This window comes from Podarcis filfolensis (assembly GCF_964270895.1).
Source record: "Podarcis filfolensis genome assembly, chromosome: 1".
NCBI lineage: Eukaryota > Metazoa > Chordata > Lepidosauria > Squamata > Lacertidae > Podarcis > Podarcis filfolensis.
The window spans coordinates 92,550,295-92,693,850 of NC_139604.1; the positions used below are offsets into that span (position 1 = coordinate 92,550,295).

Genomic DNA, 143,556 nt, shown 5'->3' on the forward strand with positions numbered 1-143,556 from the left:
GTTTTGTTTTTATTATGTAGTTTGTGATTTTATGTTGTAACCACCCTGAGACCTGTGGGTATATGGTGGAATAAAATTTAATTAACAACAACAACCAGACTTCGGGGGCCCTTAGCATGGTGCCACCAATGAATGCTGTTCTTAGAATACTTATTCATCATCAAAATCCAGTGACCTTCAGTTGTGGAATCTATGGAACATGGGTTTCCCTTGTTCTAGGTCTGCTAACACCACACACACCCCTTTCTTGCAACAGACTTGTGCACGGTGCAAGCTAAGTGGGTGGGGATTCTTTCTGCTTCTGAAATCCCAAAAGAGGTGGGGCTCTGACTCAGTGTTTATAGCACCTGCCGTACAGCTTTTACCCATTCTGAGGTCTGTAAATATCTTTCAGGAGACACTGCTACATACCAGAAGTACTCTTAATAGCATGTGGCAGGAATCCAGTGGTTTCTACAATGGGATCGCCTGCTGTTTTCCCTCAGGTAGGCATAATAAATCCAAGTGGCTGCTATAGGGGCTCTGAATGTGCTGCACTTACATGTATGCATGCTATTTCCTTTTTTTCTTATCTGGATTGTTGATACAAAGCCGGTGCTTCTTCCATATCACACGAGCCTTTGCAAGGGGGCAGCCTTTCATTAATAGACTGGCTATTTCCACATTATTAGTAACTGTGGCCTGAGAGGTACAAAAAGGGCAGAGTGTAAAGGAGAGCTTTTGCAAATGCAAAACTCAAATGTAATACTGTGCTCCTTATACAGCGAGGTGAAACGAGTAAAACAAGCAGGGCACATATCTTCAGGGTCACCCTCTCAGAATGCCACCAGCATCTGAAATTAAGCAGGAGACAACAAGGTAGGGCTTTTTCATTACTAGTGTTTTGATTATTCAGTTTCCATCCCTTAGGAAGTTGATCTGGCACCTAACTCGTTGGCTTTTAAGGGACAGGTTAAGATTTTTTTGTTGTCTTATGCATGTTAAGTGAAATTATTGTTTTCAGATCTGATGGGGAAAGAAGCCACATTTTAAACATTGTAATATAGAATGCAATCCTCATTGGGTTCAGTGATACTTAACATCCAGATTAGTGAATATACAACTGACGCCTAACTGCAGAATTATTATTACTGTATTTTTTCTGTGTATAAGACTAGGTTTTCCCCCTTAAAAATAATGTCAAAAATTAGGGGGCGACTTATGCATGGATACATCTCCCAACCCCATTTTCTTAAATCTGAGTCCTCAAAAATAGGGGGCGTCTTATAGATGGAAAAATACAGTATTTTATTTCTTTGCCTCTGAAGAATCTTATAATGGCAGTTGGCTGAACCTTCCTTGTCGATAGGGTTCTTTAGGCATATGTCTGACTGCTTGTTTTCTAATGGGGTCAAATGTTTTTCATGAGTCAACTGATGTGATCTTGGGAGAAGCAGTCACTTGTACTCTCCACCACAGACACGTCTGTGATTCAGTAAACACAGGGTGGCAATTTGTCCCATTTTGCAGAGGACAGTCCTCTGTTTGAAGGGTGGCTCAGTCCAAGTCCATTTTAAAGATAAATAACCCTGAGAAGGTAGAACAGGGGAGCTAAAGTTGCTCACTAACCATTAGCACATAGACAGCAAACTGAGCAGGCGCATGGGTCACATATGGCAAGATGTGTTGTATTTCTATTTAAATTATAGTCACAATTTCTAAAATTGCATCAATATGTCTACATTTTATGCAACTCTGTGTCCTTTTTTCTTATCTATTTAGTGATGAATATGTAGCCACGCTAAGTATTTTTTTTTAAAAAAAAGGAAATGTAACAAAGAAAGAGAGAAGAATGGGAAGGGGGGAATCCATCAGCTCACCCTAAAAATACAATGACCGCCAATACATTCACCTTAATTTAAACATATGAATTGATATAAGTCCTCCAAATGCCAGATAGGTATTCACACAAAGCTGACTTTTATAAGGAAGGTGTTCAAATGTAGCAGGCACAGCGGGACCCTCACACCGTTGCATAATAGATGGGTATTTGCAGTGCCTTTTTCCCTAAAAAAAAAGTTTCGGGGTGTTCTCCTTTTCCTACTCATATTGAAATACTGCCCCTCAATGATGCCAAACTTGGATTCACAAAATGTTTAGGCGTATGCGTAACCCCTCCCCCCCCCGAAAAAAGCACTGGGTATTTGTAATAAACACCCTTCAAGAATGGGGATTATGAGAAATGGAGCAAAACTTTATCACCCCTCCCATCCAACATTGTACTTTCTCTTCTTTTTGGACAGATTCTAAATAGCAAAACAAAAACCTCGGGAACTGTAGCTGTTCAGTGGATGCACCAGAATACTGTCCAACAGGATGCTGAATGCAAGGTACTGTTGCATGGAGAAGAACACAAAAGAGTGTGACTTAATTGAGGGTTTGTTTTTATTTTGAGGTATTTGAGCACACTACTTGCAAGGCCTCTGCAGCTGGAAGTGTGGAGCAATTTTATTGGCCAAATTCCCTGAGCATTCACACCTTCATTATTTTCTTTTCTTTTTAAATGGTTTCATAATGCATCTGTTTGGAAACAGGTTTCATTTGCTTCCTGGAGTTTCTGGCTGCTTAAGATCGCAGCCTATACATCTTTCGTTGGAAATCAGTCCGGCTTATTTCCACAAATTAGTGATGTCAGCAATGTTTGTAATTCCTTGACTTGGAATATGAAGCTCAGTTACAAAATATCCACCTTCAATACTAGGATGCACATTACAGGAGAAGAAGTCTCCTGACCCTTACACCTCCTTTACCTGGTGACATCTGCTTTGGTGGCAGCAGAAGAGAGGGGGGAGGTTTCTTCCTTTTCCTCCTCTGTTCCATCTCTGTCCCCATGGTGCTTGGAGTGCTGCAACTGTACTGGGTGTGTGTGACAATTCTGACCAAATATTGAACACTTAGGCAGAAAAACAACAAACCATCTCCAAATGTTTTTCTCCACATTCTTCATTTTTGCTATCTATCGAGTCCAAGACATTTTGGCACCTGAGGCGAATCACAAAATGGTTCTTCCCCCTTGCCAGGGGAGAAAGGGGTGAGAGAGGATTTATATCAGGAACAAGGAGGGAATAACAATCTACATCAGGAACAAGGAACAATGAATTTTTTTTCAGTTCATATAGCAATTTTAAGGTGACAATTGGCAGTTGGTCACAACAATCCATGACTGGGCCTTCTTGGTTGTGGCACTACCAATTTTGGAATGCTCTTCCTAGGGAAAGTCACTGAGTCTGATATCCTTTTGGCACCAAGTTAAGAATTTGTTTTTATTTTCCCAGACCTTTTAGTGTCTTTCATTTTATCTGGCATTTAGATTTTCTACTGCTCTGTTATACAGTATGTTTATTCAATTATTCTTGTTTAGGAGCTATAGGAGGATTTGGGCCTGGAAAGTGGTACACATAGAATACTTACACAAATACTCATAAATTACAAATTGAACCTGCGGTTGTTGATTTTCAGCACATGCACTCTGTGATCCATTTGGAAATAGTTTTAAAAGGCTCTTAAGGTCTACTCAGTGTACTATTTCGATGTGGTGACCAGAGTTGGGAGGGAGACCTTGCTTCTTCCCCTCTCTCCACAGACATTGTTGCCACTGCTGTTGATACCACTGTGAATAAGTATGGTTTAAACGGGAAAAGGAAGGGCAATGTGTGTATGTCTGTTGGGAGCATGGATAGAAGGGTAAACTAGGAATTCTTCTCTAGTGTGGATTTTAATCTGAAATGGAGAGAAATTTGGAACCTCATAACGTTCACTTTCTTTTAGATGGCCGTTGTATGCCCAGAAAGCTTATGAATCACAAGAAGTACACTCAACACTTGAAAGGTTCATTTGTATATTTTGTCTTGTTCTGCAGAGTACAGAATCACCATGCTATCTGCTCACAGTAAGAATCATACGGATGTGGAATGTCCGCCGAGAAGATTATTGTAAGTATTTTCATTCTTTTACTATGGCTCCTTGTTATTCCAAAAATATTGAGCATGCTTGAGCAATAATGTTAACCAAAGTTTTACATAACTTTGCTAGTGCCATTTTATTGGTGAAATTTGTATTTCTGAACTTTTATGTGGTTTTCTCAAAAAATAATCTATACAGTGGTACCTCCAGTTATGAATTTAATTCATCCCGGAGGTCTGTTCTCAAACGAAAACCGCTCGTAACATGAGTCCCGCTTTCTCTAATGGCACCTCCCGCTGCTGGCACGCTGCTGGCACGCTGCTGGCATGCGACTTCCGCTCATATCCTGGGGCAAAGGTTGCAACCAGGAGCATCTACTTCCAGATTAGTGGAGCTCGTAACCCGCAGCGTTCACAAGGGGGATGGTATGTAACACAAGGTTGCACTGTATAGGCACTGGTGGAGGAAGAGGAGTGCGGGGGGAGTGCCCCGCCCCTGGCAACGCAATCTCAGCAGGGTGCCATCATGGCTGCCCCCCACCCCCAGGATGTGCGCCAGCCCCAGCCCCGCCTGCTCTCCGCCCTCCGGTGCCGGAGCATGAAGCTCTGCCACTGTGTATAGGTGATATTTTTTAGGAAATGAATCATTATTACTGATAGTGGATAACAAAATATTGTTCAAATATCTTCTAGACTGCTAATACCAGATTTTATGAAGCCAACTCAGCAATAAATATAGAGCAAGGGGGGGAGCATAAATTTAAAGGGTCCTTGTTTCCAATCTCACCCATCCTATGCTGGATATAGGCACATCATGTTGAAAAACTAGCCCCCTCGGGAGAGGCTGGCCCCTCTCCCAGGCTCCAGGGGCTTGTTTGCCGGTGATCTATCCTGGCTGGCATCCCGGCAGTCCAGGAAGATCTTGATAGGCGACACCTCCCTGCGTGAAAGGTGCACACCCCCTTTGCTCTTGCATACCAGCAGGAGAAAGAAGATAGTCAGAAAGTCTATTACATCTCTAGTTTATTTCTGACTGTACAACTGTACAAAAACATGTCTGCTCGCTCAGTCTTCTCCGAGCAACTCACTGAGACTTCCTTCACACAAGCAACAGGAAGGTCTCATGTTACACAAAGAACAAATGCCTGAGAAATCCCTGGAACTTTCTGTCCCACGGTCAGGGCCATCATGTGATGTAAACATCGAACTGCTTGTTCTCAGCTGCGTAGTACTCATATCCCAACACATCAAAGAAGCATTTCACTTAAACGTGTTGTAAACTCATGCAGGGAAATTTGGTTGGGAAAGTTGGGACTCCATGGCACCATCTGGTATCACAGTGTTATATTGCATATACAACACATATAAAACACTTTTTCTTTACCAATCTAGCCGAGTCGTAGGTGGCCTTACAAGCCACTATCTCTCAACCTCAGTTTCCGATCTATATTATGGGGACAATAATGCCAGCTGAAACACAGGGTTGACTTCTTCGTTTGAGTAATATGTGGGAAATACTTTGATCATACTAAAGCACTATATTAATTCTAAGAATTGTTGTGGCAAAAGTTAACTCTGGAATAATAGGTTCTTCAACTGACATTAACCTCATTGTTGTACACATGAAAAGGGAAAAGTGGATATATAACTTCAGGGAAACTTTTTATGAACCAGGGGTAAAAATGATTTTGTTTTTCTACTTAGAAGTGCATATGGGATGTGCTTACATACTATGTGGGAAGTAATTATGGTAAACTTCGACATGTGAACATAGCCTTTGAAAAACTACAAAGTAAGCTGTAGCTATCAGATGTAGCTATTAATTCAGTTTTCACCTGTGGGAGTATTATTGCATCTGATCTTCCCAACAATCGAGACAAAGAATGTTTCTCATCCACGTTAATTACATCTCTAATAAAGGACAACATAGGGACATAGCTAGAAAAGTGTCCCTAACTAAAGCTTTAGAAAGGCATTTATAATTCACGTGTGGTGGATGTACCCAACATAAATACTACTGTTTAGCATCTATTTTATCAATAGCCTAAAGTTCTATCTTAACTAGTCAAGTAAGAACATCAAATTGTGGTTTGAGCTTCCTTAGACAGTCATGGCTTAAAACTGCTTGTCTGCTTTCATATTCTAAGTGCTCGTTGAGGCAGTGTATTCTGTCTTGATATCTGTGAAGGAACATAGGAAATTGTCCTTTACCGAGTCAATTGGTTCATCTAGCTGGCAGCTGGCTGAATAGCTGTGCCAAGTTATAGACAGGGGCCTTTCTAGCCCTACCTGAAAGTGTCAGGGATTGATTCTAGGAACTTTTGCATGCAACAGAGATGTTTACCACTGAGCTATAGCCCCTTCTCTAGGGGGCAGAGCAATGGCTGTCAGTTCACTTGTCATCCTGACAAACTATGATTGTCTCAAATGATAGTTTGCAAAACCCTTTCAGACTTCAAACCCCCTCAGTTTCTAATTCTGATTTCGTGGACAATTTGCTAATTCAGACATCATACTGAGCTATTGTAAACTTCACTGGCATGATGTCTGAACTGAGCCAACATTGTGGTTGCTGCTGAATTGGTCTCCCTTCTGAAAGGTACCAACTTAGAGATTTTTTTTTAAATACAAGAACATAATAAAATACAATTTTTACAAATTTATACCCCATCCATCTGGCTGGGTTTCCCCAGCCACTCTGGGAAGAAGAAGAGGAGTTTGGATTTGATATCCCACTTCATCACTACCCTAAGGAGTCTCAAAGCAGCTAACAATCTCCTTTCCCTTCTTCCCCCACAACAAACACTCTGTGAGGTGAGTGGGGCTGAGAGACTTCAGAGAAGTGTGACTAGCCCAAGGTCACCCAGTAGATGCATGTGGAGGAGCAGGGACGCAAACCCGATTCACCAGATTACGAGACTACCACTCTTAACATATATAAAAACACAACAAAACAACAAACATTAAAAAATTAAATATATAAAAGCAACAAACAAACCAATAAATCAATACAGTCGTCCCTTGGTTCTTGAATGGCTTAGTTGCCAAACAAATCAGCTCCTGAATGCCGCAAACCCAGAAGTAAATGTTTCGGTTTATGAATGTTTTTCGGAAGCCGAACGTATGACACAGCTTCCACTTGAGTGATGGAGGCTCTTGCAGCGAATCGGAAGCTGCACCTTGGTTTTCGAATGGTTTCAGGAGTCGAATGACTCCCAGAATGGATTAAGTTCAAGAACCAAGGTACCACTGTAGAAACCAATAATAACCAACAATAACAATAATAACAATAATAAACAGTATACTCAAATTAAAATAATGGACAACCCCAACTAAGAATTTAACCAACACCAACCTGACAAAAACAAACCAGAGGAAACAAAATTAGAACCATTTAAGACATTTTAAAACATTTTTGCCAGTTGCTCCAACCCAAGAGTTGTTCCAGCAATGTCCCAGCAGCCTCCCGTGAGCCTCTTTTAGCTGTTTAAGATGAGTCTGGGCTCCGCCTCCTAGGCCAGGTGGAAATGGGCCTTATAGCAGGGAGCAGGTCTTCCTCACAGCACTCACAGCAGCAGAATTGTGACAACAGTGCATAATTTCAATCTCCTCATAGAAGCAGTGATGGCTTGTTTGTTTGTTTGTTTGTTTGTTTGTTTGTTTGTTTGTTTGTTTGATTGATTTGTTTGTCACCCTTCATCAGAAGATCACAGGGTGGCTCACAACATGAGAATACAAAATGAGATTACAGAATACAAAACGAAAACAAACCAATGACTCCATTCCCACAAACACATTTAAAAGGCCATGGAATGCTAACCAACCAAACGCCTGGCTGAAGAGAAACATTTTCGCCTGGCACCTAGAGATATGTAATGAAGGCCTCCCTGGGAAGAGCATTCCAGAAATGGGGAGCCACCACAGAAAAGGCCCTTCTCGTGTTGCCATCCTCTGGACCTTTCACGCAGGAGGCACACAAATAAAGGTGCTCAGGTGGTGATTGAAAGGTTTGGGTTGGTTCAGATGGAAAGAGGCAATCCTTCAGCAGTTAAGGTACTATCTTGTAGTTCATTTGGAACAGTTTCTTTTCGATTGAGTATCTGGGTTCAACCTCGCCGAGACCTCTGACCTGAGATCTCCTCAGTGGAGGAGCAGGAGGAAGACTCCCTGCTAAACAGAACTCCTGCACTTTAGTGATCCCTGCCACAGGACTGGAAGTTCCTATATGAGCTGCTAAGATTCCTGGCTGTTTCTCATGCCCTCCTTTATCCACCCCAGGGCCACAGGAGCAAGACAGTGAGCCAGGCAGAAGTTTCAGAGCCACTGCGAAAGTGCAAGGCTAGCTGCATGTGAGGAGGGGAAAGTGCACAGAAACACCTGCCTGGATCAGGGCCTGACTGAGAACTGGGGAGGGATGGAGTCTACGGCTCCTATATAAACTCCCAGTCTGAGCTACTTCATTGTGCAATAGTCCCAGCCTGGGTGAATAGATGTTGAGCCAAGTCAGATTAGGCTTTCTGAAACAATATGTAAATCGAAGCCCAGCCATCCTTCAGCATTTTCACTTTTCCAAATTCTGCACTGCAGTTTGCAAGCCAATTAATGTGTTAAAAAATGCTTACTGTGTGGCAAGGTATGCATAAAAATGTATAACAGTGAAAGTAACATGCAGTAATATGTAAATTAGCAGGCAAATTTGCATTGCCCAAATATTGGGAGACATTTTTGCAAAAATGCTGATGAATTGTCATGAAAGAAAGAAAGAAAGAAAGAAAGAAAGAAAGAAAGAAAGAACAACCCAGAAACTGATGTGAAGTGTGGAGAATTGAACTTAAGAATGGAAAAAATGAGAGAATGAGAAAACCCCAAAATGACAGATTCACCCTAGTACAGCTATCTGACAATATAAAGGGAGCAGTGCTTCTCTTATGACTAGATCAGCTGGATGCTATCAACTAGGGTAAAGAATTCTTGGTAGTTCAACCATTTAAGGCAAGACAAAATCTCTATAAAAGCGCCACTGCATTTACAGAGTATATTCTTGTGGTTTCATGGTTCTTTCCAGCTGGGTGAGGCAGCAAGTATTGCAAAATGTGCCCTCTTACTTAAAACTGTATGGGTTTTCAGATGCTTTAGATATTCCCATCTTGCACAACTGGATTTCCATATATGCAGGTAATAAAAACAACTGCCACCAAGCACATTTCTGCATCTCACATCTTCATCTAAATCAGGACAAGGCTACTAGTTTAAGAGTGCAATCCTATGCATGTCACCTCAGAAGTGAGCCCCATTGAGTTAAATGGGACAGGATAGGATTGAAAAGTCTCAACAGTTCAAGTTATGTTGTAGAGCTTTGAAGCAAGACTACTCCAAGGTAAGTCCTGTTAAGTTCTGTGTGGCTTAATCTCAGGTAAACGGATATATGATACCAGGCTGCAATCAGTATATCCACTTACCTGAGAATAAGGTCCACTTAATTCAATGGGATTTATCTTTAGTAGACATGTATAGATGCACTGCTCTTCTTTTTAGCATTAGATAATAAACACAAGCTCACTGCTGGCTAGTAAGGTTGTTACTGCATGCAGTGAGCCACCAAAACTGTAGTAATTTCAGTGGTCCTTTAGAAATGGCAGTGAAGAGATGATCTCTGGTTAGCAAGGACAACTTCAGTAGTGCGCAGAGGGTAAACCAAATTGGAGTGGGTTCAAGACTGATTGGAAGAGAGAAAATCAAGACAGCAGGAGTGAATTAAGATGCAATGGGAAAGAAGCTCAGCTGGCAGTGAGATGATGAGGATGGGTAAGGCTTTTGGGAAAAGGGGTGTTGAAGAAACAGTGACAAAGATGAACAAGGTAGGGAAAGAGTCAGAGAAGAGAAACAGTTGGGTGATGTGGGTGGGTGATACTCTGGAAGAGACAGCAGATAATAGGATAAAGATCGGGTGGCAGTTCAGGTGAGGACAGCAGAGTGAGTCTCTCATCATGAGATACTGGGGTAAAAGGGGACGTGGGTGGCGCTATGGTCTAAACAACTGAGCCTCTTGGGCTTGCCGATCAGAAGGTTGGCGGTTCGAATCCGTGTGATGCACACCAGCGCAAGTAGATAAATAGGTACCACTAAGGCAGGAAGGTAAACGGCATTTCCATGCACTCTGGCACTTGTCACAGTGTTCCGTTGCACCAGAAGTGGTGTAGTCATGCTGGCCACATGACCCGGAAAGCTGTCTGGGGCCAATGCCAGCTCCCTTGGCCTGAAAAGCAAGATGAGTGATGCAACCCTATAGTCACCTTTGACTTCCAGGGTCATTTACCTTTACCTTTTTTACTGGGGGGATAGCAAAGAAGTTAGGGAGATGGAGGAGGGTCATTGAATAGAGGGGTAGAAATATTGTGGAAGATGGTATCAGTTTTATAAGTGAAGGTGATGAGTTCCTGGCACAGGAGAGGCAGGTGTTACTGGAGCAGCAAAGATAAGGAAGAGGCTCCAGAGGATTGTTAGCAGGGGTGTGGATCAGGGTGGTGTAATGTTGTTTGGCCACATAAATAACAGAGGAGAAGGAAGGACAGCATGAATGTAAAGTGAGCCTTTTGGTTTCCTTCATCCTCATTTAGCAGCCTGAGAGAATGAGTAGAAATTACAAAAGAAAGCAGCAAGCCAAAGTTAGACGCCAAGGGCACAAATTTATCATGCCTACAGATGCAAAGAGGTTGGGGGTTGGAAAATGTATTATTAAACACATCTGCATCCCTGAAGATGCTTTTTTGAAACAGGTTGGGCTCAGCAACATTATTTCAGTGCACCCAGAATCTTATCTCTCTCTCTGTTTCTCTCTCCCACCTGAGGTCAACAAGTTAGAAAGAAAGAAGGCAAGCTGAGGTTTATAAGATACATAAGAAGGTGGAATGGAGGAATGGGGAACAACATCCCACAGCAACAGAGAGTAGAGGCCTAAATAATGGCTTTTGAAAGCTTCTGAAGCAATAACAGGGAACACGTTCTCTCCCAACTGCCTGCCCTTATTGAAATATGGCCGCCCCTCCTTTGCTGCCCTGTCATTTGGAGGCCTCTCTTCATCCCACACACCCTACTCCAGAGTGCCAGAAACGCAGACCTCTTGCCTAATCCCTGTTATTGCTTCAGAACTTCCAGAGGGATAGCCATGTTATTCTGTTGCAGCATAAAGAATATAGATTCTTTATGCCTCTTAAATGCAAATTTATTAGGACACAATCCAGCTTTCGTCAACCTGGTAACCTCCAGATGTTTTTGGACTACATTTCCCATCAGCTCCAGGCTATGCTGGTGGGGCTGATGGGAGTTGTGGTCCAAAAATCTGGAGGGACCCAGAACTAGAGCCCACTTTTATCAGATGCATGGAGTGTTATGCTAAATTGGGAGGTATGTTTGTGTGTGTATGCGATATATGTTCTTTTGTGTGTGGATGTGCATGCATGCAAATACAAAATGTCTGCAAACTTATTATATTATATATATATATCTCAGGTTTTTTCTCTCCAAGGAACTCAAGGTGTTTTTCACACTTCTCCCCCTGTCCATTGAGCCTCACAACACAAAAGGTTAGGCTGAGATGCAGTGATTGACCCAATTTCAGCCTGTGGCCTTCATGGCTGAGTGGGGAATTTGACCCTTGGTCTCTCACCAAACCATACACTTCATTCATCTGATGAAGTAGACCATAGTCCACAAAAACCTATGCCATAATAAATGTGTTAGTCTTTAAGGTGCCACAAGACTCTTCTTTGTTACACATCAGAGTATAACTTTGTTAAACTCTAAACTGATTCTGATTTTCACCTAATAATGTGCTGGAAAGGAGCCAATCTGTGTGTTTAGTGCACAAACATAGAAAGAGGGAAGCCTCCCTAAACCCAGGGATGAAACTAGGCTTTATTTCACCTGGGTCAAAGACCCAATTTGGCAATCCCTCTCTACACACATTTGCATACACACACAGGCTGAGAGCCTCAATGGTGCCCCTCTAGCGGCTTCCCCTGGGGCAAAATTCCTGGCTAGACCCACCCTACATAGCTATGGCTCTGCATGGTCCCCAGCTTCTTTTCACAAAGGTCATAAATGGGCACCAAATAGGTCATTCATTCAGAAGCTTATTTGGCCAGGAAGGCACTAAGGAGGTCAAAAGAGTGACCACAGCAAAGTTGCAGCTGGATCTTGATAAGATGCAGGTGAGGCACAAAACAGAGCACATTTCCTGGTTGGCAATGTCTGACAATGCCAAATGTGCAACCACAATCCTTTGTTCAAAGGAGGAGAGAATCCTCAGTAGGATGGATGCAAATAGGCAGGGAAAGCGCCTAATTGAACCTGCTGCTTCTTAACCCACACAGGAATTTAGAAAGAGCAACAGCTGTTTCTTTAGTTAGCCAAGAGATAATCTCATCTCCTATATTTCCAGTGGGGTAACTGTGTTTGTCTCTTGTGGCAAAAATAGGACAATCCAAGAGTATTGTGGTACCTTAAAAACATGAAAACATACTATGGCGTAAGTTTTTGGGGGCTCGCTTAATCAGAAGCATATAAATAGAGCAAATTAAAATTGAAAGCAAGTAAACACAGACAGTGTTGGGCTACAGCACATTTGAATGACTTAGGTTGTAAACCTAGAACAAGGTGGTCCAAGTCTTCATACCAAGTGGGCCGCAAGTATACTTTGACATGCTTTTTAACATCTGTATGAAGCCGCTGGGAGAGATCATCAGGGGGTTTGGACTGGGTGTCCATCAATATGCAGATGATACCCAGCTCTACCTCTCTTTCAAATCAGAACCAGTGAAGGCGGTGAAGGTCCTGTGTGAGTGTCTGGAGGCGGTTGGAGGATGGATGGCGTCTAATGGATTGAGGTTGAATCCTGACAAGACAGAAGTACTGTTTTGGGGGGAGAGGGGGCGGGCTGGTGTGGAGGACTCCCTGGTCCTGAATGGGGTAACTGTGCCCCTGAAGGACCAGATGCGCAGCCTGGGAGTCATTTTGGACTCACAGCTGTCCATGGAGGTGCAGGTCAATTCTGTATCCAGGGCAGCTGTCTACCAACTCCACCTGGTACGCAGGCTGAGACCCTACCTGCCCGCGGACTGTCTCGCCAGAGTGGTGCATGCTCTGGTTATCTCCCGCTTGGACTACTGCAATGCACTCTACGTGGGGCTACCTTTGAAGGTGACTCGGAAACTACAACTAATCCAGAATGCGGCAGCTAGACTGGTGACTGGGGGCGGCCGCCGAGACCACATAACACCGGTCTTGAAAAACCTACACTGGCTCCCGGTACGTTTCCGAGCACAATTCAAAGTGATGGTGTTGACTTTAAAGCCCTAAACGGCCTCGGCCCAGTATACCTGAAGGAGCGTCTCCACCCCCATCGTTCTACCTGGACACTGAGGTCCAGCACCGAGGGCCTTCTGGCGGTTCCCTCATTGCGAGAAGCAAAGCTACAGGGAACCAGGCAGAGGGCCTTCTCGGTAGTGGCGCCTGCCCTGTGGAACGCCCTCCCATCAGATGTCAAAGCGATAAACAACTACCTGACATTCAGAAGACATCTTAAGGCAGCCCTCTTCAGGGAAGTTTTTAATGTGTGATTTTACTGTATTTTTTGTTTCTGTGGAAGCCGCCCAGAGTGGCTGGGGAAACCCAGCCAGATGGGCGGGGTACAAATAAATTATTATTATTATTATTATTATTATTATTATTATTATTATTATTTGACACGGAACCTGTGGGCCACACGCTGCCTTGTTGCGCATGTGGGGGGAAAGAGAGGCCAAAATTTGATGCCCACCCCCCTCAGTCCTTGCACTGCCTTCCCAAAGCTGGCTAAGCAAGGCACTGAGGTTTGGGAAGGAGCCAGGAGGCTCTGGCCAAAGTTGGGAAAGCACTCACTAGGCTTTGGGAGGGAGCAGGGAGGACTCTAGGACCTTGTCAGAGCCCTCCTGCCTCTTTACCAAAGCCCAGCGCCTGGCTTACTCAGCTTTGGGAAGGCAGTGTGAGGGCAGAGGATAGTGTCAAATCTTGCCAAAGGCTGCAGGACTTGTGAGAGAATTATAGCAATGAGGAAAAATGAATACATTTTTTCAAAGCAGGATCTCCAATAGATGTGTCTCCGGCTTTCTTCCTCTCCTCTTCTTAATTTGTCCACATTGCCTTTCATCATGGCTGTCCCTCAATACAGAACCGCTGAGATGGGAATTTGAGGACTGGCACTTTGAGTATGGCTCTTGTCTATACATTTAAAAATGCAGCTGAAGAAATTAGGTTCTTAATTTTGGATCCAAAGCCTTGTTTCCAAATTTTACACCATTGGGATAGACAGACTGACCCCACTATTAACATGGAAGAAAGTCTATCTCCTTCTTTTTGTGCATATATTTGTGGAGTGGGAGAGGATTTTGAGTGGAAATAAAACCGAAGTTCATGTTTAATTAGATGGGAACATGCAGTGGAATGTTGCTCTAAGGATATTACAGTATTTGTTCTGTTTGATTTTATACTTGACGTGAGAGGGTAAGTTGTTCACTTGCCTTTTATGTAAGTATAGAATGAGAGTTTGTCTGTCTCCTGCTGGACAAAATAGAAATGACTTATTTAATGAGATTTGTAGAAGTAAACATTGCTCCCCACCCAGCCTTTCTCTCTTTTAATTTGCCATACATTTTCAAGAATTTAAATGTGTCTGCATCATTTTCAGAGCTTGCTTCTCATGCTCATGACTGGGAAACAGCAAAGCAAGAGCAACTAGGCATTGTAAGCAAGAGCAACTAGAGTCAGTCCTGGATTTACAGAAGCCATCCCAGTTTCTGTTTTGGTCCCGGAATGTCCCGCTTTTCCTTAGGACAGCCCTATTTTCATCAGAGATATGTTGAAGGGTATGGAGTTATGCAATCCCTGAGCCAAGGAGATAAGTAACTATACAACCTTTAGAAGACATCTAAAGGCAGCCCTGTACAGGGAAGTTTTGAAATGTTTGATGTTTTATTATGTTTTTATATAGGTGGCTGGGACAACCCAGTCAGATGGGCGGGGTATAAACAGTAAAATGATGATGATGATGATGATGATGATGATGATGATGATGATGGAATAGGAGATCCCTATTTTCATTGCAGAAATGTTTGAGGCTATGTTGTAAGTCGTTAACCATGATTTACAAACTGGGACACTGCTCCCAAAGATCAAGCTCTCCTCTTGCAATAGTTAAGAGACACGTGGTACACCTTGAAAACATTGAATCTGCTACCCCCACAAGATTGAACTAAATCTTCAGTCTAATCCAGTATGCTAATCTCATTTTGGCCATAATTAAAACTATGAATTACTCCATATTCTCCCCTACAGTAAGTGAAACAGATTGTTATGTGACCTTGTGGCTGCCTACGGCTTCATGTGAGAAAGTTCGGACCAAAACAGTGGCAAATTGCAAAGATCCAATATGGAATGAAACATTCTACTTCAGGATCCAGAGCCAAGTTAAGGTAGGATAAAAGATGGTATATGCATAGGTTCCTCTAGGAGAATCATCTCCATGTTGCCCTAGTTATTGATCTTCTGTATCTGTGACCACTTCTTTGTTTCACTGACTTTAAACTATGTTCTAAAGAGTCCCTTCTAAATAAACCCAGGCTAGGATCTTGGCTTCTCCTTTATCGCAGCTTCCTTTCTTTTGCTGCCACCATTTTGAAAAGTATCTGCTATTCAGATACACATACTGTACGGTCATTATATGATGCAATGCAATACAGATCTCCACATTATTAGTTGTTCTACACAGGAGTCAGACCAGTGGCCTATCTAACACAATATCACCTACAGTGTCCGGCAGCAAGTAACTCTCTAGGGGTCTTTTCAGTTTTACTACCTGAGATTTTTATTATTATTATTATTTTAACTAGAGGTGCCCTATGATTCAATTTGGGGCCCTTTCTCATGTAAGCGAGTACTCCTGTTTGATAGAGCCTTCCCACAGGTATACGTAGCACACTTCTGTTTCTCCTTTGTAGCCCACGGTTGGACTAAAATAGCCTTCTCTCTCTCTCTCTCTCTCTCTCTCTCTCTCTCTCTCTCTCCCTCCCTCCCTCCCTCCCTCTCCCTCTCTCTCTCCCTCTCCCTCTCCCTCTCCCTCTCTCCCTCCCTCCCTCCCTCTCAGCTTTGTGTTTCCATTATTCATTCATAATACTTTTTAATTTCTGATTCCAGAATGTTTTAGAATTGACCGTATGGGATGAAGATGTTATTCGAGATGATGACTACCGTGTCATTTTATTTGACATAGCTAAAGTCCCCTTTGGAGAATCAGTTTTTATGAAATTTGAATTGAATCCCCAGGTGAGCATGCATAGAGATCAATCCTTAACTGAGCTTTCTTTGCATTTCTCGCATATTGTCCTGCCAGGTACAGGTAGGTTTAGAACACTACAACACACACGTAACTGGCTGTAAAGTAACATAACATTATATGTAATAAAACTGTAATTTAATCGTCATATCAAAAAATTGCAAAGCACAGTTCCTGATGGCAATAACATATCATATTACTATTAACCTTCTATATGTATTATTGTCGTAAAGTCCAAAGATTGTCAAGTCCAACAATTACAACATACAGTTCCTGTTGGCAATGCCATTTCATACTGATATCTTCCTTCTGCATCATCCTATGTCTTAAAAGTGTAACAAACAAAACTTCCTTCTGCATTGTCCTATGTCTTGAGAGTGTAACAAATGGAACTACTTAGTGACAACAAGGCAGCTGATGATAGACCAATTCTTAGGATACACCCTTGTTTTGCCCATCGGGCTTCTTCAGTGACAAGGTTTCCGGGAAATTTTTCATTAGGTTTTTTCAGCCGAAAGTAGTCCACAGGAACGCAGAAGTTGCTAGTCAGAGACGCTCTGGTACCTCAGGCTACAGATGCTCCAGGTTACAGACACTTCAGGTTACAGACTCCGCTAACCCAGAAATAGTACCTCGGGTTAAGAACTTTGCTTCAGGATGAGAATAGAAATCGTGTGGTGGTGGTGGGGCGGTGGGAGGCCCCATTAGCTAAAGTGGTAACTCAGGTTAAGAACAGTTTCAGGTTAAGAACGGACCTCCAGAACGAATTAAGTTCTTAACCCGAGGTACCACTGTACAGGTGGTAGCCGTGTTGGTCTGGCATAGTCGAAATTTAAAAATTGTCCAGTAGCATCTTAGAGACCAACTAAGTTTGTTCTGGGTATAAGCTTTCGTGTGCATTCATATTTCTTCCGATACTTCTAGACCAAGGATGAGGAACCTATATTCCCAGAACTGCTCTCTTCTCCAAACCATCTTTGCCATGCAACCTAACACCCTCATATGTGATTAGCTTCCCTCGTGAAATTGGCACCCTCTAACAATTAGAGCTTCCTACTCATTAGATACAAAACCCAACAAGAGATACCAAGGTATCGCAATATGTGGGACATGTCAGCTCAATGGCCATTCAGCCTACTAAGTCTGCTGATAGGGCTGAAGAGGGTCAGTGGCAGAGGAAGGGGGTGCAGTAGGTGCGGGCCACCACGGATGTCACCACTGAGGGGGGTGACAAAATGCCGGGCGGCACTCACCGCAAGGCTGCAGAGATGCAGTGGCTTGGGCGTGTGCAGGCTCCACGATACCCAAACGGTCCGCCCGCTGCCTCCACCCCAGCTGTAGGGCAGCTGAGTGGGAGGAGGCAGGCAGACTTCGGAGGCTCCATGGTGCGCCCTGCCCCTATGGGTGGCTCACCCCGCCCCTGGGCACGCCGCCCCAGGTGCCTGAGCAGCTTCCTTTGCTGCTGAGAGTGGTAGTACATATCAAGGTGAGATTACCACATGGACTTAATTCACATCAGGAGACCCTGTTGTTCTCATCATCCGCAATTTAGTTCTATGTAGCTATATACAGTCCCATGCTGAGAAGATGTATAGTGACATATGCTTCCTTTTCTAACCTTTATCATATACTTAGCCTTGCAGCTTTGACAAAGAAATCCATCTGAATCCTTAAATCCAAACACTTTATTTGGAAATTCCATCTTTTAAAAAAAGAAAATGTGCACACTATGAAAAAAAATTGCATAAACCAGAGGTGAGTTACCTGTGGACCACCAGATACTGCTGAACTACAACTCCCATCATCCCTTGCCTGCACGGTCAATGGCCAGGGGTGATGGGAGTTGTAGTTCAGCAACATATGGAGGACCACAGGTTAGCTGCTCTGAGTGTGAAGAATTTGGGATATTCACTGTTGCTGATGACCTAGACAGCAAACAATTATGAAAAGAGGAATCCGTAAAGCTAATATATAGGACTCATAGTTTAACAGCAGCAACAAACCTGACCTTATTGTGCACATCTGAACATACAAACATGGGATTTTAAAGTTCTGTATTTAAACAAACATGGGATTGTTAAGCCTTGCAAATTGGGGTTGGGCATCATAGACAAAAAGGTGAAAACAGACCTGAAAGCAGCAGTTCTGCATGTTTTTTCAACTGCCCTATGGTGTGGCGCAATGGGTTAGTGCATCCAGCTATTAACCAGAAGGTTGGTGGTTTGAGCCCACCCAGGGAGGCTGGGGGCAGGATTCCTGAACTGCAAGGGCATGGACTAGATGACCCTTGGGTGCCTTCCAATTCTACAGTTCTATGATTCTATGAAAGAAAAAAGGGTGTGTGAGAGAAGAGTGCTTTTCACCAAGTTCTTTTTCTTTCTCAAGTTCAATTTTCAATATTCAGTTTTAATTTCTGCAATAAGATTGGGGGGGATTGATCTCTGATACGTCCCATTCCATGCCAGGAAAGGCAAATTCTTAAAGGAATTACAAACTCAATGTCTATGGAACAATTATTTGCAAAATTTGTGCGATTTATGCTGCATTCTAATTTTCAGACGCATGAACAATTGGAGGTTGAATTTGCACTGGAGAATATGTAAGTAACCCAAGTACTGTAGAAACCAATTACAGTGGTGCCTCGCAAGACGAAATTAATTCATTCCGCGAATTTTTTCGTCTAGCGAATTTTTTGTCTTGCAAAGCACGAAATCCCATAGGAATGCATTGAAAATCAATTAATGCGTTCCTATGGTCAAAAAAAGTCCAAACAAAGCCAAATTTGGTACAACAAGAGTTTATTAAGTGCTCTTTAAAGTCACACATACTGTAAAGAGCATTTCAAAATTCAAACCCAGAATTTTTTTAAAAAAACAGCAGAGTGGCCCAATGGTCACAGAAAATCATAAAAATGCAGGGGGAAAAAACACATGCTTCCAGATTCTTGCAAACCCCTCCCCAACTGTTCCCCCAGCCACCCAGCACACAGAAATTCAAATCCATATTTTTTAAAAAAAAAACAGCAGAGTGCCCCAATGGTCACAAAAAATCAGAAAAATGCAGAAAAAAAACACACAAGCTTCCAGATTCTGGCAAACCCCTCCCCAACACCAAGTCCTTGAATTCCAAACACCCCAACCCAAAATCCAAAACCCCTCCAAAAAGTTTTAAAAGCTTAACTTACCAAATGGCTGCAAAAGAAGTTTTGGAAAAGCTTCAAAAATCACCAAAGTCTTTGAAAACCTCAGAAAAGGCTACTATGTACACTGCGTTCTATGAGTTGCTCCTCGAAGTCAAGTCACAACTGTATTAACGGTGTTAAGAAAAAGGAAACAAACTTGCAAGACGTTTTCGTCTTGCGAAGCAAGCCCATAGGGAAATTTGTCTTGCGAAGCAGCTCAAAAAACGGAAAACCCTTTCGTCTAGCGAGTTTTCCGTCTTGCGAGGCATTCGTCTTGTGGGGCACCACTGTACTATAGAAGCCTGTCTGCTGTAATGAATTGTATTCTCTTGTTTTTATTTTATTTTATTAAGAATAAGGTCTCTTGTGTTACTTGGTGTTTGAATGTTCGCTGGGTATTTCATCGGCAATCATTTGTAGCCCAGCGTCTGATCATCTTGTATGTTGGAGAGTGGGACAGAAATGTTTTAAATCTAAAAGTTACCATCAGCAGCTAATGGCCATAGAATGAGCCCAATTGTATAAACTTGCTATTTATAAAAATTCAAGGCGATGCAATTCAAATTAGCTATCCATCTCCCTTCCTTGGTATAAGTGAGGAACTTGTTAATGGGGAGAGGTTTTCCTTTCTTTCAACACATGCGCCTACGTAGCAAATAAAACACACCTTAGCGTGCCTTCAGATGTCAACTTTGCCTGTGATGATTTCCATAAACTGGGGAGCAAAAGACAACTTCCTCATAAGAACTCTGATTAACATAATGCTTCCTCTTCTCCTTGCACTAATCCTTCCTGTGCATCTGGAGTAGCAGAGGCCAGAATTTCTTCCATCAGGACTGATTCCCTCAGATGTCTAGTTTGCAGGTGCCTGGCATACAAATACAATAATGTATTGCTTTAGCTCAAAAGCACTATGATTGCTGGATAAAAATGACATCAGGGATTTGTACCATTTCATCAGACTCTTCCCCTTGGGTTACTATTGGGTTACTACTAAGAAGAGTATTCAAGCTGCCATACTCAACCTAACAGTAAGTCTCATTGAACTCAGTGGTGATTACATCTGAGTAGGCATGCATAGGATTGTACTGGAAACAATTAAAAAAATATAGAGCAGTATTATTTTGAAATAATTGCCTGTTGTCTCCTACAAGAACTAAGCTGTCGATGCAAGACAAATGTTAGGGATGGGTCATATTGCTACAAGGTTCTGAATTTCCTTGTCCTGGGAATTTTGCAAGAATAAGTAGTGTGTCACGCTAGAGTCACAGGCAAAGAAACGTGGTGATGACAAAACGGACTAGATTGTGGTGATGTGGCAGTAAGATGATCTGAAGGATCTATGAATTAGAACACTGACCTGATTAACCCGGTCACTTGGCTTTTGTATTTTGAAATCCTCATCAGTAGAGCATGCTTAAAATCTGCTTAATATGATGATTGCCATCGTTGCTGCACAGCCTTGCCCTCTGGCTGAAACCAAACCTTTCCTGCTAAGCAGTCAGAATTTAGGAACTCGTTTCTTGGAGTGACCAGGGACTCAGCTATACAGCTGCAAATGAAACATTTTAAGTGTGTTGTAAAGTGCATTATACAAATGTGACACTAGATGGCAATGGCGAGCTATGGCAAATTCAATTTATTTTTCAAAACGTTTTTTTAAAAAGCATTATCACAACAATATTTTTTTTTATGTGTGTGTAGATTCCACCTAGGAGTAATGCCATGCCACCAGACTCCTGATAGTGTTGTTGATGCTACTTAACAAAACTAGGGGGGGAGCAGGGCAGTGGAGGGGGTCAGAACTGGAAGAGCCAATCCCATCTGCACTCACATGCATCTTGACCTCACTGCTCTCCCACCTCCATACCATTCTGGTGAGCAAAAGCAATGTCTCTGTTGGGAAAGCAGTAGGGCTGGCTAGTCCTGGGGCTGGTAAACAGCAAAAGGAAAAGGGCAAAGTTAAATTCTAAGACATAAGTTGACTGTTCAGTTCTAAGTTATGTTGAACAATTGTGCCTTAAATCATTCAAGTTGTAACATCATGTATATATATGAATATTTATTTCCTAGATGTGGTCCAGCTGAAACCATCATTACAAATGGAACAATAGTGGTAATTTCCATTTCTTCATGTATTTACTGTGCAATATCTCTGGGTTGCAGGAACTCTGTAAGCTACCTCTACTTAATATTAACTGAACAAGATCCTGAGTGAAAGTGTGAAAGAGAACTCTTAGATATGGGTATGGTGGAATATTGAATACTGAAATGCAAGCATCACACAGTGTATGGGAGAAACTGCAGCTTTCTCTCCCCCCCCCCCTTTTTTTTTCATTCCCACTCTTATGATATGCATACCATGGGGGCCAAATCAGATGTTACCAAATCAGAAAAATAAATTTTGGGTGGTCAGAACTCAACTTGGCTACAGTAATATTTGAATTGGCTTCCCATGTGAGTTGACTCAATCATGTGATAAGTGCTCACATCAGGTTATATACCAGAAATGGAATGTATGCTTTGGCCCATACAGATAAATGCACAAACTGTGTCAAAAGAACCTTGATGTATGGAATAGTGAAATGAATGAATCTCAGTATTAGGACACCATGAGACAGCAAAGCCAAGTAGCTGCAATGGACTAAAATCTTCATGACATGAAATATGATGAACAAGTCATTGCAAATGTCGCCCATAATCTTTTCCTTTCAATGCCATCACTAGGTTTCAAAGAAGTAGACACACACACACACACACACACACAGGGGTTTTTTAGAGCTACTTTTAAAAAGTGTCATTTCTAAATGCCAGAAGTACTCTTTCAGATCTCACTTTGAAAAGCAGTCAGTGACTAGGCACAAGAACTCTGGGATCCGTCTGTGTACATTTGTTAACTTTTCTTTATATAGTAAGTTATGGAGAGGTAATTAACATGGGACCCTCTAGGTGTTGTTAGACAACGATTCCCATCATATGTCTGAAAATTAGCCATGCTAGCTGGACCTGATGAGAGCTGAGTTCAATAACATCTGGACGGTATCACATTATACTATCTAGCAATAAAATTGCCTTCAGGTTTTGGGCAATATTCATAGTGGCTGCATCCCAAAAAAGCCCACTTATAATTAGGTAATTGTGAAAGTGGGCCTTCACACATCTGAGAATTTAGTTTAGGAAAAAGCCATGTCTTTCTCCTCACAAAGCAGGCCCTGCATCATGCAACTACTGCTGTCAAGTAATATCTGCTTGGGGGTGGGGCGTGGTTCACATTTTCTAGAACAGTTGCTAAGTCATTTATTAACTTGATGAATCTCCAGAGCTCATAAGTTTAATTCAATCAATTAAAAGCATCATGTGAGAACATGAATATATAGTGCTTTCTTTCTGGGGGGACGCAGGGGTACACATACCCCTAAACATTTTGTGAATCTTTGTACTTTTGTCCATTTACTGTATTTATTTTCCCTGATTTAAACTAAAAAATGGTGATTTTCTTGAGTCAAAATGAGAGTACCCCTAATCATTTTTTTCATTTTGTTAAGAAAAAAAGCACTGAATATATGGCATTTGGCCACATAAATTAAGTCTGTGGTTGCATAACATTCATGGCGCAAACTCTGAGATGAAAAATGTTATTCACTACTTTGTGGGTTGCTTCTGTTGCAGTGTCGTGAACTTTGCTGTTTAGAGGTTCAGGCGGATCGAAGGAAACGGAAGAAAAAAAAGAATACGTATTTTAAACGTGAGGGTTATTCCTTCATTAAATGCTTTCCCACACTACCACCCATTAGACCGGATGATAGAGGCCTCAGGTTTGGAGTTCAGGTGCTAGGTCCAGTCTGGAATGGGTAAAATTGCTAGCAAACACACTCAGGCATTTTGCTGACGTGGCTTCCACCTTAGATGGTACTATAGTATACTCTGAAATGTCAACAGCCCAGACTGAAAGAGTCAAGTTTAATGTCTTCAACCTCTGTCCTGGTGAGCACACCACATTACACCATGGTGTAAAACAAACTATGGTTTAATGTGAGGAAGCAGCTTCCATGGCACACCTATGAAACAAATCTGAGCCTGAGCCTGTGGTGTGTTTCTCTCTCAAAAACCATTAAGTGGCAACCAAGGTTTGTTCTTGACTTGCCACCAGAGGGTTGTATGGGGAAAGCGGTTGAGGTGGCAGGGCAGGTGGGGAGCCCATGGCGGTGGTGCCTCAGGAACTTCTGCCGCCTGAGGCAGCAGCCTCACCCTCCTTAATGGCTGAGCCAGCTCTGGTACCATTTCTCTATAAAATCACTGTTGTCTCTCCTTCCTGTTAAGGCTTTAACTTCCTGGATCAATTTTTCTGAAAGTGCTATAGTCCGAACTTTTTGGACTATAGCAGCATTCGTAAGAGTTTGTCACATTTATTAAACCCCAGAGTGCCACCTGTTCTTGAAATGCCCATTTCCCCAGATTGGGACAAGGCAGATTTTGATGTAGAGATGAACTGTTAGGCTCCATGAAATGGTTTTTAAGGTTATGTTTCTAAGCATACTTACAGTGCGATCTCATGTGTCTTCTCAAAAGTAATCCCCATTGAGTTAAATGGACCTTACCCATAGGCAAGTGTGCATAAGATTAAAGTCTTAGCTGTAGATACATCCAGGATGTAGAACAAAATGCTAAACAGAGTTAATTGGAGCTAAGACCCACTGAACACAGTGCAGCTTACTTCTAAGTAAATGTGTATAGGCTTGCACTATCATTTATTCATAAACCTCTGCAACATTTTTCACGATAATGAGCAAAACAGCATAAAAAACTTTCATGAAATGCATGTCTCAATCTGCATGAAGAGATCTCAGTGGCATGGAGATTGATATTATTTCTGATAGGGATGCAAGTGGCGCTGTGGTCTAAACCACTGAGCCTCTTGGGCTTGCTGACTGGAAGGTCAGCGGTTCAAATACCTGCGATGGAGTGAGCTCCCATTGTTCTGTCCCAGCTCCTGCCAACCTAGCAGTTTGAAAGCACACCAAATGGCATTTCTGTGCGCTCTGGCTTCTGTCACTGTGTCCCATTGCACCAGCAGTGGTTTAGTCCTGCTGGCCACATGACCCGGAAAGCTGTCTGTGGACAAACGCCGGCTCCCTTGGCCTGAAAGCCAGATGAGCGCCGCAAGCCCATAGTTGCCTTTGATTGGACTTAACCATCCAGGGGTCCTTTACCTTACCTTTTATTATTTCTGATGTTTGGGTTTTTTGTTTGCTTTTTTAAACTGCTCTGCTTTCTTTTTTCAACATTGTCCTCTTTTTCTTTTCTTTTTTTAGAACAAGATGTCAGATGTACATTGAAAGGATCCTTTGAAGGAACTCAAAACATTTCATTAGGCTGTGTCTCCAACTTGCATTTCACTGATCCTTCCCTTTTCCACTATGCCAGGTTTAAGCAAGCAGAACTGGATGTTCTACTCCCAAAGAAGAGGTCACTTCCCACCTTTGTATGTCATAGCTGAGCATGGTAGTAACCTGGATAATTTTAGTTAGTCGCGCCTTTTATTGGGAGAGGTGTTTTTAAAAACCAATTCTGTTTTTAAAGAGGCAATCTCTTTATTTTCAGTGTTGTTGTTGCAACTCATGTGGAGCTAACGCTTACAAAAACCTGACTCTGCCTCTGAATGCACTTCCCACTGATCAAGATATAATCAAAGAAGTAAGTACTCCTTCTCAGCCCCTCTGTACTTACGCTGCAGTATTCAACGGGGTTCTATTCTTTCTCCCATGCTTTTGGACATCTATAGGAAGCCGCTGAGAGCCATCATCCAATTATTTGAAGTCAGGTGTTCATCAGTGTGTGAATGGCACCCAGCTCTGTCTCCATTCCATCTGAGTAACCAAACAAACCCCTGTGTTGCAAAGAGAACGTCAGCAATGTCTAGGCAACACGATGACACGTGTACATACGCAATAGGCAATCTTTATTCCTTCAAACCATAACAAGTACAAAATGAAATCTTTAGTCTCAAAGTCTCAGAAAATCTTTAAATGAAGCGAGGTACCAGACTTTGTATGATGAAAGACAAGCTGTGAAGCTTTGCGTATTCAGCAAATATGATGTCCAGCACTGAACAGTGATTCCGGATATTGACTACTGTTTTGTAGAATTCTTCATCAGCGTGGTGGGCGGATATAGAATTGCTTCATAAACCCATCTTATTTCGAATGAATGTATGTAAATGAAAGTATCAAATGCTGAGGAACAGTGCTCATGTAATAATGTAGTCACTGGGTTTATGAAGCAATTCTATATCCTCCCACCATGCTGAAGAAGAATTCTACAAAACAGTATATTGACGATAGTCAATATCCAGAATCACTGTTCAGTGTTGGACATCATATTTGCTGAATACACAAAGCTTCACAGCTTGTCTTTCATCTTACAAAGTCTTGTACCTCGCTTCATTTAAAGATTTTCAGAGACTTTGAGACTAAAGATTTCATTTTGTACTTGTTATGGTTTGAAGGAATTCTATAAAGATTGTCTATTGCGTATGTCCATTCCATCCCATCCATCTGAAGCAGGAGCGTCTGTGCAGATGCTGGACTGTGTCTAGAGGTAGTAGCTGGCTGGATGAGGACCAGTAAACTGAGACTGAAACCTGATAAGATGGGGGGTTTTCCTGGATCCAGGAGCTGTGCAGAGGGCCTGTTCCAGATGGAATTGCATTCCTCCTGATAGAACAGGTGCATAGCTTGAAGGTGCACCTTTAGCCATCATTGTCGCTGGAGACCCAACTGGCCTCAGTGGCTATGAGAGGCTATTCCTAGTCCAGCTATGGCCCTTCTTGGTCCACCATAGCCTGACTATAGAAGTACATGCTCAAATAGCATTACATTTAGACTACGAATGGGAAACCTTTCCCTTCTGAACATCTTTTTGAGAGCCACATGCCAGTGGTGAGTAGGAGGGACCAGAGGCAAAGACTGACAGATCAGTGAATATAAGCTTAACCTTTGTGCAGCAGGCACACTCACACACACACACCACACCTCTGTCCTCCATCTAAGCAAAACATACCAAAGAACTGAAGCAACCACAGACAGCTTAAACAACATGTTATAAAATACACAGTTACATGTAAAAATACTGCATTAATACGAAGTTACTAATATCTGCAAATCAATATCCATTCATTTTCCTTCTGTCACACCCTCCCTCTCCTCACCCAAGGTCCAAACAAACTCTCAGAATACCAGATGGGCTGGTGGAGTGTGTGGTCTGGGAAGATGGGGTGTGGTTGAGGAGGTGTAGCCTTGGGAGATCTGACCTCTGGGCCTGAGGTTCCCACCCCCATTTTAAACTATTGCAGTGTGCTCTGTGCTGGTACAGAATGTGACTACCATGTTATTAGCTAGCAGTGCTAAATGTTCATGGATCCTCAAGGAGTTACATGGGCTGCCTATTCACTCCTAGTCCCAGTTTGTATTCCAGAGTTAACACTTAAATGTTTTATATACCCTGGGATACAAATATTTGAAGGAATGCCTTTCACACTACCTGCTGATCCATTCCTTAAGATTATTTAGGGAGGCACTGCCTGTTGTTCCCTCAGTGGGTACAGTTTGTTGTATGACAGCACAGAACAGGGCCTTCTCTCTTGTGGCAACCCACATTTAGAACTTGCTTCTGTTAGAGATCTGGTTGTCCCTCACTTTCATCGCTTCTAGGCATCAACTTAAGGTGTAGCTTTTTATTCAGGCCAACAGAAATAGCTGATTTAAGGATTGCTTCCTTTGCTATAGCATTACCACTTTGCTGTGTTTATTGTTTTAAGATGCTGATGTTATTTACTGGCTTTATGATTAATTGCTATATTGTATTTGAATGAATTGCTATATATCAAGCTGGCTAAATATTATTTCAAATACTTGGGTCCCAGGCCAGTGTTGTGATGTCATCACATTACGTTTCCCCCAAGTGAAGCAAGCATTGAAAAGTACCATAAGGGTACTATAATGGGTGGAATCCAATACAGTCGTACCTTGGTTTTCGAACAGCTTAGTTCTCGAAAGTTTTGTCTCCTGAACTCCGCAAACCCATAAGTGACAGTTCCGATCTCCTGCAGCCAGTCAGAAACCGCACCTTGGTTTTTGAACGTTTTCGGAAGTCGAACAGACTTCCAGAATGGATTCCGTTCGAGAACCAAGGTATGACTGTTTAGCTTTTTTTTTCCCCTGTCAGAGCAAGGATTTATTATTGCACCACAGAATTTTCTCCTTCTCTTTTCCCCCACAACCTATGTGCCCCATAAATCTGTTCTAGGGGTTCCCCCAAACCTCTGGAGCAGATTTGGGGAGAAGCATGGTGCATGCAGGAGGAAAAGTGTTGCACAAACAGTTGGGTTGCACAAACGTTGGATTGATGGGGTGCAGTAGTTGAATACTGCCCAATGGGAACAGGAGGAAAGCTTGACATGGGGCTGCTGTCTTCATTGGCTGCATGAAACAAAACCACTATAGTGTGTGGGACTAGTTAGAGAAATGGATGGTCCTGTGGAATAACTGCAACCTGAAATACATGGGAGATGCCCTGCCCACATCCTTCCTAAATATTATCACAATATATAAACTGCAGTCGCATTTTCCAGAATATGTTGAGGTCACTTTATAAGTCAGTAAAGGTACTAGAATCACCGACTGCAGAATGAAACCAAAATTATGTACGTGATGTTGTGAATTCCAAATTTTAGAGATTGTCAACAATCATTAGAAAGAGTATAAAAACAACACACAGAAACCATCTCCGATTTTTGACGTTCACAACAGCGTATGCAAACCTGGCACAGAACAGGAAATATATTTTGACTATTTTTGGAAGTTGGGAAGGCTTTTATGATGTGACATAATTGATTGTATTTAAATTCTTAACTTTTAGGACAAAGAAGTTAATTTACACTTCAAAGCAAAGACCTGGTAAGATTCAGTCAAAATAAAATAATGTGGTTTTTGGCTCTTCCACTTTATCCATTTTTAAAAGATGTGACCAATTCCCCCCCCCCCGCATATTTACTTCACAGAACAACTTAGCTTTGTGAAGCTTAGATTCAAGGAACCAAATTTTGGGCCTTCCATTTCAAGCTGAGAGATCTCCTCTCAAATATTTGTATATAGTTTTGACTTGAAAACTGGAAAATCTTAACATATGCCAAAAGTAAATTTAGGATCATAATGAATATGTTTATCACTAACACTATGACTTTGAAATTCTACTTCTCAAACCCCTTTACTACTGTTTGAGAGCCCTCTTCCAATAAAGCGTGTCCTCCCTAAAAGACCTGGAGACTGACCTCCTGGTTGTGGGTGGATATATTGGATAGCCACAACACCCAATTGGTAGGTCCCTTGTTGCTGGACTTAATCTGGCCAATGGGGTGCAGTCTAAACAGATCAAGGGACCTATATATACCTAGGCACGTGACCCAGAGCTTCCTCTTTCGGCTTGTGCATCGGAACACCCGCCCACCTCTCCCTACTTTTAGGGCATTTTTGCAATTGGCCTTCCTATGCTGTCGTGTGCTGTCTGTCATTAGGACAGGGGCACAGCAGGAATTTTCCCCACTTGGCTGATTGGCTGTTGCCATTTGGGTTTCGCCTGCCACGTAGCAAATCGTCACAACTTGTAAGGTTACAGATAGGCTCTGGTTCATGTGATAGGGATGGGAGAATGGTCTTGCCATCCCTATGTGAAGGGTATTCCATTAAAGGAATCCAGGGACTCAACTTGGTTTGGTCAACCCCTGAGAGAGGGTTGTGCCCATGCCTGAGTCCAGGGGAGCATCTGGGGAGTGAACATAGTCTGTTCCTGAGCTTTTCACCTACCTCAGGTGTTCACCCTTGGCTGACCTATTCTGGTGCCCTGCGTCAGCGCTGCCTGCAAGGGTGCAGGGAGCTAGTCGAACCAGAGCCTATGCAACCACTCTTCTGTAATCAATAAAGTTGTGGCCTAAATTCTGCCAAAAACCAAAACAAAAATTTGAGTCAAATGTGTGTTTATTTAGGGGGGAGGTCTCTGGGTCTGAACACACAATGTGCTCTGCTCACCATTATAGAAGTGGAGGAAGAGTTTTTTGCAACTAAAAAATGTACTTAGAAATTTCTGCACAGTCGTGAATTGGATTTGAGGTTTTCTGGTTGGAGTTAAATTAACATAGCATCATCTATCAGTTTGGCCACAGCCCAGTATCACACATTATGCAAAGTGGTTTACATTTTTGCGGATCAATGCACTGGATGCAGACCTGCCCATTTTCAATACTGCTTCGCACAAGTATCTGGTTGGCCACTGAGAGAGCAAAATGCCCTGGACCAGTTGGACCTTTGGTCTGATCTATCAGGGCTCTTCTTGTGTATTCTGAAAGTTCTGTTGTATGATACATTTTCACCTGTGTTACAGCACATCGGGCTTAGATGTTCGCTTGGGGTTTGATCTCTGTCCAGAGGAACTGGAATTCCTGCAGAAAAGGAAAAAGGTTGCTGCTGATGCCTTTAAAAGGGCACTACAGCTTGAGGAAGATCTGTGTGAAGATGAGGTAAGGGGGGTGCACATTTTACATATGATTTGATCTACTTCTGCAAGCAGATTAGCTGGCAAACAAACAGGTGTAGCAGTTTTGCACACACATACCTACCTGTGTGCTCTAAAAATCTGGACTCATCCCATGAACTACTTTGGTTCTTTGGAGGAAAAAAAGTCATCAATCTTTTTCTAACAAAGTTTACAATTTATGCCAGCAGTGAATATTACCTCAATGTGTACTCTCATATCCCATCTTTCCCCTGAGGTCACTGCTGGGCAAATAAGCTGGGCTAGTACTGCTTCCCCAAGTCAGCTAAATTCCTTGTGACCTGGATTCCAGGAACAAGACCTGGAAGGCTTTTACGTTTGGATTCCTTTCTGCTGCTCCCATTGACACGCTGTTTGAAGCTCCACAAATCTATTCTATACCTGCCCTACTGGCTTCCCTGCATGTAAGGGCTCTGCCAAGAACCTGGGAATGGCTCCAGGGAGCAGTGACTTGCACAGAGTTCTTTTTGAAATGTTATGGCTGTAGCTCTCCAGATATTGAAGTACCAGCTGCATCTATATTTTGTAGCAGCTTCTATCCTTGATATAATTATAAGACCCCTTCCCTTTATAAACCATCCTAATGAATGTTCTGCTTTTTTCTATATCAAAACAGGTGCCAGTGGTGGCAATTATGACGACAGGAGGTGGGATGAGAGCACTTACAGCATTATATTCCCACCTGTTGACTCTTCAAAAGTACGATCTTTTGGACTGTGTTTCATATTTTACTGGCTTATCTGGCACAACATGGTAAGGAAATGTGAGCAAAAGAGTTAAGTAACCCATATTTATGTCCACGATGCAATGAAATGAATTAATATAACAAGATGTTCCTTATGCTGCAGCGAGACTCCTTACGGGGTCCTCGCTGCGAGATCACATCCACCCGGTGCTATACCAGCTGCACTGGCTCCTGGTGGAGTACAGGATCAGGTTTAAGGTGCTGGTTTTAACCTTTAAAGCCCTATACGGCCTAGGACCCTCATACCTACGGGACCGCCTCTCCTGGTATGTCCCACAGAGAAACTTACGGTCTTCAAATAAAAACATCCTGAAGGTCCCAGGCCACAGAGAGGTTAGGCTGGCCTCAACTAGAGCCAGGGCTTTTTCTGCTGTGGCTCCGATCTGGTGGAACACTCTGTCACAAGAGACTAGGGCCCTGCGGGACTTGACATCCTTCCGCAGGGCCTGCAAGACAGAGCTGTTCCACCAGGCTTTTGGTCAGGGCGCAGCCTGACTCCCTCCCTCGGCAATCTTCGCGGAGCTCTGGCCCAATGGTTGCCAGTGGCTTGATTTGAATTATTTTTATAATGAATGATTTTAGACTGTTGTGTTGTGTTGTACTGTTGTACTGTTTAATTGTTGTTAGCCGCCCTGAGCCCGGCTTCGGCCGGGGAGGGCGGGATACAAATAAAATTTATTATTATTATTATTATTATTATTATTATTATTATTATTATTATTTATTATTATTATTATTATTATTATTATTATTATTATTATTAACCTTCGCATGATGGGGAAGTGGTAGCTACAGTCAACTTTCAGTAAATATTGGTTCCTTTGGAGAAACTTGTTTGTTTTTGAAACTAATACCCTGTCTTTCCGTAGTATAATCAAGTCTAGAGAAATAAAACACAGTATTAAAAACAATAACAATTTAAACCCATTCAATACAATGGATTAAAAGCAGTTTGAAAGACAGTGGCAACATAAAAAAAAATTGAGAGCAAATTCTGCAAAATCTCACTGATTTGTTTTTTTTTAAAAAAAAAACACACGTTATTGCTGCTCATTTAATAGAATGCCAGAATGGGATTAAGTGGATGCTTCTAAGGAGGGTTTTTCCAAATCTTGGTCACAACTGAAAAAAGTACTTGTGAGTATCCACTGGCATAGCTCTGAAGGCAGGAGGAAAAAGCAGGTGCCAATGCTTATGATATTCTGGTTACAAACAATTTTAGGGCAGAGATGGAGAACCAGAGGCCCTCTAGATGTTGAAGGACTGTAATTTCCACCATCCCCATCCATTTGCTAAGCTAGCTGGTGCTGGTGGAAAGGGCTCCAATAATATCTGGAAGGCCACAGGTTTCCCACACCATATGTAGGCTTTTAAAGGTCAAAACTAGCAGCTGGAATTGAGCTTTTGAACAAATTGGCAATCAGTATACATGGTACAAGATAGCTGTAATGTTATCTAATTAATTTGGTTCTAGCCAAAACCAGCTGGAACATCTGGGCTATCTTCAAGCGCAGCTCCAGGTAGAGTGAATTACTGCAGTCTAGGTGGATGGATTTTGATTCTTTTTCAAATCTGACTGATCACCAAGTTTGGGATCAGAAATCCACTTCCTTCCTTCCTACTGTAGAATGGTCAATGTTGCTTGAATCATCTCATGCTATTAATTCTGTAGCTTTTTTGATGTAGTTTTGGTTATCCATCCCACTTTTTAAAATGGAAGTGCTGGGCTTTTAACAACTGCATAAGAAGCAGAAATCATTAGGTAAAGCTTTGTCTATTATTCCATATCCAAATCTTGATTGTGGTCATTAGTGAAGAAGAGTTTGGATTTGATATCCCGCTTTATCACTACCCGAAGGAGTCTCAAAGCGGCTAACATTCTCCTTTCCCTTCCTCCCCCACAACAAACACTCTGTGAGGTGAGTGGGACTGAGAGACTTCAGAGAAGCGTGACTAGCCCAAGGTCACCCAGCAGCTGCATGTGGAGGAGAAGGGAATCGAACCCAGTTCACCAGATTACGAGTCCACCATTCTTAACCACTACACCACACTGGCTCTCAAAGTAGTGAAAGCTGAGTTATCATCTTTGGCTAGCACAAATGGCCAATCTTTTACTGGGAATGCTCCAATAATTGCTGCTCTCAATACAGTTCACATGGATCCCCCAAACCTAGAACTCAAGTAAAGACATGGCCACAAAGTGTCAAACACCTACATTTCATGTTTTTCCTCTTCTGAACCCAAATCTGTATTTACTGTGTTTCTTTCCAGGACAATGGCAAATTTGTATGATGATCCTAATTGGTCACATAAAAATTTAGAAGAGCCACTCGTTGAAGTCCAAAAACAACTGAAAAAAAACAAGTTCCTTGCCAGTTTTTCCCCAGAACGTCTAGCATACTATTCAAAGGAGCTGTGGCAGCGTCATCAAGAAGGGCATCATATCTCTTTTACAGATCTTTGGGGACTTATCATTGAAGCCATGCTACACGATACGGTATTATATACTTTACTCTAAAAACACCAGCTAATGCCTAGTTTTGATCAGCATTTCAAGTTCCATCATACTCAGAGTAGACCCACTGAAATCAATAAACTTAAATTAGTTGTGACAAGCTTAATAGTTTCAACAGCTTTACTCTGATTAAGTCAAATACATCCCAACAGTGTTCAAAATTCTCATTGTTCTAGGCACATTTTGTGACAGGCAATTTCATTAGCATGAGCAATTTCTGAGCTCTGGGCTCAGTACTGCGCCTAAGATTTCAGATTAAAAGATTTGCAGAGTGGAAGGAAAAGAGGACCCTTTTCTGCCTTCCCACTTCCAGCTACTGCCTGAAGACTGGAGAAGAGACCCTCTTAAGAATATTAGTGAGGGGTGGGGGGTGAGCAGGGGAAGGACTAGACCATGTGAAAAATGAACATAATATTTTAGCTGTAGTTCATTCGTTTTCAGCTTTGTAATCTTGTTATAAAAAAGCATGCGTAGACATTCTGTTGTTGTGCCCACAACCAAGGTTTAAGGTGCCATTTAGCTGCTAGCTTTCATATCTCAGTTTCTAACACTGCATCCCAGTAAGATGAAGTGAGGCATCTGGGCAGGATAATTTTTTTTAGTTACAAAATAGTAGCGCATATCACAGAAGTGCTTGATTCCATAAGAATAACCCAAAGACAGCAATCTTAAATTACTAGTAAAATCCATTTTGTTTTTTCTCCACACAGAAAAGTGCTAGGTAATGGATGGTATTCAATTAAATAATCGCAGAAGTGCAAGAATTACTGGTAGTGGAATAGGACTTCCCTCCATCCCCTAATCTGTTCCAGAGATTGTGGGAACACACACACACTAGAACAGATTTAGGGAGTGGGCAGACAGAGGAGAGGAGGGAACATTACATTTTGCAAGGATTGTGATGATCATTGTGCTGATGGAATGAGCTGCTTAGTGCTTCATTGAACACAATCCCAACCATGCTTCTTAACATACCAAAATATAATGTCAGATAGGAGTGTCAGCTTGGCCCTGGGGCTGTGGGTGCCATCCAGCATGCATGGCCCTGGCACCAAAATTTGTGGGTGCCCATCTCCTTCATGGGGAATTTTGTGGGTGCTTGGGCCCCCAGGGCCCCAGGGAGTTGGCACCTACCGGTAGGTGCTGAGGTGGGAGCACTGTAAATTCTGCCTGAGCGCCATATTGTGGAGGTGTTGATGGAACATCTATAACAATCCTCATTGTACACTGTGATGTTTGGTGTCTGAAGTCAGAAAAGGATACACGTGCACTGCAAATAGTTGGGTGTTTATCATACATTCGATGCATATAGGAATCCCTCAGCTTTCACGTGTTATCCCACACGAAGAAACTCCATATGGTGCAAGCGTCATGGTGCCACACTGCTCCCAATCACAAGTCTAGCCAGTTCACACTTTAAATGTACAGAGGCCAAGGATGGAACTGGACCAGGCACAACTTCAGGAATAAGGATTGTGGGACAGCCATGCTACCCTTTAATTATGTGGAGCCCCTTTACATGGAATGAAGTGTGAACGGGGGCTTATGAGCCTCTTCTAATCACTCCCATCAAATGATATTGGCGGAAGGGATATAGCTCAGTGGTAACAGCATCTCCGGGGGGGGGGGGCGAATTCCTGGCATCTCCAGGTAGAAAACCCTGCCTGAAACCCTGGACAGTCACTGCCACTCAATGTAATCAGTACTGAGCTAAATGGACCAGTTGTCTGGCTCATTATAAGGTAGGGTGGCCATATTGCAAGAAGTAAAAAGCACACAAACACACACTTCCTGGTTCTGTTCTGGCAAAAACCCTGACATTTTGTCAATTTTTTGAAATTCCCGTTTGGATCCCGAACGTATGGCAACCCTGTTATAAGGCAGCTTCCTAGGGAGGCTTCTCAAAGAAACATTTGTTTGTACAGAAAATTTTAGCAATATGCTCTTCACAACTGTGTCCATTGTTTGAGTATCTGTACCTTTCATTAAGAAAGGAGTTTTCAATGCAGGAAGCCTCAAGCTCTTTCAAAAACCTTTCATTAATGTTCATTTTGAATGGGGTTGGGCAGAATTTAATTGCACGTATCCCTTTTTGTTTAGAAAGAACAACTGAATCAAAGTAGGCTAACACACTAACTTAGCACCATAGTTTGGGCTTCGGTTTAGAGTAAGATGCCATCACTAGAGTATAAATTCTAGAACAGCCTCTTACACCCTTTTCAGCTACATTAACTGCTTCTTTCTGCCTTTCACAAACAGGTAGATCAGAATAAACTCACAGATCAGCAGCGGGCGTTGACTAATGGCCAGAACCCTCTGCCTGTGTATCTTTGTCTCAATGTAAAGGAAAAACTAAGTAATCGGGGATTTAGAGGTAATTGCAAATATTTTATAAATATATGCTTGCATTTAATTTTCAAACAGTAGAACTGAGGACTAGAAAGGCTGATTCATGTAATTTAGGAATACTAAAAGATACTTTTCTGTGGCTTCCTTTTTAGAATGGTTGGAGTTCACCCCATATGAAGTGGGATTTCAAAAATATGGAGCCTACATTCGTGCTGAACATTTTGGCAGTGAATTCTTTATGGGTCATTTGATGAAGAAAATCCCAGAATCACGGATCTGCTTCTTGGAAGGTAATTAATAGGGCAGTCCTATAGACACCTATTCAGCAGTAAGTCCCATTGAGTTAAGAACATAAGAAGATCTGGCTGAATCAGACCAATGGCCCATCTAGTTCAGATTAATTGGCACAGGATTGTAGCCAATAATAGTAAAATACTTTTATTTTTAGGAGTATTTGAGTCTTTAGCACAGAGCTCTAGCAGATTATAAATAGTTCTGTGTACAGTAAGGTTCTTTTGATAAACAATCTATTTGCCACTGCTATGAGCACATAAAACCTACTCTATTTAGAATTTTCCTATGTTGGCATAAAACACTGAAAGACTAAACATATTTGGGACATATCTATCTTATTATACAGCACATTTAAAGTAAGTGTATGCTTAATTATCATCTACTGTGACCAATATGTATTAGAAGAGCATGCACAAAACATTTCCTATACCTTGTTGCTGGCAAATAGGCACTTCCACATCCTATATGCAATTAGCAAGAGGGTGGAAATGCATTTGATGCTTGCACCAAAGACGCAAAATAAATTATGATAGTTCCATAAAATTGCAGCGTTTGGAGTGTTGCTACTAATGAGCTACTTACTTAGATGTTCTTGATAACCAATAATTTCAAATCCCATCATGTGCTCTGTTCTAATTTACCAGTAGGTGGCTCTGTGTGCTTATACTAAGAAACTATAAATTATAATGACGTAGCAATCTTAAAACATTTTATGTGTTCATAACTAGAACAGAGCAAAAACAACTTCCTGGATTTTTTCACCCTATTCATAGGCAGCAAAAATGGTACCATTTTGTCAATTATTCTCTGGAGGGATAAGAAATTATCCAGTTTCTAGGAAGTGTGCCTCATCATTAGGTGCGGCATCAACATTGCTTCTTCTCTCTCTCTCCCCTTCCAGCATTTATATCCTTTTTTTTTTTCTTATGGTGGCAACTGTGTTGGCAGCCTGGCCAATGTCCCCAGCCTAGCTTTGTTCCTTAGCAGTCTTGGGTGATCTTCTGAGAAGTTTTGGCTCAATTCTTGTTCAAAGTCTCTTATATACATTATCTCAGTATACCCTATCAGTCTTGTAATGTATACCAGTATTAATATATTAGCATAAACAGAAGGCTGAGTAGAGGCTCTTCCTAAAGGTTCCTGACTGAGGTGAGATTTGAACCAAGAAATAGATTCACAGCTCACCCACTTTTAGGCACTATGTAACATGGGCATCTCAAACATGAAAACTACACAAATTATTCCCAATTTCTTCCCTATAACAGGAATCTGGAGTAGTGTATTTTCTATAAATATAATGGATGTCTGGTTTATGAGTGTTAGTACGGAAGATTTTTGGCAGATGTGGACACGAAATAGAATAACTGAGCTTGGTAAGTTACTGTTCCATTTTGTTTCTGCTCTGTTTATTTATGGGGACAGAACATTTATGTACTTTTCTTCTGTAGTCCTATTTATGTGCTATTTGTGTGTATGTTATAGCTGTGCTTACTTGGGAGTAGTGCTTTTAGCCTTGCCTCTCTCTTTTCAGTAGCCATCACAGTTGCCCATAAACACACAGGCTTAACACACAGGCTTCTGCCTGTACAGGTGTTCAGATCATGCACACAAGCAGGAGCTTGCTTTTTGGGGTGACTTCATGGACAACTGTAGGCAACCTGTGGTTATCAGAAGAGAGAAACCTGATGTCAGGACAGGGCAAAAAGTACGAACATGACTATGCCCTACATGTGCACAACACATCAGTGGGCCTTTTGTATTTCAGTGATGTATTTTACAATTCTTTAAGACAATGCTACAAAACACACCAATAATTATTAGTGCCATATACAAAATAATCACAAGCTTACTTTGGCCTGGTTTTGGCCCTGAGACTGACTTTGTTGCCCTGCTAGGTGACCTTTACCGGAAAAGAAACAGGATGGTGTGTGCCTGTTTGTTCTGCTGTCCTTCTGGGAATTTTCCAGTATCATTGACCACAGGATCTCTCTGGATTGGCTAGCTAGGCTGGGGCTGAGATGGCACTGTATTGTGATGATTCCAGCCCTATCCGGAGCCTGATTCCAGAAAGTGCCTCTGAGGGACTCCATCTTGTCATGGGTCCATCTTGTTATCCTTGTGCTGTTCATCACCTACATTAACCCAATGGGAGCAGCCATCCAGAGTTTTGGAGTACTTACTGTCCCCCATAACTCCATCTCTTTGTTCTAGCAGATTCCAGAGAAGTAATAGGGGTTCTAAACCAGTGTTTGGGATCTGTTCTGGACTGGATTTGGACAAAGAAACTGAGGCTTAATCCAGATAAAATGGAGATACAAATGGCCACAAGAGAGCTAGCCTGGGATTGGTAATACACAAAGTTTCTGATGGGATAGCACTGTGTCTGAACAATCAGGTGCATTGCATGGAGATGCTACTGGACCACCCATGCTCTTAGAGGAGCAATGGATGTCTGTGGCCAGGAACTTCAGTGCATAGCTTCAGCTGGAGTGCTACTTACACATTTTCTAGAAAAGACAGATCTGGCCAGTTTCACTTCCCTGGGCACATTTTGGTTATCAACTACTGTAATGCAAAGCTCTCTACAGTAGGTTGCTTTTGAAAACTAAGGAAATGGAAGCTGGTGCAGAATGCTGCTGCCAGAGTCTTGCTATTCAAAGCATATAACCATTGCTATTTGATCTGCAGTGGCTCCTGGTGTGTTTCCGGACCACTGGTTCAGACCACCTTTAAAAGTTCAAGTGCTTCAGGTCCGGAATCCCAGAATTCTGCTTTTGATTTAAGATCTGTTGTGAAACGTTTGTTCTGTGTGCCACCAGCATCTGAGATATGCAGGCCATGGGCTTCCTCAAAAGGCTCATCTGGCTCCCTCCTTTTTAGCTTTTTGTATGCATTCTGCTTATGATTCAGTTTGATTTAGATTAATGCTCTGTTCCCTGGGATCACAGCTTTTTGTTGCATCTTGTATCGCTGCTGCTTGTTGTTATGATAGCATTTTAAATATTTTAGTGGTGTTATTCTGTTTTTATTGCGGTGGCTCCAAAACACAAGTTTGCAACAAAGTGTAAACCCTGTATGGTGCCTGTGTTAGCAAAGACATGTTTTTTTAACACTTTAAACAAAATAGTTTTTCTTTTTTAAAATAAAGTATGACAGTGGTAACAGGGGCATATTGGTAAAGTATGACTTTGATTTTCTAAGTAAAAGGACCTAAGGACTCAAAACCTCATTTAAAAAACAGTTTACCCTATTGGTACCCAACACTGGCAATTAGCACAAGGGTGGGGGCACAAGTGAGTATTATACTGACTGGATGAGCTTAGAGTGGAATACTACCAACAAAGGTGTTTCCCAATGTTTGCTTCCTGCAGCAGTGATAACACTTTTGAGCTTAACTCCTGCAAATCAGATAGGGTTTGGGCTGGATCTCATGGCTATTGCTGCTAGTCCAAATGGCTAGTAAATGCTGGCCCTACACAGCAGTGCAGGTTATATCAACAATAGATGACACCTATGACATATGTTGGTGCAGAACAGAGCTGGTGTAACGGCTATCTACCTACATGATGCAGGCAGATGAAATGTTGCACATAATCACATTAAGAAACCATATATGAAGCAGACCATATATAAGCAGACCAGCTTTGGAACTGTAATTTGGAGTTTTAGGTAGATTTGATACAAAAACAAACTTGTAGAAAGCCAAGATGGTATGGGGAAATGAAGCACTGTAAATTTCAAGCATCTCATAGCATGGTTACTATTTTCTAACATAGAAAAAAAAATGCATTTCATATGTTGTTCCTTCTACAGAGGAGTGTCCTTGGTATCCGTCAACAGATAAGCTCCCTACCCGTATGCAGTATCCTCCGGACAGCCTTGCCAATGCTTTTCAAAATGTCATTATGTGGCGACCAGCAGTTTCGGTGGTCCCTAATTTTCTGAGAGGCTGCCCGATGCACAACGAATACCTAGAGAGCGAATTTTCAAAGTGGAAAGGTATAGCAAGAACTCTTTTTTAAATGAAAGTTCCCTTGGGTTAGCTTGCTTGGCCAATACCTAAAGCCTTCATATGGCAATCAGGGAGTCTTTAAGGACTGACCATTTCCTCTTCTTCCAGAGGGGAAGGACTTCCTGGGTAGGCAACAGAAACTGTGTGCTCTACCCAGTTACTGAAAGACAGAAGTTCAGAGACTGGAAATGGACCGTCTCTTGAAATGTCATGAGTGGGGAGAACTATATTTTGAGTGCATTTTCTGTTTCTTTATGTTCCCCGTAGGAGCAGCACTGCCCGTTTCTGACCACAAATTCATTTCTTTCAGACTGTGATCTTGATACCTTTCCGAACCAGCTGACAGGAGCTGAAGATTACCTGTATCTGGTAGATAATGCATTTGCCTTTGAAAGCAGCTACCCGCCACTCATGAGGCAGGGAAGAAATGTGGATCTCATAATACACTTAAATTACAGCGCAGGATCACAAATAATGGTAAGTAATCTTGAGCACAGCTTTCCCCCCCCCCCAACACAAATAATGGGAGTGTGCATAACTTATTTGCTTTTGACAGTCGGTTACTCATTTCTGTCCCTATCATACAAAGAGGAAGTTGATGGTCTGTACCCTGGGCCTTCTCTTCTGTTGAAATCATCTTCTTGCAGCTGTTTCCTCCTCTGCCATCAGCAATACCAGGGCTGTGAGAAGGGGAAACTGACAAATGCTGTCTTTCACACGTCTTCCCTGTCAGATGGAAGAGAGATAAGATAAATATTCTGCTAGCTTTATTCACATTGCACCATGGCTTCTGTGAAAGCAGTTAGGTGCACCAAATCAGTTTTTTCTCTTCTAGACAAGTTCTGCTGCTTTTTGTTTGCATGTACACAAGACATATATTTGGAGGTCAGTTCTGAATACACAAATAAGGAGGTGACTTTTGTGTGAGAGCTGTTAAAAGCCTATGCACAGGATGTATGTTCTCAGTCCTGTTTGCAAGAACAGTACCAGCCAAGTTTCCAGACCACACTGAGAAAAACTTCTTTCCCATTCTTTCTTTCTTTCAGTTGCAAAGAAAAGGCCTTTTGCTTTGATACTGCTGCTACCACTGGGACAACTGTGGATTGATTTATTTTATGAGATTTTTATAGCACTTTTTACCAAATGAAAGGTCCCAAAGCAATTAATCCCCTTGAAGACTTACTTTCTCAAGGGCTGGGGGGGGCGTTTCTTCTCTTGCCCTCAGCACTCCTTTCTCCAACTCTTCCTCTTATTTACTCAGAACAGAGATGGAAGTTCTGGGAGTTGAGCAAGGTTGAACAAAATTGATATTAATGGGTGGGGTTCTTTAAGGTTTCCAATCACCCTACAAGCTGTTCACATAGTTAAGTTTGGGCAACGAAGGGCACCCTTCTCCCCAAAAAGAGATGGTTAACAATATAATTAGTTCGTTCTGCAGCATAATTTGCCTTCCACACAGCTGAGATAGAATCTCAAAGCCCTTTAATGGAGAATTTAAGATGACCTTCTGGTCACAGGTGAAGTGCAAACTCTGCAGTGTTCCATGTTGCTGGGATTGGGGAAACCAGAGATTTTTTTAAAAAAAAGTCTACAAATTAGGCGTGTGCGAATGCACTTCCAGTCTATCAAGTAATGGCTCCACTATTAAAATCATGCTTGGATTTTATCCCCCTTACATAGCCTCTGGAAAAAGCCGCAGAGTATTTCTCAGAACAAGGAGTCCCATTCCCTCAAATTATACCAAAGGAAGATGGTGATCTGAAGGAATGCTACTTGGTGGGAGATCAAGAGGGCCCTGAAATTCCAATAGTGCTTCTTTTCCCCTTAGTGTGTGACACATTCAAAGAGTATAAAGCACCTGGTAAGTCTGTACAAGTCTGATAATTTTTGCTTTTCATTACATTATGATCAATTCTGTTCTTTGACTAAGTTGGAAATCTAAGAGAGTTGTTTCAAAAGGAAAGTGAAGAAGCAGGGGTAAGACATGCTTACTACTAAACAGAAGCAGTACACAATTCAGGATACCCCCCCATTTCCCTACCAGTCATATTCTTTGCAACGTCGGAGGTGACACTGGGCTGTGCATGTCCCAGATTACATGTGGCTTCATGTGCTCTTCTAAAAATACTGCCACCCCAAAAAGCTATCAAGTTTTTTTTTTCTGCAGTTGTACTTGGGAGATGGGAGATGTCATAGGTCTTCTATGCCAGCATTTGGACCAAAGCATTGATTTTTGAGATAGCGCAGTCAGCTGGATGAAGTATTGCACTCAGACCTAAAGACCCAATTTTAATTGAGTCCGGTCTCAGCCACACATTCCGAAAGAAGATTCGGGCACACTGCTTCTGTACTGAGGAGAAACTGAAATAAAGGGAAGAATAATTACACTCCAACAGAATGATTTTCCAAAAGAGACGCTTTAAAGTCTGTAATGCATTTTGCTGTACAAATTATTGAAGACAATAATAAGCCTTCCCTATTTTCCTCACCAAGATGATATCTTTATTTCTTTCTGGGTTATTTCCCATGTACATATACCTCATGCATGAGAATTAACAATTTATATATCTGAAGAAGTGGACTCCTGCCCACAAAAGTTTATGCTGAATTAAATCTGTTAGTCTTTACGATACAAGACTCTCTGTGGTGTTTGCTGCAACAAAAACCAGGCTTTCCCTCTGAAATAAAACTACCTACTTATATATTGTTTTTAAATCTTAGGTGTGAAACGAAGCCCTAAGGAGATGGAAGATGGTGAAATTGGTGATCTTACCAGTTCCTTTGGCCCATATAATGTATATTCTTTGCGGTATTCAGAAAAGGACTTCCAAAAGCTAGTCAAACTTTGTGACTACAACATCCAAAATAACATAGATTTGATTTTCAAAACTTTGCGTATAGCTGTGGAACGGAAGAAGCAGCAGAAGAAGAGTTAACAATTTCAAAATCCATGGCAAGCCTTTTAGCGGAAAGAGAGCCTCAAACCTCTGACATTGTTCAGTACTAGGGAGTAATCGGCATTTCATTCCAGAAGGAAAAACAAAGAACTCAATCAAACAAATATTAAAGTCGCTGTTCAACCCCTTCAGGAGGAAATACTGGATATTAGAAATTATTAATGAATACCGTAAGTCATTCTACTTTTGTTCTTCATAGACAGTTCTGTGGCCGTACATTACATTATCATCTTGGAAGCTACTTTTAAGTGCTCTGAACAAATTATTGTAGAAATACACTGTAAAACTTATTTCTTACAGTGCTATTTATGCTCTACATATCACTCCCTTTCCCAATGCATTTGAGGTGTTTTATGTATTGTTTCATGGTTTCTGTACAAATTATGTAAGAACAAGTGTTTTGCATAAAATTGTTTTGCTGAAATATGAGTAGTGCTAAATGATTTTTATTAAAACAAATAAAACCAGTTTCTGGTACCTATGCAACAGTATCACTCTGGAAAAGTCTCCATGTGCAGGAACAGGCAGTACTCATACTGTTCTATGTAAGAATCTTCATTGGATGAATCTGATTGGTCCTATGATTTGATAGGGAAGGAGGGAAAGCTGTTCAAAACTGTCGAAGAGCATGGTGCTGATCATGTTTTGATGCTGGGGTGGTGGTGGTGAATCCTTACACATCAGTGTTTACACAACAGGATGATGGGGCAAAGATTCCTGGCTACTGGAATAAGGGTGATTTTTTCATATAAAGGTAAAGGTAAAGGACCCCTGGATGGTTAAGTCCAGTCAAAGGAGATTATGGGGTTACAGCGCTCATCTGGCTTTCAGGCCGAGGGAGCCAGCGTTTGTCAGCAGACAGCTTTCCAGGTCATGTGGCCAGCATGACTAAACCACTTCTGGTGCAACAGGACACCATGATGGAAACCAGAGCACATGGAAACACCATTTACCTTCCCGCCACAGCGATACCTATTTATCTACTTGCACTGGTGTGCTTTTGAACTGCTAGCTTGGCAGGTACTGGGACAGAGCAACTGGAGCTCACTCCATCACAGGAATTTGAACTGCCAACCTTCTGATCAGCAAGCCCAAGAGTCTCAGTGGTTTAGACCACAGTGCCACCTGCATCCCTATCCCATCCTCATTCTTTATATAGCACCCAGCACAACAGACAACCCCCACAAAAAAGTCTGTATCTACACACAGAGACAGAGAAAAAAGAAAGATGAATGATTTTTATTTAAGAGAACTAGTCCCGGGTTTAATGCAGAGATTGCATGGCTAAAATTTATAACATAAAGGGTTTCGTTTTGCGCCTTCAGGAAATCATTTTCTACATGTACAAAAGCTGCAAGCACATTCCATTAACTGAAGATCTTACCAGCTGGTGCACTAGTAGTTTTCAGAATGCACAAGATTTCAAATAAAAGAAAAGTAGATTTAATTCTACATGGGATGCCTTGTGCCCATCTTCAGAAACAGACTGAATCACTATTCAGAGAGCCAGTGTGGTGTAGTGGTTAAGAGCGGTAGTCTCGTAATCTGGGGAACCGGGTTCGCGTCTCCGCTCCTCCACATGCAGCTGCTGGACGACCTTGGGCTAGTCACACTTCTTTGAAGTCTCTCAGCCCCACTCACCTCACAGAGTGTTTGTTGTGGGGGAGGAAGGGAAAGGAGAATGTTAGCCGCTTTGAGACTCCTTAAAGGGAGTGAAAGGCGGGATATCAAATCCAAACTCTTCTTCTTCTACTACTATTATTCAGCAATCATATTGCCAGTCCATACTGGATAGGGATGGGAATTGTACTGTACCAACAACAAACTTTTATGGTTTTTGTTGCAGGAAGATACATCAGCTCTTCCATTGTGGGAAGATGTCTGGGTTCTCGCAAGTAAAAGATCTAAGATAGGATGGCAGGGCATAAAAATCTTAGGTAACAAGGATCTCTTTTACACTATCAAATTATTAAGCATTAATATGAACATTTTTAGATTCAGTACCAGAGCAAGATGCCTAACATTTCACCTGCCAAATCAATAATTTTGGGGATATGCTGCAGTGTTACATTTATGAGATGTAAGGAACTGGTATTCAAAATGAATACAGATTCTGAGATGCCACCATAATTGCAAGCTGTTGTGGGAAACTTTCATATTCAGTGCTAATGCATCTAGCTACAAGCCTTGCAAGAACCCTACAATGCAGGGAAGGGGAACTTAGTGGCCTTCCAGCTGTTATTGGACTACAACAGCCAGCCAGCATAATCAATGGTCAGGGATAATGGAAATTACAGTCCAGCATCTCAATAACTACAGTTGCCCCTGCTGTAAGGTCAATTATTATTGTTATCCCACATTGAAGGTGTGTAGCTTGGGTACTTCATTAGAGACCCATGCTCTCTGAGGCTAGGAGTGCCTTTTACCAGCTTTGTCTGGTTTACCAGCTACAGATGTTCTTTTCCAGTGTAGTCCATGCACTGGAAACCTTGAGGCTGGATTACTGCAAGGTGCTCAGTGTGGGGCTGCAGAAGGCACCTGACACGTGACACCATTATTAAAAGTTCCTTTAGCACCATCAGCTGTGTCTTGTGGAACCCTTTGCCAACAGGGATTCAGCAGGGACCCTCTATTTCAACTTTGCTGAAAACTTTTCTATTCTGTCAGGCTTACGCAGGCAATTAACAACACATCTTTCCATAATAATCAGATCTGATTTTAAATTTTTCATATGGTTTTCTTTATAACTGTTTTAAATCACCCTGATGGGGTTATTTTATGAATAGTGGTATATAAAAATATTTTAATAACATGAATAAATAAGGGGGAAGGTTTGAGATTGAGATTGACTTGAAAAGGCCACCTAGTTAATTCAGGGTAGAGGGAAGATTTAAACTAGGAACATCCTTGTGTGTAGCTCAGTCTCCAATTCCTATCACTGAATGGTTGCAGTTGGTGAATGTACTATGACAAGCTGAGAACTTAACAGGAATTGCAGGGAAGGGCATGATTTAAGTTGCCCATTGTGCAATAGTATGAGATTCTGCTAAGTTCTAGGGTCTAGATAGGACCCAACACCAAACCTGAGAATCTCAGCATTGCAATCCAATTACTGTAAAGCACTGACTGCAGAGATTTGGGGTAAACTGAGCAGGAAGCTTTGGTGTGCATCCCCAAACTTACCGTAAGTTCACCAAGCCTTCCAGGATAATTCAAGAAGCTACTAGGGTCTTTGGAACCCTTGGAGGAGTTATTAATTAAGCAACTAGGAATTGCTTTTCTTCCAATGCCAATTAATTTCTCTCACCCAGAATTCTCTTTTACTTCAATGTGGCCAATGCCTATTTTGAACTAAGAGAAGGGGTGAAAGCCTTATGGTATACATTTGCTAATCTAATACCCTTTTCCAGGGCACGATAAATGGTCACTCACTTGATCAGGCTGATTATGTTCCAGCCCATGCTGTTTTTCCCTCTCCCTCCACTCCCCATCTCCCTGAACCCTCAACACTCCAGAAAACTCAGTCCTCAGGAGGTTGTTTTGTTTTAAATTAAAAACAAATATTTTTCTGGATACCTGGGGCATCTCCAGACTGGTGGGGTTCCCCCGCCCAGGTGTATTCTGCAACATGTTACTGATGCAATAATAAGCCATTAGCAGATTTATAGTTGACCATCCACACATCATTCTGCTTTGTGATGCTTCCCAAATGACGACACACTATTGCTACCCAGAAGGTCACTCTTGCTCTATGGCGCAACCAAGTCTGGGAATACAAAACCAGCAGCATTTGTGGTATGAAAAGTTACAGGACTTCAGCAGAAAGCTGTGGTGCATGCTCCAGAATGAAGCAGTAGGTCTGCACCAAAATCTTTGCAGGTGCAAACAGTACTGAGAGTGGGATCAAGGATAACCACTGTGTTTTACCATCTTGGTTGGTGACAGATGGAGAAATAATGAATGCACAAGAAAAAGGAGCACAAGAAAAAGGCTTCTGGATTGAGACTAGTAAACCTGTCCAAAAAAACGGGCAAAAACAGAGGAGGCAGCAATGGCTCCTTATCGAAAGTAGCCCTCTGTGTTTACTTTTCTCTCTTGGTAGCTCAGTCGAGATAATTATTTATTGTTCATTCCTGTATTCCTCTCTTCCCTCCACAGGGCCCCAGGATGGCTAACCACTGTAAAATACAAACACAATAAAAACAATAGCTACGCTATCAGTAAAATATATTATGAATAATTAAAACGTAACACAATGAAAAATCAAACTCCTAGGCTCCTGTCCAATTTGTCCTATCCTGGTAAAACAAATTACATTTTTAATTACGTCCATCTGGGAGAACCACCAATTTCGACCACAGAGTATGTTCCACAGATGTAGCCACGAACAAGGCCCTGCTCCTTAATGGGACTGTAAACAGACTTCTCCCCACCCCCTGATTTTCATGGCCTAGAGGGAGCACACAGGCAGGGCCGGATTTAAGTTTGATGAGGCCCTTTATATGTCCAGCTGTCCTTTGTCAACAACAAATTGTCACTTTTTTTGTGTGTGTGTGTTGAATATATGCTATATAGTAATTTATGGACCTAATAGGTATCTAAAGACATGCAACCAGTCCATGCAGAATGTAAGCACCCTATATATAGAAATGAGCAAACCAGTGATATTTTAGGGAGCAGGCTAGCAGGCAGGGCCCATTACTTACATCACAGGAGCCTACACAAAATACACCGTTGCTGTATGTAGCTTTTGTTTTATTTGTTTTTTATCTTATATTTTGGAAATGTACATCTTTTTTCCCTTTAATTTTTTTGGGGGGGCCCAAGAGAGTGGTCCGTATAGTAAAAGCTATGGTTTTCCCAGTAGTGATGTATGGAAGTGAAAGCTGGACCATAAAGAAGGCTGATCACTGAAGAATTGATGCTTTTGAATTATGGTGCTGGAGGAGACTCTTGGGAGTCCCAGGGACTGCAAGAAGATCAAACCTATCCATTCTGAAGGAAATCAGCCCTGAGTGCTCACTGGAAGGACGGATTGTGAAGCTGAGGCTCCAATACTTTGGACACCTCATGAGAAGAGAAGACTCCCTGGAAAGGTCCCTGATGTTGGGAAAGATGGAGGGCACAAGGAGAAGGGGACGACAGAGGACGAGATGGTTGGATAGTGTTCTCGAGGCTACCAGCATGAGTTTGACTAAACTTCGGGAGGCAGTGGAAGACAGGAGTGCCTGGCGTGCTCTGGTCCATGGGGTCACGAAAAGTCGGACACGACTAAACGACTAGACAACAACAAGAGAGTGGGGCCCTAAGCTATAGCTTGTTTAGCTTATACGTAAATCCGGCACTGCACACAGGCATCCAGGTGGGCAAAGACAGCTGCTCATGCAAACTGCAGCTGCTGCCACCTGTCACTCACCTGTGCACTTCCCCTTTGGGTGGCATAATGGTGGGAGCTGAGCATAGGGAGCCCAATTGTCCCCTCCACCTTGAGAAGCAGACAGCGAGGAAGTAAAGCCTTCCAGCGCAGGAAAGTACTGTATGGAGAAGACAGGCAAGCAGTAGTAGTTGCCCCTTGTCACCATCACTGAGAATTGCCAGAGACCAAGGTTCAAATCCCTAGTCAATCATGAAGCTCACTGGTTGACCTTGGGGGCCAGTCACTGCCTCTCAGCTTAACCTACCTCACAGGGTTGTTGTGGAGATTAAATACGGAGGGGGGAGAGCCATGTACGGCACTTTGATCCCCTCCCTGATTGCCACGCCATCCAGAGAGCGAGCGCCAGAGGAGCCTGCTCCCTGTAGCAGCAACAACAATTATTATTATTAATTATTTATACCCTGCCTATCTGGCTGGGTTTCCCCAGCCACTCTGGGCGGCTTCCAACAGAATATTAAAATGCAACAATCTATTAAAGCTTCCCTAAAGAGGGCTGCCTTCAGATGTCTTCTAAAAGTCTGGTAGTTGTTTATCTCTTTGAAATCTGATGGGAGGGCGTTCCACAGGGTGGGTGCCACCACCGAGAAGGCCCTCTGCCTGGTTCCCTGTGACTTGGCTTCTCGCAGCGAGGGAACTGCCAGAAGGCCCTCGGTGCTGGACCTCAGTGTCCAGGCTGAACAACGGGGGTGGAGACGCTCCTTCAGATATACTGGACCGAGGCCATTTAGGACTTTAAAGGTCAGCACCAACACTATGAATTGTGCTCGGAAACGTACTGGAAGCCCATTGGCTTGCTCGCCTCTCCTTTCCAGTCAGCACCAGGGGGAACTGGGCTCATGGAGAAGAGCAAGATCCCTATAGTAACCGCACCATAACGTGGAGCCAAGCCCCGCCCCTCGAAAGCAGCTCTGTTGGGTGACCGAGAGAAAACTGAGTCTGAGGTGCTTCCAGCCTCCGCCCCGCCGCCCGAGAGAGGCCGGCGCAGAGCGAGGGCGGAAGGCACGGAAGCGGGGAGGAAGGGCGGGGCTCGCCGTCTGCCGGCTCGGCCTTCCAGTGCGGGCAGCGGCGAGGCGAGCGAGGTGGGTGGACGGCGGCTGCGTCCTATTACTATTATTACTACTGCTGCTGCGAGAGGCGGTCGAGATGTTCAGCTGGCTGAAGCAAGGCGGGCGCCACCGGCCCGGGGAAGGCGAGGACGTGGTGGAGACGGTGACGGGCGGCCTGAAGGAGCTTTACGCGAAGAAGCTGCTGCCGCTGGAGGAGCACTACCACTTCCACGAGTTCCACTCGCCCGCGCTGGAGCCCGCCGACTTCGAGAACAAGCCCATGGTGCTCCTCGTGGGCCAGTACAGCACCGGCAAGACCACTTTCATCCGGTAGGTCCGGCGCGCGCGCTCGCCGCCTGGGGGAAACGCCTCCCGGCCTCGCCAGGCGGCCAAGGGCGCGTCAACTCAGGCGCGCACGTCTCCCTTCTGGCCCAAACTGGCCCATCTCTCCCTCTGTGAAGCCCCAGGCGCCTCCTGCTTCTCCTCCTCCTCCTCCTTGTTATTAGTCTAAAGGTGATATATATATATATATATATATATATATATATATATATATGTACATGGAGGTCTTCTTATAAGGTCCGCCACATGCCTTGGCTGGGCTCCTGTGCCTGCAACCGCAAGGGGGAAATCTTTCAGCTGCTCCGTGTCTCCTTGACCTGCCTTTGGAAGTGCAGGAGGGGTGAGGCAACCCTCTTGTCATTTCTGAGCAAGTAACTCAAATATGACTAACTTCCAGGAAATGGCCCCACAGTCGTTTGAAAAAGTGACACCTGACAAAGTTTATTATATTGTCCTTTATATTTATAGCCTCTCTTCCCTCCAATGAGCTAAAGGTGGCCTTCACCATCTGTCCTCACAACAACCCTGTAAAGTAGGTTATGGCGAAAGGAGGTGACTCACCCAAGGAAACTCGAGAGGATTTCGTGGTCAAGTGGGAATTTAAACCTGGGCCTAGTTGAACCATTGCACCTTGCCTATTAGTTCCAAAAATGATTAGCAAGTTTGGGTTGTAGGGGTATTTTGTTTGTTCCTTTGCTGTGGGGTCCACTTGATTATTGTTATCCACCGCTGTCATAAAAGTGGGGAGAAAAAAAGTAAGCACCCTGTGAATGGTGCTTGTATGTATATTGCCACATTTTGGAAATGTTTAGATACGTTTTTGTTTTATAGCGGTAGTTTTAATCTCTTCAGTGGTTGCTGAGCCCCTTTGGAAGGAAGGGCAGGATGAAAATTCAGTAAACATTGATAACATCCTTGGATCCGTCATGATTTGGAAGGCATGGGGTTATAAACCCCAATGTATGTATGCTGTTGAGGGACGCGGGTGGCGCTGTGGGTTAAACCACAGAGCCTAGGACTTGCCGATCAGAAGGTTGGCGGTTCGAATCCCCGCAACGGGGTGAGCTCCCGTTGCTCGGTCCCTGCTCCTGCCAACCTAGCAGTTTGAAAGCACGTCAAAGTGCAAGTAGATAAATAGGTACCGCTCCGGCAGGAAGGTAAATGGCGTTTCCATGCGCTGCTCTGGTTTGCCAGAAGCGGCTTAGTCATGCTGGCCACATGACCCGGAAGCTGTACGCCGGCTCCCTCGGCCAGTAAAGCGAGATGAGCGCCACAACCCCAGAGTCGGTCATGACTGGACCTAATGGTCAGGGGTCCCTTTACCTTTACCTTTTATGTATGCTGTTAACTATGATAGCAAATACTTGAACTGGCCATAAGATGTGGAGGTTTGGTGAATTTCAAAAGAAGGGTCTGTAGCAGCGAATGGTGATGGGTTCTCTTGTTTGTCCCAGCCAGCCTAACTGGGCACATAGGTGAACTTGAGAGGCATTCCGCTGCCTTGTTGTGAATGTGTTGACGATTGTATCTGTGTGGATATGCCTCCCTTTTGGGGCAGTGTGTTGAACTAGGATAAGCTTCAGTGTTCTGTCTGTTCTATTGTTAGGGTCTTGCTGGGTAACTACCATATTCTATCTGTCTGAGTGAACAGCACAGGCCAGCCCACTAATATTTTTAATGCTTGGTAATCCAAGTATAATTCATCTTTCCAAATAACCTGTAAGATAATGTTCCCATTCTGCAGACTAAGAGTTCAGGTTGAGAGTATATGGGCTGTACTAGCTCTTATTGCTAAACAGTGGCAGTACTTAATCCAGTCTGTGCCTCCTCACAAATTGGGCATCTTCCCTTGCCATCTATTATGTATTGTGGTGTTTTTTTTCAGTAGTACACTGAACTGGATCTCTACTTTGATTCAGTTTGCATAGCAGAGCTGTACCTTTCTTTTTGTCATGACATGTAGGGATTCTGGAACCAAACTAGTCCCGCTTCACAGATACTTGCATACCAAATATTCCATAACAGCTGATGCTGTGTAATCTCTAATTTTCCTAGATATTAATCCTGTTAGTGCTCTCCCTTGCTGTAGTGAATATTCACTGCACACATTCCCTCTTCTTTAGTCCCACATAGCTCATTGGGCTCTTTTTTGGTGCATGTGCATGGAAACTAGTCTACTGCACAAAAGTAGAATTCAGATACATTTTCTCTTCCAGCTTTGCTTCTGGCCCTGCCCATCAACAGTTTACAAGCTCTGGAAGGTTGCACAGAAGGGATTGTTTCACATTGGCTGAAAAAGAGCCCCAGTGTGTGTAATAACCAATGCAAGATACATTGTCATAGTTCAAGGACATATTCTAGCCAGGTAAATCCACTCAAGAAGGGTGTGAAATAGGGTCAGTGAGGGAGAATCTCAGAGGCTAGAGAAAGAGACCTGGAAGATCACATTTGGTTCCCATGCTTGAGGCTTCTCATCCCTTGGTTGGTACGTCAGAGTGTAGCCCTTTCAGCATTTTACCTTTCTGACATCTCATTGTCCAGTTATCCTGAGCTTTAATATTTACCTTCACAAAGTCAGTGCTACACCCCATAGGTAAATATCCCAGGAAGTTTTTCTTAATAGGCCTTAACTTGCAAAAAAAAAATTCCACTTGCAAATGTCATCTAGAGGAGAAGATGTGTTAGTATTTTGTCTTGTGACAATAGCACATGCATTACTAACAAATGATGTGGACTTTAGTCATGCCATTATAAATTAGTTAGGCTTTAAGGTACCACAAAACTTTCCAATTTTGCTTTCAACACCTAAGGGCAATTAGATGTAAAGATGTTGAAGGAAAGGGAGGTGGTTAAGGAAAATAGTGACCTTGAGGTTGTAGGTGCTGTTGTGATGGATACAATAAGGAATGCCTACTGCTGTGCAGAAGAGTGTACAATATTGATGACTGAAATTATGTAACACAGGATTTTTTTAAAGTGTCCTTTAAACCACATCTTTGAATTTCTTTACATTCCAAAGCTGTACTGTACACTTGCAGTAACAGCTTTCCTGACTTCAGACCACAGATGATTCTGCCATTGTGTTTTTCTACTATAGCTGTGTTTTCTTCCTTAGTGTTTGCCTAGACAGCTTCGAAACAAATATCAAATTTTAATTCAAAACCCTAATAACTAGGTTATTTTACAGACGGAACTTAAAATTCATGTAGAACAAATAATTTTATTTCTGGGAAATTCCCTTCCTTCCTTTTTACTTTTCCTTGTACAGGAAAAACACAACTGAACAATTTGTATATGTTACACATTACATTGTATATGCATTATACTATACATTACTTAGTTGCATTCTTCTTTCATTTATCAACACACTGCTCAGACTTGTAACTTGTCTGAAATGTTCACTTTAAATTATTGCAAAGGTAACTGTAGGCATTAATGGAATAAGATTTTGACCAATTACTTTTATTAACAATTTGCTTGTAAGACATTTTTGAATTATATAGAATGCCAATTTTCCTTACTAGGTTGCAAACAAGTAGACATTTCTTTCATAACGTGTTTTCTTTTTAACAGATATTCACACCAAACAAAAGTGCAATGTAATTTGTCTTTATTGTAAAGCTATGCAAGTGCCACAGGATATATGTGAATATCTGGAAAATCTAGACACTCCACTCTATTCTCTTCTAAAACTGCTTTTTGGGAATTTTGACCATTCTTATTTGTTCACTCTTTCATGGTCAGCTCAGGGGAATGATACACATCTGTTGTTTCTGAAGATGACTTAGATGATTTGTATGTAGGTGGGGCATTGAACAACCAGTCAGCCTTCAAAACAAAAACAAAAAAAGCATTGTTCAGAAGCAGCAAACTATTTAATGGCCAATTAGAAGCCTGGAGAAACAAAATTGTTCTAACCTGGCACCTGAAGGTCGTTGGGTTATGCGCCAGGTAACTGAGATTAAGAATCTGATATGCCACCACCAGAAATACCATATCCCTTGTAGTTGCTCACCTCTTCTCTCCTCACTCCCTGATTGTACAGAGAAAGGTTAGTTTGTGAACCAGACAGTACATGTGTGGGTTGATTGTGGCTATGCTTCTACCAGAAGGCATAATCACATAAATATTTTCTGGTTTGTTGCATGCACTTTCCATTTTATGGTATTTCTCCTCCGTGATTTCATGTACATAAAATGTGGAGAAATGAGTATGAAACAGTTTTCTCTCTTTGACCTTTTTAGTCTGATTGTGAGGCAGAACAGAGAGTGCCCACATTTCGCTGTACTGCTGAGATATCATGCGCTCCTTAACCTCCTCACTTTCTATTCCTCCTTACTGGTTTCAAATGCCATGTGTTTTATTTCAAACAGGATTTCTACTCTTCAGCAAATCTAGTACCACAGAACTGGCCTTTTCTTTTCTTTTTTTTCTTTTTTGCTTGTAAGTAAAAAATTGTTTTTAGCCTGGTAATTCAGGGTGGAGTGCTCATAACAGAGGAAAGAGATCAGCCCTGATGCTCTGCACTGCCCATCAGAACAATTTATGGATTCAACTCACCTCATCCTAGAAGCCCAGCAGTGCAAGTGAAGCATTTCCATATTGCTGAAGCAAGTATGCTTCAGACTGGTTGTTTTCAAATATTTCCCTTCAGGATAAACTTTCCATAGTGGGCTGCAGAACCTCTGCCTGCCTGTCTGTGATGGAACCTCTGTGTATTAGAAATCATAGAATCATAGAATCATAGAGTTGGAAGAGACCACAAGGGCCGTCGAGTCCAACCCCCTGCCAAGCAGGAAACACCATCAGAGCACTCCTGACATATGGTTGTCAAGCCTCTGCTTAAAGACCTCCAAAGAAGGAGACTCCACCACACTCCTTGGCAGCAAATTCCACTGTCGAACAGCTCTTACTGTCAGGAAGTTCTTCCTAATGTTTAGGTGGAATCTTCTTTCTTGTAGTTTGGATCCATTGCTCCGTGTCCGCTTCTCTGGAGCAGCAGAAAACAACCTTTCTCCCTCCTCTATGTGACATCCTTTTATATATTTGAACATGGCTATCATATCACCCCTTAACCTCCTCTTCTCCAGGCTAAACATGCCCAGCTCCCTTAGCCGTTCCTCATAAGGCATCGTTTCCAGGCCTTTGACCATTTTGGTTGCCCTCCTCTGGACACGTTCCAGTTTGTCAGTGTCCTTCTTGAACTGTGGTGCCCAGAACTGGACACAGTACTCCAGGTGAGGTCTGACCAGAGCAGAATACAGTGGCACTATTACTTCCCTTGATCTAGATGCTATACGTTTTCATTGTGCAGCTTTTAATTATGAATAGGAAGATGACTGGTTAGCAACCTCTCTAGAGTGTAATGGATATGAGCAATATTTCTTATAGCTTAAAAGAGTTAGCACAAACAATAATTTAACAATTAGAATAAACCAAAGTACAAATGAAGTTAGCCTCAAGCCCTTTTGTTACATTAAGTTGTTTGTAACTAGCCATAAGAAGTTCATTTCGGTCTATTGGCTCTCTTGCCCATGTTGACCACATTCAAACAAGCTTATGACACAAAATATGATAGCTTGAATCAGCTCTTCCTCTGCTTCCTGGTGTCTTTTCAGCTGTCTTTCTTTTTTATTCCTAAGGTTCTGTCTTCAGTTTCTCCTTCCCCTCCTAATTGTCACCAAGTTACCCCCATCCCCCCATCTTTCCCCCACCCCCTTCCCTCCCTTCCTCTTTTACAGCAGTCTATGTGCTTCCTTTCACTTGCCCTTTTATGACTTCCTAGGAGTAGGCATTCCATGATTGACTTATGTGGAGCACTGGTTGGGCTTAACTGGGCCTCTTCATTTTCCTGTGTGAACTAACATTCCACCTGGGACACACCATACCCTCTTCTGCGACTGAGCAAGTGCAGGAAGGCTTGTCTGGCATTACAGATTCTTCCCACTGTGGATTCCCCAACATTCCCCGGAGTGGAGTTTGAAAAGGACTTCTGCAATTACCACAGCAAGGACTCAAGGATAACTCTTAGCACTGCTCTAGTTTGAAGCTCAAATTGAACTGGGCTTCAGGAAAAATTGACTCCATTGAGCTGAAAGAGGGTGGGGGTGAGAATGAAATGTGAGCAGAAGACAAAGAATCAATCTTCAGATATCCTCAGGATGTCTGTTGTGTGAACTACTCTACATTTTGCAGACTATCTTAAAATAGCCTTCCTGTATATCACTCTATGCCTTTGAACTTTTGCTCCCCTGATACCTACTGGCCACATAAATCCTTGCTTTTCCTGTGTTAATAATATAACAGAGTGGAGTGGGGAAAATTCACTTTTGTCCACTTTTATTGTACTCTGCCTCTATTTTTTATGAGCAATTTGCAAGTTGAGAAGGAAGATGGTAATGTGTGTGTGTGTGTGTGTGTCTACTTCTTAAGGCACTAGGTTCACAAACCTCTGACATGGAGCAATTTAGTTCAAGTTAGTAACAGTGCAGTCCTGTGCATATTTACTTGGAAGTAAGTCCTCCTGAGTTAAATGCTATTAAATGTGTTTAGGATTGCAGCCTGAAATGCTGTATCAGAGCACAGGTCTATATTGTCTAGCATTCTCTCCCCAACATTGGTTAGCCATATACCTTGGGAAGTACACAGGTAGCAGAACTGTTCACACATTAGAAGTGAGAGATCAGCTGTTTCAAGTCCATGATGTTTTTGTTCGGTATCCCTTGGTTTATCCTAAAACTTTTAATTAAAAAAAATGGGGGACGGGACGACTAATGTTTATCATGCCATATGGTGGTTAATTAATCCCATAAAGTACTTACATGATGTGTAATGAAGGAACTGCTTCATATTCTGTATCCATTCCAAATATATCATTCCTAACCATGTACATATTTATCTATATTTTATCTATGTTTATATATTTTTCTAAATGAAAAAAGACCTTTCTTGCTCGGTCTTCTTCCACAGGGAAGATTATTTATTTATTTATTTTTTATTATTATGTGTTTATTATATCCCACCTTTCTTCCAAGGACCTCAAAATGGCATAAATAGTTCTCCCTCCCACCCCATATTATTCTCACAGCAAACCTGTGAAGTAGGCTAAGAGACAGTGACTGACCCAAGGTCACCCAGTGGCGTTCATGGCTGAATGAGGATTTGAACCCTGGTCTCCCAGGCCCTACCTAGCCTGACATATTGTAGAATAGAACACTGAGCACTACACAACACAGGCTCCAACCCCTAAATCGTTTTAGTTGCCTTTTTCTGTACCATGTCTCTTAGAAATTTGTCGACCAGAACTCTTCACAGTGTTTTAAATATGGCTGCACTACGATGCGCCATGATGCATGAAATTAAATATTCATTCCCTTTCCCAATATTTGGCTTGTTGCTATAGCACCCAGAGCTGACGTCTTAGTGAATTGCCTATTAGCACAGATAGCATGTGAAACTGGTTGCAGTATGGTTGCCTAAATGTAGCAGGGAGGGTGGGCTGCTTTTTAAAAACAAGAACAAAGTTAATAGAGCACAATTACAAGGAGCTGAAGCTTTTCTTTTATTGGCAGTGTGCATCAGAAATACAGAATTTCTGTCCTGCAACAATAAAGAATTCCTCGTATCTTCTATCCTGCCTTTATTTCCCCCCTGTGTAAAGCAGGAAATGGATAGCCCAATAAAATGTTGCTAGGTAATTGTTTATGGATGTGGGTAGTGGAAAAATAATTGTCACATGGTTTATTTGAGAGCAGATTGCAAATAATGCTACTTGGCATGCCAGCTATAATTGAATTCGTCTAGCTGTCAAAGTCTGTTAATTTTTCATTTGTGTTACTAAAATCAGTGAATTATATCATTCAGGGAAACATAGTGATTTTTACATGTTTTCTCTTTAGGACTGGCAACCTAGGCAACTGACTAGTCCAATACAGTGGTACCTCAGGTTACATACGCTTCAGGTTACATACGCTTCAGGTTACAGACTCCGCTAACCCAGAAATAGTGCTTCAGGTTAAGTACTTTGCTTCAGGATGAGAACAGAAATCATGCTCCGGCGGCAGTAGGAGGCCCCATTAGCCAAAGTGGTGCTTCAGGTTAAGAACAGTTTTAGGTTAAGAATGGACCTCCGGAACGAATTAAGTACTTAACCCGAGGTACCACTGTATTGCTATTTGTCTGCCTATTAGTTGGCCATGATCAAATGCTCCATAAGGCAAAAATGTTGCTATGGGGGTGACAGCCGAACTTTAAACATTTCACTATACAGTAGTGTCACTTCTTAGCAAAGGCAGGAGAAAGAGTGGTTTGTCCCCTAACTGTGCAGCACTCAAGAGCAAACATAGCTGAATAGAAAATAAATATCTCCACTTCTTTAAAAAAAAGTTTGTTATTACATATTGTGCAATTTGAGATTAGAAAAGACCATAGGAGATTAAGACTTGGTCTGGTAATCAGGTGATCAGGAAGAAGGGTATATTGATTGACTTGCATGGAGGTTAAAAATCAGTTTAATCTGCTGGTGTTTGAAGATTTGATCTGCAACCTGGTTGGATACAATTGCCTGATTCTGCTGTTTCAGGATAAAATCCAAGAGAAGAACTTGCTCAGTGAATTGCTTACATTTACAGAAATATTGCATAGCATTTATATGAGATAGAAGGATATCATTGAGTTGAATCCAATTTAATTATTGTGCGGGTGGAACAACTTTGGGATAAAAGGAAAAACAAACTTTATTTGAGCAAAGGAACTCCCCCCCTCCAAATGTCACTCCAAATCTTCTCCAGAGGGTTGTGGGTGTCCCCAGAACAGATGGCGTGTGTGCATGGCATGTGAGGGTAGGAAAGGAAGTTCTATTGCATGATTGTAAGTTTCATTCACACAATAAATGAATAGTGCATAATAGTAATAGTTAATTAACTTGTTTCTGTAATCAGCCTAACTTTCAAACCTGATTGATTAAAGGGTTGTTGGCTCTTTTGTTCTTATACATAACAATTCTTTTACAAAAATCTGATCATCCAGCTAACTAACCAAATCTCTTTCATCTAGCCATAGGGCCCAACCTTTTTTTTTCTTCTGTACACTTCCTTAGATTTTATTTGCAGATAATGGTGAACTTACAAGCTTGCAGCAGACAGAAATGGAAATATAGTGGGTGACTCAGTGATGGTGACAGTTGTAGAAATCCCCATTCAGGGAGAGTTGGCTACTGATCTCCCTACTTACTGTTAGAAGGGTTGCCCTTCATGTTTTGTGTCTCAGTTTGTTGATTGTTTCAATTTTGGTATTCTTATTTCCCATCCCACAGGTATCTGTTGGAGCAGGATTTTCCAGGAATGAGGATTGGTCCAGAACCAACTACAGATTCATTCATTGCTGTCATGTATGGAGACACTGAAGGGAGTGTTCCAGGGAATGCTCTTGTAGTAGACCCTAAAAAGCCGTTTCGCAAACTCAGCCGTTTCGGAAATGCATTCTTGAATAGGTAAGGAATGGTGGGTGGGAGAACAATTCTTGATGCTGTGTGCAGACTTGTTTTGTTTTTGGGGTTGAATCGTACTCAATGAATACTCCCAAGATGAATGCTTACGTTACTCCAGCACTCCATTGTATGAGTTGCATGTTGGCTGCAGCTATGAAGCTTTCTCCTCCCTCAGAGTATTGAATTCAATGTTTTTAAAAACAAGAAAATCCAGAAATTACAAATTATTGGGCATGATCTTAAATATGTGCCCAGCCCTCTTCCATTGATCAGATTGTCCCTGCTGTTTGCTATCTTGGGAGTAGAATATGTCTACATTCCTTAGGTAAAGGTAAAGGTACCCCTGCCCGTACGGGCCAGTCTTGACAGACTCTAGGGTTGTGCGCTCATCTCACTCTAGAGGCCGGGAGCCAGCGCTGTCTGCAGACACTTCCGGGTCACGTGGCCAGCGTGACGAAGCTGCTCTGGCGAACCGGCACCAGAGCAGCACACGGAAACGCCGTTTACCTTCCCGCTATAAAGCGGTACCTATTTATCTACTTGCACTTAGGGGTGCTTTCGAACTGCTAGGTGGGCTTAGTTTTGATTAAAATAATGGCTGGTGTGTGTCAATGGTGGACAGATGGCTGCATATTGTATATTTATTTATTTATTTATTCCTTCACCATTTTTCTTTTCATTTGTCTCCTACCCCCATGGGAAATGTAGAAAATTAAGTGATCAAAATAGTTGTGTGTTTTTTAACAAGAAAACTTCTTTCTGTGAGACTAAATTACATTATTAGAATTGCTATGATGCACATCTAATATTAATGCTTTTAAAGCAAAAGCTCACAAAATGAATGTCCTTGTAGAGCAGGGGTGGAGAATTGGATCCATATGACAGCCTGAATCCCTAATGCCTTCCTGCCCACCTATGGGCCAGCTTTCGACAGGTGGGTGGGACCAGCATATGATGTCAGGGGTGGGGCAGGCAGACATAGCTGTGGCAAAAGGCTTCACAAGGCCAGATTGGGACCCATCTCAGACCTGATTAGGCCTGCTGGTTGGAGGTTCTCCAGCACTGCCTTAGAGCCCTGAGTAAAGACCAACACAAAGTTTGGGTGCATGCTGAAATTAATGTGTGGGTTTTTCAGAAAACAATGAGACTTCTAAGTGTAAATAAGAATTGCAGTTTTATCTAGCCCCGTGTAGTACTTTCAAGTACAATATTTAAGGGGGACCAAATGCAAACTATATTAGTGCTTAGGTTTCTTTAATGGGCACTCCTCGGATGTAACTGGGGCAAGCCTGCTCCACATTATATCTGTACCGTATTAGTAGTTGTCATTCTGTTGTTACTCTGCTGTATTCGCAGTACCCCTTGTAAGTTCTGAATGCACCCATTTAAGTGGTTGAAACAGCTTCTGAGTAGTGATTTCTGGAAGAGTTTGGAAAACCTTCAAGGATGATGACTCAAAACTTTCCAAATAGTAAATGAAAACCTTTGAAAAATGAATAAATGAGCCAAGAAGAATATTATTTGGGGGTGGGAGCCATAAACTACTTCTCTCTTGGCTGTGGATGAGCCTCACACTATGGAAAGGGCCGTGAAAATATTAGACCAACTCCCATAGCAATGACTCAGGCTTCGCATAGTTTGTAGGTATTTGCTTTCTAGCCTGCCAAATTCCTGAGCTGCTCCAGATAAGACACCCTGGAAGTTTGAATGTCTAAATATGTAAATTTAAGCTCTGTATCTCACTTTACCACCATTAATCTGCTAAACGTTGGCTGCTCTCCGCAGGCATTGGTGTTTTGACTGATAAGCTACATTTTTAGTACCATGTTACTCTGTTTTGCCTGTAGTCATCAGCAGGTACAGCATGACAATGAGTTCATAATGTTCTTCAGGTTTCCACCACCACCCATTGATCAAGGAGAGCCCTAAAGGGGTTCATTGGTCTCCATTGTGTGTGTTTGTTTCTGGCAGCATAAGTAAGAGACTGAGAGAGCTTTATGATGAAGCATTACTGTGAGGCAGATGTTTTCCATACCTCTCTCACTCTTGACATGGAAACAGAGTTAGAGCTACAAGCTCCAATTCTGCTACCCTGGCAGGAGCAAAGCAACGCTGCTAAGTTTTGTTAGCTTTGCTTCACCCCCTCCCCAGGCCCACGCCATTGCACCCCCACCCCCAATATGTGGAACCAGTTTCTAAACTCTGGTTCTGCTTTTGTGGCATGAGCAATGGGAAAGGGAAGACAAGGGTGGGGTACATCCTGTTCTCCAAGTGTACTCACACCCCTCTTCGGCTTTGGTTGTTTTCAGTCATTCTCTGTGGGGTTTCTTCCTCTCTCCCAATGCACATAGAAACAAACATGCCTAGCTCTTTCTAATCAGATAGATGCTGTTACACATATTGTCACACAGGGTTGCTTCTCACTTGCAAAAGGTTTGTAGAATGCTAATTTTAATAAGTCTATATCAAAACTTCAGACACCTTGCACTTATCCTGCTGTATGATGTCTTTCCCACTTTTTACTTTTTTGCTGCCCTTACCCCCTTTCCTATAAATAGCTTAGCTGTATTGCACAGTGCTGTCTCCTTATATCACTGCAGTTCTTGTTTTTCTTGTAAAACTTGCTCCTACTTCTTCATTGCTTGGCTTCCGGAAAATTTTAAACATTGTGTCATTGTTTAGCTGGAATAAAAGAGCTCAGTCTTCTCCTAATACTGGCTTCTTTAGCTTCTAGTAATACTCAGCTGAAGTCAAAAGGATTTTGCAGAAAATATGATAGCGCAGGAGGAAAATCACATTCTCTAGAATACATTGTAAAACATTTTTTTTCCCAGTTCAATCTTAAATCTGGTTTTAAAGCTCTTTTTTATACAATCTGATTTTTTATACAATCTGATTTTTTTATACAATCTGATTTTTTTATACAATCTGCAGCCCACACCATACAAAACATCAGTGATTGCATCCAACTTTAGATGCAGTGAGAGGTGCATGCTAACAGGAGGTTGAGAGATTTTTGCCATGTCTTTCTCCTCCTGCGGCCTGGAGCATGCTGCAAAATCTGTTCTTAAGGGTCAGCCAATCCCCCAGAACAGATTTGTGGGGTGAGTATCATTGAGAGCTGCAAGGAGGAGAAGGATTTGCAAAAACTGCCACCTCTTCTTTTCTCTTCTCTTCTCTTCTCTTCTGCTAGCAAATATCTCTGTTTGAGCAACAGCACAAGGACAACCAATAGGATTGCACCCTAGGAATTATTTTTTTAAATGGGGAAAGCAGTATTAAAAGTGGATGAAACTAAACAGCATACGTTACTCCACCTGGTATGTTTTGCTTGCTGTGTTTTCTTAACTTGTACACCAGTGTGAAAAGACTCTCTTAACTAGGATATGGGTTAGAATTTGTCAATAGCCATGTGTGTTTTATAGTTTTTGGTCACTTTTCTCCCTTTCAAGAATGAGGAAGAAATCTTACTCTTGCTTCTCCTTCACTACTTGCTGTGGTTGGTATGTAAGAAATTGGGGTCCAGATACCCACTCCATCATGAAACGATCTGTTATTTCCCCCCCCCCTTTCCCTTAGCCCATCCCATATTTATTGTAACATTAATTCAACCAATTAATGTTGGTTGTAACATTAATTGGTTGAATTAACTGTAACCAATGATTATTCTCTATGTGGCATGGCTCTTCCTAAAACTACATAAGTTTTGTTTTTGTACAAGGATGCTTTGATAGGAAATCCTGTATGTATTGAGATAATGTTCTCAGGAAAGAACCAAGTCCGTCTTGACAACTGATCATTTGTACTGACATTACTTGATCACAGAGAAGACAATGTCTATAATACAGCAAGGCTTTTCTTCTTTTTGTATATTAGGAAGGTAGTTTAGAATAACACCCCTCACATATTGCAAGGTAGTGGGATGGTAAGAAGGGTTACACCCAGCCATGCAATCAATGAACATGAGAAGTGCCCCCTGCATTCCCCAATGTTGACATTGTAGAGTATTTCCATGTGAGGGGGGGGATCTCAGGATATTCACTCTTGGAATTTTACTTTTAGAAATATGGCAACCCTACATGAAAGAGCCCTTTCTCACATGTATGGCTGAAGGGGAGGTGCTAGTCCACATGACTCCACAACCCCCTCTTGCATTCCTTTCAGAGTGGTTTCTTTCTCTGCATATATCCATAAACGTATATAACTTCTTGTTGTTGTTTAGTCGTCTCCAACTCTTCGTGACCCCATGGACCAGAGCACGCCAAGCACTCCTGTCTTCTACTGCCTCCCGCAGTTTGGTCAAACTCATGCTGGTAGCTTCAAGAACACTGTCCAACCATCTCATCCTCTGTCATCCGCTTCTCCTTGTGCCTTCTATCTTTCCCAACATCAGGGTCTTTTCCAGGGAGTCTTTTCTTCCCATGAGGTGGCCAAAATATTGGAGCCTCAGCTTCAGGATCTGTGCTTCCAGTGAGCACTCAGGGCTGATTTCCTTAAGAATGGATAGGTTTGATCTTCTTGCAGTCCATGGGACTCTCAAGAGTCTCCTCCAGCACCATAATTCAAAAGCATCAATTCTTCGGCGCTCAATCTTCTTTATGGTCCAGCTCTCACTTCCCTACATCACTACTGGGAAAACCATAGCTTTAACTATATGGACCTTTGTCTCTGCTTTTTAAGATGCTGTCTAGGTTTGTCATTGCTTTTCTCCCAAGAAGCAGGCATATATATATATATATATATATATATATGTATGTATGTATATAACTTAATCTAACAGAAATGTTATCTGATATACTTAGGGGGTCCCTCATTTGTTGTTCAGATACAGAAAAGGATTTTCTTGCTTTTCCTAGAGGTCTGAAAACTAATATTAAAATAACTGGGCCCTTTTGTTTTTCTCTGTAGGTTCATGTGTGCTCAGTTGCCCAATCAGGTTCTGAAGAGCATTAGCATCATAGACAGCCCCGGCATTCTTTCAGGAGAGAAACAGCGAATACGCAGAGGTGAGCTTGTTGCTTTGTTTTATCTATAGTAAAATGTATGTCCCACCCTTTCCCCATCCCAGAGCGCTTATAACAAACAAAACAACATCAGGTTCTTAATTAAATAAGTAGTGCAGAAAAATAATTGCAGGGACTAGTGACCTGTTTTGCTGTACAGACTAATCCAGCTAATCTCTTGAGTGCTTGCTCTATCAGCTTGGCGACAGCATGGTCCAGTAACATTCCTGGAAGTCTCTGGTGCCTTGTTTTGAACTAATGTCTGCTGAATGGATAGGGACCAGGTTTTATTAAATCCATGTTTTGCATTCTGTTGTGCATGGGCTGGTATTGCTTTCTATAAGGTGAAAACTCACAGCCCTCATCTTTATACAACTAGAGTTCATTTTTTCAAAGAGACAACAGAATATATACTGGTAGCAGGATAAAGGACTGTTTCAATGCTTGACCTCCCTGTTATCATAGTTCCTCCTCATGGAGGCTTATTCAATGATCCAGTTCACATGTCACATTAAACCACAGTTCAAAACAAGCTGTGGTTTAATGTGCAGTGCTACTCTTCCCCAACTCCTACAGCTGCTGGTAATCAAGCCAGACTCTGGCTTGTTGTGATGTCTGAATGTGAGTTCATTTTTATCATCCTGACCCAACAAACCACGCCCATGGTTTATTCTGTTTTGGAGAAGCACAAGATAAAACTTGAAGTTTCTGTTCCCCTTGCATTTTTGTCCAATGCCAGGCTGGAGGATAATATTAATTTCAAAACTGAAGCAGAATCTGTTGGATTGTTAAATGCAAGGGAGCTCTTAGATGTCAACTCTGTGTGAAAGTTCACTATTTTGTTGGATCAGCCTCCCTCTCTCTCTCTCTCTCTCTCTCTCACACACACACACACACACACACACAGAGAGAGAGAGAGAGAGAGAGAGAGAAGCCTCATTTTGCTTTCCAAAATGAAAATGTTTATTTTAAAGACCACCCAGCTGCTTTCGTTGAGCACTTACATAGTTATCTTCTTCCTACCAATTCCTCTTCTTGGCTGATATCTGATTTGCCAGTGATATCATATAACGTCTCCATCTGTCAGGAAATCTCCTAATCTAGGGTTCTTTCTCTTCTCTCTCTCTCTCTCTCTCTCTCTCTCTCTCTCTCTCTCTCTCTCTGTTTTTTTTTTTTTGTGTGTGTGTGTGTGTGTGTGTGTGTGTGTGTGTTTTAGAAGGTCTGTTTCTTAATTAACTTAAAAACAGTGACTACATTGGAAGTGATCCAGCCAAAATTAATGGCAATTTTTTTTAAAAAAAATCAATAGGAGAACTAGGTGCATGATAAAATATTACTTTGAAATTCTGTAATAACTGATGACAGAATTTCTGTCAGATAAAAGTTCTACATTTTGTGATTTAAAATACCCTTTGCATCATCCATCAAAGCTAGCATGAACCTGCAAGAAGTCTCACTGAATGTATCTAAGGTATATTGAGTTTGCCCCCAATGCAACATCTGAACTTGCTGTTTTCCCAAGCATTTTAAAATTATGTCCAGACTCTTCTCAAAGTACCTGTGTTAGAAAATTAAAATTACTTCTAAATAATTCTAAGCACTGTCTAAGCAATTTTATACCCTCCCCTCTCTTTCCCCCCTTTCTCTTTCAGGCTATGACTTCTGTCAGGTTCTGCAGTGGTTTGCTGAGCGTGTTGATCGTATCATCCTCTTATTTGATGCCCACAAACTTGATATTTCTGACGAGTTCTCAGAAGCAATCAAAGCGTTCCGGGGTCAGGATGACAAGATCCGGGTTGTGTTGAATAAGGCTGACCAAGTAGACACCCAGCAGTTAATGAGAGTCTATGGAGCACTCATGTGGTCTTTGGGGAAAGTGATTAACACTCCAGAGGTATTGCGTGTCTACATTGGCTCTTTTTGGTCTCAGCCCCTGCAAAACTCAGAGAACCGAAAGCTGTTTGAGGTGGAAGCACAAGATCTGTTCCAGGACATCCAGAACCTACCACAAAAGGCAACAGTGAGAAAACTGAATGACCTTATCAAGAGATCACGACTTGCAAAGGTAAAATTGTGAGATAAAGCTTGACTTTCCTTGAGCACTTTTTGGTGAAGTGCCTTTTTTGTTATCTTTCCTCCTCCGCTTTCTGTGCAGCAGTGGGCAGCAGTGTAAAGTCAGTTGAGCTGACAGTATTAAATCAAAGTGATTATTGTTTTACTTTTAGGGGAGGAAAGGAAACTTTCCAGACCAACAGGGACCTGTGGTCCTTAACTTATTCATAAATGACTTGGAGTTGGGGATGGACAGAAAAAGATGGCTGATGACAACAATTTTTTCAGGTTGGGATTCAAAAAGCGATTGCAGGGAACTCCAAAAGATCTCTCCAAATTGGGTGAATGAACATTAAAACGGCAAATGCTGTTTCAGTGTAAGCAGCTATAAAGTTATGCACATTGGGGCAAAAAATCCTAACCATATGTGGAGTCTGAACTGGTAGTGGTTTAGCACTAAAGAGATCTTGAAGATTTTAGTGGACACCCAGTGAAACTTCTGACCTAGTGTGCAACAGCTGTGAAAGGAAAGGACAGTTTCTCAACCCATCCTCCTTCCTCCAATCACCATCAGCCCCTCAAAAGCTCACCCAGAGAGTCTGGGGCCCTCCTGAACAATCTGGGATGGGGTGGTGGTGAGGGAATGGGAAACATTCCTTTTATAAGCATCTTTATCTTAGGATCAAAGTCCAATTTTGGATAATGCTCCCCACCCCACCCAGTCTCGTGGTGCTTGAGGGGGTGCTGTAGCTGACTGCAAGGGTGCGTGGATAAGAGGTCAAACTTTGCTTCCTTGAACTTCCTTAGCTTATCATAGAATCTAAGCCAAACTGTTAATTGTCTAAATGGCAAACTGAGTTGAAAAGGAAGTTTGAAATGACTTTAAATGGATTCCAATCAATACAGCAGTTCTTTTAGAGCACCACATTCTTTCTTTCTTTTAGTGGGTGTTTGTTTTCTTTTATAGAAAAGCAAAAGCATTATGTAGGTTCTCATTTTGATGTTGCCTTCGCCTCCTAAGCATACTCTTGAAATTCCTATCATGTTAGAATAATTGAGTAAGTCAGTTGTCAGCTCCCTATCAACTTCAGGGTCTTATCAGCCGCTCTGGTATTCCTTGTGCGCAGTGTGATAGGTCATATTTAAATGCTTTGAAGGCTGAAAACCTCATCTGTAAAAGCACAATGGGGGCTTTGAAGAAATGTAATTGGTTAAATGAGACAGGGGGAAATACTATTGAAAGCGTTCAGCATTTGACTTCCCATACTCCTTGCACCAAAATCTTGTCATTCTATCATGGATCACATTCAGTAAGAATGTAGAAACTTGCTGGATCAGTGTCATAATTTGCATAAAAATAATATACAGACACCATGTTTTAAGCTCATTTGCACACACTTGATCAGTACATCCTAATTAGATCCTCACCTTCATTCTGTTACAGTAGCTCGCTCAGTCTTGCTTGCTTGCTTTGTCTGATCTTTGCTTGGTTCTTCTCTATGTTCCTTATGTCTGTATTTGTCTGTTCTATGTAGTTAAGTGCTTGATGTTTCTGCTTCACATTGTATTAGATGGGTGATTAAGTGATGGATAGGAAGAAGGGTTGTAGGGTTTGTTCTTGCTAAAGTGAATAATCAACTAACTTTTAAAGTGATTCATTTCAATCAGTTTACTGTCCATGGTAGGTATGATACATAAATAGTAGCTTAATTTTTCATAGACAGGAACTGCTCTGCTTTCCTCATGGCATCTCTTTGTGATTGTCTTTAAATACAGAGGCAGCAAATATATAACACACACTTCTATTGTGGTTACATTCAATCCATATCATTGGCCTTGCTCACATGCCACTTTAAACCATAGTTAAACTTAAGTAAGCTATGGTCTGGCTTAGCAATACAGCGGAACCTGGGCAAACAAACCATAAGCAGAAAACTAAGAACAAACCTTGGTTACACTTGGTTGTGGTTTGTTTGGAGAAAGACAAATCACAAGCCCAGCTTTGGGGGTAACACTAAATCTGACCATGGCTTGTTTCCTGGCAGTCTAGCAGCAGGGGAGGAGTGAAAGGTGTGTGGCTTTAGCCCCATGCGCAGCTAAGTTTAACTATGGTTTAAAACTGATGTCAAAACCAGACATTTTAACTGATAGATTTGTATTTTTTTTGGAGGGGGGGGGCTGACAACCACATAGGTTAAATTCATAAAAGTTTATGAGCAAATAATATGCTTTCCCTTAAGGAGGCCCTACCTTTCTTTAACGTAGTCATTATCTGCCATCTCAGCCACCTGTATTTGCACTAAGCTGCAAAGCGACATCTCAGTAGTTTTCCTGGCTACCACTTTTTTCTCTCTTTCTTCAAGAGACAGAATGTTATAATCCCTTTTTTTCCTTCTTTTGGAGATGGGGAGCAGTTTTTGCAAAGCTAAAATGAGTGTGTCAATTATATGGAATGTTTTGTATTTGTGTATTTTGTACAATACAAGAAACATGAAACTGGTGTCTCTTGAGGGTTTTTCTTGTTCACATCTGTTGTGAGGTAGGAGGCATGAAAATCACTGCTAACTTGAATCGCCTGCTGTTCTGTTTTAGGTACATGCTTATATCATTAGTCACCTGAAGAAGGAAATGCCTTCGGTATTTGGAAAAGAAAATAAGAAGAAAGAACTTATCAACAAGCTACCTGAGATTTATGTTCAGTTGCAGCAACAGTACCAGATCTCACCAGGGGACTTCCCTGAAGTCAAGAAAATGCAGGTACAGTACCTCAACAGATGGATAGTTTGTTTACCTCTAATTATTTCAATCACAGCTTTATCATAAAAAAACTCTACCAAAAAACAACAACAGCTTTATCTATTGTATAAGGAAATCAGACACTTAATTTGTTTATTCAGTACATTTATTTCCTGCCTTTCAAGGTGTCATGCATAGTTATCCCCCACTCCTTTTTTTTAATCCTCACAGATAATAGGTAACCTTGTAGTTGAATCTGGCTCGAAATTAGGACCATGTAGAAGGCACATCAGTGGGATTACTAATAAGGCATTGCTCAAAAATGGCTGTTGTTTCAGGTTTCATAAGCCTGGACTACACATGAGCCAAGCTACACATGATGCTGAGTTGCATATAGTTTTTTGCCTTGAAGTGGGATATTTTACTTTACAAATCTATCTTGGGGTGGTGGTATCTTTATGTGAAAAAGAAGTTCTGTGCAGAGGGAAGGTGGGAAAGGCTTTAAAAGCTCCCATCTCCAGTGTTTTTCCCCCCTGGGATCTCAAGAGGTAGTGGGGGAAATCAAAACCCTGTATGTGCAGATACCAGTACTCCCTCCCTGGGGGACTTTGGGGGAGAGAGCTACTGAAAGGGTAAGGGGTCAAAAGCCCCATTCCCCATACTGGTCTTCTACTTGATATTGTAGCCTCTGCAGCTGCATTTGGTGGTGTTGGGGCTTATGGCAGAACTTCCAAGTTTGGCGTTGAAAGGTATGTAGATTATGAGAATGTCACCAGAAAGTTAGTCATATCTCTGTTTCTCTTCAAGTTGCTCAATACCCTTCTGAAACAGAGAACAGCTGAGACAATTGAGAAATGAGTTGCTAACTGAAACTGTCACACCATGAACAAACAAAAAAAGATGTATCTTTAAGAATATCATCCAGTAATTAAGGCTGACTACACAGCCATTGTTGTGGCTGTATTGTGGTAAGCTGAATTTTTTGCAGGCTGTCCCAGAGTGGCAAGATTCTCTCTGGATTCACATGCAGGCACCTCTTCAGATCATAATTTGGCCACAAACTGGAAGCCATTTGAAATGTGTGTTATGACAACCTGTGACTTTCACTAGATAATTCCAGTGTGTCAGAACTGCCTGGAAACATCAATTTAGGGTGATTTTGTTATGCAGGAACAGCCCTAAGAGAGCCTCTTTTGTAAAGTAAATAGATAAGTAGGGGTGCAATATAAGAACAGCCCTGCTGGATCAGACCAAAGGTCCATCCTAGCCCCAATTTCCTGTGCTCACAGTGATCAAGCAACTGCCTATGGGAAGCCTACAAGGAAGGCATGAGTATAATAGCACTATCTGCTTATGATCCCCAGGACAATATTTAGAGGCATCTTGTCTTGGTTCTGGGAGTAGTGCATGGATGGCCATCATGACTAGTAGCCATTGATAACCTGAGCCTTTATGAATTTATCTAGTCCCCTTTTAAAGCTTCCCAAATTTGTTGCCATCTCCACATCTTGCACAAGCAAATTCCATAGTTTATCTGTGTCTTTGCTGGTACAGGGTAAATGTTTGTAAGTACACGGTCTTACTGTCAACACTCTGTTGTTTCTCTTCAAGTACCTTGGCTTCCTTCTATCTAAAGCATTTCACAGAACTATATTTTTGTGTTGTTTTTCTATGGTGCAGCCTGGGTAAATATAAACATGGACATAGCTTCCTAAACTATTCGTATTGAAGGCTTCTTTCATGCAACATTCATTCTGGAATCATCCTTATTCACACTTGGCAGATGCCAAGAATTTTATCAAGGAATTGTTGAACAGTGTTCTTACTTGCAATCACTGTTTTTCCATTTCACAGGAGCAGCTGGAGAAATACGACTTCACCAAATTCCATTCTCTGAAGCCAAAGCTGATTGAAGCTGTGGATAATATGCTGGCAAACAAAGTTGCCTACCTCATGACTCTGGTGAGCCAGGAAGAGCGTAACACGCCTGCGCAGAAGGTTCAAGGTGGGGCATTTGATGGCACCACAGTAGGACCATTTGACCAGGGCTATGGGGAAGGTGCCAAGGAAGGAGCCGACGAGGAGGAGTGGATTGTTGCCAAAGATAAACCTATATATGATGAAATCTTTTACACACTCTCGCCAGTCAATGGTAGAGTCTCTGGGGTCAATGCAAAGAAGGAAATGTTGACCTCCAAACTGCCCAACAGTGTCCTGGGAAAAATCTGGAAGCTTGCTGACTGTGATAACGATGGCATGTTGGATGAGGAGGAATTTGCATTAGCAAAGCATCTTATCAAGATAAAACTGGAGGGATATGAACTCCCCAGTAGCTTGCCTATCCATCTGGTACCTCCATCGCATAGAAAACCTTTGCGTGGGGCACAGTGATAAACGCATTCTAAAATTAAAGTTCAGTACCTGTTACAGTTAAAGATTGTATAACACACTTGAAGGTAGGGTTCTTGTCAAGCATTTTAGGGCCACTTCAAACACTGAATCTGTCCTATATGGGTACCACTTGCACACGAAAAAGCACAGAAGCTATCATGTACCTCATGCACTGGGGAGCGATGCTTAGTGGCAGTTTTCTGATATGTGCATTTGGGCAACATGTATATCTTGTAAAATAAACACATGTATAGTCATGGCATGTGTTATGACAGGCTCCATATGCTTTCTGTCATTTGAAGTGGCCCTCACGTAGATGCTGCATTCCGTGCACATTACAGGAACTAGCAACATAGCACAGGGATAAACCTCTGAAGGCCCCCCAGTAAAAGGACAGCAGGGGGAGTGTTTCTTACAAGTGCCTTTGAAAATTACCTTCTGGTTTTTGTGGGTAAGGTTTTTGACATTTTTTTCCACTGTGTTTACAATCAAAATACTAAACTGGGATTGAGCAGATGTAAAAATAGTTGCAACTATATACTAAACAATACTTTGATAACACAATGCAAAACTACCTTTATTCTTCAAAAGGAAATCTAACATTTTACACTTCCAAGGAGGCAGGAATTTGTTCACTAATGATACTTGAAAAGAAAATCCACCTTCTGCAATTCCATTTAGAGATTGTAAGAATGCGCTTCAGTTCAGTTTTTTTTTTTTTTTTAGCCAAAAATTAAAGGCCTGTCTTGGACTAGGCTTCTTTACAAAGTTGTATTTGTTTGGGGAAGGAGAAAAGGGGAACGTATGCATGGAAAGAGCTTTCATAAGAATATGTAATTGTATTTAGAAAATCAACAAATTACTATATTTGAAAGTTATATATATTTAAATTGACATTTTAAAAATCTTACAATTCTTTAGCTACTGTAGATGTTATCACTGTTGTCTCTGTATAAGTAGAATATATATGAAGAGCCCTGCTGGATCAGGCCAAGGGTCCAACAGTGGAACCCAGTGTCAGGACTTGAAGGCAATAGTCTCCACATTGTTTACCTTCACACCTGCTAGTTGGAGGTGTGCTGTTCCTAAACATGGAGATTATTTTTTAGCATCATGCCTACTAGATAGAACTAGTCTCTATTTATCTTAGGCATTTTTCAAGCTATCAAATACAGAGGCCTTTGCCACATCTTGTGGAAGTGAATTCCATAAGTTTATTTTTGTTGTAATACTGTGAAGCCCCTGGTAGTTGGTTGGTTGTTTTTTTAAGAAAAAGAATAATGTGCATTATATACAAATATTGACACCTCTGCTCACTGCAATGATGATTTGCAAAAGTCCATTTGGAGGGCTTAATCCCAAAGTACGACTTTGCTGAAAACACACCTACATACGTGACAGAGCTACTTTGCAGAATATATATATATGCTTGTGTCAGTGGAGAGTGAGGTGACTTAAATTAGTTGATTATAGTTTGCACAGGTTAAAGTAGTTTGATCTACTAATTCTAAGGCTTTATTTTGAACATCCACAGGAAACCTTCCTGTATATTTTAACCTACAAAGTGTTATTTTCACTTCTTTCATTTATGGACCGCCACTAGATTATGACTGCCTCATGGCATGAAACCTGTACAGTGAATGCATCATGGGAGGGCTACAGCAGTCTAGCCAAAAGGCCTGTAGGTGTCCTTTCATGAAAGACAGAGCAAATGAGTCAGTTTCTCCTGTTGCATCAGCAAAGTACTATTAATTGACTTAATCACTTATGCTATCACCTGTGGACTCAGTCTGAGCAACAAATGATGTCACCCAGAAATCTCCACACTTTATATGAAACTGCCTTATACATATTACTGGTCCATCTGTCTTAGTATTATCTACTGTTATCTATTCTGGCACTCCAGGGTCTGGGGCAGGGTCTTTCCCAAACTAGTAACTTCAGATCTTTCTAAACTGAGTTGTCAGGGATTAAACTTTGGACCTGCTTGAAAAGCAAAAGGCCCCTTCACAGTTTATGTGTTGTGTGGAGATCAGCCTATCCCTATACAGTAGCTGAGAAACTTAAGACTGATGTAATCATCATCTTAGTGCATCCTGTTAATGCTATAGTTCAGTGAGAAATCAATTAACAAACTAACAGCTCTATTCCTACTGTTACTAGGCTTGTGTGTATTTGTTTACAGGCACAGACATCATTCGGGGTAAGTAGCATAGGCTAACTTAGTGTTCTTGCTTTCTGAGGCTTATGGTTTTCAAAATAGTTGATTATTATTTTTTGGCCAGGATTGTGATTGGATAGGGGAAAGAATGGGGAGGGTTATGGGGGAGGGGGGGAAGGAAGGAAAGAAGACAAATGAGTCAAGAGGCCAGACTTCAGGAAGAAGTTTGTTTATGTTCTTGTTGCACCTTGAATCTTTACCTGCTCCTTTGTGTTTATTTCTTTGACAATGCTTTATTACCTTTTCAAAATAAAACTGAAGTCACTGGATGCTAGCAGATAAGATACTGCAAGATCATATTTTATCTGTTACATCACATGTAGGCAGAATATATTATTTCTCTTGCAGCTCAGAAATCCAATTTCACTCATATTTAATTGACCTCACGTTCTGAGAAAAAGTGTCTCTCTCTTGGTGCACTATCTTTCTCTAGAACAGTTGTTAATATTTATCTAAGCATCTGCTTTTCTTGTGCAGTTTCCTCAGATCTTTTTTTTCTCCCCACAATTAAATCATTTTTCCTGTTATTTATTATCCTGCAGTGATTTTAGAGGTTTTGTAACTGAAATGTGCTGCAATTTCAGTCGGCTAAGTCGAAACAACCATCTTTTTGTCAACTACAGTGTCAGAATTTTTGAATGACTTTTAAACATGGTAGAGTTGCGGTTTTAGGTAAAGGCACACAAATAATGAAACTTGTTTGCTTGTTTTGGTTATGATCCTTATTATTTCAAGAACCCGAAGTTTTGATCCATGAGCCTCTTCATGTGGCTTCATACTTGGTGTAAGAATCAGTGGAATATGAAACATGACTGATTTGGACATCTTTTTTCATGCTTCTAGAGTCTTTTGTGAGTTGCCCTAATGCATATCTCCCTTGTGGCAAGCTGCATCCTACATTGATAACACACACTTCAACTTCTTTTCATTATCACTCAAATATTGTCATCTTCATTATACCTGTTTATAATTAGTTTTCTTTCCATAGTCTAATAGTTCTAAACATCCTCAAGGATATGAACCACTTTATTTAATCAGAGTTTCTATACCATTATTGTTACATATTTATAGATCCAAGATCAGGTCACTTAAAAAAAATAATAACAATGATTGACCAATCCTTATATTACTGTGAAATATTTCAAGTGTCATCAAGAAAATATATATTATTGCTTTTTGTTTGCTAAGGTTCAAATAACAAAACTCTTGGTAGAAACATTAATTTTCTCCCCAAGAGCTTAAATTCATTGGTGTTGCACTTTGATTATCTGCACGAATCATTACAGACGCTGTAATATATTTTTGTACATGTTTATAAGATTTCTCCTTTTTGTGTGTAACGATTCTGGGAAATAAAATTCGCTGTTTAATAAAGTTACTTGCATGCTTGTGGTTGGTTTATTCATTTGTCTATTCCTGTTGAGGGCTGCCCTCCAGTGGTTAGAAGGTAGTATTGCAGGAGCTGGACTTCCTCTATAAAAGTTCTAGAGCTGATACAAACTCAGCACTGAACTTGGTAATTTGGTATTATTGCATTGTACCTTTTCTGGATTTAAGTTTCAAAAATATTATTGCCAAATTATAGACAGGAAATTGGAAGATTTCAAAATTTTACACCATAAACATAACATTTTCTTTCAAACCTTGAGACCTCCTCCTCTCCCCTCCATGGGTTCCAATTCTATTTTTTCCCCCTGCATCTTTTCCTGTAATCTATTATATAATCGTAAGCATCCAAAATCCATGTTACATTACAAGTGTCATTGTATTCCTGCCAATGATTTCAACTGTTTACAGTGGTCTCTCAGATATGTTAAAAAATTATTCCAGTCTTTTAAGAATACTTGGTCTTCCTGATTTCTGATCTTTCCCATCAGTCTAGCCATTTCTGCATATTCCATCAGCTTGGTCTGCCACTCTTCTCTGGTCGGTACTTCTTCTTTCCATCTCTGGGCAAGAAGCATCCTTGCTGCTGTTGTTGCATACATAAACAGTCTTTTATTTTCTTTTGATAGTTCCGCACCTGCAATGCCTAACAAAAAAATGCCTCTGGTTTTTAAACAAAAGTTATCTTAAACATTTTTTTCCAGCTCATTATATATCATTTCTCAGAAAGCTTTTACCACCCCACATGACCCCCACATATGATACGACATAGCCTCCTTCCTTTTACATTTCCAGCATACATTTGAACTGGTTCTAAACATTTTCACAATTTTGTTGTTGTTGGTTAGTCGTTTAGTCATGTCCGACTCTTCATGACCCCATGGACCAGAGCAGGCCAGGCACTCCTCTGTCTTCCACTGCCTCCTGCAGTTTGGTCAAACTCATGCTGGTAGCTTCGAGAACACTATCCAACCATCTCGCCCTCTGTCGTCCCCTTCTCCTTGTGCCCTCCATCTTTCCCAACATCAGGGTCTTTTCTCTTCTCATGAGGTGGCCAAAGTATTGGAGCCTCAGCTTCAGGATCTGTCCTTCCAGTGAGCACTCAGGGCTGATTTCCTTAAGAATGGAGAGGTTTGATCTTCTTGCAGTCCATGGGACTCTCAATTTTCTTCGCAATTTTGCTAGGTGTCAAATACCAACGGTACATCACTTTCATATGGGTATGGAACTACTTCTGTCCACTTACTCCCAGCTGCATAATCAACATGCAGTGGTACTGCACAACCGTGTTCGGATTGGTAGCAGCCACAAACATCAACCTCGCACTCAAGGTGGCCCTGAAGGGCACCATAAATTCAAAATGCTAGACTCCTCCTCCACCAGCAACTGCCATCTCATGCTCCATTTCCGTTGGCCAGCATTTCATGCTCAGGCTGCTTGCCCTTGAGTGAGAACAGCAGGACAAGAACCCTTTTGCAGTGACTCCCCATCCTTCTGGAGCCCTCAGGAAACCACCCATCTTCACTGTCCCAGCTCAACCAGCCCATGATAGTTACTTCTCATTGAGGAACCAGAGGGTTGCCTAGAATTTAGCATACAGTTTGCAAAGCTATGCCTCAAAAGGAAAGCTCACTTATTCCTAGCATCCAGTGGTGGAGGAAGCCTCTTGGGCACCTAGGGCGGTGTGCCCAGGGGCAGGGCGAACTGCCCATGGGGCAGGGCAGGGCGCGTGGCACTCACAGGGATGGGGCATGCTGTAAGGCCTCAGCCGCCCTACAGCTGGGGGGGAGGCAGCAGGTGGACAGTGTGGAGCCTGTGGGCGCCTGAGACACATGGCTTGGGTGCGCTGCAGGCCCCGCAGTGAGTGCTGCCTGCCATTTTGTCACCCCTCTCAGTGGGGACACCCAGGGCGAGCCGCACCTACTGCACCACCCCCCTTGCTACGCCCTTGCTAGCATCATCACATTTTGCTTGTGGCTGCATGCAAGAAGAAACCAGAAAGGAAAGTGAAATGCTATCTCTTTCCAGTGAGGTCCACTGCCATTCACTTATTGTACAATCTTTGTGGGGGTGGAGAAGTATACTCTCTGGCTTATAGGAGCAGAAAGGAGCTAATGAGACAATCAGTTATGTGAACAAGCTATTTAGAAAATGATTAAATCAGATGTATTATGGAAATTATAACACATGGCTGCCTGATTCACAATGCAAGGTTACCAACTGGTATTTCACAGGAGGCAATAAATGTGTCAAATCTTGAGGCTTTTGCCTGAAGTAAAGGTAAAGGTAAAGGGACCCCTGACCATTAGGTCCAGTTGTGACCAACTCTGGGGTTGCGGCACTCATCTCGCTTTATTGGCCGAGAGAGCCGGCGTTTGTCCGCAGACAGCTTCTGGGTCATGTGGCCAGCATGACTAAGCCGCTTCTGGCGAACCAGAGCAGCGCACGGAAACGCCGTTTACCTTCCCGCCAGAGCGGTACCTATTTATCTACTTGCACTTTGACGTGCTTCCGAACTGCTAGGTTGGCAGGAGCAGGGACCGAGCAACGGGAGCTCACTTCGTCACAGGGATTCGAACCACCAACCTTCTGATCGGCAAGTCCTAGGCTCTGTGGTTTAACCCACAGCGCCACCCGCGTCCCTTTGCCTGAAGTACTGAGTCACAATTATTGCTTTAATTATGGAACTGTAAACAGATTTCCTAACATAGTTCAGGTACAAAAGAGCAGAACATCACTCCACTTATTGGAAACTGGAAGGGCAGCCATTTCTTTGAAGAATGTAAGCCTGTTGCACAAGTGGTGAAAATTAGGGGTCCCCAGGTTTATTCGGGTATCTTGTTTTCTTTTGATCATTACTCTCAGGTCCTGCTGTGTTCCATTACTACTGAAAATCAGCTTCCTTAGCACAAAGTTTGATGAACCTGAAGGAATGCTCAAATTTCTTTGTTCTTTTTATATGATTGATTTTTCTGTGTTTTTATATAGAAAAACAGTTCTTATATTTATCTGTAAGCTGCCTTGAGTCTTTGTCAGGGAAAAAGCAGGGTGGGAGTGAGTGTGTGTGTGTGGTGTGTGGGTGTTATTTTATTCACATCAGCCCAAAGGGTCATATTACATGGAATAAACTTTTGGCAGGCTACCAGCACCCAATGGCCCAAAATTGTAAATTAACTAATTAAATGAAGGCTTTCTAATTCCAACACTTGGCATTTATTTTTATACTTATATTGGAATTACCTTTGTCATTTACAACCTTGTACTATGGGCCAGTTAGCGGCTGGGATCATCTACTCCAACTTGGCGTGGGAGGTACATATTTTCTTTATCATGATTACCTGCCAGCATCAGAGCCCAACTTCCTGTTCTAGTACATTATGTCAGCATCTGAACTGTGGCAGATATATCATAACCATTCTGCTGAGAACCTTTACCCCCAATATTCTAATGACCTTTTCCCTCCCCGGCCAGGTGTAGAGTTTTCATATAGATTATAAATACTTTCTCACTGTCACAGTATTCAAAGGTCACTCTGAATGCTAGAATAAACCAGCAGTTCTGGAGTAAAAGTGTTTATTGTATTGAATGGTGTCTTGCTGGCTTTCAAAGGGACATCTTTACAAGGCTGGGTAAGTTTAGACTTCAAGGAATTCCTTTGCTTTCTATGGATGGGGCAAATGAGGGTATAGGCGTTTGAGTCATCTCAGAATTGCTTGAAGACAAATGTTATCCTTGCGAGAAGGTACGTTCTTACAAGTGACAGACGGGATGTTCTAAAAAGAACTGACAGTCCTATTGTATGGTACTGCATGTGCAAAAAAAAAAAGTAAGTGAAGAAATGACAACTGAACAGAAAGCATCGTTTTTAGCTGATTTTGATTGACAAATGATCCAGCCATTTTGCCGGGACCAGAGGTTAAGCAAGAGAAAGGCAAGGAGGATAATGTATCTTCTTCAGGAAGACAAAAAGGGCTGAGGACTTCCCGAAATGTGTGGGAGCTGGTGAATTGTGGGCAAAAATCCCTCCTTCCAGCAGTTGCCTTGAAGGGTGAAAGGACTGCTTCAGAAAATTAGATTTCTGTAGCTTTTTGAAAATAGTTAATTCTCCCATTGTGCAGGAGGACCCTTGAACTTGTTGTGGAGTCCTGTGTATGAACTGAAAAGTAGGGTCCCAGCATTTTGTTTTCCCAGAAGTACATGTCGCTGGGATATATTTCGCCAGCAAATAGTGACCGTCATCATTTAAACAATATTTGAGCACACTTCACAAACAGTGAATCAGGTCTGAGGAGGATTTGGTTGTGGGTCATCTACCACATCCCCTAAGACGAGATCTGACCACAAAGATCTTTCAAGCACCACTATTCAGTCACTGCACCATAAAAGTTGGTTGTGGGGAGCCCAAGTACATTTTTGGGTGAACCAATTGTGTCCTGTGTGTTGCATTTGTTAAGTAAGAAATGATGGCATCACACACGAACGCTAATTTTTCTGACGTTTTGATGAAGCTAATCATCAAAGAAATTATTTTTTATATAGCAAATAGCTGGAGCGGTACCTATTTATCTACTTGCACTTTGACATGCTTTCAAACTGCTAGGTTGGCAGGAGCAGGGACCGAGCAACGGGAGCTCACCCCGTTGCGGGGATTCGAACTGCCCACCTTCTGATCAGTAAGTCCTAGGCTCTGGTATAACCCACAGCGCCATCCGCGTCCCTTTAATCTGATACCTTTCCAAAATGTACTCAGCTTAATAGAGATCTTCCTTGGTTGTTCTCAACTTATTAGTTGATGGGTAGCAGCACCCACTTCCTTTTGGCAAGAAATGCATTGCAGGACGTGTGAAATTGGCTCTGACGAGAGAGGAAGTGAAACGGAAGAACGTGGGCTCTCAGATTTGGCTGGTAGTTTTCTGTTGAAGGCATAATCTGGTGCACATTCCTTGGCTTCAAGGAGGACAAGAAAGCTAAAGAATGCATGAGAATTGGCAGCAAGCTGGGGTGGGTGATGCATGGTTATTTTTGGAGGAGTCGTGCTGGAATGTTTCTGTTTTTAGGGCACCATGGAGGAAGAATATGTACAAGGACAGTTCAAAAAGCTGCAGGAGCAGCGTATGACCATGCAGAAGAAAACGTTCACCAACTGGATCAACAATGTGTTCTACAAACATGGTGTAGGTACTTTCCTCAAGCTCCTTCAGATGTGATCAGCTTAAAGACTTCCTTGGTGGAGTGACAAACAACTCATGGAAAGCCCCTGACAAACTTTATCCATACAGTATCATTAACTGCGAGCTGCAACAGTGTAAGCAATGGATTTTGAACTTCCATTGGCATGTAAAGTTACCTCATTCAAGATGGCTGCAGAACAAACACCAGCCTGGGCAAAGCATTAGTGCAGCACCTGAAACCATTGTGCCTTAGTACAATTTGCTATTACTTAAACATTTTAGTAACTTGACAACTGCAATTTGCTGTCACAGATAGAGGTACAGATAGAATTTCCACAGCTTCTCAAACTCTGTAGGTTTTCAGTCAAGGCCTTTTACCCATTCAAGCTGTGAGTCATCAGGTTGTACTTGTCAAGATGTATGTGTCATCCTTAATACTTTAGTTTACACCAATTACAAGCTAATATAATATTTATGACTAGGCAGTTAATGTTTTAACATCAACCCAGAAGGTATTTCAGCTGTCAGAGCTGGACCAATACATTTTAATCATTCATTCATTTGCAGTAATTCCATTTATGAATTGCTCCGTCAGAAACATCTCAGTGATTAACAGTGACTGCACCAATAATGAAAGCAGTAAAAGCAATTCCATGTATTAAAAAAAACACAATTCAAATCCAGTACAGATAAAGACTGCAGTGACAATAAAATCTCCACTTAAAAGGCTTCAACGTGCACCAAAAAGATGCTAGAGGTGGCACCTGTCTGATATGCGAGAGAGAGATTCACAGTTGGTGCCTCCACACTAAAGGCCTGATTCCTAGTCGTAGGGAACAGACCTCTGGATGAGATTGTATCTGCAGGAGGCCCTCTCCAGTAAAAGCACAGTGATTGGTTGGGAATTATAAGGGGCGAGATCAGATATCCAGGTACCAAGCCTGGTACCAAGGTTTTGCATACATGTGCTAGCTGCTTGAACTTAGCCTGGTAGCGAATCAAAAACCAGAGCTACTGCTTTTTGTTGCAGCTTCTGGAACAAAGATTGACCTTTTAAAGTTGCAGTCAGAAGCTCCAAACTGTTGCTAAAAATGTGTTTTAAATGAAGATTCTGGCAGCGTATCAGCCAATGGATTGAAGGCTGCAAATATTCCAATCACCCTTTTAGCTGACTAGAATAGGGGATATTTGTCAAGAATCCATGGACACTGTAGGTAAAGGAGTATGGAGAAGTTGTTCAGACCTACCTATAGTTTCTTTCCATGTGCAGTCCTGTTCAGAATATTAAATGATGTGAATTCAATTGGCTTAGAAGCAAATAATTTCTCTCTTCTCTTCTCTTCTCTTCTCTTCTCTTCTCTTCTCTTCTCTTCTCTTCTCTTCTCTTCTCTTCATGCCAGTCAAACAGCAATCACAGCACTTGCTTGCCATTATCTATCCTTGTGTGACATCTGTCCATGTCATTAGCTGTGAAATTTTGGCTGAATTCTTTGATGCTTCATTTTGCAGGTGGACATTAGGATTCATGATCTCTATACTGAACTGAAAGATGGCATTTATCTCCTGCAGCTGTTAGAGCTGCTGTCTGCTGAGCAACTGCCCAGACCAAACAAGGGCAAAATGAGGGTTCATTTTCTGGAGAACAACAGCAAAGCTATCCAATTCCTCAAAACCAAGGTGAGTGAGAATGTAAAGGTACAATGCAGACTTGTCAAGTTGCAGGACAGTGTGAGGTTGCATATTTATAAATTTATGTTTAATCTATATTCCGTCAGGTGTCATTGGTACACAAATTTAAAGAAATTCTCTATAAGAGTAATGTTATTTAACAGTATTGGAACAGTTTTAAACCATTGTTTCAGTCCCATAAAAAGGTTAAAGTCTTCCCCCTATTTCATTTTTAATGTTGGAGATAGTTGATATATTTTGATAATTGTGTGTGTTCTGTGTGAATCAGGTGCTTTTCCTCAGCCACTCTTGGCAGCTTATAGCATATCTAAAAACATAAAACACCAAGCATTAAAAACCTCCTGATACAGGGCTGCCTTCAGATGTCTTCTAAAAGATGTATAATTCTTTATTTATCTCCTTGACATCTGGTGGGAGGGCATTCCACAGGGAGGAAGCCACTGCCGAGAAGGCCCTCTGCCGAGTTCCCTGTAACTTTGCTTCTCGCAGTGAGGAAATCACCAGAAGGCCCTCGGTGCTGGACCTCAGTATCCAGGCTGAATGATGGGGGTGGAGACGCTCCTTCAGGTATACTGGACTGAGGCCGTTTAGGGCTTTAAAGGTCAGCACCAACACTTTGAATTGTGCTCGGAAACATACTGGGAGCCAGTGAATTTCCTTTAGGACCGGTGTTATATGGTCCCGGCAGCCACTCCCAGTCACCAGTCTAGCTGCCGCATCCTGGATTAATTGCAGTTTCCGAGTCAACTTCAAAGGTAGCCCCACGTACAGCGCATTGCAGTAGTCCAAGCGGGAGATAACTAGAGCATGCACCACTCTGGCAAGACAGTCTGCAGGAAGGAAGGGTCTCAGCCTGCATACCAGATGGAGCTGGTAGACAGCTGCCCCAGACACAGAATTGACCTGTGCCTCCATGGGCAGCTGTGAGTCCAAAATGACTCCCAGGGTGCTCACCTGGTCCTTCAGGGGCACAGTTACCCCATTCAGGACCAGGGAGTCCTCCACACCTGCCTGTCTCCTGTCCCCCCAAAACAGTACTTCTGTCTTATCAGGATTCAACCTCAATTTGTTAGCCACCATCCATCCTTCAACCGCAGATTGGCAAAGTTGACTGGAACTGATGGGAGTTGCAGTTGAACAACATCTGAAGGGCCATGGGCTGACCACTTCTGCTTTGTCCACCCATCCCTCCATCCGTTCATTCTTCAAAAAATTTCCCCATGAGTTTCCAGGGCAGGTTACAACAATGTAAAAATACAACATTGAAACTAGTTAAAACAAGTTTAAAGCCTCAAGTTGTAGAAAGTTGTGTTTTTACATTGTTGTAACTTGCCCTGGAACCTCATGGGGTTTATAGAAACAAACTGACAATGGTAATAATTGCTGAAAAGCTACATTTGTGCATTTAACAGGTACAGGTGAAAGTAATTGGACCTGAGAACATTGTAGATGGGGACCGAACTCTCATTCTCGGTTTAATGTGGATAATTATCCTTAGATTTCAAATTGCATCCATCAGACTTGATAAGGTAAAACTGTTCTTTAAAAGCCTTTGTCCTCTTTGCTTTGTGAGAATTATCAGCTTTTCTGTTGTTCCAAAATGTCCTCGATCCCTAGCAAACTGAAATTTGACTCTTAAAAAAGGTAAAGGGACCTCTGACCATTAGGTCCAGTCGTGACTGACTCTGGGGTTGTGGCGCTCATCTTGCTTTATTGGCCGAGGGAGCTAGCATACAGCTTCTGGGTCATGTGGCCAGCATGACTAAGCTGCTTCTGGCGAACCAGAGCAGCACACGGAAACACCGTTTACCGCCAGAGCGGTACCTATTTATCTACTTGCACTTTGACGTGCTTTTGAACTGTTGACCGAGCAACGGGAGCTCACCCCGTCATGGGGATTCGAACCGCCAACCTTCTGATCAGCAAGTCCTAGGCTCTGTGGTTTAACCCACAGCGCCACCCACATCCCTTCCTAAAATTTGACTCTTAGGTTTCTACAATAATTAGATTGAAAGCATAGTAAAGGATTCAAGTGTTTGCATGTGAATAGGGGAAGTGGCAGAGAGCCTCTTTACTTGAGGGTAATTTAACTTTAACTAGCACAGTAACTCCCACCACCACCACCACCAACTGTAACATGCATCTAATAATAAGTGGTTAATAAACTGTAGATAGAAAATGCCTCACTAAATTTATAATTATAAATCCTTACATTTCAGTTTGTGTAAAAAAAAAAAAAAGGTTTCATCCTAGAGCAAACCTGTGAGAAGTTTTCAAATCTGGATATGTTGTTGCATGGCAGATTTTCAGTTATATATGGAATTGTCCTTTGAGGTTTTTCTCCTTGGTGTGTTTCTAGGAAGAGTTTGGAGCTAAAGCCAATGTCCTTTCTGCCAATGATGCCCTGCTGGTCTGGTGCCAGTATAAGACTGCCAGCTACCCCAATGTCAATGTGAAAGACTTCTCCAAAAGCTGGAGTGACGGGTTAGCCTTCAATGCACTCATTCATGCTCACAGGTAAAGGAGAACTAGGAGATCTTTAATGGAGACTTTAATGGAGAAGGTGGTCAAATATGACAAGTTGAATAATTTTTTGCGGACAATGAGCTTAGAAAAGTTACTATAGATAAAAAGGTGCTTTTCAAAAAATGTAAATTGGATTCCACAAGGATTGGGATGGGTTGGGATAAAAAATTGGGAATTTCCACAACCTTTGGTGCAGGACTTCTGAGCTCCCAAGAATGGGTTTCTATCTCACCTAGCCCTTAACATCAGAAGCCAAGTTCATGCCCTGATGCCAAAACCCACCTTCCTAGTTGCAATAAGCTGTTAGGGGCTTGAACTGGGCAATAGGGATTGTTTCTAAAATTCAGATTTCAGTTTCTCTTCCACCTCCCATGGTGTCCTTTGTTCTTCCTCTCTCTTGCCACCACTTCCCGGGCAGCAAGAAGGGAACAGATGGAACCCTTCTGCTTTCTTTTTCCTCAAAACAAAAGAGAAAGAAAAGGGGCCCATTTATTCCTTTGTTAATGCCTGATCAGATTTCCTGATCAGCCTTAGTGGTCCAGAGCAATGAAGGTGGTGAAGGAGATTGTCTGGAGCTCTGCTCCACAACAGCACCCCGTGTTAAAGAATAAAGTCCTTTTTTACAGGAAGGATGTTGTGATGACTGTCATTGAAATTGTGCCATTGTATGCTCACCTCCTCACCTACTGGGAGGAGCTGGTCCCTAGACCTGCTTGCCTTAGTCTCACCCCAGCAGCACCCCCAACAATGTGGTCTGACCCAAGACACACCAGGAGTTTCCTAGCTAACTGAAGATTGAACTCAAGTCTTCTAAATCTGGTTATGGCTGCTCTATGCTTCTCCCAACCTCACTTGCCTCTTTTAACTATGCGTACTAGAAATTCCATCAGCTGAACCAGAGGGAGAGATTGGAAATGGCCAACCAACACCATTCTTTGGGCTCTGCCGAGAGACCAGCTTCAATGGAGTCTTCCTCTTTCTGAACCACTTCCATTTCAGATGGCCATCTGAGAACAGATGCCTAAATCTGCTCGTTTTCCCTTTTCAACCCATTCCGTTTTCCTTATGTGCCATGTCTTTCAGATTGCAAACCCATGGACCAGGGCTGCCTTGTTTTCATTTGATCTGATGTAAGCCTTTTTGACTGGAAAGTGAAGCAAAAGAATTGCTTGAATAAATAAAGGGTAGTGAATGGAAGATTGAAATACACTTTAGGTAGTATTTCTCAGGCAAGCTCGACTTTACATGCAGGTCTTGGTGTGCACCTCATTTCATTTTTGAAACATAACCTTCCTTGTATGTTTCCCCATCACCCCTTCTTTCATCTCCACAGGCCTGATCTCATCCAGTACAGCTCGCTGAGACATGACCAGCCCATCAGTAACCTAAATAATGCCTTCACTGTGGCAGAGAAGCAGCTGGGAATCACAAAGCTTCTGGATGCTGAGGATGTGGCCGTGCCATTTCCAGATGAGAGATCCATCATGACTTACGTGTCATTCTACTACCATTACTTTTCCAGGCTGAAGCAGGACCAGACTGTCCAGAAAAGGCTCACCAAAGTCAGTGTACTGCGGTCACATAAATTAGCATACCCTGTCTCTCAAGTAAATTCTCTCCACAGGCTAAATCAGATGGTGGATCAGTTCTAACGTATGTAATCTGTGGATAATGCCAAGGGCTTTTCACAGGAAGAATAAAAGTCAATATACTCCTCTACATTCAGCTTAAGGAAAAGCCCTCCATGGTCAAAAGGCAGATGCTTATGCAGTAGGAAAACTCATTGCAGTTTCTTTCCTTTGCGTAGGGCAAATGTCAGCAGGTTTTTGCCATTTTTGGCTCACCTTCATATAAAAAACATTCAAGGGTACCACGGACAAGCAGGCAAGCCCAATGGGATACGTTCTGGCTGAAGAACTAGGTAGAGCTTTGCAAGTGCCAAAGGAGCCAGCCAGAAGCTTTATTAAAGAGGAACCCCAAAATCTGGGATCTCCTTCAAACTGATACCAAAGTTTTGTAATTGTTTTGTACCATTCTGTGGAGCCAAAGCTAGCTTGGGTATTGCACAGACCCCTCTTTGGAAGACTTTCACAGATACAGTGACTATGTAAAGGGACAGAAACACACACACACCTTAGTACACATGCTCTTCTACATATCCCCATATATTCCTACATTGCAGGTGGTTGGACCTTTGCGTCGCTTCCAACTCTACAATTCTATGCTTCCATGATATCCCCATTGCAAGTTTTAGAAGAACCTAAGACTAGCTCTGCTGGATTGGACCACATGCCCATGCAGTCTGGCCTCCTGTTCTCACAGTGGCCAACCAGGTGCCTATTGGAAGACTTCTAGCAATAGCTGGGTGCAACTGCAATTCAGAAGCATACTGCCTCTGACAGTGGCCGTGTCCTTTGTGTGCTTCTCGCTTTAATGGTTTTCCATCCCACTCCAATTCTCTCTCGGGGTTCTTTCATGCAGAGCCCTTCTCCTTCTCCTCCCTCCCTTCCTAAATAAACACAGGGAGACATGATAATCTCTTACTGACCTCAGTCACCCTCAATAAGGCAGCTCTGAGTTCCCTAATAGGATTGTGGCAGGGAAGCCTCCCTTGTGTCAAAGCAGCTTCAGTATGCGCTAAGACTAGTGGGTGACCAGGGAGTGCAGAGGGAATCCATGCGGTGAGGTAAATCTCCCTTCCCCCACCCCTCTCCAGTGACCATGCATTTGTTAGGATCCTTCAGCGAGAACTGGGTGCGATGGCAGAACATACAGAACGGAGCCCTAATGCCCCAGGCAGCTTTTCCTGCACTCAAGGTTGGTGCTGCTGTTTTGCTCCTTCTCCTGCCCGTAGCTGGGCTTGCTTTGTTATTTGTGTGCTCTGAAATGGATGCAAGCAGATTAGCACTTCCAGCTCATCAGTTTTTTGTTCGGTTTCAACACCTTCCTCATTAACGCAAGGAAACAACTGGGGGTCGGCCGAGACCTCCTCGAGAGTGACATGGAGCGTTGTCCTGCGTTGTCTGTTGTAGTTTGCTGTAGTTTGGGGCATTTCGCTTTGAGCTCTTTCGAAGCTAGGATTAAGAAGTGGAAACCAAAAATAGCAAATGAAAGGGGAGGGCAATGTGAGATAGACGGTTACTTTTTGCACTCTGGCGATGCTTCCATAGGGTTTGTTTCCGGTGCTGAATGAACATGACTGTCTATCAGTCCACACAGGGAAGGTGCAGGTATTTTGTGCTTAATGCTGATAGTTCAAATTGATTAACAGAATCAAGACTTTCTCTGGTAATGCCAAACCCTGTGCTGGATGGTACCATGTTACAGAGTCCCCTCTCATCATATTCTGATGGGTGCTTCTGATATTAGTTACGGGAAGCAACTACTTGCAGGCCACTATCAGAGAGTTTTGGCAACAAATGCTCCACTGTAAAACTGGATCCACTCACATCAAAGAAGTGTTGCAATTAAACGCGTTACAAACTTCGTATGAGAAATCAGGTTAGCAAAGACGGAACTCCACAGCGCCATCTGGTGTGACAGTGTTAGAATGCACAAACAACGCATATAAAGTGTTTTTTTCTTTGCCAGTGTAGCTGGGTCCCGTGTTTAAATTGAAATGAATGAATCCAAGAGTCTTCAGTAAGGTTGTGGATTCCTAACCTACAGTCAAAAACAGAAAATTGTAGACTGGTGGAGGGGGTGTATTTCCAGATCTTTGTTTAAATAGTAGCAGTAGCAGTAACAACAAGGTTCAGCAGCTGAATTGCAGAGGGTGGTTATCAGAGTTTGGTTATTTATGGTAAAACATGTGGTGATAACTTTGAACCCTGCACCTTAAAATACCAGCAGCACTATTTAGTGAAGTACTTGCCTCTTTCTCTGGTATTAAAATATGTTGTGAGTCCCATGGAAGTATTGTGGAGGGGGTGAGTGGATCCAGAAAAGACATGGAAGGTGCTTGGAGAGTGGGTGCTGGACGATCCTAAGTAGAGTCCCAGTTGGCAGCAGGTCTTCAATTCTAGGCTTCAAGAGGGGCCTGATCCTAGCAGCAGTTTGGGGAAACGATCCCCCAGCAGTTTGAGGAAAGGAGATCTGAAGGGCTGTGGTAGTGATGAAAGAGTAGGCCAGTGTGGTGTAGTGGTTAAGAGCGGTAGACTCGTAATCTGGTGAACCGGGTTCGCGTCTCCGCTCCTCCCCATGCAGCTGCTGGCTGACCTTGGGCCAGTCACACTTCTTTGAAGTCTCTCAGCCCCACTCACCTCACAGAGTGTTTGTTGTGGGGGAGGAAGGGAAAGGAGAATGTTAGCCGCTTTGAGACTCCTTCAGGTAGTGATAAAGCGGGGTATCAAATCCAAACTGCTCTTCTTCTAGGCATCCCCTAGTTGTGCCATGGCCTTGAAGCAAAGTAGGAGGCTTCTAGGACTGCTTTTGTTTTCCAGATGTATTTATTTCAAATATTTATATACTTCTATACTTTTGTTCTTTAGAAAATATTGTCAGGTTATTGGAAAAAAATGAAATAACACAGTATATAAAACAACAGACAAAACATTGAACTCCACAAAATAGGATTCCACTCACTCAACACCCACACAAATTCCACACCCACTAATGCGCTGCTACCTCAGTCTACATGACACCTACACTTGCACACAGACTTACAGGCAAACACACACACACACACACACACACACACACACACACACACCCTCACTCTTAACCCTCACTGGTCTCAATAATCTTCTGGGTATATACAGAAAAAGACTGTACTACCACACTTGGCAGCCTTTAACACCAGATCTAACCTCTACCCACCCCCATAAACACATCATACCACCCACACAAACACAAATTCAGATTTAGATGTGGTTATTATCTGTGGCTAAGGAACAAATCTCTCATCCTAGTCTCACCCAAAGCCTGGATTGACTGAAGTCAATCATAAAACTATGCTAGGTTATATGATTAAGTATTTTATTTTGTCCCCACCCCCCTGCAGATTGTGTTCTTCCTGAAGGAGACGGATGACTTGAAGTTCCAGTATGAGCAAATGGTCTCAGAGCTCTTGAAATGGATAAAGCTCAAAGTGGTGGAACTGGACGATCGCTTCTTTCCCAACTCCCTCAAGGAGATGCGTCTTCTCATGGGCAACTTTAAGACCTTCCGCGTTGTGGAGAAGCCTCCCAAGTACCGGGAGAAGGGAATCATTGAAGCCAATTTCTTCCACATCAGAACCAAACAGCGAGCCCACAACCAACGTGCCTACCTGCCTCCTGAAGGAAAGACACTGAGAGATTTGGAGAAGGAATGGGTTGTTTTGGAGAAGGCAGAACACAACCGAGGAAAAGCAATCCAGGAGGAGCTCTTGAGGCTGGAGAGAGTTGAGCAACTGGTCCAGAGATTTCTGAAGAAAGCAGCTGTTCGTGAGGCCTACTTGGAGGACATGAGAGGGATAATAAAGAAGCAAAACGACTGGCAGCCCGAGAGTGTGGAGGAACATCAGGCAGCCACAAGGAAGCTTGAAGCCATTGAGGCGGATATGCTTTCCCGAGACCTACGCTTCAAAGCACTGTCTAAGATGGCTTCAGAAATCAAGCAGGAGAACTACCATGGCAAGATCCAGATTGAAAAGAAGTGAGCTGAAAAGTGGCGGTGTGTGGTTTTGGGAGGTGGGAGAAGCAGGAATAGCTTTAAGGAGAATTAGAAGGACACATAGAAAATAGTTGTGCTGGTAGCATGAATAATGTAGCTCCCCTTTTCAGAAAGGCATCAATGATAGAGATAACAGTGGCAATGGATTTCACCATCATGCTTCACATTCGTGCTTTTGAATAGACAGTGGACTGATTTTTTTTAAAAAAGAGAAACATTCTGTTGTTTTTTTCAAATAAGAAGATTTTTCAAATAAAATCTTGGGAGAAAACCCTTCTCCATGTTTCAGCACTGGGTGAGGCATGTTATGGGTGACACAAGGGCCTTCTGTGTAGTGTCTTCCCATTGGCAGAATACAATCCTCTTAGAATTGTGGTTAGAGACAGTGCTTTTTTCTGGGTTTAGTCAAGGGTACACAGCACCGGCTCCTTTTTTTCTAGAGGAAAAGCACTGGTTAGATGCAACACTTCTATCATTTCAGTGCCAAGCTAAGAAAGACCTTTCGGTTTCCCCAGACATTTTCAGTGGTTTCGTTAAATAAACTAGCCACATGGGAATCATGAGGGACCTTGACAAGGGCCTACAGTTACATTGTTTTCCCTGCATTTCCTTGAAATACGTCGTTCTGCTCAGAATCTTTTGATATACCATGTTGTTGTTTTCCCTCCCATCCAGGCAAAATGACATTGCGCATCAATGGCAAGACCTTATGACCCAGCTCCAGAGACAAAAACACTCCTTGCAGGCGATGCAGGAAGGCCTGGTCCTTTTGAGGGACATCGATACCATTACAGAAGAACTAAAAGGGCTGAAGGTATCTCGTGTTATACATTTTGCATGTTAACAAGCACATTGTTTTAGTGACAACTAAAGACTGCAATTGATGTCATGTTGTGAAAGAACATCGTGTTTTCAGGTCTGAAAATAGGCACATAGTCATTGACATCCCAGGCTTGCTTATTTATTTATTTATTCAAATAATAATAATAATAATAATAATAATAATAATAATAATAATGGGAATAAATAAATAAATAAATAATAAGTCATAGGCATACGATTGTCAATACAAACTTGATTTTCCAGGGACAACTAAATGAAAAATATTCCACTTGCCAGAATAATAGAATATGGACTTGAGAATAAGAACTATAGATTATCGGCATGCACAAAAATCTGTTCATTTTCCTTTACATTAGGTTTAAAGGCCTGTTTCTTGCAGTGAAAGCCAGTTACATATAGATTATAAAACTGAATTCGTACAGAGGCAGTGCATACAGGCTTAATTTGAGTTTAAGTAGCATGGGTTTCAAAGCCAGGAGTACCTATGACCATATAACTGCCTTCCTTTATCGTAACCTATTTGGTCCCACACTTCTGGGATTAGGAGAATTCAGGTCAAAGGGCATGACTTCTAGGCAGTCTAGCAACCAAGCACAATACATGTCGGAAACTAAGCACTGTGTTTATTATCGCTATACCCGTTTGTAATATGTACTGTATGTGGATGGAATTTGCATCTTTCCTTAGAGATTAGTGAGCCTTGGATACCATCTGATGATTGCTGGCTGGCATTGGGTGGTAATTTACCATTGCATGAATGTAACAACTTGATAAACTGGGCATCAGTAATATTCTGCCAATAGTGTAGACTCCTGCACTTTAGTGCAAGTCACCATTCCCTTATTCTTTTGATTGTAAAAACTCCTCTCAGAAGTTGAAAGGATTATTAGTTTTATAAGTGGCTACATGCGCATTATGGTAAATTTACCATCTGACAAATAGTCATCTGTAACTTAGCCATTTTCTTCATGCAAGTTCTTGAGGACGATAAACATCATTTCTATTTCATTTAATTTCCAGAGTCTAGTGAGTTCCCAGGATTGTGGTAAACAGCTCCTGGAAGCAGTAGATTTACTGCAGAAGCATAAACTGGTTGCCTCTCAGATCTCTTCCCTTGGGGAGAGGGTCAGGCATATCACTGAAAGAACAGAAGCGATTGTCAAAGGTAAATCATTCAAGTCAGATGTGCTTCAAGCTAAACATCGGATGCTCCAGCAGCTGCATCAAAACCTTGTGGATCTCTGCAAAACACGGTAAATTTCTTCTTTTTGTGACTCAGTTCTTCCTGAGGAGGCTGACCAATTCTTTTATTTAAGAAATTCAGGAGTAGAATATCCTAATTGTGGGATGTCCGGGGTATTTGTATGAACCCCCACAATGAACATATATCAACAACAACAAAAACAATTTATTTATACCCCACCCATCTGGCTGGGTTTCCCCAGTCACTCTGGGCGGCTTCCAACCGAATATGAAAAACAATACAGTGTCAGACATTAAAAACTTCCCTAAACAGGACCGCCTTCAATTGTCTTTTAAAAGTAAAATAGTTGTTTATTGCCTTGACATCTGCTGGGAGGGCGTTCCACAGGGCAGGTGCCACTTCCGAGAAGGCCCTCTGCCTGGTTCCCTGTAACCTCACTTCTCACAGCGAGGGAACCGCCAGAAGGCCCTCGGTGCTGGACCTCAGTGGATGATGGGGGTGGAGACGCTCCTTCAGGTATACTGTGAAGCGGACAGCTGGTCATGCCCCTCTCATGCCAACATGGATACTGTCCCCATTCCCACAGCTGTGAACACTTGGTGTTAGTGAGAAGGGGGCCCCGCACACCCACTGACATTCAGCATTAGCAAGAAAAGTACCCATGCATGTTCAGCAGTAAGTCTATCAGACTCCACAGCTGAGAACCCTGAGCTCACACATTGGGGTTTCTCTGCCTTCTGTTTGGATTGGATTCAGATTCTTATCTTAAAGTTACAAAGGAATTAATTCACTGCTTCCTTCGTGTTGCTCAAATTCATTAGGTAAAGATAGTTGCTTTGAAGCAGAATTGAAAGCTACTTCCTTAAAACCAAGTACAGTGGTACCTTGGGTTAAGTACTTAATTCGTTCCGGAGGTCCGTTCTTAACCTGAAACTGTTCTTAACCTGAAGCACCACTTTAGCTAATGGGGCCTCCTGCTGCTGCTGCACCGCTGGAGCCCGATTTCTGTTCTCATCCTGAAGCAAAGTTCTTAACCTGAAGCACTATTTCTGGGTTAGCGGAGTCTGTAACCTGAAGCGATTGTAACCTGAAGCGAATGTAACCTGAGGTACCACTGTATGGATTTTACCTGAAACCAAGGAGAATGCAGAGAAGTGTCCAGGGCACAACAAGTATAAATAAATATTTCAAATGTGGCCTACATTGGTGGCTGGTCCAGTTTAGGGAAAGGAAGCCTGATTAATCCAGATTCCAGTATGCTGGAAGTACTAGAAGAAACATGATGTGGCTTTATAAACATTACCAAATGAATCTTTCTCCCCCCTTTTGGAATAGACAATATCAGCTGGAAAGTGCTTTAAAGCTTTTTGAGTTTTTCCATGAGTGCAAAGAAGAGGAGGTTTGGCTGTCTGACAAATTGAAGCTGGTGACGGCGGGACACTTAGGGCGTGATCTCAGTCACATTGAAGCCTCTCTTCAAAGCCATAAGGTTAGTGATGTGTAAATTCTTGATCGCTTGTGCAGGTTTTAGAGGGCTTTCAGAATTTTCTAGCTGAAATGTACTCGGAGTCACGTAGTGATTTCATGCTCTTTACTGCAGCTCGTAAAACAGTGAATGAATCTCCCCCCCCCCCCCGACCTCAGGCTTTATATACATTATTTATACAATGGGTTCTGTCTGATTGGCTGATTCTGCTTCCCTCCTGGAGCCTGGTTGGGCTGCTCCTGCAGGCCAATCAGTTGTTGCATTCCAGGATCCTGCCTGCCTAATAGGCTGATTAACTACCTCCTGGGGTCTGATTGGTTTGCTCCTGCAGGCCAATCAGGTTGTTGCATTCTAGAATCCTAGCTACCTATTGTTCTAAGATCCAAGCTCAGTACATAACACTAGCATTTCTGTTTCTAGTAGCATAGATACTAAAGTACATGTTCAAAAGATTTATAACAGTTCTAAAAAGGGGTGGGGTGGGAACTAGTAGTGAAGGAATATGTAAGATTTTAATATTATAAAACTCTTCACTGATGGAATGGAAAACTGTTAGAGATACGAGGTCAAAGTAACTTACAAATTTACCAATATTGCTTGAAATGTGCAGACATAATCAGCCCAGAGCCATTGAAATTGACTGATTATACTGTGGTGTTTCAATAGGTCTAGGCAGACAATGGTATCACCCTATTTGCCTCTTGATTGGTTTAGCTAGTTTGATGTGACAAGAACAAAGAAGCCTTGAGTTAAGCAATCAAATTCTAAAAGGGACTTGTTTATGTCTTTCTGCTTTTCTCTTTCTGAAATGCTATTTTATTTGTTTGCCTCCTTAAGAGTTGTGAGGGTTGAATTTGTTAGAAACACTGTTTAATTTGCTTATGTGGAACAGTATACCCCTGTTGTTGCATTTGTGATATGCAAATTGGTTAAAAAAGAAAACCCAGCCCATAGCCAATTTGCCTGGTAGCCAAATTCCTACCCGGCCCCGCTAATACGGCAACCACCGCAGCCATAGCAAGGTCAAATCAATAATTGAAATGCGAAATTAATGGAGTGGGTGGGTGGGTTGTGTTAGCAATTTCACGCCTCCAAGGCTGCATTTTGTGATTAGTGGAAATCATACAGTCTGTCTGAGAACCGGATATAGTCCTATCTGTATGTATTATATGATGTACTTTCACTTTTGCCTGTTCTCTCTCAGAGCTGGATGAGAAAGAGCACCATGATTCCTTGTCTGTGTAATATAATGTCAATAAATACAGTGGTACCTCGGATTAAGTACTTAAATCGTTCCGGAGGTCCGTACTTAACCTGAAACTGTTCTTAACCTGAAGCACCACTTTAGCTAATGGGGCCTCCTGCTGCTGCCGCGCCGCCGGAGCATGATTTCTGTTCTCAACCTGAAGCAAAGTTCTTAACCTGAAGCACTATTTCTGGGTTAGCGGAGTCTGTAACCTGAAGCGTATGTAACCTGAAGCGTATGTAACCTGAGGTACCACTGTAGTAGTTCAGAACTACGATGCCTCTTTCTTTTACTGTGTCAAGAGAGGCGGCTAGTGTGCATAAATCAAGTTGGTTTATGTCACTAGAGCACCCTGGAGAAGAACGGGGTGGCTCTTCCAGAGCTATGCTCACCGGAGGACACTCAGAGATTGGGGAGGGGGGCTGCTGATCGCCCAGAGCGTTTTCCCAATATGGTAGCAGAACTGATGAAAAAGAGCAGGTGTCGGGGGCTGGCGCAAACTGTTTAAATCCCCCCTGGAAGCTGACCTGAAGGAAGCCTGATTTTCCCCTCAGGCCTGCCTCCGAAGAGTCCTGCCCTCCACACCTGCCGGCCATTGGCCAATTTGGCAGGCTGGCATGGAGCCAGATTTCAAGCTGGGAGAGTGCGCATTCCCAGCATCCCAGCTCTGCATGGGGGGGGCAGGTACTGGCTGCCCTGCAAGGCCGCCGCACCCTAAAAGTGGTTAAGCGGACTTGCTGATGTTACATTAGGGATTAGTGTCATAGCTCCATCGCTCAACTATATTTGTTTGCACAGTAAATGTTGGTGGTAGGTATAATACAATTTGCATAAATGATTTCACCAGAGAAGATCACTTGACTCATGCGAGTGGAATGGTGAGATATGTTATTCCTCATAGTTATCACTCCTGAAATAATAAAGTGGATAAAAGAAGTGAAAACAGCATTCAAACTAGCATGACTGGATTTGGCTTCATGGTGACATCCAGTAATTATGATCCTCTGACTTGCACCTGGCAGGCTTTGCAAGCTGAGTGTGACTCCCACCAACTGATTTGTTCTAAGATCATATGCAAGGGCCGGGAACTGCGTCAGAAAAACTCTTCAAATCAGAGGAACATCCAGAAGGAGACTGACAATATCCTGAAATTGTGGCAGCAGCTCCAAGATGAGGTGGCCAGACGTAAAACCAGTTTGGAGGCAGCTTCTCTCGTCAAACAGGTACATTGGTCTGCAGCTCTGTTCAGATTGAACTGAACTGATTATTATTAAGAAGTCTAAACAAGATCTTAGCCTGTCCATTAAGTTTGGAAGGTCTGGTTATGTTAAAACAGCAACAACAATAGCATAACCTTGCATTTAAGCACTTGTCTAATTGCCGCTGGAGACAAGGAATTGCACACAGGTGAGTGAGCAGGCTAAGAAAAGAGAGGTGGAATTCTTGGTCTCTCATTTGCACCTGGCATAAAAACCAGGAAGGGCACCACCAGCAAGTCATCGATGGAGGGAGGGTTCTCTCTGCCCCTCTTCTTTCATCTCCCAGAAGCCTAGCTAAATTTTTCTCAGGCAAGTCACTTATTTACAAGGTTGCAATAACAGTAATGCTCAAGAAGAATCAGTCTTTCTTCTCTTTGAGTCTTGAAGAAATTGTTGCTTTCGTTCAGATTTGTTACTCTCCTAATGTGATATTGCTAGTACAGTATGTCACAAGCAGGCAAGATATAACAACACAATTGTCCTATTTCCACCCCTCAGTACTTTGCTGATATTGATGAGGTGGAGTCTTGGATGCAGGAGCAACAAACCCTGCTAGCTAGCAAGGATTATGGGAAGGATGAATCCAGTGCAGAAGCTTTGTTGCATCGCCACTTCCGTTTGGAGAAAGAGATAGCTGCGTATTCTTCCGAAATAAGCCACTTGGATGAGCAGGCTCATTCTGTAGCAAAGCAGGCTGCATCAGTGGTAGGTAGCACTCATCCTATCTTTTTATCTCATTTCTATTAAGTTACAGATCAGTTTGGCCCAATATGGTTGCTATTGCTGATGAACCCAAATAAAACCAGAGCAGAGGCAGACACAATTTGGTCTGTTAGACTGAATTAAAAAATTTTCTCCACTTCATCTTCAGTTTCTGTGTTGTGATATTTCCCTCAAAACACCATTTTTTTCCTTTATGTAGAATTGTGCCTTCAAGCTTCTTATTTTTATGTTTACTCAATGTCCTAGAATTGTATGCGAATCAGCCTACTGTTGTCCCATAATATCTCATACTGACTTTCTAGAACGTGAAGTATTTGTATTTTAAACCACCTGAAAGCCCTGTCCTCATACTAGTAACTCAGCTGAAGTAAAGTCATCTTGAATATTTTGTGAGAACTGTCCTCACCAGCCAGCCTGGAAGTGCTGGAAAATGTCTTTGGGTGAAAATGATAGGAGCCATGGCCCAGTTTGGGGAGCTAATTGGAAGATGTAAAGTTCAGATTTAAATTTTTAACTCTGATAACGCAACTATTTGCTCTAAAACTGTGAGAGCAATTTTGTAACATTCTCAGCTACTGTTCTCACATCTATTGCTGTTTGAAAAATATTCTTTCAAATGCACGCACAAAAGTGGTGCACATCTTAACTGCAGCCATTTGAGAGAATAGCCATTGTGTTTCTACTGCAACATCCGGTGGCGAATTCATTTTTAATGAATTTGTTTGTTCACAGGCTATTTAGAGATTCTGGGAATAGCAAAGTAAGATACATCATTCCTATAGTTGTAAAAGGTCTTTGCTATCTTCAGACCTTGCTATCCTAGATGCAATTTAGGCTATTTTTACATTACCATTTACTGTGGCTCCACTGCACTCCTACTGTTGATGCTTGAAGCCAAGAACACATGACATTGGCCACAATCCATATGTTAACCTGTAGTTTGATGTGTTTCCCTTCAAACCAGCTTCCATCTGATTTGAAAACATGAGCTGAGGTATGTACATTTGAGACAGCCATCATGTATACACAGACGAGAACGAGAAAAGGAGTTCAGGGGTGGTGGTGGTGCAAGCAGGTCATGCACACTAGGTGGAGAAATCCCCACCCCTTCTCTGGTGCACACAGCAGTGTGCAAATGTCTAATATGTACCTGGACAGAATCTGGCATCTTAAGCTAAGGCTACGTATTGAAATAAAACTGAAAGTAAATTTAATTTGAACTTGCGAGCAATGCCAGTCTCAAAAACACATAATTCAGTTGTTGTTGTTTTTGTATATTTCTTTTGACAGATGGTATCGGTGCCAACAGCAAACACAAAGATCCATGGCAGCACAGTCCAGAGGGTAACGAAAGCGCCAGCAAGTCTTTCTGTGTCGTGCATGTCTGCCCAAACTACGCCAACAAGTCCATTTGGCTCTGATCCTCATTTTGTTACAGAAAACATCTGGAAAGCCCAGAATAAGATTAATTTATTATATGAAAAACTGCAGACCATGGCTGAGGTATCAGGTTTTTCTCATAATATTTTGAGTTCTCCCTCTTTTTTAAAGACATAGAGTAATTGTTTATAGAGTTGCATTGCAGCCTTTGTTTTTTTGTTTTGTTTTTTTGCTATCCTGGCTCCAGATATGAAAACTTAATGTAACTTTTAGAGTTTACTCTGCAGAGAAGATACCAAGAATCCTGAAATGTGTTGCTGAAGACCGGTTTTTATATAGCTGAATGTGCTAATTGCCCTATTGCAAAACCTCCAGGTGGGCAATATGTGAGAAACCTGACAAATTCTAAGAAACACCATCCCTGCCAGTTTCCTCCAGTCATGAAGAAAACCAGCTCAAATGGAAAAGGCTGACTTTTTAAAAAAATGCTCAGACTTATAGCAGGGAAATGTTTTAGGGCAACCACCAAGAATAGCTCTCTACAATAAATGGTGCTATTAACAAAACATTTCATGTCATTCTTAAATTCATCCATGAGTGAAGACAAATGTTTGGGTATGCTGGCCCAAGCCATTATATCCTGAGACTCCCTTCTCAGTTTCTCCTGAGAGAAGAATTTAATCTGAAATCTATGGACAGTAGCAGAATTTCATATATATCATGACTCCTTGGGCTAGTCACACTTCTCTGAAGTCTCTCAGCCCCACTCACCTCACAGAGTGTTTGTTGTGGGGGAGGAAGGGAAAGGAGATTGTTAGCCGCTTTGAGACTCCTTCGGGTAGTGATAAAGTGGGATATCAAATCCAAACTCTTCTTCTTCTTCTTCCCATCTTTCACATGTTTCACATTTGACAGTACTAATGCACAAATCATGGCATAGGATTACACAAATAGCTAACTCTTGGTGATTTGTTGGTGCCTCAGCTCTGAATTTGTTTTTAATCTGTTACCCTCATATACTGCCTTTGTGCTGATATGTTTGTATATTTGTATCATAGCATATTTATTCTCATACAGTGTTTGGATACTTATTCCTACAGCACAGGAGAAAAGAGTTAGAAGAAAGGATCCGACTCTACCAGTTCTACAGTTCCTGTGAAGAATTTCGGTCTTGGATGGATGACAAAGAGAAAATTGTTCAGACTATTCAGCCAAAAGCAGATAATGTGGAGACTATGCAGCATAAATACCAGGTGCTGTTTCCACCTACATTTTCCCTGGCATTCTTACTCAGAGTCATAATTTACTTCAGTCTGTCAGCCAGGGTTGAATTTAGAGGAACCATTTCTGATTTTAGTAATAAGCGACAGAGATATGTTATGGGGGGGGGGGGCCTGACTCCCAGCAACTGTCAAAAGCCTACAAGGTTAAATTGGGGGAGGGGACCAACTTATTTATTTCAAATTCATTTTGTTGCAGTTCTAATACCTCATAAACAAGGCAGTGTTAGGAGCACAGGCTAAACAATTAGCCCTAGAAATGGAGTTGTGCCTTTGACTTGCAAACCTACATAGTACATAGGTCCGTTTTATTGTTGATAACAATAGTTGCTCGGTAGTCAATTGCTATAAATATAGGCACTTTTGAAAATAATCACATGCGGGCCAAACTCCAAGGAGGGTAGTATTATGCTGCTACCCCTGACCCATGCTGAAGACACTGGGATGGAGCAGAAGTTGAAGTGCATTAAAACAGTATCAATAAACTCTGAGAAGATCAAGAGGTCTTGAATTGTTTTCAAACCAGGCTGAACTTCTCATTTTTCCAATCTTAAATCCAGTTCTCCACATTTCTGCATAAATGAATTTTTTCCAGTGTTTTAGTGTGGATTTCTCTTAACAGACACATTTTTGAATCACTCTGAAATTTCCTGTTGGTATAAAAATGTTGTTTGTCAAAGTGTGGATTTTCAAAGGAAACATTATTTCACATCTCTTGCTCACTAAAAAAAGAATGTGGACTATCTACTTGTTTGTTTCTCAGAGTGTTAACAGGAACAACTAGGTAAAAGTGAAGTTAATGTGGGAAGTAAATTAAATCTGTTTGGGAAAGTAACCTGAAGATAATAACCTTGAGAGAACTTCCAGAGATGTCTGAGTCTATAGCAGCAAAAACAGGAGTTGTGGCTTCTGAAAGATGAGGAAATTTATTATAGCATGGGCTTCAATTCACTTCATCATACGCTCAGCTGGCAGGGATGTGGGGGTGCCAGGTATAGGGGGCACAGGGGCTTCCCCAATATTTTTGGGCAAGGGGCATTCTCTCCCCCCCCCCCCGAATATTGAGGGGGCTGCCAGGAGCCAGGCGGCAGCTGGGACAATAAAGATATTTGCTTTTTTCCTCTGCGCATCCTGCCCCCACCCCCACCCAGTACATGTGACACATCATGTGGCTATGCCCCCTCAAAGTGGTTGGGGCAAGTCAGCGCCCCTGATGGGTGCTTACACACACATGCTGTAATCAGTGAAATATTTAAAATATTTAAAAAGTCTGTGACCATTCTTTGTAAACCATTACATAAGCAAAGTTACCATTCACAAAAGCAGCAGTTGGTGATCTCAGTTCACATCTGATTCCTGAGAAGTAAACACCCTGATTAGTTCTAATTCAGCAGTTTCATGCTATAATTTCAGGGGGAAAACCTCTAGATACTGATGTGTAAAGCAGGTTGCCAAAAATTCTTTTTGTTAAATTCTATAACCTCAAAGAGCCGAACGATAAATTATTACTGCTGTCTTTGTTGGTTTCTGTTATTCAGAGTTTTCTAACGGAATTGGCTACTGGGAAGAGGCAACTGGATGAGATCAGTTGCTTAGCAGATATGTTTTCAAAGAGCAGTCCTGGAAAACAGAATGAGATTCATGTCCATCAGAAAGAGATAAATGCGAGGTAAATGGTGGTTCATATATAGAGTTAGCCCCGTGATGTCTGAGGGATGAGCTTTACTTTAAATGTAACTTCTGGTTTAGACATAGTGTTTTCTAGAAGGTGGTCATTTTATTGATGATTTCTTAATTTTATATAATTTAAGTTGCAATTGTAATGTTCTACTGTTGTTCTTTTTGTATGCATGCCGCTTTGTGACTCGTGTGAGTGAAAAGCAGCACAAAAATACAATAAAAGAAATCAATTGAAATATACAAGCATAAATTACTATCCGGGGCTTACGAAGGTTTGTGTCCAGCAGCTTCTGAATGGCCACACATTCCCTATCCCTGCTTTAGACACTGAGGTGCCTCTTTGCTCACGCAAATGAGAGCAGGCTACAAACTGAAACCACCATCGTATTCTTCATAAGAATGTGATCCACATGTTGAGACGCATTAACTTTAAAGTAAAATGTCCCTGAGCATGTGCAGAGTTCCTTTCTCTCATCATAGTCCAACAGCATAGTCACCACTGCAGCAGCCTTCTTTACTTTTCTGCTCTTAGGTGGGAGCGCTTGGAAGCACTGAAAGACGAGAAGGGCTCAATGCTGATTGGCGTGGCTGACGTGAAGACGTTCCTTCAGGATTGCCAGGACACTCAAGGGCTGCTACAAGACAAGATGACCCGCCTTGAGGACTTAGGACATGGGAACATGCCTACTGTTCTGTCGGCTGAGGCGCGCAAGCTGACGAACCTTGAGCGAGACGTCTCAGTGCTGGAGAGAAAAATTGAATACCTGAAGAGTGTCGCCAAATCGTAAGAAACCAGCCCTTTGGTGCATTGTAGCCGGTCCTGGGGGCCCTGATTTCAGGGGGATTCTTATAGGGAGATCTGCTGACTACTTTGGTAGGCATGTATTCTGTTCTTGCTGGGTAGCAGCAAGAATTGCTGTCTCTGGGTGCAGAAATGGCTTCCTTCCCTTTTTCAAACTGGTCTTCTACCTTATTGAATTATTAGGAACTTGGATCTAGTTTAGTTGTGGAGAATGGATAATCCACAGCACTTGCGGTCATTGATAAGATTTAGGATGTATCATACAATTCAACAACCCATAGGCATCCCCCAACACACACACACATTAACTGTGTACATGGGAATTTGTAGAGAATCATGGTACATTTTAGGGAAGTTTTTAATGTCTGATGTTTTATTGTATTTTTAATATTTTGTTGGAAGCCACCCAAAGTGTGGCTGGGGAAACCCAGCCAGATGGGCAGAGTATAAATTTATATTATATTATAAATTTTATTTATTTTATTGCTGCCCACGATCAAAGCCCCATAGCATGCAGAATAGGGTTCCCTCCTTTTCCTCTTGATGATGATAAGCATTATTCTGTCCCACCTTTCATCCAAGGAGCTGAGGGTGGCACTCGAGAAGGAAATGTTTTTGCTTTTCTCCAACACATCCAACCAAATCTCCCAGCTGACATTCCCTGATGAATACCGGTAGAATACAGTTCAGGTCATAATGAACTTGATCCGAGCCCTAGCCCTAATTCAAAAACGTGTCTTGGCTTCATTATGCAGGATCAAGGATACCAATCCCACAGAGAGCAGGGCCATAACAGAACAGGTTGAAGATATGGAGGAGCTGCTGTTCTTGCTAAAGTCAAAGGCAGATGAGAAGGGGAAGGCTTTGCAAGTAGCACAGGACCAACAGGCCTTCCTGCAAGACAGCCGTCGACTTCTGTGGTGGGCAGATGCCATGAGAGAGAAAATGGCCAGCGAGGAAATGGGGGTAGATGTGGCCTCTGCAGAGTTGCTGCTAAAGGAACACCAGGATTTGCTGAAAGAGATACACAGTCAAAACCACAGGTAAAGATCTTCTTCAAAGGTGTATGAGTGTGTACCAATGCCATATTTTGCAAGCGATAAAAGCACACCAAGAACTCTGGCCAATATAAGTTTCAATAGTGGGAGTGGTCCCTACTCGCAAATCAATTTTCAATTGTAAAAAAAACTAATCCATTCGAAAGCATGTATTCTGACAAGGATTACAAACTTAAATAGAGATTACAAACTCAGAGATTACAAACTCAAACTCATAAGGATATTGTCAAGGCTGCCCAAGGTCCCAGCTCACAAAGGACCAACGCTGCTTTGTTGTTAAATACAAAAGGCTTTATTAAAGTTCAGTTTCACTTCCAGAGCCGCAGTGCGCAGCCCCACGTCTCAACTGTCAGACCGCTGATGACCCTTCTGAATCTCCTCCCCCTGTACACCAATTTAAGACCCTCGCCTTGCTCCACCTTTTCCGCTGCTCCTTCCTCCTCTGGGTCCGCCTGCCCGCCGGGGTCTCGCCCTTCCTGGCCTCTTCTGACGCTGATTCCCCTGAGCCTTCTCCCTCCCTCCGGCGGGCTTTAGGAGCTGGTTCCCCATCGGGGTCTCCTGCTGTCCCGCGCGCCTGTACATTTGAACTTGGCGCACGTGCCCAGCCAGCAGTTTTCCTCCTAACCGTTTCGCTGCTGCTGTCACTGCTTCCCCCTTCGGGTGGACTAGCTGCAACTGACCTCCCCTCCATTCCCCCACTCTCCGATGGAGGCGTGGTCAGCCCTGACTTACTCTCCCTCCCCTCCGGAGGAGACGCTGGCCCTGACACATGTGACTCTTCCCCCCCACTACGCTCTGGTGGGGAAACTGGTCCCGATCCTCCACTGCTGCTTTGGGGTTCCCCTCTGGCTCCTTGTTTCTGGTGCGTCCCCCCTGGGACCCCCCTTGCCCTGACCATCGGAGCCCCCTTCTGGGAATCTTCTGATTCGCTGGAGAAGCTCATGGAATCTCTCGGGCCACTGTCATAGTCCCCTACGCTTCCCTCGGATTCTTCCCCTTCGCTCTCCAATTCCTCTCTCCCCAGTGCTCCTGCTCCTGATTCCCTGACAGATATATATAACACAATAATTTGTTACAGTATTCAAGATAAGAGTTTATGAGTAGAGATAAATTCATGTTAGTCCATAGTAAGATTTGACGTGAAGAGCTTAGTGTCAATCATTGAGCAGAAGTCAGAAGTCAATTATGGATCAGAAACCAGGACAGGGCCCTGTTTCGATGTATTCACCTTCATCAGCTGGAAGTATCAAACTGAAAATACATTTAAATTCTAAATTATCATAAATTATAAAACAGTATTATACAACATTTGGTTCCTTACCTTTTAAGGGGTCATGTAAGTTTGAAGAATTCGTGTAAATATATCCTGTTGTTTTCTACGTTTCTCAGAGATAACAACTGGAAATAATGAATATTAATAATAATTACATGTGTTGAATATTTTGCAAGAGAGGCATAAAAGAAGTCTGCAAAGGAGAAGACCCTGAACTAGGGTAGCCTATATGGTGTCCTTCATACATTGTTGGACTACAATTCCCATCATGTCTGTGTTGGTTTGGTAAAAGGGAAAAATACTAGATATGGGTATAATGAAAAAGGAGAATTCCCTGGATGCCTAGATCCAGGTTTAGGGCAAGTACTTTTTGGTGAAAGAGCCCAGGAGAGATTTAAAATCACAGAACATGCAGCAAAGTAAAGTGTGGAAATATAGTCTGTTAAACCTTTAAAAAAAACCTTTAAAGTTGCTTTCAAAGTCCCCCCACTTCCCTTAGAATAGAAAGAGACCACACACTGCATAAGTTAAAAATGGTTTACTTCAAAGGTTTGCTTCAAAGTCTTCAAAGGTCAGATTTGTGTGCTTTTCCATACAGCAGCAAGAAAAGACAGGCAGAATAACTTAGGTTCCAATAAGTGGTAAATGTTTCTGCATCTGCTCTGTATCAGGAAGTTTTTAATGTTTGATGTTTTAGTATGTTCTGATATGTGCTGTGAGCTACCCAGAGTGGCTGAGGAAACCCAACCAGATGGGTGGGGTATAAATATTATTATTATTATTATTATTATTATTATTATTATTATTATCATCATCATCATCATCATCATCATCATTATTATCATTATTATTAAAATTATTTGGCTGACGAATGAGTAGTGATTTTAATCTCTGGAATACAGACGTTAGCAGAAGGAGTGTTATTTTTAATGTAAATAAGTTTATAGAGTTTTTAATTACACCCGCTTCTTGATGCAGATGTGGCATATGCTGCTGTTGTTAACTTTGCTGTCTGGTCTTTGACCACAATAAAGATTGATTGATTTGCATCAGTGTTCAAAACTCCCATTGTTCTAGGTTCCCATTGTTTCAACAGGGAATTTCATTAGTGCAAGCAGTTTCTGAGCTCTGGGCTCAGTAGCGTGTCTAAGATTTCAGATTAAAACTGCAGAATGGAAGGAAAGGAGGACCTTTTTCTGCCTCCCCACTTCCAGCTACCCCCTTAAGAATATTAGGGGGTGGGCAGGGTGAGGACTAGACCATGTGAAAAAAGAACGTAATATTTTAGCTGCAGTTCATTCATTTTCAGCTTTGTATCCTTGTTATTAAAAATACACGCCTAGATGTTCTATTGTTGCGCCCATAACCTAGGTTTAAGGTGCCATTTACCTCCTAGCTTTTATATCTCAGTTTCTATCACTGATTTGCATAGAAACACAAAGATGGCTTGCTTAAGGCATGGGGTCTAAACCTGGAACAGCCAGCTTAGACCTCATTAGTGGTAGGGTGGAAATCAGAGAACAAAGAGTTTTGTAACCCTTCCTCCCAAGGTGATATGGTGTGACCTAGCTAAACCTGGCAGGACAGCTTACTCTATGGTCTTAACCCCCTCAGTGTTAACCATGTTGGTTATATGAGGCTGATTTATCCCACAGCCTCACCAATTGTTCACCATGCTGGCTGCAACAGATGGAAGTTTTAGTCCAACGATATATGCAGGGCACCATGTTAATTAACCTTTGTCCCATAACATGTTTAGCACTCTTACATGGTACCAAATACTGTTCTACTTGGGAGGGAAGATCATGAGATACCTATGATGGGTGTCCTTGCAAAACTTCTGGTACTGTATGTGTATGTTGCTATGTGCATGTTTGAATTGAATGATATTTCAAGAGTTCATTGTATGAAAAGAAGTTAGACTCATCAGCAAAATGACACTGAATATCATAACCAAATGCATACTTTATTTACATCATCAGTGCAAGCATTGTATTTAATTCAAATTTCAGGAACTTTAAAAACAGAGTGGTTTCCAACTAAGCTAAACTCAGAGTAGATGCACTGAAATTGATGGACCAGACAAACTTTAGTCCACTTATTTTAATGGGTCTACTATGAATATGATTTAATTGGATACCACCCATGGTCTTTCCTCAGAAAACATCTTTTTATTGCTTTGTCCTTAATATAGCTATTTATTGATCACATTTCTGCAAGTTTCCAAAAAAGAAAATTGAAGACTGAAAAAGTGACAGGTTTCCATTAATAAAGTACTGGTCATTAAAATAATTTATTCTTAAGGAAATATGCATTTTCTTGATGAAGATGTGGTTTTCACTTATGACAATAATACATGGAACTTTCACAGGTTTAAGCAGCTGCAAGAGTTGGGTGAGAAGATAATGGATGGCCCATTCAACACCAAGGCTTTGGAAATCTGTGAGTCTGTGCAAAAGCTTGCTCAGCAAAAGAATGAGCTAGATGAATTGTGGGTAAAGCGGCGGAAGAAGCTCCAGGAAGATGTTGAACTTCAGAAATTCAACAGAGAAATCAATGGCATCCATGCTGCTCTCTCGAGCCATGAGGCCTTTCTGCGAACTGATAATCTTGAGGTAAATACTTATGGCTACAAAACTGGTCATATTCAAATTCAGAGTAGTAGTTAGTAATTTGTATCTGAGGTAATAAATTATTGGTATAAAAATATTTTTTAAAACCTTTCATGCTATGTTGGATCTCATCCAATATTTAGAGTTAGGATGAGATATAAAAATACCACAACAAATACAAAACACGCTTGGTTTAATCTTGCATATATCTGAGAATGGAGTCTTTAAGCGATGCTATTAATCCTCCCCCACTAAAAAAAATCTCAATGTTCTCCTCTGCAGAAAACTGAGACAGCATTTATATATGTATTTTTATATACGTCTTTTATACACGTATGAGTTGTATGAGTCGAGAAAATTCATTGGTTTCAAGGATGACGTGTTCTGATATCATGGAAAACCTTGTAGTGAGACATTAGCAAAGCCTAGGTTATTCTAACTGGAAAAACCTAGGCATGTTCACTGACAAGTTTATTGTGAAGGCTGCTTGCTTGCACAATGAAGAAGGCAGAGATAGAAGATATGCCAGAGATAGTGGCTGTGTTTGAACATCATGTAAGCAATGGTTTATTGTGGTGAGAATGAACTTAGGTCAGCACTGGGCCTGTATACCCCTCTTCCCCTTCCCCTTCCTGACACAACTGAAAGTAGGAGATCAGAAACTTTTTCTTCTGTTTTTGATTCACCACAGTTTGTCATGTGCTCTGAACCCAACAAAATGTGGTTAACCTTAATTATGGTTTATTTGAAACTTTAAACCATGGTTTATGATGTTACCTTGTTTCAATTAACTAAGGTTTACATTAACCACAGTTTAGGCTTTTAATATAATGCTGAACTTAGGTTAATCAGAAAGAAAATGAAATCTTCTAGTCTCCTGCTTACGGCTGCCCCAGAGGAAGAGAGGGGTCTATGGAGTGCCTCAGTCATAGACTTGCCTTGGTTTGTTGCCATCAAAATAAGCTGTAGTTTATTATGACTTAAAACATAGCTGATGCCATCTCCGAAACTGCTGTAAGAATAATGAAGTTGTGAATTTTAATCTGTTTTAGTAATTTAACTTCTGATAAACTGTTCTGAGGTTTTTTCCATGATCAAACAGTGTATAAATATTATGAAATAGATAAAAATGATAAATAAAGGAATAAATATGCTTGCACCATGATGTGGGATTAGGGCTAATCTGAACATCCATACCCCACCTCCTGGACTTTGGATGGATTCTAGGGAGGTTGGAAATCTACCCAAAGATCAGGAGAATTCAATGGACATGCAGTGCAGGGGAAGGAGAAAGTGAAAATTCAGAATGAGAGGATGTTTACTATTTGAAGAGAAGGCTGAGGACAATCTTTCAATTCCCCCTGCCTCCTTAACATTAAGGAAAGGCAAACGGCTGCATTCAACAACCTGCTGCCTACCGAACGGTGCTGGGAATGTTGTAATGCTGGAGCATAGTTCCTGGGAACATCTTACGTGGGACAAGATGACCATCTCCATTGACAGTCTTGCATCCTCACATATCAACGTTCTCAGCACCATTTGCAAACTTACTGCTGAATGCTAAATCACCTGACCACCTCATCCATCTGTAAATACTCCACCCACTCAAAAGTGCTTTGATTTTTGTGGGAAGCTGCCAAGTTCACGGAAGTTCTCATCACACCTTCATTTGAAGGTTGAAGGTCCAGTGAATGTGGGAGGTGGGGTCGTGCTCAGCCAACGTGGGGTGTGGTCATGCTTGTTTTCCATATCTTCAGGACCATGTTGGTTCTATTCAGAGCCTCTTGAAGCGGCATGAGGATTTTGAACGAGTGCTACTGGTGCTGAAAAAGCGAGTAAATGCAGTCAATGAGCATGGATATCAGCTGGTGGAAAGGGGCCATTTTGCTTCTGACACGTACGTGTTTGATTTTCATTTTTCATTTATTTAGATCTGGAACACAGGAAAGACCAAGGCCTATTCATGCATGATATTAAGAAACACATTAGAGTGCCCTTTACATTTTTTGTGTCATGTTTTAATGCTGTTAGCTTTTATTCCTTTATAAAAGGAATTTATACAGCATTAGCCTGCCTTCCTTTAGCCAGAAAAATCCAAATGTCTTATACTGAATAGCAGAGTAAACTGTGGATTAATTTGAGTTAGATATTCAGCTATCCTAAACTGCCACAACACCCTGTAGATCAGTCTACTAAGGTTCAAACAAATGAAATGTTTTACCAACTTTGTAAATTATTTCTGATAGAGCTCCTCACCTACAACCCATGTAATACCTTTTGGAGAAATTGAATCTCCTCTTATTTCATTTACAGGATTGAGGAGAGAATGGCTGCCATACGAGAGAGATGGAAATTGCTAATTAATAATAATGAACAGAGGAAGAAAAGGCTACTAGCTGCTCTTCTATTACAGGTTAGAGGGCAGTGTATCACAAACCATATGTAGAGAGTTTGGAAGGGGTTTGTTTGTTTGTTTGTTTGTTTGCTTGCTTGCTTGCTTGCTTGCTTGCTTACTTGCTTACTTGCTTACCTAGGTTGAGTATTCTCCAGTTCAGGGGTACCTAACATAGTGGCTTCCTTTTGTTTTGGACTACAACTCCCATAATCTCCAGCTGTCATGGCCAAGGTCAGGGGTAATGACAGCTGTAGTTCATAACCTCAGATTATATAGTGGTTTTCAACCAGTGTGTTGTGGCACCCTGGGGTGCCTTGAATGATGGTCAGCTGGTGCTGCGGGCAACACTGGCCTCTGTCCCTTTTTTCTTCCTTCCCTCCTCTGATGCCCTCTTGTGTCTCTGCCTCCCCAAGGCTTGCACAGCTGTTTGTTGCAGCAGCCCTGGCTACAAGCTCCCCAGGTGAATGGTGCTTCTGGGCCTGGCCCTGCAGGGCAGGGTGAGGAGGCACCTCTCTTTGGGGCAAGGGGAGCAGTTCAAAGACCAGGTGCAGAGACAGAAGCTGCCCAGAGGGCTCCTAACGAGAGAGGAGATGCAAGGAGGCTGAGGGAACACTCCACAAGGGAGGGTGTTCAAAAAGCTCTGCAGGCAAGGGGTGACATAACTGGGCTCCCGAGCCCCACATGGGTGCCACAGAAAGAATGTAGCTGGTCAAGGGAGCCATGGACTCAAAAAGGTTGAAAAACCTCTGGATTATAATATTCAGAAAGAGCATATAGTTTATCCTAGAATGTGGATGGAATAACACATGTTTAAAAGCTTCCCCACACAAAAAATGACCTGCATGTAGACACTAGCATATCAGGGAGAAGGTTAGGCCTGGATACTGCTCTTTGATATGTTTGCTTTCCACAGCAGATCATTCTTTGACGCAGGGAGACATTAGGTATTGTGACCTTTCACCTGTGTTCTAAAGTGTAACCTGAAGAGTTCACCTGGGGCTTGTTTTAAAGGATGGGTATATTGTTCTTCGGTTTTCTTTGAAGGGAGTGTGCATTGGCATGAAATAAATGCTGGTGATGTTTATAGCAGACTTTAATATGTAAGGGATAAGAGGCATTGTGGATCAGCAGGGACATATTACCACACCAAGTTCTTGAGGGATTGGCCCAAGTTTGCCTTAATACCCACTGCATCTCATATTCCAACTTTCTGATAAGAAAGGGCTTACCTAACCTGCTCTAAAAAGAGTATTTTGACCAGTATGCAGCTGTAGGAGAAATTTCAAAATAAGAATCAACCATAATGTTTTTCTGTGCTGTGACTGCGAAGGGTCGGGTTCACAGGAACATCCCATAATGTGACATTAAACGTAATTGAATACACACTATGTTTAACGCATTTTTGTTTTTATTGTGTTATCTGTAAATATATGTTTTAATGTATCAATATGTACATGGGGAAAAAAAAGATTTAATGCAATTGTAGGAGTTCACTCACGACACTGCTGAGCTCTTGATGTGGATGGAGGAGAAATACAAGATAGCATCAGATGAGTCCTACCGTGAGCCAACAAACATACTACGGAAGCTCAAAAAGCATGAAGCTGCAGAACAAGAAATGATGGCCAATAAGAAGCATTATGTGGAGCTGATGGTGGTAAGGCTGGTCTCATGGAGATATATTGGTAACTGGCAGAATAGCCAACAATTCCTTGTTTGATTAGAACATTTCAAATTTAAGTACAACAGTTCCGTGCATATTTCTGGATTCTAATAGCAAACAACCAGGCCTGTGCTCACATGCACAGCACACAGCACTGGATCTGGAATTCTGTGTTTCTGAAAAGCTAGTATTAAATCTTTGTTTTTAAATTAAATTTCTAATATTAAAACTGAAAATGTGTTGGCGCTTTCTGCAGAAGCCTCAAACTAGGCTTTCAGGGGAAGCAAAGTAGAGAGCCTCAAAGAACTGTGCCTATCAAGTATATTGCTTACTTTGCTGTTTGTAATATCACTTAGGATGCCTGCATCTAACACTAAAAAGCAGAAATTGAATTTTAAGAATAGAAGTGTAGTAGCACAATAGTTACAGCTATGTATTAGGAAGAATGTTCTAAGCAAGTGTTTGTATGTATGCATGCACTTTTCCATCATATGGTGTTAAGAGATGTCAAAGTTCATGCAAAAGACTGATGGGAAGCATAGTTTTCCTACAGCAAAACAGATGAAAACAACACACTGCCCTTAAGTTCAGCTTGAATTTCAGCCTTCTGACATCAGGGCCACCAATGTACAGCATTGTTGGTTTGTTCAGTGACTGGTTTTTAGGATACTGGCTTCTTCTGCATACAATGACTTTGACATAAACAGAGGCAGGTAGGAGTAACCAGAGCTACAGGAGTTTTCTCTTGACCAAATGCACTGTCTCTCTCCAGGCTGGAAAACAGCTGGTTCAGGATGACCACTATGCTGCAGATTCCATTCAAGATAAAATGTCAGAGCTGAAGAAGAAATGGGAGAAGCTGTACAGCAAGATGATAGAGCGAGGAGACAAACTGAGGCAGGCCGGACAGCAAGAACAACTTATGGAACTTCTTGAGGTCAGGGGCAAATGCCTTTCCGCCAGGAAGGCTAGGGCTAAACTGAGTGCCATTGCCACTGTTCATAAATTTTAAAAGATCGTTGGCCATGTTGGTTGTGGCTGATGGGAGTTGAAACCCAACATCTGGAGGGCTACAGTTTCCTCTTCCTGTTTTAAAGTATTTAACCAGTGAATAGTTTTAGGTTCTCAAACTAGTAAAGAAAATGTAAAGTAGCAGAATACTTGAGCATCTGCTTTGCATGCAGAAGGTTCAAGTTTCAGTCCCCAGGCAGGGCTGGGATTGTCCCTTGTCTGAAACTCTGAAGAGCCTCTTCCAGTCAGTGTCAACAGTCATGAGCTAAATGGATCAATGATCTGACTCTATATAATGTAGTTTCCTATGTTCCTCCTATGACAGCAGAAAATGAGCATTCACAGTGCTCATAGCAGATTCTGCACCAAGGAATAAAAACCAAGGTGCAGAGCTTGCTGAATGGTTGCACCATTCCATCAGCGCCACAGAGAATTTATGCCAGAGGAAAGAGAGCAAAGCGGGGAATCATCCACATGTCAATATTTCCCCTTTAGGATGCTGAAGAGAAGATAGAGAAGGTTGAGAAGAGTCTCCGAGATGCAGAGATGGGCCATGACATGCGTTCTAGTCGCAATTTGCTCAAGGAACACAGTCAGCTGGAAAATGAGATGCAGGGATTGGCTGAGAAAATGAGCTCGATTGTGTTGCATGCCAAGAAAATGGCTACAAACCATTTTGACAGTGAAAGGATTCTGGATGAGACACAGAAGTATTTGGAATGGTGGGTTGCTCTTTCTGTAAACATAGTACATTGTACAAGGCTTCATTATTCTCCTGTCCATAAGGATTTTCTTTTATATCTCAGCCAAGCACAGTTTGATACTGCTTGTTCCACAGAACTCAGAAGACTACTTTAACAATAGAATAAAGCATGAACTTTTTTTCAGCCAGAATTTTCCAGAACTCAGTTCGGGCACCTCTCAGGTGGGCGCCATTGCCATTCTAAGAGAATGAGAGAGGTATTCATAGTGAGTTTTGGCACCTCTTTTTCTAGAAATATAACACTGGAATAAAGCCAAACATAACATAATCAGGTAATGCAGAGAGAGCTAGTATGGTGCAATGAAAAGAGTACTGGGCTTGGATGTGGTGGAAAACTTAAGAGTCAAATCCCCACTTTGATATGAAGGCATGACCAAATCATTATCTCAACCTAAAGTACCATATTTTTTGCCCCATTAGACGCACCGCCCCATAGGACGCACCTAGTTTTTATGGGGGGGAAATAAAGAAAAAACTTTTATTTCCCCCCCAGGCGCGGGGCTGGTGCGGGGGAAGCCCAAGCTTCCCCCGACCCCAGCCCCCAGAACAGCCTGCTATCCACAAGCCTAGGGAGCCGCACCGTCTTCCCAGGCTTGCGGAGAGCTGCATGAAGCCCGGGCGTGCTCTTCAGCGCGCCCCAGGCTTCGGAATGCAGGCAGCTCTGCGCGACCCTTCGGAGCCCGCGTGTCTTCGAGCCGGTCTCCCAAGGGTTGCGCAGAGCTTCCTGAAACCTGGAGAGCCTGCATTCGCCCCATAGGACGCACACACATTTCCCCTTCATTTTTGGAGGGGGAAAAGTGCGTCCTATAGGGCGAAAAATATGGTATCTCACAGGCTTTTTTGCAACAGTAAAATGCTGATCAGCTTCCCTGTTATTATTAGCTTGCCACTATTCTTTCTTGCTTCCTTCACCAGATTATTAACAGGACACAAACACACAAAAATCATTTTCGTCGAAGTATGATTGGAGAGAAGTGACTCTGCTGGCTTCTATAATTCATAACATTCCCAACATGCAATTTTATACTGGTTCTTCTAATTAGTTTTGGCAATGTGAGTGTAGAAAGCAAGCTGGGTGCAGAAGATTAAAATCAACATTTCAGAAATATACATTATTATAGAGGGGAAGATATTTCACTGACAGCTGGATCACTGACCTTTTCTTTGTGACTCATCAATTATGTTGACTAATAAGAATGTTTGCTTATTGAGGGGATCCTGCATTTTCTTGGGCTGAGTGTATGAACTTCATTATTTTAACATCTGGTTCACAGGTTTGCCTCTCTCCAGGAACCTCTTGCTGAGAGAGGCCAGCTGCTTCAGGCCAGAATGGAATTGTTCCAGTTCTACCATTACCATGACATGGAAATGAAGTGGATTAGTGAGCGGATGTCAGTGGCCAGTTCCACAAACCGAGGCCAGTCCTTGAATGTGGCTCAAAGCTTTCTACAGAAGCACAAGGTGACTCCTCAGTTCTGATAGCTGCTGTCACAAGTTTACAGCATGTTTTCTATTTCAGGATGAGATTAATAGCTGATTCTCCAACCAGCTGGAAGATGTTTCAGGAGAGTTTGTTTCTTTCCCTAGGTGTAGGGTTGAGATCTGTAATTATAAACAAGTGGTAGCCTCCTAATGCCATGTGTGGTGTAGTGGTTAAGAGCAGTGGTCTCGTAATCTGGGGAACCAGGTTCACGTCTCCGCTCCTCCACATGCAGCTGCTGGGTGACCTTGGGCCAGTCACACTTCTTTGAAGTCTCTCAGCCCCATTCACTTCACAGAGTGTTTGTTGTGGGGGAGGAAGGGAAAGGAGAATGTTAGCCGCTTTGAGACTCCTTAAAGGGAGTGAAAGGCGGGATATCAAATCCAAACTCTTCTTCTTCTTCTTCTTCTGCTTGATTGTTCTGTACTTTAGCAGAACAGTGGTACCTCGGGTTACAGACGTTTCAGGTTACAGACTCTGCTAACCCAGAAATAGTACCTCAGGTTAAGAACTTTGCTTCAGAATGAGAACCGAAATCGCGCGGTGGCAGCAGCGGGAGGCCCCATTAGCTAAAGTGGTACCTCAGGTTAAGAACAGTTTCAGGTTAAGAACAGACCTCCAGAACGAATTAAGTTCTTAACCTGAGGTACCACTGTATGTGACCTCCAAAAGCATAGTGAAGCTGGAGACCACTGTGCAACTCTAGATGCAGAGAGCCTGGTGCTTAGCAGAGAGAGGAACAAGAGACCTTCCAACCTAGAAATATGGCTTTAATGAATTAGTTTTGCTGCCCGCCACATTCCAAAAGAGGGATATCCTCGAGCTTATCTGATAGCATATAGGAACTATTCCATAATTGTATCACCTCATATATATTTTTTACATAAGTGAAGTGGTGTTTAGAAAGGCTGTTGCTTTTTTGTTATCTTTTCCTCTGCCTTGAATAATCAAAACTATTAATAGTGAAAAAAGAGAGTGCCACCCTGAACATACCTGCTGTGCTTGCCAGAATCACATTGCACTGGAATATAAAATGGCTGTTTCCCTATGTTTCTGGAATTCCCTTTTCCTGCAGACTCAACAAAATATGAGCCATAAGTTCTTACAGAAGTGCTACGGTATGCATGTTTAGTATTGTTTTTAATTATTTGGTTTTCAGTAACTGGAGGGGGTAATGGGATATTACTACATTAATTGGTATTTTATGCATTTGTTGCAAGTTACTGCTCTTGAAAGCATAAGAAATTTTGTGTGCAGATGAATACCTTTGAAAGGAGCTTACATTTGGGTTTTGGACTGGACGACTGTGTTCCCACAGCAGTGTTTTGTAAACAGATGAACAGCAAATGTACTATGCCAACGCATAGAATCATCTGAGGATTTACTTCCTCACAGCAGGATCTCTTGGCAAATCAGCCCAGCCACTGAAAGAGAGAGAGAGAGAGAGAGCAGAATTAGGGAGCCTGTGGCGTCCCAGATGTTGCTGGACTACAACTTTCATCACCAGTGACATTTGGTTATGTGGCCTGGAGCTGATGGAGTCCAACAAAATCTCAAGGGCTACAGGAATTTATAACCCTGCTATAGACACTCATTTTAAATGGCTCCAGGGGATGAAGAAAATATTGCAAATATGTGCTTAGTGAAAAGTTGGATCATTTACTAGTTGCACTGCACAGAGATTAGCAAGCATAGAATTCACAGTGGAAATGAAGAAAAAAGAAACCAAATTTCCTTAGGGTAGGTTTGTTGACTTTATTACTTTCCGCAACAAAAACTTCAGAAACAATTTACAACAGGAACAAAATGCAGTAATGAAAATATATAGTATTTTAAAAGCATAGAATAAAAACATCCAAACATTTGGTGCTTCCAAAATGCCCAAGAAATCTACCGTATTTTTCACCCCATAGGACGCACAGCCCCATAGGATGCACCTAGTTTTGGGGGGGGGGCTGGCACGGGGGAAGCCCGAGCTTCCCCCGACCCCAGCCCCGAGAACAGCCTGCTATCCGCAAGCCTAGGGAGCCCGGCGGGAAGTCGCCCCGGTCTCCCCAGGCTTGTGGAGAGCTGCGCGAAGCCCAGGCGCGCTCTTCAGCGCACCCCAGGCTTCAGAATGCAGGCAGCTCTGCGCAACCCTTGGGAGACCGGCGCGACTTTGCATTGCCAACATATTTTAGAAGTTACGCAAATAATCTGTTTTTACTTTCTTCTCTCGAAAATTAATGTCAGAATGAAACACCTCAGCTTGACAATATTCAGAACATAAGACACATGTTTAAACTTAGCTCTGGTGTAATGAGTGACAGGAAGTTTTTTAAAAGTTTATGCTTCAACATGACAGCAATTTAAAAAACCACATATGGTTGAAAAAGGCAATGCAGGATGGCAATCCCTCTCTAAAATTTCAGAAACCAAAAGACATATTTCCTGATTTTATTTTTGCTGGATAAAGGCCATATTTAGCACCCTGTGCTAAAGCCAATGTGTAGCAAATAGAAAACCACCAATTCTTTGTTAGGAGTTAAGAAATAGGGTAGTAACTTTAATCCACCAAGCATTCAGCTTTCCAGAATAATTTATCCTACTAAATGTTGCCTGTCTGTTTCTAGCTATCAGTGGCTACTAGTCAGAAAGCTGATCAGAGACAGTATGTTCTCAATTGCTAGTTGCTGGGGATCAAGAGAAAGAAAGTGCTATTGCTCTCATACCCCAATTGGCCAATGCAGGAAACAGGATACTCAAGTAGATAGGGCTTCGGTCTGATCCACCAGAGCTTTTCTTATATCTTACATGGCAAATGATTTTCACTCCTCTTTCCCACACATGCTGAAAAGATCTTTCTGTTTACAAATTAATTTCACTTCTGCACTCCTATAACATTTAGACCCCACAGAACTCCAGCCCCACAAAATGTGTGTTTTTCCTACCATATATCTCCCTAAGTTCCTTTTCCAAAATTAATTTGCAAGGAGATTCCCCTTCCAAAAATGAATTTCGAAGCATTTGGATGATCAACATCTACATTATTATTTTTAAAATAGTACTTGACCTTTTAGACTTTTGGGGGTTTTACTCCAGAAGTAACCTAGTGGCTCTGGAAAATGGAAAGCACCTTCTAAGTTGTTATAAATGCCTCTTTTTACTGCTTTTAGCCCTTACCTCTCACCTTTCCATGGCATTTCTGCATGTTTTTCTTCTACTAGGAATTGCAGGTAGAAGTGAATGCTCACAAGCAGCAGGTCTCTAGGGTTTTGGAGATGGGAAGAGCCATGACAGATAGCAAGCCTGTCCCATCTCAGAGAGTAAAGGAAAAGTGCCAGGAAATGAGCAAAAGCTGGCAGGAGCTGGAAGAAGCATGTGAGGAAAGAATCAAGCAGCTACAGCAATCTGTTGCCTTCCATCAGGTATATTTCACTATAAATTGATTTCACTCAGTTTACAAGCCATGTACCTTAAGTGCACAAGGTGCCAAAGGTCTATAGGATTTGAATGAACTCTGTGTGTCTGCTGCAACTGAGTAACAGTTTGCAAATGTGGGGTTACCACTGTTGTCTTTATAAAATTCAAGAGGACATATTCCTGTTCAAATGAGACTATAATCGAAAAAAAATTAACAAAAGGGAGACAGTGACAGAAAAGGGAAGTGGAGGCAGGGATAAACAGAACAGAATCTGTGCTATTACAATCACATATTCTTAGGCTTAGTTGCAATCTGGAATGGAGATGAAGGGGTTCTGCCAGAGCGATTTCCCTGCTTCTTCCCATTCCACATCCTTCCCTCAGATTTTCTCCAGACGGTTGTCAGAACCCCCAAAACCGCACATGCTGGATGAAAGGAGAGATTACAGAATGATCTCCTTAGCGCTACGTTGAATTCCACCCTCTATTTTGCGTATTTCAACAAGCTTCTCATTTTGCCCACGGAATCGATTGCTTTTTAACTTGTAACAATAGTATTTTGCAGGAAAAGTTTCCCTAGGGAGAAAAATAACAATAACCATTATTTTTATTTTTTTTAATTACAAAGTACTTAATAGATATCTTGGACCTGGAGAGTTGGGTAGCAGAGAAGTTCCCACTGGTAACCAGCAAAGAGTGTGGCAAAGATGGCGCTGCAACTCAAAAACTCATTAAGAAACATAAGGTAATTCTGTGCACAGTCTTCCTCCCCCACCACCCCTGCCCCAATGAATGTAGCAGGTATTATTGAAGAGGTTAAATAGTTTCTTTCCTAGCCTGAGGTTACCTTTAAGGATGCCTGCCCAATGGACGCACACATTGTGGAGGCTAAACTTAAAATGGCTCTGTCTTGATCAAGGTATAGCAGGTCAATGTTATATAATATTCCAGCACAGTGAATCAACCGCATGTGGTCCTTCAAAGTGCACCCCAGTCCCCAGAATCTCCCCCACCCTCTCTCCCTTTGTCCTAGGAGAACCCTTGCTGCAGGCCTGTGTTATAGAGCCCTGCTAGACTGCCATATGTAAGATTTCTGCCCCCAGAACCAGTTCTGTAAGATTTAATCATGAAGTGATAATGCCCTTTCCTTAGTTGGAAAACAGCTATAATTCTTCTGGCAATAGCTTAGCCTTTCCAATAATGAGTCATCCATATATTCAGTATATTAATTGGCTCCTGCAGTTTGCCTGAAGGTGGCAAAAATTAAATACGCAGACTGTTTGCTTTTGCCAGGAATAAATCTGCTGGAAAATGTCTGGCCTCAATACCCTTGTTTTAGTCTCAATCTATTTGATGTTTGTTGAAGCATTTGTCGAATCAAATATAAACTGTATAGAAATACATAATATATAACATGTATGATGATGAATATAGTATTATCAATAAAACTTCTAGCCTCATATTCGCACCTCAGCTGTTGCTTCTCAACTTTGTATGTTTGGCCTCACTTTGCTTTCTATTAGGCCCTGGAGCATGAAATCAACATCTATCAGAATTTAGTAATGGAACTAGGCGAAACTGCCAAAACGCTGCCCCTCTCTGGCTCCATCCACTATGATGAAGTTGACGCACCTCAGGAACAAGTTCAGTCACAGATTCAGGAGTTGCAAAATATGGCCATAGCAAGGTAAGAAAATAACAGTCCCAGTTTCTTTGTATGGTGTTTTGTTGGGCTTTGATCTTCTGCCAAACCATATGAAAATCAATAGCAAAGCTTCTGATCCCTTCAAGAGGCTTTTCAGGCAGGGATGGCCCTGCCGTTAGGCAGAGTGAAGCCATTGCCTCAGGCAGCAGATGCTGGGGGACAGTAATTTCTCCCGAGCCCTGCCAACTCGGCTGTTGCCCTCTGTTGGAGATCAGAGCTATGTGTGCCACAGGCCTATCAGATACCCCTAAACTAGCCTGCTGCCTTCGGGTATGCTGGAAGATGCCATCCCATTGACATCAAGTGTTGAAGTAAGATCCAGCTGGCAGTCCAGTCAGCTTCTAGAAATGGAATGGGAGTGGGGGACATCTCATAATTCATGATGGGCCACAAATATCTTGAGCTGGCCCTGGCTTTTGATCATGCTGCTGCTGCTGCTGCTGCTGCTTCTTCTTCTTCTTCTTCTTCTTCTTCTTATTATTATTATTATTATTATTATTATTATTTCTTAAATTTCTATACCACCTTTCATCTAAGGATCACAGGGTGGTTCACAATATAATGTTGATGAATGCATATACAGTACATATTGTTCCACACTTCCTACTTCTCAGAACATTGGACAATCCCTGAATCATTAGTACTACTCAGAGTTGGTTTCCTGTGGATGAGAGAGTATTGGAAACCTATAATGTTTTGATTTGTTTTATTTACCAAGTGGAGACAAATAGCAAGCACTCTTAGAAGGCAGCAGATGTACTTCTCCTCCATCAAATCTCCAGAAAGAGGCATTGTTCCAGACAGAACTCCCAGAAAATATTGGTGGGGTGTGTGTGCAGGGAGCAGAAGTCCCACTATGCAAATGAAAGTCCTTGTGCTAACAGGACTTTGTTGGACAGAGGTTGCAGTGTTTGTTTATTACAGGAAATTATACCCCATTTTTCACTACGTATCTCAAAGTAGCTTACAGAAATAGTAAAAGAAAAGGTACATTATAAGAAATACCAATATAATTGCATTGTGATTCATACTTTAGTCTTGGATATGTAGGTCAAGTCAGTTCTCTTGAAAATTCAAAGGAATCAATTTCCTTAAGTATACCTGTGATATTGATATATATGCAGTGCAAGGTGGGGTTAAAGAGCATATCAACTGGCCACTGTACACGTTCACCAGACCTCATGGAGAATGTATACATAATACACCCATGAAGAGAGAATTGTGCACATTTCCCAGTCAATATGCACAATATGCACAACAGGCCTAGGAGAAAGTGTGTATCTCAACTGAATTTAGTACATTCTCTAGCAATTATGCAAGATCCCCAACAGACTTTGGAGAAGAGACATATCTCAACTGCATTTGTATAGTTCCCAGGTAATTTTAGACACTGGATTTAATGGTCTTAGGATTTCCCTCCAGCCCCTTTAGATGGTTCATTTATTTCACTTACTTCAAAATGTGATCAGCCAGCCCAACTGGTCATTCTGTTGAGTGCAGCCTTGGACATCTGCTGCAAAAGTCCTGCCTTGACAGCACTGCTGCTATTATCTATTTCTCTCTCCAAAAAGGGGCAAAAGGCTGGAGGAGACTCTTACATTGCATGACTTTCTGAGGGAATATGAGGATCTGGAAGACTGGATCAGTCAGCAGAAGCAGGTAGCCAGTTCCGATGGCTATGGGACCAGTTATGAACATGTCCTGGTAAGTTATATTATAAAGACAGCAAGATATATTAAAATGCACCCTGCTTAACAAAGTTTTGTTACACCAAAATATTTTAATGGAAGCTCTGATGAGCCTTCATAAAGAGGATTAGGTGTAATATCAAGAAGTGAATTAGTTTTGTTAGCTTTAGCAAGCTGACAATTTAGGAATCTAGCAGACATAAGATGGATTGTGCAAGTGGTGAAACCATTGTGGCCAACTTATGATTAATCATTATGCCAAATCCTTTGTAAGATGTCAATGAAGAAATGATACGATAATTTCAGGGATGTTTTTCAAATGACAGAGTAAGCCACGCAGAAAAGTACAAACAGTATGCCTGAGTGAAATAAGTTTGAAGGGTTATAATTAACCTGGTTGATAATCCTTTCTGAAACACTCTCGGTTTTTGTTTCCCAACAAACATTTGTAATTTGCGGATGGGTGGTTTAACCAAGGTTGAAAAGCAGCAACTGCTGTGTTTGTATTATGTTTCACCTTTGAAAAGTTCCACAGGATAACTTAAATATTTTTTAAAAAAAACATTAAAACAGGAATATTAAATAAGCATAATCTAAAGTAGCGCTAAAGTAGCATAATCTAAAGAACATGGGTGGTGCTGTGGTCTAAACCACTGAGCCTAGGGCTTGCTGATTGGAAGGTCGGTGGTTCGAATCCCTACGACGGGGTGAGCTCCCATTGTTCAATCCCAGCTCCTGCCCACCTAGCAGTTCAAAAGCACGTCAAAGTGCAAGTAAATAGGTACTGCTCCGGCGGGAAGGCAAATGGTGTTTCCGTGCGCTGCTATGGTTCACCAGAAGCGGCTTAGTCATGCTGGCCTCATGACCGGGAAAAACTGTCTGCGGACAAATGCCGGCTCCCTCGGCCTATAGAGCAAGATGAGCGTGCAACCCCAGAGTTGTCTGCGACTGGGCCTAATGGTCAGGGGTACCTTTACCTTTACCTTTAAAGTAGCAGTATAAAAACAATCTACCAAAATAAAAAAGACAACAGCAGCATAAAAGCAATGTAGAGAGATTTTATTTTTTTTTTATGGGAAAATAAAAGTGATCTTTGCCTGGCACAAAAATGACACCAAGGAAGGCACTAGGAGAACCTCCCTGGAGATAGTATTCCATAATCAGGGTTCTGCAAGTGAGTTCTTTCCCCCTTTAGCCACCCCTTGTCACACCTTAGATAATGGAGGAACCTGACAAAGTGCCTTTGTTGATAGACAGTGACATGTGGAGACAAGTGGTCCTTCAGGTATCCCATTCCCAATCTCTGAAGGGCTTTAAAAGTCAAAGGCAGTGTTCTAGTCATTATAGACTAGCCCAGGCACGTCCAACTCCCAAGAGACTGCAATCTACTCCCAGTATAAAAAAAACCTGGCAGTTATCTACCATTGTCATTGGAGGGAGGATTAGCATGTGTGGGGTGGGATTGCCCAGAGTTATTGAGCTTTTTTTAGGAGCAAGTGCCCATAAATCACTCAACAAAAAATCCGCCACTAACCAACGCACAACGCAGCGCAAAAGCAGATGCCAAACAGCTGCCCACGTGATGTGACAGAGAGACAGAGTGAGGGGGTGGAGAGCGGAGACATTAATTCCCCAGTTTTTTAATATCGACTGCAATCCACCAGGATCACCCGGGGATCTACCTGTCGATCATGGTCGACCGGTTGAAGATGTCTGAACTAGCCCGTTGAACTCCCATGTACTTTGAACTTACATTGTAAGATCAGCAACTAACTTTATTTATTTATTTATTTACTTATTTATTTATTTTCAACCATTGGTATGCTTCTTAATCGCAGCAGTCTCTAAGCAGTGCACAGGAGACTCAGTACAATGAAACTTCCCATCTGCTGGAAGAAGAATAAGTAGTAGTAGTAGTAGTCTGACCTAATTGGGGCCGGTCTGACCTAAACTGGAAGGGATTTCCATAAAATTGCGGCCACAATACTAAACACACAGGTCCTGCTGGGTAGAAGTCATGCATCTGAGCCATAGGAGACTACTAACTCACCTGAAGATGTCATATATATTGGGAGAGAGCAAGGCTGAGCTATTGCTAGATTTAATTGAATGAAAAGTCAGAGCAACACAGAATGTTTGGAACGATGCTGATAGCTAAATGTGTGTGTGTGTTTGTCCCAGAACAGTGTGTGTTTCTTCTGCCTGCTCACTCATTGTTTTCTCTGAAAGCATCTTTGTGCCAAATATGAAACGCTCCAGCACCAGATGGAAGTTGCTGCCAAGAGAGTTGTTGCATCCTATCAGCTAGCAGAGGATATGGTGGACCATGGCCATTTTGAATCCCGGGAGATTCGGAAGAAACAGAAACAGTTGCGGTAAGAGGAGACCTTCTGTCACCTTGGCTTTCTCTTCTGGCAGGGAAATAAGAAATGGCCACAGCCAGATCCTTGCTAATTAAATAATATATAAGAAAGATCTCAAAGACCAAAAGCTTTCTGAAATGATCTTCATTATGGTTTCTTTGACACACAAACTGGTCCTTCTGATTCATCACTAACTTGTGAAATACTGATCAGCTGACAGTTGACCATTCCAAAGAACTGTTTCATTGACTCTTCAGAGTTGTGTGCATAGGGGACTGGCCTTGTCCTCTAAGACAACAGTGGAAGGGAGTCTTCTTCCCAACACCACTTTATGCCTAGGAACAGGAAGCGGTAAAGAAGGACAAAACTAGCTACAGCTGTTGGAGGCTGAACCTTTCCTAGCTAACTGTGTTACCTTGAAGAAAGGTTGCATTGTTTGGGACTTCTTTAGAGGAAAAGCAAGCAATAGATACTGTACAAAACTATGCATACCAGCCCAGTTTTCATGTAACACTAAGCCAAGCAATGGCTTAGCACAAACAAGGAAAAATGGAAACACTCAGGACATGGGTGAGAGGAAACCACGGCTGCTTTCTTCCTCTAGTCATTCTGCTGCTGCACTAAGCCATAGTTTGACTTAACATGTTGTTCAAACTCAGGCTCATGGTTTAAATATCTCCAGACAAACCATGTACTGAAACCAACCGAGGCCTGTCTGATGGTTCATAGTAGAAGTCTAGAACCTCCAGACCACAGGCCAATTTGGCCCATGAGGCAGTTTTTCCCCAAACCACACCCATTTATCCCACACCTGACATCATATGTGATGTCAGGTGTGGGGCAAGCAGAGATGTGGCTGGATCAGCTGTGCAATGGAGTTCCCCATGAGGAACCCGATCATGTAGTCATTCCTTGCAAAAAGCAGGCTTTAAGTCACTGCCCATCACCTGATAGGTGATGACTTCAAGCCTACTAATCAGTGGCACTCCAAAGCACCACGCAGGTCTGTTTGCAATCCTGCATGCTGCTGTGAAGTCTCAGTGACCATCACCTGATATAATTATGATGCAAGGTGTATTTATATCATCTGATAATAGTTATCAGGAGAGGAGATAAGGAGCTGGCCCATTGACAGATCCCCATTGCTGGATTATAACATGTGTTTGTTGTAGAAGTGCTAAGCCATGAGTCTGGGATCGACAATATTTCAAGTTGTCTAAAGATGCTTTCAGCATGCATAAACAACTAGAACCAGCACTGGTTCCATTTCATGTTTTTCAACCTGTTTCCCTCATCAGGAACAATTGGGATGAATTGCTGAAGATGATAAAGTTTCAAGGCGAACGACTACAAGATGCTGAGTCAATACACAAGTGTCTGCAAGACCTGATGGAAGCCCTTGTCCACACTGAGGTTATAATCATGCTGGAAAATATATGGATTGGGTATTTTGTTTCTGCCCATCTACTGTGTCCTTTGAGGGCCACATTAGCTGTGAAGAGAATATTGTTATGCATATGCATTAGCATAATCTATCCTGGCTTTCCCATACTTGGCACCTTATATGGGTAACTGTCACAGGAGTGTGAATCACACAGTTCAAAAATGGAGTTAACACTTCATTAGCAAAAACACAATCTCCACAGACGTGGACAAGTGTCAGGCCTAATGAGCAGAGCAGATCATGCCTGGTGGTCTTCCTCCATGAAAATCAGTTTTCCAAGACTGAAAGTCCCCATCTCTTCATGGCCGTCTAAGTCCCCTCTTCTCCAGGGCTTTTCTCAAGCAGTTGGAGACTATGCCTGCATGCAGCCAACCTTTCCACCCTTTTCATGCCTCCTTGTTCTGGGAAACAAGCAGGGAGGGGAGCTTGTCATAGCAGGAAGGAGAGGCACCTGTGACTCTTCAGCAGCCTGACTCATCTCTGCCTCTTGGCCTCCCTCATCCTACCCTCCTGCTTCAGCTTCTGCCTCTGATTCTCAGCTACTCTCTGCCACAGACTCTCCCAGCTCACTAAGCCCTGTTGCCTCTTCAGCTTCTGACACCTCCTCTTCCCAGTCTTCTCCCTCTGACCACTCATTGTTGTCCCACCACTATTACCCAGGCTCTGAGCTTTCTTCCCTTGATGGTTCCCCAGCTGGTTCCTCCCTCTTCGTCCAACCAGGCCATGACAGTAACAGCAACGAAATGTAAAATTACAGTATGATATAGATAGATAGATAGATGATAGATGATGACAGATGATGATGATAGGTAGCTAGATAGGCCATAAGCATGTAAAAGCAAAACCGAAAAACAGCAGTCGATAAACTAAATATAAATAAGCTATTTATTCACACACTTGCTCCATGCACATCCCAGGCTTGGTAATTGGTTTGCCTGGATGAAGGTGCTGAACTCTCCCTCCCTAACCTCATTCAGACTGGCTCAATTCCAGCAATAGGGCTGGGCTGGGGAACAAAGTGTTTTATGCAGTGGGGTGCTATGAGGCAAGGTGGGAAGAGTTTAGCTCTCCTCATCAGTGTGCTTCCCTTTATGGGGAAAAAACAACCTCCATATTATCTGTGAATGGGAACAATATGTGTATAAGTACACCTGGCTGTTCTGACACATATACTGTGGCTCAGCCTTCCATTTCCGTATACCATTTGGGACCTGGATGCCTGTAAGATTATCTCATCCCTGACATACCAAACTGGTTGATGTACACTGCATGAGGGGGCAGGGGCGAAGGAAGGTGGCGTGACACCCGGGGCGGGCGTCGCTACATAGGGCACGTGTGCAGCATCGGTACGTATGACGCATGCGCCGTATGTAGTGATGCCGCACATGCACCATATAGCGGTTTGCTGCCTGTGCTTCTCCAGTACAGACGGTACCTGCACGGTACGGATGGTGCCAGGATCCCTTCGTCACCACCACAGCCGCATGTGAAAGATCCTCCATTCACGGCTGCAGCCATGAGCAGAGGATCCTGTCACTGTCTGTACGGCGCTGGAGCGACGCCGGCAGCAAACCGCTATACAGTGCATGTGCAGCAGCGCTACATACAACGCATGCATGTGACGGTGCACATGCGCTGTACGTAGCTGTTTGCTGCCGGCACCAGAATCAAGATGCTTCAAGATGCTTCATAGGAAGTGATTTGTGAATGAAATAATAATAATATATTTCCACTTTGTTTCAAATAATCAACCCATTAACGGCAAGCTTCCCCATATTATTTCATTAGGAGAAGTCCAAGGCCATCCCTGATGACATTGCTAGAGACCTGGGTGGTGTACAGTCCCAGCTACGCAAACTTGCAACCCTCGAGCATGAACTGTCTGGGAATGAGCAACAGGTAAGATACATAGCAGTTCACAGGTGGCAATTGGAAGCCAAAGCCCATTCTAGCATCTCATAATTTGCTCATTATCTTGTAAGATAAACAATAACTAGACATTTGGAAAAAAATCTGATTGTCTTTCTTCCCATTTGCATGACAAAACTACTGCTTTTTTATTTTCATCAGACCTGCCACCACTGAGTTTATTGAATTTCTTGTTGTGAAACTAGAATAAAAACACTTTTTTGGGGGGGGGGGAGTTACCCACTTCTCCACAATATGATTTCATAGTTGTGTTATTAGGTTAGGTTTTTCAAGAAGGCTGAGTATGAGACTCTCTGGTGCCCTCCCTTCCTGTACGTGTGCTATGGCATCCTCCTTATTCTTTTTCTGCAGCTGCAAGAACTGATTGATGCTGCAGATGGCGTGCTTTGCCGGTGCTCCGAAAGTCAAATGCAGGAGATACAAGAAAAGCAGCAGGCAGTGGTAGAGAACTGGGAGTCCTTGAGGTGCAAAGTGGAGCAATGCAGGGAGCAGTTGGAACAAGCCTGCAGACTGTACCACTTTCAAACACAGGTGAGCATTTCAGTGTGGTAGAAATTGAAGTCAATCTTTCATCAGACTTTTTCTACACTTCTCAATTACACACACAAAAACTAATTTCACAGAGTTAATAGGTGGGTGTATTAATATATCTAATGCAGTACAGTGGTACCTCGGGTTACAGACGCCGCTAACCCAGAAATAGTACCTCAGGTTAAGAACTTTGCTTCAGGATGAGAACAGAAATTGTGCGGCGGCAGTGGGAGGCCCCGTTAGCTAAAGTGGTACCTCAGGTTAAGAACAGTTTCAGGTTAAGAACGGACCTCCAAAGCGAATTAAGTTCTTAACCCGAGGTACCACTGTACTCTGCATTAGGAGACATGTAAGGGTTGCTTAGGGGACAGAGAAGATCATGAGGCCTATACATGCTTATATCAATGATGTTCAGTGCTTTTTTCTGGGGGTACTCAAAGATATGCAGTACGACACTTTTTTTCAAATGCTAAAAGTGTGGCACTTATTGTAACAACTTCCTGGTGAGTACCACCACTTTTTTCTTTAAAATGAAAATAAAAAGCACTGGTGTGTACTCTATAGCAAAGGAAATGCAGTGTTTGGCCTCTGAGAATAACATGCAAGTGTTAGGCAGTCAGATGTTGCACACCAGTGGCAATCAGTAGAGAACACACACATATGTATACAGAGAAAGAGACAAACAATTTTCATAGAGCAAAAGTCATCTCCTAGAAACTTTAAGTGGATCAGAAGAGAAAACTGGATGATTTATTCCCACAATTGCAAACAGAAAATCCCAGAATATCACTGTAAAAATACAGAGATGCATTTATTTCATATTGTTTACCAAGGTGTGTGTTCTATGGAACAGCTCGTCATGACATTAACATTGGTGTTAATCCATCTGTAAGAAGTCTAGGGACACCCCTTCCTAGCTCTGGCTTCAGAGAAACTGCAAGAGCATACTTTGAGCAAAACAGGGTGACCACAAAAGTTCCATGTAAAGAAAGGGATGTCAGCAGGCTATGAAACTCTCATCAGTGCCACAAGCAGCCACAGGTGGCTTATTCTAGCTGTCATTTTCATTTCCCATCCATTTATTCAACATTGCCAATCCAAGCTGTAGTGGTTAAATCCTACTTGGGATTAGACCCATTGAAATCAATGGACTTCAGATACTCCCATTGTTTTCAGTGGGTCTGAGCATGGCACAGGTGGATACAATCCATAATCCTTGGCCTTCATCTCTTATTTTTGTCTTGGCTTTCAGGCACGAGACTATTCCTCCTGGGCATCAGAAATGATGAGAGAAATGATGATGGAGGACAAAATTCGAGACATATCTACTAGTGATCTGAAGCTGACTCAGCACCAGCAGCTGTTGGCAGAGATTGAGGCCCGTGATGACATGTATGAACGTGTGCTACAGCTGGGACAAGAACTGCTGCTGGAACAGAAAATGCCAACGAAAGATGTACGTAGGCATAATGTGGACTCATCATCAATGCACATTGCTCACCAGTGTTTCTAGAGGTTGCCTTCCTAACCGGTTATCCCTTTTGTGTATGTGCTGCAATTAAACCATCAGTGAAGATATAATCATAATGACTGAATGTTCCTCAGAGGGAAAATGGGTTACTGAAACATATCCAGATCCAGGTTTGTGAAAACAGAGAGTTGTTTCCTTTTTTATAAAAATCTTGAGCCCTAGTAGCATAGCCAAGTCTGACGCATAACAAGCATCACTCACACTGTTTTGTGGATTATCATGGACATTTTCTGTTGTTTTCTTATATCAGATCCAAGGCACATTGCAGGCACTGTTGGAAGAAAAGGACAACGTGTACCGCAAGTGGGCAGAGAAGAAGGAATGGCTGGAGAAGATCCACCTTCTGCAGATGTTTTACAGGGACTGTGAGCACCTAGAAAATATCTCAAACTCACAAGAGGTAGGTAAACGGTGGCAGTATGATGGGATGTGAAGAAGAGCTGGATGGGGCAAGCGTTGTCATCTACCTTGTATACACACACACACACGCTTGTGATGGCAATGCTGGACATAAAACAGCAGAATCTCGTGGTATCTGAAAGACTTAACAAATCAGTCACACGGTGCATAATTAAACTATGGAATCCGCTCCATCGAGAAGTAGGGATGGCCACTAACTTAGATGACTTTAAAATAAGATAAGGCTATAAATGACTAGTATCCACAATGGCTATGGCTTACCTCAGAGGTGAGGAACCTCTTCTGGCCAGAGGGTCAGATCTCCACACCCCTGGCAGGGCTGCTCATCTTTTAATCATCACTTGCCCCAAATAGCCTAGTGGGCTAAAAGGGAGGCCTGGTGGACCAAGCGTGGCCAGAAGTTCCCCACCCCTAGTGCACCTCCACTGACCAAGGCACCATGAACACCAATAATCAATGCCTAGTCATCATCATCATTTGATTTGTATGCCAACTTTCCATAGTTGAAACTATGCTCAAGGTGGCTAACAACATGACAAGATTTACATAATTACAAACATAACAGAAGTCATAAACAATAAATAAAACACATCAAAAAGTACACAACCAAATGGAAACAATTTCCACATAAATCATTAGATCTAAAACTAAAGATACAATAATAATATCAATAACAGCAACAAGCTCTCTCAACTCCCCGTAAACAATATTCCAGCCCAAGAATCTGTTCAACAGCCTCAGCTTTTGTAGCTGGAGTCAGTCAGCACTCCACTCTCCCAGGCCAGATGGGAAAGGGCCAGCAAGGCAGGGTGCAGGTCTTCCAGGGCTCACAGCCAAGATAGTCTAAAACAACACAGATAAAAATTAAAAACAATTTAAAAGAGGAGCCCTCTCTGTTGAGCAGCAACTGCAGTCCTTATGAAGCCTGGCAAGCCCCGCCCCAAGCCAGGTGGAGAGAGGCAAGGGCAGGGCCCTTCAGGCCCTCAGCAGGCAGTCCTCCTGGGCAGCAGGGGTCTTGAGGGACACAACTACAACTCTGGAAATGTTGAATCTGACAGGCAGCAGTTGCCTCACCCAGTAGCACCATCCCTAGAAGGAATGGGTCAAGGCTCCAATTCCTAAGCATAATACCTTATGTTGTGCCTATGCATACAACTGAAATCAAGTCCTTGTCCCTGAAACAGAGGAGCCACTGGAACCTCAGAGGACTAAGCTTCAGATGAAGCTGCCTAGGGAATCCTGTTGATTCCAGCTCACATCATCTGTAGTGGAAGTGGCCCAGCAGTGGCTGCAGGGCTCTGCCAGGGAAAGAATAGGAAACCACCCATGTTTCACCAGATGCTTCTGGTTGGGCTGCATGAGCCCCACTGCTCCTTGCCTTTTCTCAGCCCTTAGAAAGTTATGCGGAGCCTGCAGCCCTCCAAATGTTTTTGGAGTGCAGTTCCATCAACCCCAACCAGCATGGTCAGAGATAATACACCTTGTAGTCCAGCAACTTCTGGAGGACCACAGTTTCCCAAACCCTGCCTTAGCAGAAACAGCATCCCAGTGATGGTTAAGGGCAGACTGTCTCTAGGGAATGGGGGAGAGAAAATTAATTCAGATTGCATTTAGAGGCAAATGTATCAAATTCAGACTTTCCCAAACAATATGAGAACCAAAACACAGCTGTCCTTTGAAATTTGCACTTATCCAAATGTTTCAATGAAGTTCTCCAACCAAACAATGTTTACAAAAATACATATATTAAGAGAAGGCGTGCATAAAAATAGATATATTAATGGTGTCACACTAATCGGCATTTACTGATCAGGCTTAGCCAAGAACATACCTTCAAATGCAGAGTGTTTATTAGATAAAATGTACCTTTTTATGATTCACGGGGGGGGGGTGACTTTGAAACCTACTACATCTGTACGTAAAAGTTTTCACTGGGTTCAAAGTGAAGTTTTCCCCTCGGGCGAAACATCTGAGGAATTTCAGAGGAAGCCAAAACAGTTTTGATAAAGCGAGAAACATTTCTTAGAGAAGCTTTTGCACATTCCAGACTTATAAATGTGGAACGTTTTGTGGAAAGTTCCTAAACAGTTACGTACTAAGGATGTAATAGTGCATTTGCTCACCGATGCCATGTTTTTTCCGCATTCTCATCTATTTATTCTGTTGCTAATGTATTTAACATACTCATGCCATTGATGCCATGTTAATACAACTCACCATGCTGGACCTTTGCTGCAGAATGCAATGAACACATGGTGTATCACTTAAAACCCTACTTTTCCATTAGCTCTACTTCTGCCTAGGGAATGATGAGGAGTTTATAGAACTTGGATGCCAAAGAAGACTCACCAGATTCAGTTTGGATCATGACCTAGATTGGTCTGGTCAGTCTAGTCTTATCGTGAGGGTCTCATTACAAGATGGTTTGATAGCTGCAACACTGCCTCTGTCAGGTTTATTATTTTATTTTCATTTTACAAACCTGAACTTTTGAATTGGATTGGACCATTAGGTCCAGTCGTGACCGACTCTGGGGTTGCGGTGCTCATCTCACTTTACTGGCCGAGGGAGCCAGCGTACAGCTTCCGGGTCAGGTGGCCAGCATGACTAAGCCGCTTCTGGTTAACCAGAGCAGCGCACGGAAACACCGTTTACCTTCCCGCCAGAGCGGTACCTATTTATCTACTTGCACTTTGACGTGCTTTCGAACTGCTGGTTGGCAGGAGCAGGGACCGAGCAACGGGAGCTCACCCCATCGCGGGGATTCAAACCGCTGACCTTCTGATCGGCAAGTCCTAGGCTCTGTGGTTTAACCCACAGCGCCACCCGCGTCCCTTCTTTGGGAAGGAAGCAGCTATTTAAACTGACAGCAGCAGTTAGCTACATCACAAAGTGAAGATAACATGCTCCAAGACTGGTGAAAGGAACTGCTGAGGAGTAATGAGAAGGTATGAGGCCCTAGCCTTGCTCTCACACTGATCTCCATTGAGACCTCACTAGGACTGCATTCTCAGGATGCTAGACATTTGCCAAGTAGAAAAAAAATGTTCTTACACAACTGAAATTGGGGGAAGGGGAACCAGTCCTGGTTATATGACCTTGACTCCCCCTGCCCCGCCCTGCCCCCACCCCACATTAGAAGGACCAAGTTGCATTTAAATATTTGCATTTTCTCACTGCATCCACAAAGGCTTCAGGTGGAACTTCCTAGTTACTTTTAGCAGAAAGGTTCATAGTTTTGGTTGGCTCAAGCGATCCTCTTTTTGAAAAACATTCTTACTCGGCAGTGTGCAATTTGTCATTCTCTGTATTTTTGGTAGGGGGTGTTGATGGTGTCACAAACACAGTCACATGAATGTGAATAGGTATGTGTGTTTTTTATAATCACTGTGGATACAAGCAGAGCCCAAGCTGTTCATCATTTTGCACGTGGGCCGTGCTGTGCATACCTTGATACAGAGGCTACCCCTGCGGTGGTGTATAGTCAAAAGCATTCAGCAGTATTCTGAAAGAGAACTTTTCCCCATTCGTTCCCTGTGCCAGTGTGACGGCATTGACTGCGTGCCAGCATCTTAGGTTACATCCAAGTTACTTAAGCCTTCGAAGGATTTCAGCAAGGTTTAGCCTAGGATTGCTTAGTTCTAAAGTAAATAAGAGCACATATGGAGGAAATTAGGCAAACATCTATCTTTTTTATTACTGACTTTCTGGTGTGCCATTACTTGGAACGGTTGTAGGAAATTCTTCTAAGACCTGTTAAACAGAGATCTTGCTATTCTGAGTGCAGATAGGCAGTGACTGAGAGAGGGAGAGGAATACAGCTCTCTTGCTTTTAACAACAGCAGAGCACATTACGATCTGCTGTTCTCAAGGCAATGGAAGTGCTGGTGAGCTAGGCGCTTAATCCGTTTATCTGGAGAAATTGTAATAAGGTCAGCATCCATCTTTGGATAGCATTTCTGGTTTGACTTCTGCCTCATCGCTACTAGTTTAGAGACTCATTCTCGTTCATCTCTCTGTCTGCTTCCTGCACTCTCTTGACATGCTGCAGAAAGGATAATACCGCCAGTTGTGCTGAAGGAATACTGCTTCTCCTTCTTCATTCTGTATCACTTCTTCTTTTGGAGAAATATTTATTTGCTCTTCACCTCTCCTTCACACCCAAGAGAGAATGGAAATTTCCAGTGCCAACAGAAAAAGGATGAAAAGTGTGCTTTAAAATACAGAGCACAGAAGCGTCTCCAGCTTTGGTCTTCCAAATTTAGGATTAAAACTGCAGGATGTCATGCCCGGACCATCGCAGCAAGACTTCGACCACACCCATCTATATTTCAACTGTGGAAGTTATGTTGTCTTCCAGTCAAGTGACCCCATCGCTGGCCCCCAAATCAGCTGTCTGGGGTAGCTCTTTCCAGAGGATGCCACCAGCAGAAATTTTATCAGACTCAGCCTGGTATTTCCCAACTCATCCATCACCCGCAGATACCTTGCCAAGAAATGACATCTCACCGTCTCACTCGCTATCTTCTGAGGTTTACAGCTCAAGGCTGGATATAGTCTTGGCACATACAGATAAGGGGAATGGTTTCGGGAAAGACAACAGTTGTGTTAATCCTCCTGGCATCAAGTCGGCATGCCCTGCACTTCACAGAGATCCTCAGTACAATGGTTACAGCAGTGCTGGTGCCCAGTCATCGCTCATCTCCAGCAAGCAGTGCTCAGGATGTGACTGGAGTGCTTGCCATTCTTCGACTGATCACACTGGTTCCATGCAGTTTGCAGTACCTTTCCCACCTGCTGCTGCTTCCACAGCTCTACCATGTTGGACATCACGTCTGGATGTTTCTCTGTGTGCAATTCCAACTCAGAGCAAAAAGCTACATACAGCTCTGACACCTTGTAGTTCAGAGCCGCCAGTCCGGCATGGTTACAGCCCGTGCAAAGCTCAGCTTCCAGATCTCCATGCTTCAGTAAAGCTTTATATTTCAACTTGCAGTATAGCAGTAAAGCCATTTAGGACTTCTTCTCAAGTGAGCAGCCATGGTTATTCCAGTCTTTTTTTACCTCGTCGAAAAAACATGTCGTCAGCATCTTCCAGTCTTGCAACAGGTCCTCAGATGACCCATCAAGCCATCCCCTCAAGAAGCTCTGCAGATCTTCAGATTACACAGCTTCATGTCACCTCCACGGCTAAGTGCCCTGGTCTTCCCCAGCAAACAGTTTCCAGAGAGATATGGTTATCTCCAACTACAGTGTCTAAAGGAGATAATCCTGTTGGCAAAAGGACTGTTGCAAATGCATGTTTAGATCCTGATTTGGTTGTCTTTCAGAACTGTCATTCAACCGGCAAAGAGTTTGGGAGGACCTCCAGTGCTAGGATAATTCCAGACTGCCATAAGGTTTCCAAAATAACCCTTATACTTGCCACCCCTTGGACATCCTTCCCTATTCAAGTGATAAAGGAATTCAGGAAAAGCCCAGCTCCTTCGGTCTTCATCAGAGCGTCAGGTTCAAACACAGGTGTTCCAGCGTTCCAGACAGATTATATTGGCTCTGGCTTCTCACTGTCAATAAACCCTGTTTGCTGTCCTGAATTCCAACCTTTGCAACAATATGATGTGAATTCACAGTCAAAACCTTCCAAGGAGCCAAACACTATAAGGAATGTGGATCAAGATACACTTGTGACAAACATGCAGGCACGTACAGCATCCCACAGAACTGGTGAGAGTGCATGGTGTCCATCTATCTCTGTAAAAATTGCTTCCTTTGGAGCTGGGCGGAGAGTGGTGAAGATTTCCATTCCATTTTAGAAACCTATGAAAACAAGCATAACCGTGATTTTTTATGTTTAATTTGAATTTAGTATCTGTTCAACTGTTGTTCTTTGTTGCTGTTGCTTTTTCTGGTAGTGGTGAATAAGGCCACCCAATGTAATTCTGTTTTGTTTTCCTAAAGTGAAGTTCTTTGTTTCTTCTTACGAACAGCGAGACTGGGGGGGGGGGCAGATTCACTCCTTTCTTTAGATAGGTTTGTCTGTGTTCCTAATTTTAGATGCTAACTTGTCAATTGCTGCTTGAATTTTACTTCTTCTAGCTTTCACCAGGAACAAAACAAATGTGGGTTGAAAGAACGACCCAAAAATATGAGTTTTAAGTGAAAAATATTTGTGTGTGTTTGGTTATGTCAAAACTCAGCTCATATGGCTGAATTTCCCCTGACTAAAATGTGGCTTGAAAGCTGGCTGGCTACTGACAGGTCTCTCATCCCATCAGTTTCTGGTTCTGCCAGATTCCCATTAAATGGTATAATTGAAAAGATGTCTGGATGCTTTAAAAGCTAAAGTGCTTGGCAAGTTTTCTTTTTCTTTCTGTATATGCTATATTAGCCTGTCAGCCAGCTGAAGAAAGGGGTGTGTGACCTGAAAACCGGTCATTATATCATTGGTGGTGGTGGGTAATCTATATCACGCTAATCTCATTACTAGCCTGGTTGATGAGGGTCATTGTGAAAATTTAAAAGGAACACCACCATTTTCTTTTGCCTGCAAGTCTCCCGACTCCTTGCATATAAGCTAGCATGTTGGGAGCTGGAACTTAAAAATAGATAACAACCCACCTATACCATTGGACTCAGAGTGGCTGCTGGAAAGGTTCAGGATTCAGCTGAAATGATCTAAAACCTGTTGAAAAGCCCCAAACCAAAAGACATTTCTACTCATCCATAGTCCATTGTGTAATCTCATTATGTTTGTCATTGCTTATGAAAAAGGTTGTTTTGTTTTTTGGGGGGGAAGTATCACCTGATTTTTCTTATGTCTTTTTTCATAATGTTTTCATAGTGAGACTAGCAGAGAGGCAAAGGGTAGAATTTAATCTTAGGTCATGATTCTGGGGCTCTGCATTCTTCATCTCTATACGTAGGCTCAAGATGCAAGCATCTTGACATTGCCACCATGCCATACCTTGCAGAATATTTCATTTTCCTGGGAAAAATGTTTCAAAAATAAATGTTCTTATGATGACAGAAAAATGTGACTCGGCGTGTTTATTGAAACCTAATTCTGTTGTTGTGGTCCCTGGAATGGAGCAGAGAAAGCCCTGCCCCAAAGCCAGATGCAAACAGCTGTGCTATATGGATGCAGGGAAAGAGGGAAGGAAGTGGAATCTCATTCACTACCCTGTCCCAATGCTCTACACATTCATATGGCTTTCTGCGCAGAGACCCTAAAGGCATGCAAGCTTTTATGCAGGTAGGCTTTCAATGTGTGGCCTGTACCCTGAAAAAATAAAAGGGCATAAACCCCATGCCCACAGCATATGTGCATACAGTTTATACACTTGCAGGCACTGTGTGTGGAGTGTTAGGACAGGGCTGTCACGCAGGACCAATACATGTGTTGAGTCACCGCCCATCGTTATGTGGAAAGCGCACATGTGTATTCCAGACAAGCACATTATAATCTTACTCAGCTTGAGAGAAAGTGGCATCTGAAGCGGGCGAGTGGGAAATCCCATTTATAATAATGTGTAAAGTGCTGTTCTGCGAATATTTGTTGCATTTCACATCAGCTGGATAGTTATGGTGCAAATATTATTTCCATATAGGAAAATGGCAACATGTTATGCAGTCTTTAATCATAGGTACATGCTGATGTGGATATGTTGTGGAAGCAAATTTTAGTGTTATATGGAAATGCTTTATTCTGTAGTTTAATTTTATTTTATGTGTTAATGCTTATATTTTAAAGCTTATGTAACTGGTTTTTATGTCAGCAAACTGCTTAGAAGCCTATTTGGGGGCTAAGCTGTATAATAATAGTAATAAAATCACACATATTTACGTTTAAAAAATGCATCTTACAATATCAATATGTGCCTTATTCCACCCTCAATCTGATATAATACTAGATCTGGTGTACAGCTCCTGAGTCTCAGTGAAGTCAGCAGGACTGGATTCCAAGTGAGCATGCACAGGATCTAGCTGAATCTGTTCCTGCTATTGAGGACAACTTAGTAAATACATTTTTCTGCATGTCATCAACACTAGCTAGATTTATTACTGCAGACTTGCACAACCTGTGGTCTGTATGAAGCCAAATGCAGCCCACCAACCACGTGTGGCTGGCTGCCAAGGATTCAATAGATCCCTTATTTACATTGCATGCTGTTAGGGAGTGCAAAAGTAGAGACGATATCAAGAGGAGCATAATATATTGCTGATGGACTGCGTTCAACTTGCCAGGCCGCAAGCTGTATAAAACTGAGCTACTGCTAATGTAGCTCATCTTGTTTTGACGCAATTGTGGTCAAGCAGAAGCCATGCAATGTTTAGTAACAGCAGAGATTTGACAGCTTTCAGTGTGACATTTAAAATTCCACAGATGTATAAAGCTGGTAGCAGTTTAGTTTTGCTTAAATAGACCCACAGTCCATCTGCAATTGACTTTTCCACATACAGTGGTACCTCGGGTTACATACGCTTCAGGTTACAGACGCTTCAGGTTACAGACTCTGTTAACCCAAAAATAATACCTCAGATTAAGAACTTTGCTTCAGGATGAGAACAGAAATCGTGCTCCAGCGGCGCGGCAGCAGTGGGAGGCCCCATTAGCTAAAGTGGTGCTTCAGGTTAAGAACAGTTTTAGGTTAAGAACCGACCTCAGGAACGCATTAAGTACTTAACCCGAGGTACCACTGTAAAACTGGAGTTTTAGATGTAGAACTACAAAACATCAGGCTCCAAAGGGCACTTTCATACTGCCATACTTTTGTGTCTATCACTCATACCTTCAGACAGATGCTGTTATGCATCCTTTGAGTCATACGAGTGCAACTTCATGTCCTATCACAAAAGAAAGCAGGTAGACTTTGAAAAATAGCAGCAGCTAAATAACATTTTCAAACAACAAATCTGCTACTGTAACTTCCAGGCATCCAAATTTCCCTGAGCCAGCAATGCAGCTAAAATGGCCTCACTGAGTGATTGATTTGACTAATAGTGCAATAACCATCCGCAATCTTCATTTTATTTGTAAAATATACTTTCAGGTTTGTTAATGAATACAGCCTGACATCTTCTCATTCCTCAACATTCCTTATCCCTTGAAGATGTTTTAGCCAAAAGACAGAATGTAGTGCAGTGACACCTTACCATCTTACAACCCTTTTACTGCCTACTGCTATTCCACTGCAGGTGTTATTTGAAGAATTATGTCTTTCCATTAATATGCATCTGCATGCCAGCGTTCCACTGAGTGATGAGAGACATTTCTTGTTCCTCATTTTAAATAGTCTCAGAAAAGATAGGTTGTGGGGGTTTTCCAAGGAGTACCCAGATGTCCCTACTCTTTCAATGGATCGGACAAACTATGTACGTATGTTCTTTAGAAAATATATAACAAGATATGTCCCAATAAGTAACAAGATATGTCCCAATAACTCCTTGATCAAATATAACAATCTTAACCAAAAGTGATTTTCATTATTCACAGACATATTTGAAAAGCAGTGACTTTGGGAGCACAGTAGATGAGGTGGAACAGCAGATCAAGAAACACGAGGCTTTTGAGAAGCTTCTGGCCTCTCAGGTTGAAAAGGTAAACACTTATATGACCCTGACCTTAAAGGAAGGTGTATTTAGGTTATAGGCAAATGCCCAGTTTGGTTCTTAAGAGGTGGTTAAGAACTGGTTAAGATAATTGGAATAATTTCTGTGCTAAGTGAAATCAATCAGAATCATGGCTACAAGAAATGATTCACACCAGCATTTGGGGGATCCGTTTTTTTTCAGTGTCTTTGGAAGTTCTTCGTGAGACAAAACATCTGCTAAATTTTGAGGGAAGACAAAATAATTTCAACAGGTATAGCCCTAGGAATGGGAAGAATAATAAGGGTGTTTTTCAGCTGGAGCTCAGCTCCGACACCTCTCGGGTAGGAGCCATTGCTATTCTAAGAGAACAAGGGAGAAGATAATGGCGACCTCCAGCACTTATTTTTCTTGAAAAATAGCACTGGTATACTACATGGTTTTTATGGCACAGCAGCCAGGATGGCTAAAGAGAATCAGCAGTTTCAAATATCCAGCATTTCTTATTCCCTCCAATTTCATTAGGTTGAACTTCAGACTTGCAGTTCTAAGGATCTCTTTTGCACCTATATTTCCTTCCAGTAGAAAAAATTAATACTTTGTGAACAGAACAGGAACCCTTGATTGATTATGTATATCACATGAACACACAGCTTTGATTTTAGGCTTGTTTCCTTCTCAGGAATTGTCTCTTCAAGAACAATCAAGAAGGCTGCAGCAGGACAGTGAACTGGAAGGAAAACAGATCGATCTCAAGCTCAGTGCCATGTTAGAGAGAAGAAGATGCATCAAAGATCTCTCTCAAAGTAGGCAAGAAAAACTGCAGATAGCCCTTCTGCTGGCTCTTTTCTACCAAAATCTGTCAGAGGTGAGAATGATGCTATTGCCAAGATTACGTTTTGTAATTCCCAAGTACCGTAAAGCCCAATTCTATTAATCATGTACCCATGGTAGTGCAAAGAATGTGGTACATAATAAAGAATATTACATTATGAGAGCCACATTTATTTATTGGGGGGGGGAGGTCATCCCATGATGCTTCTGTAACATTTCAAGAGTGATAACCATATAGGGAGGGCCAATCACACAGAATGACCACCCAGCTGGGTTTGGGGGTGTCTATTCCATTAACTGCATCCACATCATTGGCCTTACCTAGATGGTTATGGCCCTTTGGATGAAAAGCAGGAGGCTGAACATAATTTCACAGCAATCACCCAATGGCTGCTTTATTTTCTGATAGAATGGCTTGCTATGTGGACCAGCTGTATCAGTAGTCTGAAAACTCCATAGAGCAGGTATGGAAAAGCTGTGCACATCTCCTCCAGCCCCCATGGCCAGTGGTCAGGGATGATGAGAATTGTAGTCCAACTAGGGATGTAATAAGGCATTGTTTTCTGTTCCACCCTGTATTGCCTTCATGCAGCAATATTTCTGTCCAGCTGCCATTCATCTAACACAAGAAGCTGGGTTATTTGTCTCAGTGACCAGTGTGGCAAAATTATGTAACTTAGGTAGTTTATAACATTAATTAGGTAAGTTACACTGTCAATGTGTTGTTCCACCCCGTTCATTTCACTGTAAAGGAAACACAATGCAAATGTGAAAGCAAAAAGATAACAAATGCCTCTTGTATTTGCTAAATTGATTTCTGTTCTGGACATGAGACAAATAAGCAAACGAGCAATTTCTGCCCCTGTTTCTATTTTCATCAGAGTTCTCTGTCATCTCTAAGTCCAATAATATGTTGGGGTTTGTGTGTCACAGGTTCCCCATTCTTGCCATGGAGATATGAAGAAGTTAAAACTTGCCATTCTGAAAGAATCTGTACTTTTGTTAGCACAACCAAGGATCAATTCTCACTTTACTTTTTCATTAAATTTAGCCTGTTTTGAATATGTCCTTGGATTATCAGAACATGACTAGGGTGATCTTTGTCTTTGTTAGTTAGATTGATAGGGAAACCACTGTGTTAAATTCATGTGACTTAAGACACAAGGGTGTCAGTGTTACATAGAAGGCAACAGCAATATGTGTGAAATACTAACCACATTGATTCTTTGGTGACAGGCAGAGAGCTGGATTGATGAGCGCATGCAAAAGCTGGAGGATCCATCTTTCCAAAATCTTAGCAACCTGAGTGACAAAATGAAGCTTCTGCAGAAACATCAAGTATTTGAGGCTGAGATTCTGGCTCACAAGGATCTAATTTCTACTGTTAACACGGTGAGTATTGAACGGAGGTGCTGTGATCTTTAGGTCCTGTAGGGGCCTTCTGCAACTGTCAGATCAAAAAATGCAATAGCCTTAAAACATTTTACCGAAGAAGAAAAAGATTGAAGAGCCTTGAAATGAAAGTGATTGTTATCCCCCAATGTGTAGATCTCTTCAGGTCTCTGAGCTTGCTTGTCTCCATGTACTGAAAATGCTTGGTTACAGCCTGTATGAATAAACAGTAGTTACAGTAATTGCTGTTGAGAGAGGCCAGTTCTCTCCCTATCTGCAAAAAATCATATAAAAATCAGTACAAATTCCTGGTTCTACCTTGTCCTTGACAAGAAGCAGCAGCTATAAGGAAGCCTCTGTAAATTATTCATAAATAATAATGGCTCTCTCAACAGCAGTTTGTTTTTTAAAAAATGCGGTCACACATTTTTAACCTAATCCACTTTCACAGAGTCATAAATCTATATGGAACTGCAATGGTTGTGTCGTCCAACCTGTTTCCTCTTGCTGCAGGAAACCCGCTATTACAGGCCCACATCCCTGATAGTTTGGCCCTGTGTCTCCCTGGCATTGAGCTTTTCTTAGAAACATATGGAAATATTGTGTTTCATCTTTTTCTTCTTATTAATTATTTCCTAATTACATGAAGCAAGGAGAAGCCTTATTGTGCCAGAATCACCCGAAATCAGGGGAAATCCGTCGTAAGACTCGTTTGCTTCAAGAACGGTGGGAGACACTGAAATGTGCTGTTGCTGCTCGTGGAAAGATGCTCGAAGACATTAGGGATTTCCTGGAATTTCTGCAGAAAGTGGACCATGTAGAGGCCTGGATCAGAGACAAGGTCAGTGAATTTTACTGGCTAGTTGCAAACTAGTCATTATGTGACTCTTCTGTAGACTATTATTACCATTTTAATACGTTTATAGCTAACAAGTTTTCTGTAGTTGCAAAGTCTACAGAAGAGTCACATAGTTTTATTTATTTTTGAACATTTCTCTGCAGTCTTCCCACAGCAAATGCATAAAGTATGTTTAGCATGCAGATCAAACATGCACCTGCATTTTTAAACACATTCTGGCCTGCTTCACACATAACCTAAACCATGGTTTATGTAACCTAACTGTCCAACCCAGCAGACTAATGGTTTGTTTTCTGCCAACAAACCATGATTGAAGCCATTGTTTGTTGTTGGCTTGTTTTAACCATGGTTTGGTGTTGCATTTGAACCCAACAACCTTGCTTAATCATGGTTTCTATGGTAGATCATCATCAAGGCATGAGTCAAGAGAAAATGGAAAACAAGCCGGACTTTGGAAGAACAAGCCATGGCTTCTTTGCTCATCCATGAAACAACTCATGGTTTGTTAAACAGACCATGGGTTTAGTGTTAGTAGAATTTTATGACAGAGCTCTTCTCCCAGAAATTTGGCCATTCCTGCAATATAAAATTATGTTTGCGATATTTCAAAAGTGCAAAATGCACACATTTGAACATTCAGAATGATGGTCATCACAAAGATATGGGAAATAAAAAAGTATCCATTTTGAAGTGGTCTCTATTTTCCTTCTCTAAAGAGCTGTCATGTGAATTTTCTGATGGATATGGAGCTTTCTGCCAGCTACTTACAGGAGCATGCTGGAAATTCATTTGCGTTATGGAAAATGGCACCTCTTCCTAGAAGTACAGTGCATGCTTGGAAATCCTTAGGCACAAAGCTTTAATCACAGATAACTGTGACTTAGACTTCTATTGTTTTGGCTTCATAAACCCAATGCCTTTTGAGACAGTGGGGATTCAGTTGTCCTCCTTTGTATTAGCATCTGCATCAAACATCAGGTTCTGTTAATACCTTTACCAGAGCAGAATGTAACACAGCAGACATGATGTTACCTGATACTGTAAAAAGCGTATTGCCACTCTCAGAATGGGAATGACTTATAGGGGACAGAGTGGGAAAATACCCAGGTGACAGGTGATGGATGTCATCTGTTGATATTCTGGACCTGCATTGTGCATGAGATATTAATGGAATGCCAATTTTACTGTTTTTCTTTTCCCAGGAAGTCATGATTAATATTGCTGATGTGGGAAATGACTATGAACACTGTCTGCAGCTGATGAAAAAGCTGAATGAGTTCCGAGGAGCATCAGGGGTAAGAGATACATTTCCAGATTCACCTTCCACAGCTGGATAACATCTAACTTTTCAGCGAGCTGTTCAGACCTATTTGGCTGCTGCAAGTGTGAGTTAATACAATGCTAGATTGGTCGGCGTAGCTCTTGTGTCTACCTGTTTTAGGCTGAATCCACCTTATTTGCCATAAAAATCATTTGGCATAGGTCAGTGTCTCTTACAACGTCAGCTATCCTGTAATGGGAAGCAACCTACAAAGTTATAGGCCCAGCATATGTTTGCTAAAATTTTAAACTGAATGTAAACTTTATGTGACCACATATTTTCT

At 42.2% G+C, this 143,556-nt stretch overlaps 4 protein-coding genes and 1 long non-coding RNA gene across 6 annotated transcripts in view; 4 read left to right on the forward strand and 1 right to left on the reverse strand.

The window, feature by feature from the left end:
• The first annotated feature begins 324 nt into the window (after positions 1 to 324).
• LOC310759440 (cytosolic phospholipase A2 epsilon-like) lies at positions 325 to 43,457 on the forward strand. Its single transcript, XM_083606704.1, has 21 exons — positions 325 to 485; positions 2,283 to 2,369; positions 3,899 to 3,971; positions 15,312 to 15,448; positions 16,170 to 16,298; positions 18,867 to 18,907; positions 21,563 to 21,605; positions 23,159 to 23,234; positions 24,802 to 24,971; positions 25,091 to 25,183; positions 28,406 to 28,443; positions 29,924 to 30,059; positions 30,711 to 30,847; positions 33,111 to 33,336; positions 35,614 to 35,728; positions 35,856 to 35,993; positions 37,263 to 37,370; positions 39,811 to 39,996; positions 40,320 to 40,486; positions 41,690 to 41,870; positions 42,731 to 43,457. Exons 1-21 carry the CDS (start codon positions 459 to 461, stop codon positions 42,943 to 42,945), a joined length of 2,523 nt encoding a protein of 840 aa, XP_083462830.1. The 5' UTR covers positions 325 to 458; the 3' UTR covers positions 42,946 to 43,457.
• A 733-nt stretch (positions 43,458 to 44,190) lies between these two features.
• Positions 44,191 to 49,364, reverse strand: LOC310759927. Its single transcript, XR_014546649.1, has 2 exons — positions 49,274 to 49,364; positions 44,191 to 47,144 (listed from the first exon to the last, which is right to left on the reverse strand). It is a non-coding gene; the product is annotated as an uncharacterized lncRNA (long non-coding RNA).
• Positions 49,365 to 49,546: 182 nt separating this feature from the next.
• Positions 49,547 to 75,059, forward strand: EHD4 (EH domain containing 4; the record flags this gene model as incomplete). Its single annotated transcript, XM_083607157.1, has 6 exons — positions 49,547 to 49,779; positions 59,105 to 59,281; positions 64,187 to 64,284; positions 65,934 to 66,346; positions 68,926 to 69,090; positions 70,924 to 75,059. The coding sequence occupies 6 exons, from the start codon at positions 49,547 to 49,549 to the stop codon at positions 71,458 to 71,460; spliced, it is 1,623 nt and encodes a 540-aa protein (XP_083463283.1). The 3' UTR covers positions 71,461 to 75,059.
• Positions 75,060 to 78,594: 3,535 nt separating this feature from the next.
• Positions 78,595 to 143,556, forward strand: part of SPTBN5 (spectrin beta, non-erythrocytic 5) — a 101,699-nt gene continuing 36,737 nt past the window's right edge. For both annotated transcript variants that reach the window (XM_083606104.1, XM_083606103.1), the window contains exons 1-39: positions 78,595 to 78,696; positions 80,125 to 80,241; positions 81,748 to 81,915; positions 83,340 to 83,456; positions 84,287 to 84,444; positions 85,787 to 86,015; positions 89,456 to 90,090; positions 90,784 to 90,922; positions 91,972 to 92,204; positions 93,491 to 93,644; positions 95,910 to 96,110; positions 96,645 to 96,851; positions 98,160 to 98,372; positions 99,350 to 99,502; positions 101,068 to 101,198; positions 101,742 to 101,993; positions 102,767 to 103,054; positions 106,714 to 106,957; positions 108,712 to 108,851; positions 109,268 to 109,367; positions 110,836 to 111,006; positions 111,785 to 111,949; positions 112,519 to 112,745; positions 114,061 to 114,247; positions 117,473 to 117,673; positions 118,297 to 118,413; positions 119,192 to 119,355; positions 120,945 to 121,077; positions 123,291 to 123,436; positions 124,723 to 124,837; positions 126,657 to 126,767; positions 127,149 to 127,328; positions 128,581 to 128,784; positions 129,110 to 129,259; positions 138,773 to 138,877; positions 139,550 to 139,735; positions 140,938 to 141,093; positions 141,743 to 141,934; positions 143,155 to 143,247. In XM_083606104.1, coding sequence (XP_083462230.1) covers positions 80,131 to 80,241; positions 81,748 to 81,915; positions 83,340 to 83,456; positions 84,287 to 84,444; positions 85,787 to 86,015; positions 89,456 to 90,090; positions 90,784 to 90,922; positions 91,972 to 92,204; positions 93,491 to 93,644; positions 95,910 to 96,110; positions 96,645 to 96,851; positions 98,160 to 98,372; positions 99,350 to 99,502; positions 101,068 to 101,198; positions 101,742 to 101,993; positions 102,767 to 103,054; positions 106,714 to 106,957; positions 108,712 to 108,851; positions 109,268 to 109,367; positions 110,836 to 111,006; positions 111,785 to 111,949; positions 112,519 to 112,745; positions 114,061 to 114,247; positions 117,473 to 117,673; positions 118,297 to 118,413; positions 119,192 to 119,355; positions 120,945 to 121,077; positions 123,291 to 123,436; positions 124,723 to 124,837; positions 126,657 to 126,767; positions 127,149 to 127,328; positions 128,581 to 128,784; positions 129,110 to 129,259; positions 138,773 to 138,877; positions 139,550 to 139,735; positions 140,938 to 141,093; positions 141,743 to 141,934; positions 143,155 to 143,247 — 6,876 coding nt within the window. In that variant the 5' untranslated portion in view covers positions 78,595 to 78,696; positions 80,125 to 80,130. The remainder of the gene's footprint in view (positions 78,697 to 80,124; positions 80,242 to 81,747; positions 81,916 to 83,339; positions 83,457 to 84,286; positions 84,445 to 85,786; positions 86,016 to 89,455; positions 90,091 to 90,783; positions 90,923 to 91,971; positions 92,205 to 93,490; positions 93,645 to 95,909; positions 96,111 to 96,644; positions 96,852 to 98,159; positions 98,373 to 99,349; positions 99,503 to 101,067; positions 101,199 to 101,741; positions 101,994 to 102,766; positions 103,055 to 106,713; positions 106,958 to 108,711; positions 108,852 to 109,267; positions 109,368 to 110,835; positions 111,007 to 111,784; positions 111,950 to 112,518; positions 112,746 to 114,060; positions 114,248 to 117,472; positions 117,674 to 118,296; positions 118,414 to 119,191; positions 119,356 to 120,944; positions 121,078 to 123,290; positions 123,437 to 124,722; positions 124,838 to 126,656; positions 126,768 to 127,148; positions 127,329 to 128,580; positions 128,785 to 129,109; positions 129,260 to 138,772; positions 138,878 to 139,549; positions 139,736 to 140,937; positions 141,094 to 141,742; positions 141,935 to 143,154; positions 143,248 to 143,556) is intronic.
• LOC310759646 (uncharacterized protein) lies at positions 132,870 to 136,550 on the forward strand. The gene is made up of 2 exons (XM_083607186.1): positions 132,870 to 135,003; positions 136,372 to 136,550. Exons 1-2 carry the CDS (start codon positions 133,560 to 133,562, stop codon positions 136,533 to 136,535), a joined length of 1,608 nt encoding a protein of 535 aa, XP_083463312.1. The 5' UTR covers positions 132,870 to 133,559; the 3' UTR covers positions 136,536 to 136,550.

What these genes read in the sequence shown, in the direction of transcription:
- LOC310759440 (XM_083606704.1), top strand. Translation starts at nt 459, where the DNA reads ATGGGATCGCCTGCTGTTTTCCCTCAG. An exon ending in TTACAAATGGAACAATAGTG is followed by an intron (nt 21,606 to 23,158) that starts GTAATTTCCATT and finishes CTTCTGTTGCAG; the next exon opens with TGTCGTGAACTTTGCTGTTT. An exon ending in GCGCAGGATCACAAATAATG is followed by an intron (nt 40,487 to 41,689) that starts GTAAGTAATCTT and finishes CCCCTTACATAG; the next exon opens with CCTCTGGAAAAAGCCGCAGA.
- LOC310759646 (XM_083607186.1), top strand. Translation starts at nt 133,560, where the DNA reads ATGTCATGCCCGGACCATCGCAGCAAGACTTCGACCACACCCATCTAT. An exon ending in TACAGCATCCCACAGAACTG is followed by an intron (nt 135,004 to 136,371) that starts GTGAGAGTGCAT and finishes GGAATGGAGCAG; the next exon opens with AGAAAGCCCTGCCCCAAAGC.